General features: G+C 40.0%; 1 protein-coding gene and 1 pseudogene across 1 annotated transcript; one reads left to right on the top strand and one right to left on the bottom strand.

The window, feature by feature from the left end:
- Nucleotides 1-16934: 16934 nt before the first annotated feature.
- LOC126177413 (5S ribosomal RNA) lies at nucleotides 16935-17052 on the bottom strand (annotated as a pseudogene).
- Nucleotides 17053-30931: 13879 nt separating this feature from the next.
- Nucleotides 30932-135881, top strand: LOC126175695 (VPS35 endosomal protein-sorting factor-like). The gene is made up of 20 exons (XM_049922631.1): nucleotides 30932-31119; nucleotides 57450-57546; nucleotides 63292-63468; nucleotides 65395-65548; nucleotides 65643-65845; nucleotides 76924-77054; nucleotides 80379-80555; nucleotides 80645-80819; nucleotides 84097-84266; nucleotides 87839-87939; nucleotides 88059-88240; nucleotides 88387-88530; nucleotides 99616-99782; nucleotides 109717-109879; nucleotides 109984-110176; nucleotides 123490-123629; nucleotides 129697-129862; nucleotides 134363-134496; nucleotides 135371-135502; nucleotides 135604-135881. Exons 1-20 carry the CDS (start codon nucleotides 31088-31090, stop codon nucleotides 135694-135696), a joined length of 2931 nt encoding a protein of 976 aa, XP_049778588.1. The 5' UTR covers nucleotides 30932-31087; the 3' UTR covers nucleotides 135697-135881.
- The last annotated feature ends 8298 nt before the right edge of the window (nucleotides 135882-144179 follow it).

Here is a 144179-nt window from a genome sequence, read left to right as displayed (position 1 = left end):
TGGCTCTGAGCACTATAGGACTCAACTTCTGAGGTCATTAGTCCTCTAGAACTTAAAACTACTTAAACCTAACTAACCTAAGGACATCACACACATCCATACCCGAGGCAGGATTCGAACCTGCGACCGTAGCGGTCCCGCGGTTCCAGACTGAAGCGCCTAGAAACGCACGGCCGCGCCGGCCGGCTGCCACAATTGGATGGACCTACAATAACTGCTCGTACATTATCAGGAAGGAGAATTCCGTTCTTCTTCTACCTCAAGTCTTCTTTTGCATTTTCACATGACCAGTCACCGACAACAAAGCCCTTGTGATGAGGATGTTTCACCCACCCTGCCATGATACTAACTACAGACAGGTAGTTGGCATATATAGAAAGATACACTTGAAGGGACGGTAAAAGTATGTGCAGCCACTATAGCTCCATCACTTAACCGACTGTGCTATATTGACTACACAGAGAAAGCAGTTGATTACCCATGATGAGTAACTATCATTCATTTTGTGAATAACTGGTGTACCATTGAAAAATAGTGATATTAATAAGCGTAATACTTTGACTATAATGAGAGAGGTATGAAATAAAGCACAAACACGGTTTGAGATTATACATACATACATTATTTATTTATTTAAATATGATACATAGGATGCAGTATTTCAAGAAAACCATCAGACTCTATCTTCTTCTTCGCACCTGTACAGTATTTCCCAAACAAAGCTTTTTGACATGCAATAAATTCCGCACATATCTCCCTCAAGCCAATGGATGCCTCACAGCATTCAGGTTTTTCACACGCATATTTAATCTGTTTCTCTTTCGGTTCAGCGTTCGTGGACAAACAAAGGTACTGCTTCAAATCATCAACATGTACACTATGCACACGTGGGAAGTTTACATCATCATTGTATGCAGAGTCTATGCTCGGCAACCAACAGTTCAATCTCTCCAAAGCAAGATGTAGTGCAGTATCCAAATCGTATAACTTCATAACTGAGGCATGCCTTAGACAAACACAGTTGTCACCCGATTACACACATAGTGCATAGTCATCATACACTGTTGTAATAGGTAGTGTCACACCAGTAAGGCGAATGTCTGGGGGATAACGAGTTGGTTAATAGTCTGTAGTCATCTACTGATTGATGTAGCGCTCTGCACGACACATTTTGTCCCAATCGAACTCGGAAATTGGCACTTTAACACCCTTTGATGCATTTTCACTTTCTATTCTCACATGCAAGCCCCAGACATGATGTGCTTCTATACCAACATTTACACGTTTCGTTCCACTGGGAATTAAATTGTATGCGGAACTGAAAAGCATGGGTTCATTCGGTGCGTTCTTGTCCACAGCATCTGCACTCTGTGGCTACACTAGCTCAGGGGTGTTCTGCTGGGATGCGTCGTATGTTGGTGACCAGTACTGTCCTCCATCTTGCTGTTGTTTAGGGCCACCAGCAGCGTTCAATGTGTTGGGAGCAGATCGTGTGTCTTCATCACACAAATCTATGAGTGGGACAGACAGCAACAGTTTCTTGTCCTGCTCCAGCAAGTGGGCTATGTGCGCTACAGGATCCCATATGGTCGCTACAGGTTCAGACATGCTGGAGGTTGTTGATGCGGCAGGTCCAGAGGTCGGTACAGGTCTTAACAAGATGGCAGCCGAGGTTGATACAGGTCCGGACGTGGCAGAGATCGACATGTTGGCACTCGAGCCAGTGGGCTTCGACCCATCGAGGGCTGCTGCTGAAGAAGGATGACATATGGACCAAGACGCGGAAACAACTAATAATAATAATAATGCATACCACAGAGAAGGATGTGATATGATATACTTACTTTTCCATTTCTTCCTGTTCTGCAGGGCTGTGTTGGATTGTGACTGCTGTTGACACTTCATGGTTCTTCTTCTTCTGCTGCTACTGGCTGACTGAACAAGACTGGGGTCACAGAGCTGCTGAGCCTGCCCTATATACCCTCCAATGATGGTACCAGATACTGCCATCCTACCAACTAAAGTCTAACATGTGATTGGATTAAGGGTTCCTATTGATTAACCGCCATTTTCCCCCACCCCAGACCGCCATCTTGGATTACGTCATGGGACCCCATGGTGAACACACCGAATGGAGGCACTGCCTCAAGTTGTTTAAATAAAGACTGTTTAAATAAAGACATACATACATCCTATCCAGCACATGCTGTGTCCTTTTCCCACCAATTCCTAGGAAGAGGTGGCGGTCAGATGACTTAGGTTAGTGGAGGTAGCCCAAGTGCCCTTTTTCCCACCATTTTCTTAGGTTAGTGGAGGAAGCCGTGGGGTGTTGCATTGTCCTGATGGAATTTGAACTTCCCGCCATTTTGTGGGGGAGAGGAGAGAGGGGAGGGGATGGGGTTATTAGTGGAGGTAGCCCAATTGACCTATTTTCCCGCCAAAATTTGTACTTTGCGCCATGACGTCATTGCGACATTACCATATCTATCTCCACCAACTTGGATCCGCCATCTTCAATAAATTTGGCAACAATGCAATGTCGGGTGTTACAAAGTCTGCTCTACTACTAACAACCTATTCAGCAGAAAGGTCCTTTTTTGTTCTGAAACGGTTTAAGAACTACCTACAGGCAACAGAGGGAATACTAGTTATAGAACCTGGCATGACAGTCAGTCTGAATTTCCACGAAGCGATAAATGAATTCGCAAATACAAAAGTGAGAAGCAAGTCATTTCTCTAAGTTTGCTGTATTTTGGAAAAGACAGTTAAATGGTATTATATCACATATTTGGGACTGTTTAAATTTCACATTTAAGCGAAGTAATTTTGGTATAGGGTATTAAACTGTAATTATTTTCTTTGTATTTTTACCATATGTAATGTCCAAGTTTGATGATTCTGTGGGAATTTTTCAGTAAAACGGTTATTGAGCTGTAGCAGTTATTTTTAATTTTTGAATATTTAACTTGCACGTGGCTTTGTGCTATATGCTATTTAAATACTTCAGTAAAGTTTAGAATTGAAGTTAATGATTACGCAGCTTTATAGCTGGTAGTCCATAAATGAATAGCAATGCTGAAATTTTGTAACAGGCTGCACAAAATAAATTACTCCACAGGGGCGTCACACATCCTAAATACAGCCGTGGTGACAATAAATGTAACTTTTGTATCATCAAGTCAATGTTAAGGTTAACGGGTTACTTTTTAAGTAAACCATAAATAGTTTGTTTCTAGTGTCCTTTAAATGCATTAAAAATATGGGTAAAAGAAGATAGACACGTTAGAGAAAAAACACTTAAAGAGTGGAAATGTCACTTTAGAAACCATGTTTGAGAGAAGCTATGGGGTCCTGGTGTTAGCCAGTGGATTACTCTTAAATATTGAAGAACGAAAAGAGTTCAAGGCCTTAACTGAATTCTTCATTGAAGATATCGAATGTGGAGCTGAAGATGTTCTTGCTGAATTACATTTATAGAGAAGGAAGTCTGTGAAAGGAGATTCCAGAACTTTGGGAGCCTTGGGAGCAATGTAATTATACAACAAAGACATATATCCAAATATCAAGAAAATGAAGATATTGACCACCCTTCCTGCAACTACAGCCACAGTAGAGAATATCTCTACTCAGTATCTGCACTGAAGCGCCAAAGAAACTGGAATAGGCATGCGTATTCAAGCACGAAGATATGTAAACAACCAGAATACGGCGCTGCGGTCGGCAACTCCTATGTAAGACAAAAATAGTCTGCTGCTACAATGACAGGTTATCAGTATTTAAGTTAGTTTGAACGTGGTGTTATAATCGGCGCGTGAGCGACGGGACACAGCATCTCCGAGGTAGCGATGAAGTGGGGATATTCCCGTACGGCCATTCATGAGTGTACCATAAATATCACGAATCCGGTAACACCAAATCTCCGATGTCGCTACGGCCGGCAAAAGATCCTGCAAGAAAGGGACCAACGACGGCTGAAGTCAACCGTTCAACGTGACAGAAATGCAACCCTTCCGCGAATTGCTGGGGAATCAACAACTGTCAGCGTGCAAATTATTCAACGAAACATCATCGATATGGGCTTTCCGAACCGAAGGCCCACTCGTGTATCCTTGAAGACTGCACGATATAAAGCTTTACGCCTCGCCTGGGACCGTCAGCATGAACATTGGACTGTTGATGACTGGAAACATGTTGCCTGGTTGGATGAGTCTCATTTCAAATTGTATCGAGTGGATGGACGTGTACGGGTATGGAGACAACCTCATATATCCATGGACCCTGCATGTTAGCAGGGGACTGTTCAATCTGGTGGAGGCTCTGTAATGATGTGGGGTGTGTGCAGTTGGCGTGATGTTGGACACCTGATACGTCCAGATACGGCTCTGACAGGTGGCACGTAAGTAAGCAACCTGTCTGATCACCTGCATCCATTCACGTCCATTGTATATTCCGACGGATTTGGGCAATTGCAGCAGAACAATACTGCACCCCCACACGACCAGAATCACTACAGTGTGGCTCCAGGAACACTCTTCCGAGTTTAAACACTTCCGCTGGCCACCAAACTCGCCAGAGACGAACGTTATTGAACATATCCGGGATGCCTTGCAACGTGCTGTTCATAAGAGGTCTCCACCCCCTCGTACTCTTACGGATTTATGCACAGCCGTGCAGGATTCGTGACGTCAATTCCATCCAGCAGGTTCCGAAAGCCCATATTGATGATATTTCGTTGAATGGTTCGCACGCTGATACTTGTTGATGGCCCAGCATTTTGCAGAAGGGTTGCACTTCTGTTGCGTTGAATGATTCTCTTCAGTCGTCTTTGGTTCCGTTCTCGCAGGATCTTATTCCTTCCATGGCGGTGACGGAGATTTGATGTTCTGCCGGATACCTGATATTCACGGTACACTCGTGAAATAGTTGTACGGGAAAATCCCCACTTCATTCCTATCTCGGAGATGCTGTGTCCCATCGCTCGTGCGCCGACTATAACACCACGTTCAAACTCACTTAAATCTTGATAATCTGCCATTGTATCAGCAGTAACAACTGTGCAGAAACTTTTTGTCTTATACAGGCGTTACCGACCGCAGCACCGTTCAGAATTGTTCAAATGGCTCTGAGCACTATGGGACTTAACATCTGAGGTCATTAGTCCCCTAGAACTTAGAACTACTTAAACCTAACTAACCTAAGGACGACACATACATCCATGCCCGAGGCAGGATTCGAACCTGCGACCGTAGCTGTCGTGCGGTTCCAGACTGAAGCGCCTAGAACCGCTCGGCCACTCCGACCGTCCCGCAGCACCGTATTCTGCCTGTTTATATAGCTATGTATTTGAATACTCGTGCCTATCCCAGTTTCTTTGACGCTTCAGTGTAAAAGCACAGTTTGCTCATGGGCGTTTGCTGAGAAAATACCGAGAAACTACGATTTTTGGATACAAAAAGTTTCAGTTGTGGGAATTACCACTTGTGTAATTTCTATTCATGGCAGATCGTCGAAATTTGTACCTCATGTTATTAATGTGATGTGCTCAGGGAGCTTCGAAAAGTTTTCGATATCATTACCCGTTGCCGAGATCCAGAGGTTCAGATTTACCATACTTATGCAGAAAACCACAAAAACCGATTTTTATCCGTTTTTGTACCGTGGGCCGCAATAATCTAAATAACTAACCGTAACAAACTGCTGAACTGTAATTCTTTAGATACTATCTACAAACACCATTTTCGCGTTTACCAAAATCCGTATTCGTCATCAAGATACGCCAGAAAAAACATGATATTTGCGTACCTAAAGTACCAACTCCGGGGGGTGGCCACTTCTATAATTTCTGTTGACAGTAAATCATCGAAATTTTTACCATATCTCATTAAGATGATGTTGTTGATAAACACTGAAACCCATTTCGATATCATTATCCGTTATCGAGATCCAGAGATTCGTAGTTACTGCATTATGCACGTAATATCCGGTCTGAGGCGTAAATGTAGTTAACTGACGTAGCGAACACATAGCAAGAGTTCTCCGATCATCGCAAGGGATCAGAAATGGCCAAACTACGTCTATAGTCAGCAGTTTTTCACCTAAGGCCTATGACTTGCACAATGGCCACTTCATGCAGAAGGTGGACCCCCCACAACTTTTGAGCTGCTGAGGTATGGCGGAGACAGTAGGAGTGAGAAAGAAAGATAAAATGAGACGGTGTAAATGAGAGAGGAGACAATGGGGGTGGGATATACAGTAAGTCAATGGAAGATAAAGAAAACAATGGCAGAGCGACATGTATAGACAGTAGCAGTGAGAGGGAGATGCTGAGTATGAAGGCTTAGTTACAAAGAGAGACTGGGTGGAAGGATTTATATAAAAAAATAGAATGTTCTTTGTTAATAGTGCAGAAAGTTTTGATGAGGAAGCTGGAATGAGAATTGAGGCTGGTGGTTCCCCACTTCTCTGTCAGAGTCTTTTAAGGAGGAAATATTCGCCTTTAGTCTGCTGATTGTATTTTTGGCTGAAAAGGAGCTTGTTGAGTGTCAGGGGCACTCGGTTACGGACGTCCTGCGAACTTCGCTATCAACAAGTAAGTTGACCGTGGTATTTATTTGTTCAAACGTTTTCTATTCATTAAGGACACAATGAAGTTACATGTTAACTTACATTGCCATTTGAATTGCAATAATTTTTTTCTGAGCACATCTGTGATAAATGGTAGCCATCCTTAAATGGTTCAAATGGCTCTGAGCACTATGGGACTTAACATCTGAGGTCATCAGTCCCCTAGAACTTAGAACTACTTAAACCTAACTAACCTAAGGACACCACACACATCCATGCCCGAGGCAGGATTCGAACCTGCGACCGTAGCGGCCTCGCGGTTCCAGACTGAAGCGCCTAGAACCGCTCGGCCACACAGGCCGGTAGCCATCCTTATCCCTAATGTTTTGAGTATTAAGTATTTTGAGTGGTCCTATTTCGACTACATTGTGTTTCTTAAAAACTCTGGTGGTTACTGTTTGAGGATTTTTTTTCTTTTTTTGTGAAGGACCTAACTGGATTTGAAATAATACTGCACATTATGTAACTGTTTTGAAAAGGCAAATGTAAATGGCGCCACACATCTATTTTCAGTGTATTTTAATTGTGGCATTTGCAGCTGGCCACTGAGAGAATTCAGTTTGATGGATTTCTGTTCTGAATTTTCTTTTAATGGTCGCATTTTGAGGTCACTATAAGCTATGTATCCTGTTGTATGGTTGAGGGGAGTCTCTTGATTTTGATTCGTCAGCTAAGATTTTATGTGATTAATAAAAATGTTCCCTGAATGTTGTTGCATGCCTCTCAATCCAGCACCATCACTCACCCCCATAGTAACAGAATTTGCAGTAGACGCAACCTGTGTTCCAATTCTACACGTTGAAACTGTTTATGACAGTTCAGCTGCTGATGTTCTGCGATACTAATCTGCACGAACATTTTCTGTTTGAACAGAACTGAACCCCATCCCCCTTCCCCTCAGAAGAAAACATTGTCTACGCCCGTAACATCAAATTTACAAAATTTACAAATAAATACACAGGCGCGCACTCAGTCACACCAATGAATAGTGTGCATATGGGACGGTGTCAACCCCATCCCCACAGATGAACCATTTGCCGTCATGACAGGACAGTGCTGCATTCAGCTGCAATGCAGTATGTACCTCAAAAGCTCTCGATTGAAAGATTACTTGGTACGCCATATGTGGAGCTGCGCCAACGCCCTCAAGTAGGCAGCTCTTGTAATTCTCGATCGTGAGAGCCTGCAACGTCGCACAATGCACACCATTGGTCTGCCTCTGGGTGGAACCAACATCTGCACAGTACTAGATATTATGGACTGGTTCTGGTGCAGTGTGTGGCATCGATGACATCATCAGTGAGTCACGGAATTTTTCCCATCCACCAGCCCACCCCTTCTGACAAATGCAATTTCCCTATGTGGAATGGCCGGAAATTCAAGTTTTTGGCGGAAAATTCAAAAAACTACCCAATTACGATCGTCTGTTCCCTGTGTGGAAGGGTGGTGGTTGACCTAAGTCTGGTCGTGCGGTAGCGTCCTCGCTTCCCACGCCCGGGTTCGATTCTCGGCGGGGTCAGGGATTTTCTCTCCCTCGTGATGACTGGGTGTTGTGTGATGTCCTTAGGTTAGTTAGGTTTAAGTAGTTCTAAGTTCTAGGGGACTTATGACCACAGCAGTTGAGTCCCATAGTGCTCAGAGCCATTTGAACCATTTGACCTAAGTCTAAACTGGCGAAAAATTCAAAATGGTGCATTGTCATACTGGCTTACTTGGAATACAGGCCATGGCTCTATGACATCGCAATCCAAGACTTCGAATACGAATACCACCTTAACTATAACATCAAAATGCAAGATAGCTGACTTGGAACACAAATGGCTCTGAGCACTATGGGACTCAACTGCTGTGGTCATAAGTCCCCTAGAACTTAGAACTACTTAAACCTAACTAACCTAAGGACAGCACACAACATCCAGCCATCACGAGGCAGAGAAAATCCCTGACCCCGCCGGGAATCGAACCCGGGAACCCGGACGTGGGAAGCGAGAACGCTACCGCACTTGGAACACAAGATAGCGACTTGGGCATTCTGGCACAAAGCTGGAATACTGGCCCTGGTTCTATGACGTCACAATCCTGCTCAGATCTGTTGTGCTGCTTATAGCAATAGGTAATTCCGATGGGTTCTATGACATCAGAATCCAAGTTGCACTACAGTGTCTGAGACAAAGGATGTTTGCGCAATTCCAGCCCTATGACATGCCTTCCTAGGTACTATCTACTCAGAGGTCAGTGTATACTGCTTCTTCTAACTCTAAGTTTCGATCTTTCCGCACTGGGAGGGATTTAAACGAATACAATACCAGGGTGCATAGGGGATGAGAGAGGAATGTTGAGATTGAGAAGCTCTAGATAGCTGCTCCAGCCAAGATTACTCAATAGCGAATGAGAGAAGAATGCTGGGACAGCTACCGAGAAGCACCAGTAAACTATAACCCACACATGCTTGCAAGAAACACACCTGTATTTCTTAACAAGTTTAATTGTAACTGCCAAAACATGGCAGATGCATATGACGGGCAAGTATGATATTTTCTGAGAGTAATGGTCTACACCATACTTGTACACCACATTACAAGACGAAAAACTGAACTGGCACCTCCAACAGAGTACAGTGCCTTCTGGTGGTATATGGCTGTGGCTGTCACCAGAGGCTAAACAGCAGGTTGCTAGCTCCATCTTAAGGATGGAATATAAACACAATATCTCGAGAGTGCTGTCAGAAACCTAACAGGGATCATGCAAGGAAAGCAGCAGTGCAGCATCAGGACCAACCGACTAATTGTCTCTGCCTAGTTTTCACTCGTTGCTACTCTTGTTGTGCAAAGAGTGGTCAGGACCACTCCTCTGTGCTTTGCGTCCATGCTTTTTATCTACATACTTTTGCCTGTGTCGTCGAGACTTTCTTCTGTGTGTGTACGTCATGTCTTTGCGCTTTCTTGTCGCCGTCGCCATCGTGTTCAGCTGTATTCCCATCGTCACAACCGCCACCGTCGCCTCTGCAGCAGTCGCCTCTCTGCACCGCCACGGCCGCAGTCTACTCGCCACCGCCACCACCGCCACCGCCGGTATCCTTATTAGCTGTAATCACACCGGTGGCCACTGCCGTCATCCTCCGCCATCCCGGCTATGCTCCACTGTCGTTAATTATCACTGACCTGGATACATCAGCCAGCTCTGTCATTTACATCACCCCTCCTCTGCTCATGTTATCATTGCACAGAGCGCTTCCTCCAGCCCACTACCATATGTCCACCTTCCTCCCCACAGTTTCTTCCCCATCCACAGTCACATCACGTTCCCTACCCTCCACTTTTTCATTTACCTGTCCTCCATTTCGAAACTCTCCCACATTCACCACTGCCCCTGCAGTACCTGCAAGAGTTACACCTCGCTGTGTCTTTGTTGCTACGCCAGACACCACAGCACCATCCACCAATAGTTGCGCTCAATCCAGCACTTTGGAGGATCTGCCCAGGGCCATATACCATCCTCACCAATTCCTCAAAACCAACTGCATCCCATATCACCAACAAACCCCAACAAACTCACAGCCAGTACTACCACCAAGTAACCTCAAACCAATACAGACCCAATGAACACATGAACACTGCTTCCTCTCCCGCACCTCCAGCTATCCCTACTTTCCTTCTATTTTGCCTTTACCTTCCGTTTCTAAATGCGAAATCCCTCACTCTCGAAATCAAAAAGTATGTCCCACACATTTCACTGACCCAAATCATCCCCCTCAAAGATACAGCCCTTGTCAAATCAGCGTATTTGAACTTTCACACAGACCTTATTCTCAACCCCTCCTTTTGGTCCTCTTGCCACCCTCACTTCCTTCGCCACTACCGCCCATCCAAACAGCCCCAGGTTTGCTGCTGTCCCCCCTCCCCCCACAAAGCATACTCTCACCATCAATTGTCTCCTCACAGAAGGAGCCCTCATCTACAGCTGCTGTCACAAAATTGAACCATACAAATTCCTCCTCCAATCCTACAGATCTCAAGAATGCCTCCTATATAACGACCATCTTACTGCTGATTATAAGAATCCTCCCACCCGCCCCCACTGTGAGCAGTCTCCTTTCCTTAAGCAATGTTCCAACCTAGGTACTCCCCCGCAACACCTGCAAAGATACTCACCCTAATTACTCTGCCAAGTGCAAGGCCAAACCCCCGCCTGTCAAACCTGAGTTAACTGTGCCTGTTCATCCTGTTGGCAATCCCAGCCATCCCAATAACGCCCTCCACTCATCTCCCACTGCTGAGGACATCATCAGTTTCCTTACCATCGTCTTCCAAATTATTCACCTCTTCCAATCATCCCACACTCTTCTTGCTGTTTATCAATATTCCACCTGAACACCCAAGCCACATACCCTCTAAACAAGGTCAACTTCATTTTCACCTGTCTCTACACCCCCATACAAACCTCTCCACCCTTAACCCTCACAACCCTTTTCCTAGCCTTTCATCATGGTACAACAGCACTATAGCATCCTATATAGCAACACACGCTCCCCACCCACCAACAAGCCTCTTTTTATGCCCCACCACAACATCGATACCTTCATCCTCAAAAACGGCACACCATCTGTGCCTCTCTCTGTAGCCCCCCACCCCCCATATTTATAACACCATATGCTGGTATATGCTGGCCAGAGGTGGAATAGTAATTGACCATCACAGGAACATCCGCTCTCAGCCACAATCCTTACTCCATAACCTCACAGAACACCTTTTCCTTAGTCTCTTCTTCAGAACCCTCAATGGTATCTGTGCTACCGTCTACACCTGACCCAACAATCCCATCCCCTATGATTCCCTCGCTCACAACGACCATATCTTTTCCACCTATATTTTTGCTGCTGAGCTCAACATCCATAGTAGATCCCCAGCAGTGGTGTCAGTTTACTGAATACCTCCAAAGTGACATTGTCCCCATCCCACTGCCCATCCATCCTGAAAACAACACCACTCCCCATGTTGTCCTAGCATCTCCCAACTTCCTTGGACACCGGACTGCAAAAGTCCTCGGTCCAGCTGGAAGCGATAACATACCTGTCCTCCTCACCTTCTTATCATATCCAACACACTACCCAGTCCCCATGTACCTGGTCCAAATCTCTTACCAAAAATTGTCCACAACTACTCCTGTGCCAACTGGAAATCCTACCAGGAATCCATTGACAACCAGATTGGAAGCCACCCACTAACCTGCCAGCGACCCATTGATATCCCCCATGCCATAGCCTGCCTGCAACAGACCTTGTCAGATGATATCATCACTTATATCCCAACTAAAGCCGTATATCCTCATCACCTAACCTCAAGCCTCTCCATGATTACCATCACTTATATCGCTCTTTCCTCTGGACTCATGACTGGGATACAGTCACACACTGCCAGCGAATACAGTGACACATTAGGAATTTATTCAATGCCAAAAAACGGTAGTACTGGCGCCAGCCATGCACCATACTCAATGCTACACTCCAGTTCAATTCTTCCAAGTATTGGGAAGTATTCCACTGACTTACTGGCACCCATCCCATCCCACACTACCAGATGCTTCACAACAACCTTCTCTTTCCTGACGACCTGGGCAAAGCCAATCACTTTGCGTCCTATCTCTTCAACATATTCTCCATCCCTGACGACCTTCAGTTTGACTACTCCAAATGCCCTACTGTCCATGAATGCACAGATACCACAGTCCCACCTTTGACTCCCAGCTTCTGGTACTTGAACAATATACCAGAAACAGAATTAAGCACCCCAATCACAGCACAGGACATAAAACAAGTACTTCACAGAAACCTCAATACATCCCCTGGTCACGCCCATATTACTTATCTACAGCTCAAAGAACGCTCTTTCTCCTTTCTCATCACCTTTGCAACCCTGTATAGCAGTATCCTCTACACAAGCTACTATCCCAACATGTGGAAAACCTTCAAAACCCTACTTTTCCTCAAACCAAACAAACCCTCCCCCCCCCCCTCACTGATACTCCTTGCGCCACCCCATCTGCCTTACCTCAGTGCTTAGCAAGGTTTTTGAATCCATCCTCTTCCAACACATCTATCGCCATCTGCACCAACACCATCTTTTTCTGTTACCCATTGTGGCTTTCATCCCTCCTTCTCTGCTGATAATTAACTCCTGAACCTCATCTATCTCCTATCCCAACAGCTCAACAATCGTAATCCCACCTTCTTTGTCTCCCTTGACCTAAATAAAGCATACGACCATGTTTGGCATTCCAGTCTCCTTTCCAAACTCCAAACTTTTGCACTTCCTGTCAACTATGTCCACTTATTGCTGCCTTCCTCTCCAATCGTCCATCCTGTGTCATTATTAACAACACAATTTCCCATAGCTTCCATCCTACTGCAAGGGCTACTATTGCAGTGGATGACCGCTACCTACAGATTATGGCTCGGAGGAACCCTGACAGCAACGCCACCGTGTTGAATAATGATTTTCGTGCAGCCACAGGACGTCGTGTTATGACTCAAACTGTGCGCAACAGGTTACACGATGCACAACTTCACGCCAAACATCCATGGCGAGGTCCATCTTTGCAACCACGACACCATGCAGCATGGTACAGATGGGCCCAACAACATGCTGAATGGACCGCTCAGGATTGGCATCACTGACTGGTGTCGCATATGCTTTCAACCAGACAATCGTCGGAGACGTGTTTGGAGGCAACCCAGTCAGGCTGAACGCCTTAGACACACTGTCCAGCGAGTACAGCAAGGTGGAAGTTCCCTTCTGTTTTGGGATGGCATTATGTGGGGTCGATGTACGCCACTGGTGGTCATGGGAGGCGCCGTAACAGCTGTACGATATGTGACTGCCATCCTCCAACCGATTGTGCAACCATATTGGCAGTATATTAGACAGACATTCTTCTTCATGGACGATAATTCGCGCCCCCATCGTGCACATCTTGTGAATGACTTCCTTCAGGACAACGACATTGCTCGACTAGATTAGATTAGATTAGATTAGTACTTGTTCCATAGATCATAAATATAACACATCGTAATGATGTGGAATGTGTCAGGTTAATAAAAGGTGTCTATACAAGATATTACATTACACAAAGTATTACATGACACTTAATATTTTTAATTTTTTTGGGTGGTGGGTGGCGAAATTACCCACTTACTACATCCAAAAATTCGTTTAATGAGTAGAAGGAATTGTCATTCAGAAATTCTTTTAATTTCCTTTTAAATGCTATACGGCTTTCTGTCAGACTTTTGATGCTATTAAGTAAGTGACCAAAGACTTTTGTGGCAGCATAATTTACCCCCTTCTGAGCCAAAATTAGATTTAACCTTGAGTGGTGAAGATCATCCTTTCTGCTAGTTTTGTAGCCATGTACACTCCTATTACTTTTGAATTCGTTCAGATTGTTAATAACAAATTTAATAAGTGAATATATATATTGTGAGGCTACAGTGAAGATCCCTAGCTCTTTAAATAAGTGTCTGCAGGATGATCTTGGATGAGCTCCCGCAATTCTAATTACACGCTTTTGTGCAATGAACACTCTTTTACTCAATGATGAGTTACTCCAGAATATGATGCCACACGAAAGCAGAGAATGAAAATAGGTGTGGTAAGCTAATTTACTGAGATGTATATCGCCAAAATTTGCAATGATCCAAATAGAATAAGTAGCTGAGCTCGAACGTTTCAGCAGATCTTCAGTGCGATTTTTCCAGTTCAACCCCTCATCAATGCATATACCTAGAAATTTTGAATATTCTACCTTAGCTACCGATTTATGATCGATGTCTATATTTATTAATGGTGTCATTCCATTTACTGTGTGGAACTGTATATACTGTGTTATGTCAATGTGGAATGAGAGCCCATTTGCAGAGAACCACTTAATGATCTTCTGAAAAACATCGTTTGCAATTTCATCAGTTAATTCTTGTCTGTTGGGTGTGATAGCTATACTTCTATCATCGGCAAAAAGTACCAACTTTGCATCTTCGTGAACATAGAATGGCAAGTCATTAATATATATTAAGAACAGCAGAGGACCCAAGACCGAACCTTGTGGCACCGCATTCTTGATTGTTCGCCAGTTTTAGAAATCATCAGTTTTTTTGGATATTATGTGAACTGCTTATTTCAACTTTCTGCACTCTTTCAGTTAGAGATGATTCAAACCAAATGAGCGCTGTCCCATTCATACCACAGTATTTGAGCTTGTCTAGAAGTATTCCATGATATACACAATCAAAAGATTTGAGAGATCGCAAAAAATCCCAACGGGTGACTTCCGGTTACTCAGAGCATTTAATATTTCATTAGTGAAAGTATATATAGCATTTTCCGTTGAAAAACCTTTCTGGAAACCAAACTGACATTTTGTTAAAACTTTATTTTGACAAAGGTGTGAAGCTACTGTACAAAACATTACTTTTTCAAGAATTTTGGATAAGGAAGCAGAAGAGAGATTGGGCAGTAGTTGTTGACATCAGACATATCCCCTTTTTTACGCAGTGGTTTAACAATGGCATACTTTAGTCTATCTAGGAAAATACCCTGCTTCAGAGAGCTATTACATATGTGGCTAAGAATCCCACTTACCTCTTGGAAACAAGCTTTTATTATCCTGCTGGAGATGCCATCAATTCCATGTGAGCTTTTATTCTTCAGAGAGTTTATTATCTTCCTAATTTCAGAATGAGAGGTGGATGGAATTCCAATTGTATTAAATTGTGTGGGTAAAGCCTCTTCCATTAACCGCCTTGCTGTTTCTAATGAACATTTAGATCCTATTTTCTCTACAACATTTAAAAAATGATTATTCAATTTGTTTTCGACTTCTGACTTGTTGTTTGTCAAGTGCCCATTCGCTTTGATGATAATACCGACATCCTGTACTCTTGGTTGCCCTTGTAATAATATTCCAAATAGTTCTGATTTTGTTATCAGAGGTATTAATCTCAGACATGATATACAGTGGCCAGCACGTTCTCCAGACATGAACCCTATCGAACATGCCTGGGATAGATTGAAAAGGGCTGTTTATGGACGACGTGACCCACCAACCACTCTGAGGGATCTACGCCAAATCGCCGTTGAGGAATGGGACAATCTGGACCAATAGTGCCTTGATGACCTTGTGGATACTATGCCACGACAAATACAGGTATGCATCAATGCAAGAGGACGTGCCACTGGGTATTAGAGGTACCAGTGTGTATAGAAATCTGGACCACCACCTCTGAAGGTCTCGCTGTATGGTGGTACAAGATGTAATATGTGGTTTTCATGAGCAATAAAAAGAGCGGAAATGATGTTTATTGATCTCTATTCCAGTTTTCTGTACATGTTCCGGATCTCTTGGAACCGAGGTGATGTGTGTATTATTTATTTTCCGTTCCTTCACGTCACATTCATAGTACACATGCTTTTTGTATTTTTGTTTTAGCATATCAGTTAGTGGGAAGTTCTATTGGCTGAAGAACAGGTTATTTGTACCGCCCCGGTCACCCGGCCACGTTAAGCGGGGGAGGGATGAAATAACAACAGAAGAAAGGAAGAGGCAGCGCTCTGTGAACACCTTATGAATCATGGACTTCAGCGTGCCGGCGACAGAGGCCAGCAAACAGCACTAGTGAGCGGCAGACGTCACTCCTGTACCCAAGTCTACCACGTACTGGTAGCTGACTGCAGTCTATCGAATATTACATGTCGGTATATATTACAGCGTCGATTCTGTGCTACACAAGAAGAGACTGTTATTGACAGCACTGACACAATCGTAGAGTCCATCCTTTAATGCGCATTATATTACAGTAAGATATGTACTTTACGAAAGCGAAGAACTTTGCCACTGCAACTGCGAAAGGTTTCCATGATCATAATTGTCTGACAGGAGGTGAGGCCAGATGTTTCCACTGGACGTCGAAATACTGAAGGTCTGAAAACAAATGAGATTTACTGTCAGTTCTTGAAAAATGAGAGTGGCTGTATAATATAACCAATTTTCCATGTAGGAATTTCCACATTGAAATACTTAACGGACGTCTCCATAAAAAACTAAAACTAAACTCCTCACGATCAGGCCATAAAGGTCCAAAGGTACCGACCGGTCGCCGTGTCATCCTTAGCCCACAGGCGTCACTGGATACGGATATGGAGGGGCATGTGGTCAGAACGCCGCTCTATCGGCCGTATGCCAGTTTCCGAGACCGGAGCCACTACTTCTCAATCAAGTAGCTCCTCAGTTTACCTTACAAGGGCTGAGTGCACCCCGCTTACCAACAGCGCTCGGCAGACCGGATGGTCACCCATCCAAGTGCTAGCCCAGCCCGACAGCGCATAACTTCGGTGATCTGACGGGAACCGGTGTTACCACTGCGGCAAGGCCGTTGGCACAGAAGTCTCAATAGCAGTCCTAAACAGTGTCAGCGGACATACATACAGCAAGTCATCTAATTTTCATGTCAACTTGAACGGAGGCAAAGTAAGATTCAAATGTCACAAATCTACTAGAAGTGTATAGAAGTACCATATCTAGTGCCACAACAACATATATAGTTCCTGGGCTCGTAATATAGGAAGAATGCCTACAAATCTGAAACGAACATAGCAGATGCAGCCTCCGATATGTTGGAGCAGGTTGCAGAACTGGCTCCAGACAAACTCTATGAAACATTTGATTCTGGAGCAGAAACTTAAAGAGGGTGAAAATACTATCTAGTACACCAAATACAACACTGATTGTATCTGACGCATCTCGTTTATAGGTTCCCAGACGTATATAACGTCAACTGTGAGGTAATTCACATCCGATTCTGATTTGAAAATTATGGTACACACACATCATTCCTATAAAATGATTGTCAACGATGTATATGAAGAAACAGCGACATCTTAAGGCGCGTACACACTGGGCCAACGAAGGCCAAAGAACGACTGTCAACCACTTAGTTGGCCGAGATTTGCTCAATGTGTTCGTGCGTCAAATCGGAGCGAACGAAGTGGCTGGCTTTGGATGCTGTTCGGTCTGCTGGTGGTAACATCAAAGCTTCGGCGGTTGATGGGCGTTGGGACGCCTCTCCTAGTGTAGACCCCGGGTCGAATGTTCGTTGGTTCAGTAGCGATTTGTTGTGTCTCTAGAATGGGTGTGTATTTAAGTTTTTCGGGATAGCCACAAGTCGCACTTAATATGTTTTATTGACCAGTTTCATTCTTTAATTTAACAAGAGCATCATCAGAAACTCTGAAATTTACAGTTTAAAGTACAATAGTTGGATATTAAATTAAAGAGAGAAACCAGCCAATGAAACACACTGAGTGTATCTCATGGCTGTCCTGAAAAACTAAATTTCAATAGTCTCTGTTTCCCCTGCAGGCAATGCCTGCTCTCTCTAAGGGTGTGTATTAACTGCGTTTAAAAATACTGGAATACAGAGTGGAATATGGAGAGAGCATTAAAGCTGGAAGATTTGTATAGTGAACGGGAATGTTTATGGACACCTACTAACAGCGATTGTAAAACCAAACTGAAAAGACTAGACGCTTGGAGGGAAACTCAGCTTTCTGAAAGTGATATACATAATGTGAAAAACTAAATGGTGTCTTTATTGAGATTTTTCATCGTGAACGACAAAGAGAAAGAAACAAAACTGGGAGTCCTAAAAGAGTTCTAAAAGAGATGCTCCCTGTAAATTTCAGTGCCTACGTATTTCAGTAACAATTCGAAATATGTAGCTTTCATGAGGGAAAAATTATGAGATAGCCCATATTCCAATTCTGCTTTAAGGCAGAAATTAATTTCGTCCCACCACACTGCTCCCTACTTTTTAAAAGGGTTGCCGTCCACCAACACCGTTTCTTCTCCCTCTTCTTCTTTTTCAGGCAATCGGCTTCTTGGACTAAAATAAATGCTGCAAATTGACGACTGCTAAATCCTCTTCTCCTCCCATAACATCGGCCGGCGAAATTGTAATTAAAACGCTACATTGTAACAATAACAGAACGGGAGTAACGTCGGCAACTTATCGGAGCCAGCTGCGATTCCATATGGCCGAATCCCTTCGCCCTAAGCCCTTCGTTTGGTGTGAATGAGAAACCGAACGCCAATGCTTTGGCTACCAACGTTCAGTCGAAATCCCGTATCCCGTTTGTGTCGTTCGTTGTACTTTGCTGGCATAGTGTGTACGTGCCTTTACGATAGTAATACCTCCTATAGATCCAAAAACGCGAAAACTAGGAAACTGAGAGTCCACGCACATTTTCACGAATACTAGTCTACAGGCCACACAAAACTCCATCCCCCTCATATATAGTTGATATAGCTGTGGTAGAGCACTCCCTGCAATTCACGAGAACACACATCGTTATACGGGACTGCAAATGCCTCATCTCAGTATACATAAATAACGGATATATACGTACAAATGTTTTCAGGAGATTTGTAAATCATTTTTGATGAATTGTAATGCTGATTGTACAGGAAAACTTGTTATAATAGTTCGTACAGACGTGTGGGTCGCTTTGGTTTAATTAGTTTAGTACCATACTGGTGACTGTAGTAGATTCAATAGATTCAAAAAGTAGGCCCCACGGCGAATTCTATAAGTAGTTTCATACTTTATGTTGCAATAGGTCCATGTTGTTGTTGTTGTGGTCTTCAGTCCTGAGACTGGTTTGACGCAGCTCTCCATGCTACTCTATCCTGTGCAAGCTTCTTCATCTCCCAGTATCTACTGCAACCTACATCCTTCTGAATCTGCTTAGTGTATTCATCTCTTGGTCTCCCTCTACGGTTTTTACCCTCCACACTGCCCTCCAATGCTAAATTTGTGATCCCTTGATGCCTCAAAACATGTCCTACCAACCGATCCCTTCTTCTAATCAAGTTGTGCCACAAACTTCTCTTCTCCCCAATCCTATTCAATACCTCCTCATTAGTTACGTGATCTACCCACCTTATCTTCAGCATTCTTCTGTAGCACCACATTTCGAAAGCTTCTATTTTCTTCTTGTCCAAACTAGTTATCGTCCATGTTTCACTTCCATACATGGCTACACTCCATACAAATACTTTCAGAAACAACTTCCTGACACTTAAATCTATACTCGATGTTAACAAATTCCTCTTCTTGAGAAACGCTTTCCTTGCCATTGCCAGTCTACATTTTATATCCTCTCTACTTCGACCATCATCGGTTATTTTACTCCCTAAATAGCAAAACTCCTTTACTACTTTAAGTGTCTCATTTCCTAATCTAATTCCCTCAGCATCACCCGACTTAATTTGACTACATTCCATTATCCTCGTTTTGCTTTTGTTGATGTTCATCTTATATCCTCCCTTCAAGACACTGTCCATTCCGTTCAACTGCTCTTCCAAGTCCTTTGCTGTCTCTGACAGAATTACAATGTCATCGGCGAACCTCAAAGTTTTTACTTCTTCTCCATGAATTTTAATACCTACTCCGAATTTTTCTTTTGTTTCCTTTACTCCTTGCTCAATATACCGATTGAATAACATCGGGGAGAGGCTACAACCCTGTCTTACTCCTTTCCCAACCACTGCTTCCCTTTCATGCCCCTCGACTCTTATAACTGCCATCTGGTTTCTGTACAAACTGTAAATAGCCTTTCGCTCCCTGTATTTTACCCCTGCTACCTTCAGAATTTGAAAGAGAGTATTCCAGTCAACATTGTCAAAAGCTTTCTCTAAGTCTACAAATGCTAGAAACGTAGGTTTGCCTTTTCTTAATCTTTCTTCTAAGATAAGTCGTAAGGTCAGTATTGCCTCACGTGTTCCAACATTTCTACGGAATCCAAACTGATCTTCCCCGAGGTCGGCTTCTACCAGTTTTTCCATTCGTCTGTAAAGAATTCGCGTTAGTATTTTGCAGCTGTGACTTATTAAACTGATTGTTCGGTAATTTTCACATCTGTCAACACCTGCTTTCTTTGGGATTGGAATTATTATATTCTTCTTGAAGTCTGAGGGTATTTCGCCCGTCTCATACATCGTGCTCACCAGATGGTAGAGTTTTGTCATGACTGGCTCTCCCGAGGCCATCAGTAGTTCATATGGAATGTTGTCTACTCCCGGGGCCTTGTTTCGACTCAGGTCTTTCAGTGCTCTGTCAAACTCTTCACGCAGTATCTTATCTCCCATTTCGTCTTCATCTACATCCTCTTCCATTTCCATAATATTGTCCTCAAGTACATTGCCCTTGTATAAACCCTCTATATACTCCTTCCACCTTTCTGCCTTCCCTTCTTTGCTTAGAACTGGGTTGCCATCTGAGCTCTTGATATTCATACAAGTGGTTCTCTTCTCTCCAAAGGTCTCTTTAATTTTCCTGTAGGCAGTATCTATCTTACCCCTAGTGAGTCAAGCCTCTACATCCTTACATTTGTCCTCTAGCCATCCCTGCTTATCCTTTTTGCACTTCCTGTCGATATCATTTTTGTGACGTCTGTATTCCTTTTTGCCTGCTTCATTTACTGCATTTTTGTATTTTCTCCTTTCATCAATTAAATTCAATATTTCTTCTGTTACCCAAGGATTTCTATTAGCCCTCGTCTTTTTACCTACTTGATCCTCTGCTGCCTTCACTACTCCATCCCTCAGAGCTACCCATTCTTCTTCTACTGTATTTCTTTCCCCCATTCCTGTCAATTGTTCCCTTATGCTCTCCCTGAAACTCTCTACAACCTCTGGTTCTTTCAGTTTATCCAGGTCCCATCTCCTTAAATTTCCACCTTTTTGCAGTTTCTTCAGTTTCAATCTGCAGTTCATAACCAATAGATTGTGGTCAGAATCCACATCTGCCCCAGGAAATGTCTTACAATTTAAAACCTGGTTCCTAAATCTCTGTCTTACCATTATATAATCTATCTGATACCTACTAGTATCTCCAGGATTCTTCCAGGTATACAACCTTCTTTTATGATTCTTGAACCAATATAGGTCCATATAGGAGCGAAATAAGGGTTGCCTTCCTTTCAACTACCTAGTTTCATTAATTGAATTTTCCATCGGTGCTTGCCAGATCATGACAATAATATTAAACGGTATTTTTCCTTTTTAATATTACCTGGTTTCAACTACTTTCCAATGTTACCCAATTACCACTTCACATACACCTAGATAATCATAAATAGGAGAGATTTTTAGGATTTTTGGCAGGGTAGAGAATACAAATACAAACATTCTTGTACAAAACCTTTATTAGTTCCTACTTATACATTTACAGCAGAAAAAATCTCTCTTTATATTTGCTTGGCGTATTTTTAATAATATCAAATTTCATTTTTGACTTACAGTTCAAATCTACATCTGAATCGTGTATTTGTTTCTCCAGACAGTAAACTGACAGATATGGAGAAGATATACTTTCGAATTCCTCAATTAGTACGATGCTTTATATCTTAGTACCCACAGCTTTCATCATCCAGTCCAGAAGAGAGCTGTTTTAAATACACTGGTTCCGACGAGAATCACTTGGATTCTGAAATTAATCGTCTGAAGTACGTGTCCCGAAAGACCGGCTACGATTCACGTGATATTAAGTCAGTGTTATCCGAGAAATGAAACATGAAAATTTGAACATTCATGTGATGAGCTACTGACTGTATTCCTTCCTTTCTGCGGCGCTCCATACATAAAAATAGACAGAGTCCTGCGAAGGTTAGGTATAAGACCTGTTTTCCGACCTCCTAAGAAGACAAAGGAGATGCTACGCTATGTTAAAGACAGTCTCGGTCTCGTGATCCGTGGGATTTATAACATTCATTGTTAGTGCGTTAGCAATCACACCGGTCAGTCCGTCCTCACCATTTTCGACTGCTGTGCAGAACATCATCGGCATATGAAAAATCGAGAACTATAGAAATCTGCAATTGCTGAGCACAGCCTCACAAACAGACACAAAATATTGTTTGACAAAACAAAGGTTTTGTCCCACGCTCCTATACACCGGGATTCTGTAATTAAAGAGGCTATAGAAATGAGAATGTGCGACATGAACGTCAATCGTGACAGCGGACCTACCCTTAGTGGTGCATGGAAGCGAGCTCTCGATGCAGAGATGAGGCAGAGATACACTAATCGGCCAGAACATCAAAAGACCGCTGACCTACTACCGATATGAACCCGTCCAGGCGAGAGCAGCATTACCTGGCGAGGAATGACTGCAATGGCTGCTAGTCAGACACTCACGGTGCATGGATGTAGGATAAGTGAGCGGGCTGTCCGTGTGTAGAATGGGGAAGGCGCGCGATCTATCTGAGTTTCACCGAGGACAGATTGTGAAGCCACGGACATTTCGGAAACTGCACTACTTGCCGGGTATTCGAGGAGTGCTGTGGTGAGTATCTTCAACATGTGGCGAAACTGAGATGAAATCACTTCCGGACGTCTTGGGTTTGGGCAGTCTCATTACAGACATCAGACGTCGTAGGCTGGGCAGACTAGTAAGACAACTGTGGTGGAACTAACATCAGACTTAAATGCTGGGCTGAGTAAAAGTGTGTGCACAGAACACTCCTAACGATCGACATCCGCAGCCGGCGACCCATGCATGTACCAACATCGCAACATCAGCAATTGCGACTGAAATGGGCACGTGACCATCGACACTGGACGTTGGCGCAGTAGCAGAGGGGGTTATGTGGCCTTGTGGTCTTGTCACAAGGCTAGTAGTGTGATGGAGTGATTCGAGGAGTTCCAATTGATCTGCTGTACCCTCACCTCGCCAGATCTGAACCCAATCTATCACATCTGGGATGTTATTGAATGTGGCATCAGAGTTCATCGCCCCTCTCCCCGGAATTTATGGAAATTGTGTGACTTGTGTGTGCAGATGTGGCCCAGTTCCCACCAGCGACCTACCAAGAGCTCATTGCTTCCATGCCATGATACGTCGCCAAAAGTGACACATGGTTATTGTGATCAATGTATTCATCGTAATGTTTACACTACTAAGGGAGCGCTGGCGCCACCAGCGTGCACGTTGATACCATCAGCGACAGATCTACGTAATTACCGACTAATCAGAGGCCGTCCATGGACTATATAAGGCCACCAAGGCAGCAGTTTTGACAATCGGTTGCTCCTGACGAAGGTGATGGAGGTAATCGTCGAAAGCTTGAGGTTTTACCCTGAATTTACGGGGCAAGAAGTGCGGGAATGCTTTCTGCTCATATTGCATATTAATGAGCTGGCAGACTATAGCGACAATACTGTTAGACTTTTGCGGATGACGCAGTTATCTATAATGAATCCTATCTACAGTGTGATCCGTTGTTATATCGCTTTTTTATTTTGCTGCTGTGCTATCACAAACAATGTAAGATCAGTCACTCTACCATTTTATTATGCTCTTCTATGCCATTATGTATTGTTATGTATTTGTTGTTTGTTGCTGCTCTAACCACAAATTAAGTGAAGATGACGCAGAGACTACACATTTCTGTCTGTGTTCGGATTGCAGCTAGGATGGAAATATGGCAACAGTGATGGAGATGGCGGAGGGAAAGGCACACGACACTGGACGTGAAAACAATAAAGGGACTGCATCCAAGTTTGTTGCGTACTGCTGTGGCCACTCAGCAAAGGGGTGCTGGGCCCTCAAAGAGAATTGTCATAGCAGAGGCTAAAGCCAGCTTTGCTGCAGCGTTTGCGCGAAGTCCCACGAAGTCCCTGTGACAATATCAAAGGAAAACTGGTTTATCACATGGCTCAGTCCAATGGATAAATAAGGAGATCGATTGGAGACCATGGAAACCACACTTTGTCCAAGTATTGTCACCGGAAAACTGATGTTACGATGGAGTTTGGTGAATCCTCATTACAACATGTGGAAGAAGAACCAGATATGGGTGGGTTCATAAATCGCCATACATCCATTACTGGACTCCTAGAAACGACATTTGTGGGGTTACGATTGAAAAGTTCCATTCACGTCCTTTGTTAACTGTGTGGTGTGGGATGAATGCTCAGAAACTTTTGATTCGTCCCCTTGTCTTAACCAGGGACTTTATGCATGGTGGGACACCTCCCCATTTTGCATTGGTTCCGCAAGAATGGCTTAACAGAGCTTTTGCAGGTCGCTTATTGGACGCCGCAGCAATGTTGAATGGCCAACGAGAAGTCAAGACCTGGCGTCATTGGATTTTTTCGTCTGAGGATATTTGAAAGAGAAAACGTATGCCAGAAAACAGCATGGTTTGGACACTTTAGAAGCAGTCAACAGGGAAGAATATATGTGGGTACCAAACGATATGTTGCAATGGTCTATCAGGAACGTTGCATTCTGACCACAATGGTGTGTTACTAATGCTACTGCCTACGTGAAAATATGTATTGGCAAGGACCATAGTACATAACAGAACTGAAAACAACCTTGTCACATCGTTAATGAGTGAATAATAGTTAAATAAAAATAGGTACATAGTAGTGGATCACAGTGTATGTATACAAACAGCTGCACAAAATTCTAGTCAGATTGTGATATAATTTGAAAGTGGTACACAGATAGGCAACTTGCTTTAAATGTACAGAAATATAAAATTTTACAATTCACGAAATGCATGGAAGTAATATCCTATAACTAGGGTACCAGCGAGTCACAACTAGAATCAGACATCACTCTTATGAATACCTGGGTGTAACAATTTTTTTACGAAATGGACTGATTACAAAGGCTCAGTCACAGGTAAAGCAGGTAGCAGACTTCGGTTCATTGGCAAGATACAAGGGCACAAAGGGGACTGCAATTCTGTGGGATCAATCCAACTATGACCAACAGGAGATGCTAGATGTCTTCAGAGAAGGGCAGCATGACTGGTCACAGGTATTTCTGACTTATGAGAGTGTGTCACAGAAATGATGAAAAACCGGAAGTAGAGGACGCTTGAAGACAAGGCACCAATCATACAGTGAAGCCATACTTTCAGAGTTCCAGAACCATTACTGAGGGCTCTAGAAGTATACTTTAGCCTTTAAATATTGCTCCCACAAGCACTGCTAACATTAGATTAGACTAATTACAACACATACACAGAAACATCTAAGCAGTTATTCTTCATCCTCTCTGCAAGCGATTGGCATTGAAAGAACCATAACATGTGATATCATGCTAAATACCCTCTAGCATGTAGTGTACAGTAGTCTGCAAAGTATTTATGTAGATGTAGACCTGTCGCTAATTTCCAGAAGAAACATCCCCCCCCCCTCCCTGCACAACTTAATCACCACTAATATAGCTTTTGCCTATGCACACTATGCCGCCTTGCTGAGATTACATTCAGCTTACACTGTAGAGCGATTGTAGAAGACACTGAAGACCGAGTAACATGTCCAGTTTAAACGATAGTAATGCTAGTCTACATCTTATCTATGTACCCAATTACCACATCTTACAACAAGGAAATTTGTTTCAATAAAATGGTATAGGATATTGTCTCTGCAGTATGTACTCCATGTAAAATAACTTTTTCATACACTCTTGTAATTAATCAGAGTTGTACATGCAGGTTAGAATGAGATCCTGTATTGTCTAGTGTACTATACACCCTCGTAATTTTTTTTACTCTGTGTATTTTCTGTCGAAATCCATATAATGTAAACTGTCTTTGAATGAATAAACTAATACTACCCCATGTACGAGGGGCGTTTGAAAAGTCCATGCAAAGTCTCAGAGATGGCAGCACTGGCACGTATCGAGGTCATGTTTCGTTAGTAGCATCTTTGGAAAGAACGCACACGAAGTTTCAGCCATATTGGTCTATTTCTTTGTGTTTGGCATTCATGTGAGTCAAGAAACTCGAGTGATTGTCAAAAAATGGACGAAAAAGAATTTTGTGTGGTGAATAAACATTACTTTATGAAAGGCAAAACGCCTCAGGAGACGACAGAGAAGCTTGATAAACATTATGGTGACTCTGCACTTTCGATTAGAACAGTTTATAAGTGGTTTCAAAATTTTCGGAGTAGCCATATGGGCACAAGTGATGCTGAACGTTCTGGACGTCCTGTGGAGGTTATGACTCCAGAATCATTGATAAAATCCATGATGTGGTGATGGCTGACTGATGAGTTAAGCTGCGTGAGATTGCTAGTGCTGTGGCCATTTCGAATGAACTGGTACATAATATTTTGCATAAACATTTGGACATTAGAAAGCTATCTGCAAGATGGGTTCCGCGATTGCTCACGCTTGACCAAAAACGGAATCGTGTGAAGTGTTGCAAAGATGGTTTGCAGCTGTTTAGGAAGCATCCTCAGGACTTCAAGCATCGTTTCGTCAATGTGGATGAAACATGGATACATTACTATACTCTTGAGATCAAACAACAATTTAAACAATGGGCTACCAAGGGAGAATCTGCGCCAAAAAAGGTGAAGAGCATTCCTTCGGCCAGAAAGGTTATGGCGAATTTTGGGATTCGCAGCAGATAATCTTCATTGACTATCTGGAAAAGGGTAAAACTATTACAGGTGAATATTATTCATCGTTACTGGACCGTTTGAATACCGAGCTGCAAGAAAAACGCCGGCGATTGGAGCACAAAAAAATCATTTTCCATCATGACAATGCACCAGCACATATCTGAGCAGTTGTGGTCGCAAAAATAATGGAAACAGAATTCCAAGTCGTTTCATGTCCCCCCTTTCTCCTGACTTGGCTCATTCGGACTACTATTTGTTCCCTAATTTGAAGAAACGGCTGTCGGGACAAATATTTTATTCAAACAAGGAGGTGATTGCACCAACTAATAGCTATTTTCCAGAATTAGACAATTCCTATTATTCGGAAAGGATTAACACATTAGAACAGCATTGGACGAAATATATAAGTCTAAAAGCAGGCTATATCGAAAAGTAAAAATGGTTTACCCAAACACATAACTAGTTTTTATATTTGCATGGACTTTTCAAATGCCCCTCGTAGGTGGCATTAATTGTCGAGAATCAAGGTTGGGAATCCTTAATTAGAAGCTGACCTGCATATTACAAATGATGTAAGGTTGCTTTTTCATAGGCACAGCAAGACACAATATAATAATATTTGGACGTACCTGCTACACAGAAAAAGGAAAAATTCACTCTGAGATAACCTGAAAGATTATATCACTCCAAGGGTACAGGAAAATATAAAACAAAAAAACTGATACCGATGGACTCACAGATGAAACAGTAAGAATGTATATTTCTCGAATATGGCTCTCTCTCTCTCTCTCTCTCTCTCTCTCTCTCTCTCTCTCTCTCTCTTTCACACACACACACGCTAGATGAATTTGTTCATAAGAATTTATTACTGTTAATAAATAAATGTAAATTACTCTATGGTACAGTAGTGGATGACTCATACAATAGCAGGGACGCAACTAGAAAAAGACATTTTTATGTAATTTAACATTTGACATAAAACAAAACATGAAGACATATTAACCGAAGTAAGTTTGATCTAAAATACGTCCCTCAAAGGCAAGCAGAGCAGAAAAAAAGAGTGGTAACATACCAAACGAGATTTGTTATAATTTATTAAACAACAAAGGAACTTGCAGGACGTGATTTAACCGTATTGAAACTGAGAATAGTATCTCTCCTGAGCAACAATAATATCCTCAGAAAATCACAGTTTGGATTTCAGAAGAGTTGTTCTACTGAGAATTCCACTTACATGTTCACTCACGAAATTTTACGAGCACTAAATAATAAAATAGTGCTGGTTGGTATATTCTGCAATCTTTCTAATGCATTTGTCTGTCCTGATCACAATATTCACTCAGATAAATTAAGTTTTGTGGAATTGATGGTATAGCCATCCCCTGTATAATGTCATATCTAACCGAAATAATGCAGAAAGTTGTCCTTAGTAAATCAGCCTGTGGAGTCTAGGGCATTATTCTACTAGGGAGAAATCACTTATAGGGTTCCCCAAGGCTCAATCTTAGGTTTCCTATTGTTCCTCATATACGTGATCGATATTTTATCTAATACACAAGAAGCACAATTGGTTATTTTTGAATATGGCGTTAGTATTATAATCAATCCAAACATACATAGAAACTCAGAAAAAGTAGTAGACAATGTTGTTAAAAGTATCATTGATTTTCTGCATATCATCTCATTCTGAATTTTAAAAAGACACAACATATTCAGTTCTGCACATCTAGGGATACTACACTAATGATAAGTGTAACACATGTTAAGGATATAATAACTAGAATAGAAACTTCAAATTATTTCTTAGGTATATTTAGAATTTGTACTGGAAAAACCACATTTTGGAGCTCCTGAAACAACTTAATTCAGCCACATTTGCACTTAGTATCATTGATATCTAGGGGAGTGCAAACTAGTATATTGACGTATTTTGCGTATTTTCATTAATAATATCGTATGGAATTATGTTTTGGGTAACTCATCTTTATGAAAGGAAATCGTGCTCCAAGAGTAATATGTGGTGCACACCCACAATCATCTAGTGGAGCTATCTGACAGGAAGTGCGTGCCTGACACAGAGTGAGGAATATCTCAGGTTGTTAAAAGAGCATGAACTGAAAAAATACAATACGAAATTCAGAACCAGTACATTTTTGAGGAAGAGGAAGGGTGTGTCTATGATCCTGGGATGGCAAATTAATCATAAGCATTGAAACAATTTATTTTGTTACTCCAGATTTCCAAAACAGTTTTCTTTAAACAAATTTTTCAGCTCGGGAAGTGCTCTAGAGGCTCGACACATACTATGCTTTTTTTTAAATGAAAGGTAACTAAATTTAGGGAATCTTAGAGATACCTTTTTATTCGAATTTAAAATTTATTTTTAAAACATTGAACTTAGTAAAACATGTCAAGAAATTGACATGTTCTACAAATAGCTGCCATTTTTTCGAGATATTTTTCAAAACCCCATCATGATGACTCCCCAGGTTCATTCTAATTAAAGAATTTTCTATTTTAAATGGGTTTCAGAAATAGCCACAAGTCCATACAATGCTTCACTCAAACCAGGATAGGGCACAAGGCTCATACTTTGACAAGGGGTGCGAATACCATTTTTAATTTGTTAGGAAAAAGTCATATGTGAATGGTTGTATAATAAAGTTGAGAAACCCCTATTTTCATAAAAATAAGCATTCTATTTTTAAAAAATATTAATTTCACCCATTTCACATGCCTCTCAACGAGAACCTCCCCTTAACACTATCTCAGTTATCTTGATTCACAAAGCATTTGCATTTCATTTGTCAAGCTCACAACAAGGACTTTAATATTACACAAAAGACCTTTGAAGACCCTTTGGAACTGTAATGAGTAATAAGGTGTAGATATAACTGTGTTGCTCATACATTCTGGAAGTAAGTGAATTACCGAAATTCAGTAGATGAAAAAAGGGAAAAATGAAAAGAGGAGAAAGGTATTTTATGAGTGGAGTGAGGCAGTGCAGCAGGAGCCTTTAAACTACTTGCCTCACTTTGTTAATTATTACCATCCTCCTTGTTGACATTGTTTTGTTTCATCACCAATACTATTTAATGATCTGATCGATGAAATTTATTAAGCACAATGGATTGAGACATCACTAGTCGTTCACCAGGCATTATATCCTTCCTTTGTCAAAATATATTATTGAGTCACTGTAACAAAACAACCGCAAGCTTGGAATAAAACTTAAATCTTGGACTACATTTCCTACATGCAAATAACTATTCAATATTCTTCCAACGCTCTTTAGTACATTAATTGGCTCTCTGCGACAAGGAGTTCGGAACCGTCCGTATCTAAAGACACCACATAACGACTAGCGCGCTACCGCGTTCGAAGACTTGCAGCAGTAAAAACTCATTGTTGGGCCCAGAGATGTCTGCCACGCCTTGTCACCATCTCCCAGATGTTGTGTATGATGTATCGATTGAGGTGCAGCAACAGTGACGTCACAAACTGCACTTGTAAAATAACAGAACACTGATTTCAACGTAATTTCACGATTATTGCTGTAATTTAAGCTATAGTGAATCATCTTATCAGTGACTCACCTTTTTCAAGGAGCTGTGATCAGACGATGACTAATAGATTTGTTTATCCACAGTCTCCGTGAAAGGAATAACAAGGGCAAAAAAGGAAGATCACACGTTAGTACACGGCTGAAGTGAAGAAATCTCGGAATCTGACATTGCTTACAAATGTGAAATGTTTGCTGCATGCAGAGACAGGAGTCTTAACACGCGACGCGGAAATTCATAGATGAAACTCTGAGTGACTGCGGTCTCTGTTGCGCTATCAAAGATGTTGTAATATCAACTGTCAAAGCAAGTAAACAAATGTTTACGTTTGCGAAACTGTTTTTATAGAATGTTTCTGTGTTGAGTTTTGTGTTTATTATTGCAGTGTTATAGCTTACACAACATTCTTACACGCTAACAAAATGAGTGCTGTTCGCCAGTCTTCATGTGAATGGTGAGGTTATGTGTATAACAGTTTTCCATCCGATAAGACTGATTCATTTTTCACATTGGCACAATAACACCGCCGCTTTATAATATAAATAACAAAGTGCAATTAGTGCTACTGTCGTCAAAAAGTTGTGTGTTATGTTTTTCAAAGCGGCGGTGACATGTGTCATTCGCACTACAAGTACCGGTAAATATATAGCAAATTTTGTCCCCGCTCTCGCATCTAATGACATACAAAAAAGCTGACAAACTTGAAGTAAATATCAACCGACGTTACAACTATTTATTGATAGTTAATGATGAAATCATTTACAATAGTTACATAAGTGTTCATGAGCAAGATGTAATCGTTGGGGAATAAAAAGGCATCAAAACTTTGTTTTTATTGTCTTTCTGTTGCTAATATTGCGCTGTGCGGTTGTCAGAGTATATCAACAATTTTACACGAATACAAGCAATGAAAATTTTAAGTTAGACAATAAGAGAAATGTTGATACGCTTATTAACCTATGTTTTGATTAGTTATCGGTCATCAGCCATTAACAACAGTTGACTATTCTATTAGTAATATAGCGATGAGGCGCCGTGGTAAGAACACAGGACTATATAACGTTAGGGAGCTGTGATGATCAAATTCCCGTTTGATCAAAATTGTATGAATTTTTCATGATTTCCTTGGTTCATTTGAAGCTTTCGCCGAAAGCCCTTGGCCAGTTTACAACCTTGGCCAGTTTACAACCTCATCCTTGGCCAGTCTCTACATATGCTCTGTCTTAACGATCTCTTCTTCAACTGGGCATTATACCAGATTTTACTAGCCTTTCTAGTTAATTTATATTCGAACAATTAATAAGTCATTTGCATCACAGTTATTGTTTCAGTATCCTTTAATGCAAGGAAGTATAGTACAGTGATATACAATGACAATGATCATCAGCTGAATACTTTGATATAATTTCAAAGCCTATCCATTGCTTTGAAATCCAAACATCATGCCCATTACCTCTACACTTTTCCATTTCTTTGGCAACTTTTCTTCTAATAATGACTGATATTCAAAACTGTTTTGAGAATGGCAAATTAGATGCTCTTAGGGCCACCAAAAACTATGTGTATGTCAATGGGATGATGGATGGTGACAGGAAGAGCATCCAGCCACACACTACTACTAACAGCCAAATCCAGATTGACATCCCAATCCCATGGAAACACAGTATAAGGCCAGGAAATAGAAGAAGAAGAAGAAGAAGAGGGCAGAATGTCTGCCATGCCCTTATCAATGGAACCATCTCAGCATTTACCTGAGCAACTTTGGGAAACCATAGAAAACCCAGGTCAGGATTGGTGAATGGGGTATGAATCCTGCTCTTCCTGAATGTCAGTCTGGTGCATTACCACTGGCTTAGCCACTTTATGTACTATATGATTTGAAAAGAAAATAACATGTATCTAATCTGCAAGGATCTTACATCATGCACAAGAAATATAATTATGATATGATAAGAACATGAAACTTTTTTATATTATTATTCTGAAAAATGTACATACATGATCACATTATATAATGTTTCTGAAAAATATAAACACATGAACACCTACCAACACTATATGCATCACAACTATTCTTGCAGAGATGTATTGCATTGCATCTGAAACAGAGAAAATGGGAAACCAACAAGAGAAACATTTTTGTGCAATGATAGGCACATCATACATGGTACACCTGGTAACACATTAAAACTTTGGCCTACTTAACAAGAAATTGGGATCTAGTATTTCTGTAAGCTAACATATTCAGTTACACTGTAGAAACATTTTGAATGAGAAATGTTTAGTATCTCATGAACAAAGAATGGTAATTGTGTACATTTCGAATGGATCCACATTGTGAGTATTTCCTGTTCTTGAGAACCTGTCCTTCATATATTCAGTTTATTCAACATATTCAGAAATATTGTTTTTGATATAGAACAACAAACGATAGATGTATAAATTAATAACTTTGTGTCCTCAGAGTCTGATGAAAAGAGACAACTGAGTTCCATATGAACAGTCTTGCAGATTGTAAATAACATTGTTTGTTTCTAGACTGAAATTTTCACTCTACAGCGGAGTGTGTGCTGATATGAAACATCCTGGCAGATTAAAACTGTGTGCCCGACCAAGACTCGAACTCAGGACCTTTGCCTTTCGTGGGCAAGTGCTCTACCAACTGAGCTACCCAAGCACGACCCACGCCCCATCCTCACAGCTTTATTTCTGCCAGTACCTCGTCTCCTACCTTCCAAACTTTACAGAAGCTCTCCTGTGAACCTTGCAGGATTAGCACTCCTGTGTGGTCAAGCCATGTCTCCGCAATATCCTTTCTTCCCGTGCCGTAAAAGGCAAAGGTCCTGAGTTCGAGTCTCGGTCCGGCACACAGTTTTAATCTGCCAGGAAGTTTCAACTTTGTTTGTTGTTTTAAAATGTTGAGAGTGTGAAGGGAATATCCTCATAAAAGTAGGCTATTTGAAATATGAAATCAGGGTAGTCAAAAATACATAACTCAAAAATAATCATTGCTTACTCCATCTCCTAGTGTTCACTTGAGGTAAAATACCTGAACTATCTTTTGCTAGACATGTTGATTTTTCCTTCATGAGTTGCTGGATTCAAATCCTAGTTGACCTTCTATAAGAAACCAAAACAGATTTAATGATTTTGACATCTCCGTAGCCAAATTAATATCATTAATCAGAGTAATGTTGGCTGATGGTATATTATGGATGGACTGGAAGGAAAAGATTTAAAATACTTTGGAACTGTAATTGTTAGCATATCACTGTGAATACACTGAGGAAAATGCCTGCAAATCTATGAAGGAGAATAAAAAGGGATTAGGAAAAAATAGTAGGCTAATGTAATGCTCCACATAGATACACTGTTTTTCACTTTCAAGCCTGTCGACTTGCTGTGTTGCCAAGAGCAAAGTTTTATCTTAGCTACAGATTAGTTAACATCAATAGATGGCACAGCAGAAGAGTGGCAAGCAGCTTGGAGTACGATTTTTCTCAAGGTCTAAATGTTCATTAATTTTTCAAGATATATGTCCAGTGCTTATAGAATATTGTCAGCACTTACTGTTTTCTGTTTTTTGGGAGAGTTACCAGAGAGTATTTGGATGCAGAAAGGATACAAATGTAGAAAAACCTGTACATGTCACACACAGAGATGGAAGAATATTTGAGATTGCTTCCATCAGCAGAATATCTTAATTCATTAAACAGCCTGCAGTTCCGGTGGTCGTGTTGGAGCTCATACTCAAGCTGACCTTGCAGACCTTGTGTTCCATCTTCCTGTTTCAATTGAGCACCCATTTTCTCATTTAATTTTTTGTCCTTCGATTGTGGTGCTACAGTATTCGAACTGCATCTGACAAATATATTGAGAATTTCCATATAGTGGAGGATGTGACCTTGTTTTTGACATGAATGCAATAATTCCACTTCATTTTTGTGGGAAATAAAATATGGGCTACACTTCTGCCACACTAGCAAATGTGTTGTACTGTGACACAGAGTTTTAATATGTACTCTTGCAACTGCATTAACAGCAGAATGATTCCAGTTTTTGCTGTTGAAGCAGAGCAAGTTATATTTCATTAGCAACAGTTATGAAGAGAAAAAGTACTGCTTTATTCCGCCGAAACAGGAACATGGCTGTGACTCTTCAAGCTTTCGTAGTACATGTGTTCAGTAATTGGCTTTTGGGCCTACTGCTAGATGGAAACTTGTAAATCCCACAATATTTCTTTGAAGCAAACGTTCGAGATCATCATGTGGTGGCTGTTGGTTACTGCCACTGGTGTTTGAGATATGTTGGCAGGTCTAAGAGCCATGTGTTGGAGCTACATAAATGTATGTAGTCAATGTATTACAGCATTATAAGACAGAAGTTAGCACATTACATAACTACAGTCCCTTTTTTAATGGATTCTTCCATCACTTTTTGGTAGAACAAGTCCATATTTAACAATGGAGAATCCAGGATGGAATGTAACAGTATTATGAAAAGGATAGCTGCTACTCACTGTATAGCGGAGATGCTGCGTCACAGGTAGGCACAACAAAAAGACTGTCGGAAAGTGAGCTTTCGGCCAACAAGGCCTTCGTCAGAAACAGACAACATACACACACTCTCATGCAAATGCAACTCACACACACATGACCAGAGCCTCTGGCAGCTGACGCCAGGCTCAGTCTCACTAAAGATAACTGCATAATCTGCAAAAAGCCTGAGGTTACTATAAATATTGTCCACAAGATCATTGATACACAACACGAACAGCAAGGGTCGCAACACGCTTCCCTGGGGCACACCTGAAGTTCTACATCTAAACTCTTCAAACCACCATGAGGTGCATGGCAGAGGTTATGTCCCATTGTACAAGTTATAATGGTTTCTTCCAGTTCTATTCACGTATGAAGTGCGGGAAGACTGATTGTTCGAATGCCTCTGTGCATGCAGTGGTTATTCTGATCTTGTCCTTACAATCCCAATGTGAGTAATATGTAGGAGGTTGTAGTATGTTCCATGAGGAATCACTTAAAACCAGTTTTTGAAACTTTGTCAGTAGACTTTTTTGGGATAGTTTACACCTATCTTAAAAGAGTCTTCCAGTTCAGTTCCTTCAATATCTCTGATACTGATTAAACAAGCCTGTGACCATTCATGCTGCCCTTCTCTGTATACATTTAATATCCCCTGTTAGTCCTATCTGGTACAGTCCGACACACTTGAGCAATATTCTAGAACTGGTCGCATGAACGATTTCTAAACAATCTGCCTTGTAGATTTATTGTACATCCCCAATACTCCACCAAAAAGCCAAAGTCTACCACCTGCTTTACCCATGGCTGAAGCTATGTGATCATTCCATTTCAGATCCCTACAAAGTGTTACACCCAGGTATTTATATGACTTGGCCGATTCCAGCAGTGACTCATTGATATTATAGTTACAGGCTACTATGTTTTTTCATTTTGTGAAGTGCAAAATTTTACATTTCTGAACATTTAAAGCAAGTTGCCAGTCTGTGCATTACTTTGAAATCTTATCAAGATCTGACTGAATATTAATCCAGATTCTTTCAGATACTACTTCATTATACATAACTGCATCATCTGCAAAAGCCTAATTTTAGTATTAATATTTCCTGCGATGTTGTAAATATACAACATGAACAGCAAGGGCCCCAGCACACTTTCCTGGGACACACCCAAAGTTACTTCTACATCTGATGATGACTCTCCAGCCAAGATAACATGCTGCATCCTCCCTACCAAAAAGTCCTCAAGCCAGTCACAAATTTCACTTGATAGCCCATATTATCATACTTTTGACAATAAGCATAGGTGTGATACTGCGTCAGTTACTTTTTGGAGATCAAGAAATACAGAATCTACCTGATTGCCTTGCTCTAAAGCTTTCAATATGTTATGTGAGAAAAGTGCGAGTGGGATAACACATGATGTTTTCAAAGCCCATGCTGGTTGGCATTGAGGAAGCCATTCTGTTGAAGATACCTCATTAAATTTGAGCTCAAAATATGTTCTAAGATTCTACAACAAGTTGTTGTCAAGGATATTGGATGGTAGTTTTGTGAATCACTTCTACTACCCTCAGCTGCAAAATCAGTACAGAATTTGGTAGGGATTCCCTCGGGCCCTGGAGCTTTGTTCAGTTTTAAAGATTTCACATATTTCTCATTACCACTGACACCAGAACTCGTTTCACTCAATTTTTAGTAGTATAAAGATTAAATCTGGGCAATTCTCCTGTTTTTTTAAGGAATGTTTGAAAACAGAGTTAAGCATTTCACTTTTGCTTTTCTACTCTCAGTTTCAGATCCTGTTTCATTCTCTAGGAAGTGGAACTAACTTTGGTGCCACTAACAGCCTGTCAATACAACCAATATTTCTTTGGGTTTTGTGAAAGATCATTTGACTGTATTCTTCTACAGCAGTCACTGTAGGCTACACGCATTGTTCTCTTGACAGCCAATTGCATTTCATTCAGCATCTCTCTGTCTATTGCCCTATGCTTTGTTTTACACCTATTATGCAATAATCTCTGTTTAAAGGTTTCATTACAGTGACTGTATACCACAGAGGATCCCTCCCAGTATGAACTGCTGTGCTGGGTCCATATCTATTCACTGCATTGTCAGCTATCGTTCCTTTACATGCTTCTGCCCAGTGCTAAAAGTTTCAATTTACAGCAGTAATTCATCGGCCAACTCCCTTGCTTCTTCATTCCTAGTGATGAGGTTCTTCACACAGTCACCCTGAGTATTATTCGGTTGAGAAGATAACAGTGTATCGATTGTTGTTCTGGCCGCGCAGCCTTAGTGCAGAAGGAAAGGTGTGAAGCCTGTATCTCGCTTCACTGTTTTGTATGCAAATGTCATGACAGGCAGTTTTGTATCTTGATCTCTCTGCTCAACATAAATGTACATATCTGCCAATGTCTTATTAAAGCATTGTGTGAGAACCTTCATCCGTGGATGATAAGCAGTTGTCATACTGTGGGTGATGTCACAATGTGAAACTCCCTTTTTTACTAGTCTCTTGTGGAAAACTTTCCAACAATCAGAGCATTGAGGGAGTAAGATGGCCCAAGTGTTGAACTGATATCTTCTGCAAGTAACCTTATAATTTCTGGAACTTCAGCAGTTAGCACAGCCTTGGTGACAGCATAGCAAGTGAGGTAATTAGGATAGACTATTGTCCATCTATTCCTATTTGTGAACTTCAAGAACTTCCACAAGAGGTTGATTCCAGTTTTGTGGAGTGGCACTGTTGCAGGCGAGTTTGGTACAAAATGCTCCGAAGATAATTCCAGCTGTGCTGTTGTTGGAATACTTTGCAGTGGCTCACATTCTGTCTAACAGATCCATAGGGACTTAGCCAGTGATACCTGTATCTGTTTCTTTAGTCTTTATGAACAGATGTCGAAGTGTCTTGGAAAAACTTCAGGATAGCTGGCCATAGCCGAGTTGGAATGACAAGTAACCATTTCTGCCCCATTGGATCATAGTTCCTCATACACAGTGCTCTGTTAATTAATTGGAATTCTCCTTCGGTCAGTTTGTCCACCTTCAAGGCTTCTGTCGTTTCCAGCAGAGCTGGAATAGCCCTCTGTTCAGCAGCAGTGTCATTTAATGCAGTGATGATTAAGATTTCATCAATTCTGATGTGTTCTGCCAAAGTATATCTTGTAACGAAGTTCCCAAATTTACTGCCCTCCAGGAAATTCGTCACACTCCGATTATTCTCGTGACCGAGAGCTGATATCTCTCTCTCTCTCTCTCTCTCTCTCTCTCTCTCTCTCTCTCACACACACACACACACACACACACACACACACACACACACACACACAAAACGCAAAGGATGATGATGAATACAACAACTTCAGAAAAATTGGATGTTTTATTCAAGAGAAAGAGCTTTGCAAACTGAGCAAGTCAATAATGCTTTGGTCCACCTCTGGCCCTTATGCAAGCAGTAATTCGGCTTGCCATTGATTGATAGAGTTATTGGATGTCCTCCTAATGGATATTGTACCAAACTCTGTCCAACTGGCATGTTAGATCATCAATATCCCAAGCTGGTTGGGAGTCGATGCCCATAATGATTCAATCTTTGTCAATTGGGGAGAAATCTGATGACCTTGTTGGCCCAGGTGGGATTTGGTAGTACGAAGACAAGCAGTAGAAGGTCTCACCATGTGTAGATGGGCATTATCTTGCTGAAGTGTAAGTTCAAGATGGCTTTCCATGAAAGACAACAAAATGGAGTGTAGGATATCGCTGACATGCCACTGTGCTGTGTATGATAACTGAAGGGGTCCTGCTATGAAACAAAATAGCACCACAGACTATCACTAATGGTTTTCAGGCCTTTTGGTGGATGACGATTGGGTTAGTATCCCACTCCTGTCCTGGGCATCTCCAGACTTATATTTGCTGGTCATTGGGGCTCAATTTGAAGCAGGACTCATCACTGTAGACAATTCTACTCTAGTCAGTGAGATTACAGACTGACATATTATTGACCAGCTAAATTTGCAAAGCTCTTTCTCTTGAATAAATAATGCAATGTTTCTGAAATTGTACTAATTTGTTTGTCTGTGTGTGTATGTCACATCTACTAACTTCCATCCCATCTAGATAATTCCTTCATAGTGGTTTTCTTTTATTTTCTGTATAGTGTATTCAGTGGGTCTGAACGTATAACGTATATTGGAAAGACGGATTAGACATCATAGATGGGGAGTGTTCATTGCAGTTGATGAAAATACTGTCTTCAATGATGTCAGTTTTGAGTGTGGGTGTGAAGTTACCTGGACATGTATAATATGTATAGGTAAAATCAAGTTAATTGTTGGATGTTTCTACTGACTGTCCGATTCTGCTGTAATAGTTTTAGAGTCTTTCAGAGAAAATCTATGGTCTGTAGCACAGAAATACCCAGATCATGCAATATTAGTTGGAGGCAACTTTAACCTACTGAGTGTAGACTGGGACGTCTATGGATTCATTGTGAGGAGTACAGACAGGCAATCTTGTAAAGTACTTTTGGACATGTCTTCTGAAATCTATCTTGAGCAGCTAGTTCGACAGACTGCATGCAATGGAAATATTTTAGACCTTGTTGCTACCAACCTTATCGATGGTGTCACTATAGTGGCAGGGAATAGTGACCATGATGTCATCACAGCAATGGTGGTTATCAAAGTTAATAAATCAATCTGCTAGAAAGAGCAGATAAGCAGTTGGTAGCATCCAACTTAAACAATGAATAGAGATCATTTAGTTCCATTATGACTGGAAGTAGAGGAATTACGGGTCAAGTTAAATGGATTGTAAATCGCACTCTGGAGAAGTGTGTGCTGAGTAAGTAGATTAAGGAGAGGAAAGACCCACTGTGGTATAATAACAGACTTCGGTGACATGGATTGTTGCACATTTCTTTCAGAAGAGAATGCACAAAAACAACAGGCAAAAGTTAGCAGAGATTTGTGTGGGTGTAAAAAGATCAATGTGCGAAGCATGCAACAACTACTGCTGTCATACCTTAGCAGAGGATCTAACAGAAACGTGAAAATTGTGGTCCTACATTAAATTGCTAAGCATATCAAAGGCTTTTGTCCAGTCACTCATTGACCATTGTGATGTAGCAATAGAAGATAGCAAAAGGAAAGCTGAAGTTTAAAATTTTGTATTAAAGATATCATTCATGCAGGAGGATTGCACAAACGTACTGCCATTTGACCATCGCACAGACTCCCGTATGGAGGACATAGTGGTAGTCACACCTGGTGCAGAGAAGCAACTGATAAAATTGAAAAAAAGCCACCATATCTTGATGGAATCTCAGTTTGGTTGTGCAAGGAGCACTCTATGGCATTGGCCCCTTAATTAGCTTGCTTTTATTGACACTCTCTTGCCCAGCACAAAGCCCCAAGTGACTGGAAAAAAGTGCAGATTACCCCTGTATACAAGAAGGGATGCAAGAACTGACCCACAGAATTACAGACCAATTTCCGTAATAGTGATTTGCTCCAATATTTTTGAACATATTCTCATTTCAAATATAATAAAGTTCCTTGAGACAGAAAAGATCCTGTCCATAAACCAGCACAGTTTTCGAAAGTGTCACTCATGCGACACTCAGCTTGCCCTTTTGTCACATGATAACCTGCAAACCATAGCTGAAAGGCACCAGGCAGATTCCATACTCCTAGATTTCAGAAAAGTGTTTGACAGGTGCCACGCTACAGACTGTTAGTGAAGGTACGAGTACACACAATAATTTCCAGATATGAGAATGGCTCAAAGACTTCTTAAGTAATGGGATCCAGTACATTGTCATCGATGGTGAGTGTCCTTTAGAGAAAAGGGTATCAAGTGTAATACTCGAGGAAGTGTGTGTGTACTTACCAAACGAAAGCGCTGGCACGTCGATAGACACACAAACATACACACAAAATTCTAGCTTTCGCAACCAACGGTTGCTTCGTCAGGAAAGAGGGAAGGAGAGGGAAAGACGAAAGGATTTGGGTTTTAAGGAAGAGGGTAAGGAGTCATTCCAATCCCGGGAGCGGAAAGACTTACCTTAGGGGAAAAAAAGGACGGGTATACACTCGCACACACACACATATCCATCCACACATATACAGACACAAGCAGACATATATCAGACAAGCAGAGAGATATATATATATATATATATAAACAAAGATGATGAGACTTACCAAACAAAAGCGCTGGCAGGTCAAAAGACACACAAACATACACACAAAATTCAAGCTTTCGCAACAAACCGTTGCTTCATCAGGAAAGAGGGAAGGAGAGGGAAAGACGAAAGGATGTGGGTTTTAAGGAAGAGGGTAAGGAGTCATTCCAATCCCGGGGAGCGGAAAGACTTACCTTAGGGGGAAAAAAGGACAGGTATACACTCGCGCGCACACACACACACACACACACATATCCATCTGCACATACACAGACACAAGCAGACATTTGTAAAGGCAAAGAGTTTGGGCAGAGATGTCAGTTGAGGTGGAAGTAAAGAGGCAAAGATGTGGAACAGTAACAGCAAGAGTTGCTCTGCAGCAGCAAACCAACCTGTTACGTCAGGAAGTTCAGGTTTTGTCACAACACTTGCAGGTACAGAGTTGATAACCTGTTCAGGCTGTGATTGCTTCCCAGATAGAGTCCCACCCATCCTCGTTCCCACTGTTTAATATCACCAAAGAAGATTAGGATACATATTTGCAGAAGCTGAAGCAGCACTTCACCACTTTTAGAGTTTCTGATGATGCTCTTTAATGGTCACTCTTTCTTTCTTGGTCTCCCACAGAGACATTTTTCTTACTAAAGAAGTTGGCTCCCCTCTCAAATCTGGTTGTACTCACATGCAGGGAGATGTGTTCATTGCTGTTGAACTGATATACACGATGATTCCATGTGGTCACATTGCGCCCTGAGTTACACAACCAACCTGGTCAATGTTATTGCTTGTATGTGATGGATTTGCAAGGACTGAGTCGACCGTGTGATTCCACATGCACAAACACATCATGCAAAGCCTCGTGCAGATTCCTTGATTTGAGATGGGGTGGTCTAATTGGAACCTGATCTGGAAGCATGCATGGCGCCCTCAAGCTGGACAATTCTTCCTTGGATGATATTTTGAAAATCATACTCTTTTTCGAGATCACACAGGTACTAAATGAAAGTCTTATGGCTCGTCCCCTCCGGCAAGGGCTCGGAATTCTTGTAAGTCCTTTCTCCGATGGCGTTGGTGTGATTCGTCACTTTTGGTCATGTCAATGACCTCTGAGAAGCCAGCGAGTGTTTCACGATGCACCAATATGTGAACAGTCCAAATCGCTGGGCTCACTGCACTCGTTATGGGAGGGATGGGCATCTCTGAACCGCCTGCCATCAAGCATTGGGACAATCAAACCCCACTCCCCACTTGCATCAAGCTACTGTGTATTATTCCCTAGGGCATTTACTGTTTCCGTGGTGAAACTGCCAACATTTGCTCATCTGGGTTACCCAGTATTGGCCCTGCCCTCCTGCAGGTTGGTTGCGTATGATAACAGTTCAATTCCCTTCAGAGGTCAGTTTATGACTACGGCAACATACAAGGTTGTATGGCCGATAATGCAGTTCATAGTCAATAATCACTCAGCTAGCAACATTTTCGGCCTGGATGCCTTCTCACTGTTTGGGTTTTTCATTATGGATGAAGTTCATGTGAGATGGTCCCCTCCCAAGAACTTGATGACCTTTGTACCTCCTTTGCATCTCTGTTCTAACCTCCCTAGGGTGCTTCACAAACTTTGAGGTGCATATTTCTCTATGTCCAGATGCAGTGCCCTGTTTCGTTTGGGCACATCAGCTTCCAGTTTCCCTGTGGATGGTGATTAATCTCGAAATTGATTGTCTTCATGAAGCTGACATAATTGCACCTCTCAAAGCTACTGCTTAGACCATGCCCGTGGTAGTGAAGAAAGGAAACGGCTCCCTCTGGCTCTGTGGAGATTCTGGATCAACACTCAATGCCAGGACACATAGAAACCTACCCCCTGCCATGTCTAGAGGATCTCCTCAGGAAGCTTGTTAGCAGTGACTATTTTTCTAAGATAGACCTTTCCGATGGCTATTTACAGATCCCACTAGATGAGGAATCACAACACATTATGGTAATCAATCCACCCTTCGGCTTGTACAAATGCAGACATTTGTTCTTGGGGATCTCTTCTGCTGCATCAGTCTTCCAAAGATACCTGGAACAGTTAAGCATATCCATTCCTTCTTGTACCAATTAACTCAATGACTTAACAGTTACGGGTGCTACATGCCAAGACCACTGGCGCAACTTTGCACCCTCTTCACTACATTGTGCAATGCTGGGCTCAAGCGCTGCCCCACAGGCACGAGTTTTTGAGGAGCAAGCAGAGTACCTTGGTCACTTACTCAACAGACGGGATTAAGCCCATTGACCACAACAATGCAGCTGTTGACTCTCTCCCACATTGCCAAAACCTAAAGGGACTGCAGGCTTTTTTGGGTAAAGTGAATTATTATTCTAAGTTCCTCCTGCAAGCAGCACACATTATGCACCCATTCATCCAGTTGCAGAAGAAGGGTGCTCAGTTCCAGTGGTCAGCTGCCAGCTGAAGGACGTGTTACGCTCAGTGCCCTGACTGATGCCCTTTTCTCTATAACATTCTCTAGCTTTGACTGCTGATGCTTCCCCTCATGGCATTCGTGCATGGTTGGCGCATCATAACGATGATGGTACTGAGCAACTCAGTGTTAAAGACACTGATGAAACTACTCATAGTTTGAGAAAGAGGCTTTGGAGACAATCTTTGCTGTTAAGAAATTACCTCTTTGGTACTAAATTACCCTCTTTATTTACTGCAAACTCTTGGTAGTGCTCTTTGGGCCACATTCACAGCTCGTGGAGTGGACAGCTCAAAGGCCCCTTAATTCTTAGAATTACTCAATCAAGTAGAAGCCTACTGTGCAACATGCAAATGCAATCTGCTCTCTCATCTACGTTCAGGGCCAGACCAGGCATTTCAGCAACAGGAGATATCCTGTTTCCACACTGACGTCGAATGACAATGCACCTTGGATGGGACTCCCACTACTGCTGCTCACATTGCTGCAGCACTATGTGCAAAATGGGTGGCCCACTTATTTTTTCCAAATATGCTGATCCAGAACTCAGGGCCTAGGCTCCCCTTTCTCATTGTTTGTGTGTTGTCTCTGATGTTCTCCTGCGGCATGCAGAGGCGGATACCCGCCCTGTTGTCATCCTGAATACCTTATGCCCTCATATCTTGGAAGTCCACCATTGTGAGCACTGGAGTATGTTATGGATGAAGGCTCTTGCCAGGCAATGTGCCTCGCTGGCTAGGACTGAACAGAGATGTTGATGCCATGATGTGCAGCTGTTCTACATGTGCCCAATGTCAGGCTGCTCCACTTTGATATTTTGCCCCAATGCCCACTTCCCATCGCCTCTGGGACCACATTCATGTGGACTTTGTGGGTCCTTTTATGGTCTCTATACCACTCATTGTTATGGATGATTATTCCAACTACCCATATGTGGTTAACATGGCTTCCACCACTACAACCACCACCCTTAATGCATTTACCCAGATCCTCACTATCAAAGGACTTCTTCATACCCTTGTTCACATCAATGTGCACCAGTTCATGGTGATCGCATTTGAACAGTTCTGCATTGCTAATGGCATTAAACACCTTTTTAGCCCACCTTTCCACCCATCCTCCAATGGCGAAGGGGAGCACATGATGCATATGTTTAAATAACAAATGTTGAAAGCAGTCGGCAGATCCACCACTCAGCAGTGGCACTCACGATGTTCCTGAGCACCTACAGGACCACTCCTGTTCATGATCGCAGCCCACCAGAGCACCTCTATGGGCGACAGCCATCTACTCTCCACCACCTGTTGGCACGCCCTCAGAATCCCAAGTCTGACATGCTGGGCGGTACACCCAGGTTCAGCAGTCTGGACACATTTATTTGGAGCAAAACCTTCGTAGGTGCCAACTACAGTTGCCTGGGCGGTGCCTTCCGACATTTCATACTCCAATGAGTTTGAAAACATGCAGCTGCTAGGCAGTGCTCCTAGTATTTGCGAGTACTGCTATCACCACCTCAGCACTAGACACAAGCCACACACCACACTCCAGCCTACCAGCAGCTGCACTATAAAGCGAGCCACACTAGAGTCCATACCTCATTGGTGTTCTGACTGCATTTATGTATAGTTCCTCATATGCAGCATTGCTAGGCTTCACATATTGCTACGTCTAGGCTCTCGATTAAATTACACTCTGGACTTGTCATTCTGTCATGTTTTTGTGTTGATTGTCTGCCATCAGCATCCCTATATTTGTTATCCACTTTTGAATACCTCTATGATATTGCACTGCTGAAACCTGCATGACCATCTTGTCAGTCAACCCAATGGATCCATCTGGCTAGTCAGCCAGAAGGGAGAATGGTGGCTGTCATGACAATAATGGTTTGCCAAATAAAACAGCTGGAACTTGATGGCTCAAACATCTGCAAGTCACTTTTTTCTCTGTTGTGGCGTAATTTGTCTTGGACTTGGAGAGTAGTACTCTGGAAGCATAAGCTATCACCTTTTTGGCATCTTGTTGGTCTTGTACAACAACAATAACAACAACAACTACTACTACTACTACTACTACTACTACTACTACTACTCTATTCCAAAACCATTAGCATCAGTGTGAAGATCATTCTCGATATACTTGTTGTACAGTGCTAGATCTGGAGAATATGTTAGGGCATCCTTAAGGACAACGAAAGGTCTTGTATGCTCCTTGTTTCAGGAAAATTTGGGGCCTCCGTGCAGTAGTTCTTGCAGTGGAAGTGCCTCATTAAAGAAGTCCTTTATGAGTCAATGGTAGTACGAGCACATTCTGGGAATACATTGCACATCACAGTTGTGTTGAAGAGTCAGAAAATCGGTGACTGTTCGTATTTTCTCTAGGTTGAAATGAACTCCATCGCCATTCACTAGGTGCCCCAAGATTTTTATTTCTTGGGTGACAAGAGGCACTTTTTCAGATTCATGCCTACAGTGTGAACACACTTCAGTACCAGTGTCAGGTGGCTAGCTGTTTTTCACATGTATTTAAAAAATAACAATTTTGTGCAAATGCCAAAGGCACATTGTCCATTTAAGGTGTCAAAGCAAGTTATCCATCATATGTTTGATGGTGGCTGGATTGAGCAGCACTGCTCAGTTCAGCTTTGAAATCATACAGACCATCTGGAGCTATGAAGGCAGTCTTTTCTCAGCCGCACCAACCTCAATTTGCCAGTATCCCATCTGCATGTCCGTAGTTGATAAATGCTTCGCTCCTTTCAACCAGTCTAAGGTGTCATCAGTGCATGGCAGCGGATAGACTTTTTCTTTGTGATTTTGTTCAGTCATTGATAGACAACACAGAAACGCAATATGCTATCGTTTTTCTTTCCAAGGACCACAGGGGAAGACCAAGGGCTCTCTGAACATTCAGTGATTGTCATCTTGCAGAATCTTCTCCATTTACTTCTGAATTATTCGTCATTCAGCCAGTGACACCCTGTATGTGTGCTGGTTAATTGGTGGATGATTCCCATTGTTGATATGGTGTTTTAACTTGGATGCTTGGTCTGTTTTTATCCACTCCTGATATAAAAGCATCTTAAAACAGATGCAGAACAGCTGTCACTCGCGACATTATTCCTTGGTCAGGCCAGACCCTATTAGCAGTTCATACTAGCTTCCTCCACTGCATTGTATTTAATTCTTCGTTACCAACACCAAGCTACCCTCCATGGACTTGCTGGGATTACTCAGTGCGCATAACTTTAGGGATGAGTAGATGCTTCTTGACACAATTAATGATTCAAAGTTCTCCGTGTCCACCTACAGTGTTTTCAATCATTGCTGGCATGTAGATTTGTTTGGTGAGCCTCAGTAACGTCTTGCAATTGACAAAATCTTCATATTTTAAATGAACATATTGATTGCTGACTGGAACTCATCTCATTGATAATGATGGAATAATATCTTCAGTGGCAAACAACTGTCCAGAGCAACCTTTGTTATGTGTGCTTGTTGGAATAGCTTTGTCAATCTGGAGCTCTGATTTTAATTGCTTTTGTACCAAGGAATATAATCTTCTTTAGCCGATGATTATAAGATAGGGAAAAGGAAGCCTCCAAGTCGACTTGCACCCAAACATGTCAGCCGTTGATGATGATGTCCTTGATATTTCTTGACATTTGTATGACTGTCAAATATGGACAATTTGCATCTATGAGGGGTTCACTGCAATAGATATTTGTCGCACTTGGTTTCCTGAAGTTATCGGCTGGACGAGTGGCAGGTACCTCTGTTGGACAACTGGGAACTGCTATGGGATGTTGACGAGTGATTTCATTCAGTGTATGATGATCCCATAGATCAGCTGTTGTTGACTGCAGCTGGCTGGCATTAATAGAACTGTTGTGATGGTCTATATCTGGTGGTGTATTAGTTGTCGAAAACTTGCTTTCTTTCTCTGCAGTTGCATAGAACATGATCTGGGCATCCACAGTGAACACAGTGGTGTATTGTCCTCTGTCCTGGAAATGTCTCTTCTTCTGGGGGGCATTGTAGTTGGTGGAGGAGTCCGTTGTAGCCGCATTGGTTGGATGTTGTGTTGTCATTTGATGGCTCCAGCATAAGTCTGAGTTGTCTAAGTCCGTTCTTCCTGATGCATTCGGTTGGTGGCAGTGATTTGTGCTAAAGACTGATACATCTTTTCTTCAACATTATATTCCAATTAACATTCAAGGCTGCTATCTCTTGTGTACTCAGTCCAACATTTCTGGCTGCCATACTCTGATGCATCTCTTCCCCTACTAGCTGTGTATGAGAGAGGCGAGCTCATGATTATCTTCCACCACTGCCATAAGAACTACATTCAGCAGTCAGTCATACATTTTTCATCTTATTCTTCTCTCTTTTATTTCCTCGATTCATTGGCACCATTTTATAGTCCTCTGTTGTCATGACATTCTTTACCAGAAGAGCTTGATTTATCTCTTCTGCAACTCTTTTCATCAGGTGTGAGATTTTGTTGGCTTCTGTCATGTTAGAATTCACAATGTGACAAAGAGCCAAAACATTTTGTCCTGTCCAATCAAAATTACACATTTGTCAAACACATCATGTCATAATATCTGTTGTATTTTGTAACTATGTCAGATACCTTCGGCTATTTTGTTGGGTCCTGACCAACGTCTCTGGAAAATGCTGATGAATGCCTGATGTGCAACTGACCTAATTCTGTTTTGGAATCCACCTGTCTCCTGAATATCCAGGTCTTAGGAATGGTGTACTGCTGGTATTTTGATTTCTGTCCATGTTCACAATGTTTCTTATGTTACTAATGGGAACGACAGTGATGTAGTTGTTTTGAAGGAACAGGCATCTCTATCAAATGGTGTCTTGTCTTAATCACAATAAGTCCAAATCCGAATACAGGGTTGTCAGTGAAGTTCAATATTTAGTATTAAAAGCACATTTATCACTGACATCAATGTACAGCCATAACAGAACTTACCTCCTAGACCCAGAGTGCAGCTATTTATACAAACTGTCGAATATTCTGGAATATTAAAACATGAAAAACATAGATATTTCAAGAACCTTCCAGAAATGATAAATTCCAAACAAAAAAATAATTGCCAATGATTATATTTGAACTGGTGACCAATAGCACATCAGCTAGCAACAGTAACCAGTACGCCACACTGCATACACCACAGCTTGTAGCAATATTCATTTACTCTATGCTATTACATTCCTCTTTCTGTCCCTCTTAGTTTCTCAGACAAATGTATGCAAAAGAATAGTGTCACTCAAGAAACTTTGATTAGTTACATGCATTGTTATTGTTATTAAGATATAAAGTTCATTAGAGATGAACCACTAATGTCTCGTTACTTCTTGACGATTTCCCAAATACCTGCTCATTCTTTACACTGAACTGTATGCCACAAAGAACTATTGATGCTAAAGTTATGTTAATAGGGGAATGGAGGATTAAATTTTCAACTTTCACGTCAAATCACATCAACTTTCACAACAAATCGTAGCTTATTTAAAAGTTTTAACTAACCATAACTTAAATTATTAGAACTATTATAAGTCTTAGAAATCCAGTGAGTTATGTGAGTTTCATTTCCAGCAAATTGTTTTCTTTGCTACTAAGTAAACTGGAGATTTCCAGAATTCTTAAGAATCATACAACATGGAACTAAGGGAGGGTAGCCGATTATTTCCATTTTCATTCACAAGGAGTTTATTCATGCTAATTGGGGTTAAGATGTGCTGCACTTAGAAGGCTACAGCGTTTATCAATCACAAATTATTTAAACTATATATTGGAGCACAGTGAGTTGCTGTTTCAGATGATCTTTTGGGTGAAGCCTAATTAGTATGCAATATCTGATACACGTACAATATCTCAGTTGTACTGGTCACACTCAGATTTGTGGAACCGTCATACACATAACTACCATTTTTTGTAGAGCTGAAATGGAGCCTGTGATATTAATCAGAGATTTCCAGTGGGGTATGTGAAATGCTGACTTATTTCAGAAGAAATGTGTTGTAATCAAAAGGAATGCAGACTCTTTTTGAGAAGGGTGAATCAGTAATAAGTATCATATGTGTGCAGGAACAGGACTTGAACTTGGAACCTTGTCTTTTGTGGTCATTGTCTTATGGACAGATTTGGATGCGTAAATTTGAATTAGGAGTCGTGCCGGGATAGGTCAGTTTGTAATCCTTGCCTGTAAAAGGCAAAGTTTGTGGTTTGAATCTGAGTGCAGGTAACAGTTTCTGAACAGTGGACACTGATTCTGAAATTTCAGATGGATATAAAACTCAAATAAGAATACTAATTTTAAAAATTTCTCCATTTGTCAGCATAATCCCCAGCATATTGGGGTCTTTTGCTGTATTTCACACACCTTTGAATTCGTGGAATACAAAATTCTTAGGGCTTGTAATGTCACTGAGCAATGTATTCCTCTTTTTAAAATCGTGTCACTGGGAAAGACTGAGACTATCAATTAATTTGGAAGTCATCTGGATCAAATTTGCGGCTGGGCATTGAATGTTGGTAACTTCGTGTATGAAATTTCACAGTGTCTTAGTTGTATTGCACACAGCATAAGGATGTATGTTCTCTTATAAGAGCATCAAATATTTCGGAGGAATACTCATTGCTTCTGTTGAATGACTCTGAAATTTCATGATAATTTTATAGTAAGAGTTGGAATTTGTAACTTGCTCTTGAGGCTGCAGTACAGTAAAAAGTATGCTTTCATGGCTCCAGAAAACTGTGAACATCGCTTTGATGACATATGGTTTTACCTTAAACTTTTTTTTTCATAAATAGTGCAGCGTTTTCCTATTCTATTGATGTGTTCTTAGTCTTACTCTCAAAACAATGCATTTCAGGATAGCATATAATATCCTTCATCATGGTAAATATGATGTCCTGATTCCAGACATAGTCATTGCATGGAATCAGCTTGCATGGTGCCATCATGTACAAATTATTATTATTATTATTATTATTATTATTATTGTTATAATTATTGTTAGGTGATTTACATGAACTACCCACAGCAGCTACTGTAGTGTATATTGTTACCCTTATGTCTGCTCACTTTATGTCTGTGCCCCGATCCACATTTGTCTTTTTAGAACTCTTCATTTATCCACTCTTCAGAAAAATTCAGCATCCAATTTCGAACAAGCTGACATAGGTGGGAAATATGATTACTCACAAAATTCACACAGTGAGCACTGCTGAAGGGCTGCATACTCGTCTAGAGTGCTCCATCTCACACCTGCTGTCTTGCATTTCAAAACATAACTTGTCATGTGTTGAATATTATCAGTTGCTAGCAAACTAATATACTGACCGACACAAAAGTGCAACACTTCAATTTCTTACAAAAACTGAAATTTATTTTAAATTTAGAACACTTTTATGATACTAATCCACTATCTTATGATGGAATATTGTGGTTTCGTCCCATCTAAGTGTTCAGCAATTAAAAAAGAAAGATGATTATAAAAAATTTAACAAATTAAGCCAGAGATGCACACTTCAAGGAAATTTTGAGTAAGCTCATAAAGGTCATGCATGTCTGTTTTGATGTTATACACTTCAGACACCTCGGAAACCTCTGGTCACATCTTCAAAAGGTGTACTGCCACTTCCTGCACCACTGATAGTATTCAACCTTTCAGGCATGCTCCTAATTAAAGCGGTAATGTCCTGTTGATGAATCATATCCCATTCTTCCAAGAGGGCATTCTGTAGGTCCTGTAGGGCCTCTAGATAGTATTGATGGGCTCTGCTCCCCAGCTGGTCCTAAACATGCTCAATAGGTTTCAAATCAGGGCTTCAAGCAGGCTGACCCATAGCATGAATCCTTGTTTCATCCACGAACTCGTGCACAATTCTTGCAGCATGTAGGCATGCATTGTCGTGCATTAGTGTAAAATCATCACCAATAAATGGAGCAAAATGCACAGCATGCTCCAGTAGGATTTCCTTCACGTACTGTTATGCGGTAAGGCTCCGATGCTCCACAAAGACCAGATCTGTCCTTGCAGCTGTATTGATTCCTGTCCACACCATTACAGAACCAGTCAGAGAAAGCGTCCTAGATGAGACTGTGCTAGGGGAAGACCTTTCCCATGACCTTTTCCAGACCGCTTCTCTTCCATCAGGTGATCGGAGGCCAAATCGCGACTCATCAGTGAATGACACTTGAGCCCATCATACTGTCCAGCCAAGATGTTCCCTTGCGAAATGTAGCCGAACTGTGCAGTTCTCTCTGGAGAGCTCCGGATCTGTAGCAGGTCTTCTGAGCTGAAGATTGGCTTCTTCCAGTCTTCTTCAAATGGTTCTCTCACCAACATTGACCCCTCAGACCTTGTGGAGTCAATTTCGTGCTTCAGTAGCAGTGGTGTGATGGCTGCGGAAAATTTGAAATTGTAAGAAGCAGTCATCTCTGTCCAATGTTGTTCTTCTTGGGCCTGTTTCAGGTCTCTTTGCAAAGCCTCCAGTTTCCCTTTACCTTTATACAGTTCTGGAAATCATGGAAGGTGTAGTCCTCAACATTTCTGCAGCGTAATGCATGCTGCGGCCATCTTCCACAAAAGCAATAGCTTTCACAACTTGGTCAGGGCTTACAACAGCATGTTTACTCCAGAAATCTGATAAAAACAATCACAGAAAGATCCTACAGACATACGTGATTGAAAGGGGAAAAATTCAGGGTACAACAGCAAACACTACAAGAGCAGGAAAACATTATTCGCTCATATGTGTTTTCCAGGTTGTACAGGAAACAATTGAGGCTAATGGAATAAACAATCAACACTTCATTGTTTGCCCACAAAGAAATGCCAATAACATACCCTGTCTCAAAAAATTGTTTTAAGTGCTTCACATTGATTAAATAGAAAATTACACAATGATTGCTCATCATTTATTGGGTGTTGTGTTTTTTGTGCAGTCAGTTTAATATGACTTATTTTTGGTAGCCTGAGGTACTTCGTCTAAAAAAGTGACATTCCTCATCAATATCTAGCACATATAATTCCTTATACAAGCACAAAGACTTACAGAGGTTAGCTGGCACCCTAAAATCTAAAACTCTCCATAATGGCCTCTCATTATGCCTGAGGAGAGAGAAGCAGCTCAGTGGTTACCTGGCTACTTCAGTAATCCAGATCAACTGTAGTTAAAGTAATGTTGTAATATATCAGGATAACATGTTAAGCTTTTGCAGCCTTAGTGGGAGCCTGAGAATGTTACAGAAGTACAGAAGAACTTCAAGGGAAACACTGGAATGTTAGAGAGATTGCCTAAACCCTTAATTTCAACACATTTCCATTGACAACTAGCTTATGGCTCACAATTATTTATACATCAGTGTAGTTACTGTACAAGCTACCCTATGGAGTGTTCATGCAAAGCCCGAGCTACTTGTTGCACACATGGTAAGGCTGGTTGTAAAGTACACAGCAGTTCATCACTGCAGAGAACTCAGAGACCCACTTAGTAGTTTGAAGCTGGTGGAGTGCACTCTTTACTGAAGAGAGAAAATAATAAATAAAATTATGTGGTGACTCAAGATGACCAAAGCTCCAAATCAATAGTGTGAATGTCATGTAAGAACTCTGTGGCAAACACTGTACAGCCTTTTATGTTGGTATGACTACCCACCAACCTTCTACCAGGATGAATGGCCTTGCCTGGCTGTTTTCAAGAACATAGTTGACCACCCAGTGGCACAACAGGCAGCTGAGCACAACACACTCAATTTCAGTGGTTGCTTCACAACACGGGCCTTCTGTATCCTCTCTTCCACCACCAGATTTTTTTTTAACTGCACAGGTGGGAGTTATCCTTATAACACATTCTCCTCTCCCGAAATTATTCCGTCCTCAAACTACAGTAACCTATTGTCCCCACATCCTCCATCCAACAGTTTCTGCCCCCTCTGTCCTATCACCTCCTCCCTATTGACATCATCTCACCCTCATTGTGTGCTGCCCTATGCCAATGCACCCACCTATCTTTGCCCTTTCCTGTTGTTCTTATTTTCCACTACCCGTTCCATACCCCTCCCCTGCTCCCATCCTCCTTCCCCACAGACTCCCAATGCTGTGCCTGGTGGCAGTCTTGTCATGTCTCCATCTAGTACCTGCACGCTCCACCAGACGGCATTCTTAACCCCCCCCCCCCCCCCCCCACACACACACCCTCAACCTGTACCCTGCTATAACTTCCCCTTGCCCACTCCCTCCACATTGCTGCTTTCGTTCAAGGTGACAACTGCATTCTGGTCTGAGCTGCCAGAGACGGCATTCATACGTGTGTTAGGTGTGCTTGCTTGTGTGAATGAAAGTGTGGAAGTTTCCTTTTCTGAAGAAGCCTTTCTCCGAGAGCTAATGTGTAACAGTTTTTTCCTTGTGTCTGTCTGCAACTCAACGAGTCATCTTTATGATGAGTGGCAATTTTAAAGCTAAGGTAAAGTTGTCCTCAAGCTGATGGTTGGTTTGAGCACTGCAGTCCTTTACACGGCATTGTCCTGTTGTAGGTGATTTGCCCTTGTCTTCCTCTACCTTTAAACTGATGATCCTGGTCTGGCCATTTATAGGACCACGTTAGTATAATGTGGACTCTGAACCACGATTCAATGTGACATTTTTCACAAATCATCACCTGAGATGAAAGAAGTTCTTTGGCCAACTGTGATCTAACCTTGGAACTTTAGATCTATCGTGCTTCACAGCTGTAAATTGTGTTCATTGTTTAGTTTTGTGTATTGGCTTCATCGCAGTCACTAAAATGCATGGAAAAATAAAAAAAAAACTTTTCATATGAAGGGGATACAGGTTTACATACTTGTTCCCTACATGCTAATTTGGCGTTTTTCATGGTTTTCCCAAAATGCATATGATGGTCTATGATGTGCTGCCTGGTTAAGAGTCTAAACAAGAAGCTTTGTCAGTTCTGTGAGGAGATAACTGTAGATTTCTTAACCTACGCTACACAATGGAGACTTGTAAAGTCACACTGGATACGTCAGAAACAGCTACTCAAGTCATGGAGTATGTTCAGGTTGGATTTGTGGCATTTTTTGATTACACAGAACTCCAAGACCTCTGAGTATAAATGTAGTGTCATATAAAGCAATTATTCCAACAAGCTGGATCAAACATCTGGAGGGTTAGACAGTTAAAATATTTTTAACTGCCAGCAAAATTCCAAAGCTCACACTTCACCCAGAAAGTGGTTGCCCACACATCATATTAGGAGCTAATAGTTAATTGAAACCTGAAGTAGAGATTAAAAAAATTTTGGGTACATGAGAACCTGTATCAGAAGGGTAGGTTAATGTCTCCAGGAGGAGAAGTGTGTATAGCAACAAGTAAAAACAATAAGTCTAGTGAAGTCCAAAATGAATCCCACTGCAAATTAATATGGGTCAGAGTAACTGTGGTTGATTCACTTAGATTAATAACTGAACCTTTTTACCAACCATAAGACTTAAATACATCAGTCAGAGAGAAATTCCAACAGAGCCTAAACTCGATAGCACCAGATCGTAAGGAATTGTATTTAGATTTGACATTGAATACACTGCAGAATTGGCCCCTTTCATAGCTCATATTTGTCAAGAATTCCTTGCCCAGTGAATAGCCTGCATGACTGGATAAGAGCGTAGGTCATTCCTGTGTACAAAATGTATGTAAGATACAATGCACAGAATTACAGACCACTATTGCTGATGCCCATTTGTTGCAAGATCCTAGAGCATATTCTACACTTAAACATCATCACTTTCCTGGAAGAGTATGATCTTCTCACAAAGAATCAGTGCAGATTCAGGAAAAACTGCTCATCTGAACCACAGCTTGCTTTTGTCATTTGCAACATTTTACAGACAGGAGATGCAGCTGGACACTAGATTTCATCATCCACTAATACTTTGGGGTATCCTCACAGAAATCTGATTGGCTCAACAAATATTTGACTAACAGAATGTACTATGTTATGTTACATAGCGAATGATCTAAAGATACAAAAGTAAATCAGTGGTCCACCAAGGAAATGAATGGGACAGTTAGTGTTCATAACATACATAAATAGTTTGTCAGATAGAATCAGCAGCACTGTAACATTTTTCATGAACAATTCTGTTGCCTAAAGGTGAGTGTTATTGTTGGGCAGTTATGCTCGGTCATAAGAAATGCAGAAATACTTGTAAAAAATATCCACGTAACGTAATGAGTGGCAGCTCTCTTTAAATATGCATGAGCATAAGATAATGCCTGTAACAGTTTCTGATTACAAGATTAATAATGAACATCTTAAGCACGTCACATCATATAAGTATTTGGGGCTAATAATAAGAAACAATATGAACTGCAACTATGAGTTAAAATCACTGTTAGGAGAGGCAAATGATATACATAGATTTGTTGGAAGGATTCAAGGAAAATGTAATACATTTACAGGGTGGGGCAAATGATAGTGGTCAAGAGAACAGAGTTCCAGGGTACAAAAAAATGCAGCAGAGGAAAGGATATGAAAGTTGCTGTCATTTATCTCTTGGCACTTTTGGGCCTTGGTCAGCAAGTTGCTGAAGACAGATCGAAGCTGGACTGCTGAAATTGCTGCAGTCTTATCCGAAACGTTCAGCTGCAGTTCATGAAGACTATGAGGGTTGTTGCGATACACCTTAAACTTGAGGGCTCCCCACACAAAGTAATCGCACACTGACAGAGCAGGTGACATGAGTGGCCAGCTAGGACTGCAACCAGACTGACTTCCGTTAACATTTCTGTCAGGCATGAAGATGGTGTAACTGCTTCAATTCTGCCAGTACCTCGTCTCCTACCTTCCAAACTTCACAGAAGTGAAGCTGTGAGGATGGGTCGTGAGTTGTGCTTGAGTAGCTCAGACGCTAGAGCACTTGCCTGCGAAAGGCGAAGGTCCCGAGCTCTAGTCTTGGTCCGGCACACACTTTTAATCTGCCAGGAAGTTTGATGTAGTTCTTATGAAAGCCTGTTGAATAAATTTATGGAACCTGTATAAGAAAAAGTATGTGTGACCACTGCTGTTGTTGTTGTATGTCTTGCATAGGGATCGCCAGGATAAGGCAAGAGATAAGAGTACATAAGGAGGCATATAAACAAACAGTTTTCCATTGATCAGTATGCTAATGGAATAAGAAATGATATTGACAATATTGGTACAAAGCACCATGCATTGTGCATTGCACAGTGGCTTGCAGAGTGTATATGTAGATGGAGGTTGTTCCAGATGAATGATATGATGCATTCATACTTATTTTCCATGGAAGACATTTCTCCCTTTGTTTTTCATTATTAAGATTTGGTAAACCAGTAAATTTTTATGCTGTAAGTTTTTTTACTATTGTTGTTTTTGGTCTTGTTTCCATTCTACAATTCCACAGTGCAGTGTTTGTTCTTGTTTTGATTTTTCTTTTCTTTTTATAAGTTGTGGATACCTTAGACTGTAGTATGTGACCTAGCGTCATTGACATAGAGGCCCAATTGAATAAAAATTAAAATAATTCATTACTTGTCTTGCAGGTCATCTCGACCACGTGACTATGCATCAGAATATCAAAAACTGCAAAGTAACTGGGAAGAAGTGACGGATCACCCTCTCAAACCTTTGGTTGTTACTGTGAGTGGATCAAGTGTAATTTTTATACTTGTGGAAAGCATATTCTTTATTTCTAGTCATTTGTCTGTTTCTGTTCAAATTGCTAGCTTTTATTCAGTATCCTATTGTATTTTCTAAGCTGCAATACAAAGCAATGCAATATGTCAGACAGATAACAGTAGATGCAAAGCATATGCATTAGAGAATCTTTCTTCAAGTAGATTATAATATAGAAATTGCTACAGTTAACATTCATTGTGTACTGGAACAAAAAGCAACAAATAACACAAATTAGTTAACTTATTGTTGGGACTAAACAGCTATCCACTTTTGCAATGAATTGAAAGTATATAACAGTATTCTGACTAATTTGCAAAGTAAAAGCCCCCATACTCAGGCGGATGAGTCCGTCAACCTATCCACCGAGCAGGACTGCCCCCATCTGTTCACCTGTGTGTGTAAGCAGTGGGTTCTTGGTCATGTCCATGGTCCGGATACATTGTTTTGACTGGCAGATCTTTACCTGTTTGCCCATCCGCTACCTGTGAGCCCACAATCCATCCATGCAGCAGGAAAGGTCCGCCAAGCAGTCGCCAATATCCACACACAGCTGGACAGGTTGGTGAACAGATTGGCCGACAGGTCAGCGGACCAGTCAGGCTGTGAATGGATGCCTTAAGTTTCAGCAGACCAGTCAGGCTGTGAATGGGTGCCTTAAGTTGCTGGTTATTAAGTTGATAACTTTTCCTATAGAAATTTATTGAATATGGATGTTACTGTAGACTACAGTTCTTCCAGGATGATAATGAAAAGATCGAACTCTGAAGTGAGAGCTTTTACTTTATTCTCATTTTCTGATATTACATGCAGCCATTATTAACTATAATCCCATGAGACAGTATTTATATGAAGTTATTCAAATACAAATGGTAATTCTTTTTATATGTTTATTTATTAATCATTTACACAACTGGAACCTTCAGTTTTTCTCTACATGGCCCTCCGCATGCTACACAGTTTTGCCAGTGATTTGGAAGCTTGAACATTCCTTGTTTATAAAAAGTTTGAGGGCGCCACATCAACCAGTTCCACACACAATCCTTGATGTCATCATTGTTTTTGTATTCTTGATCCCAAAGTGATTCTTTCATGGATGCAAAGAAAATATAGTTGGGGTCTTGGGGGCAGATCTGGACTCTAAGGTGGAAGGTTGAGCCAGTGCACATCCTCCAATTTTTGCCCTTATTGATTTTTCCCCATTTCAAATTCACAGTGTGAGGCTTAGCATTGTCATGGAGAAGTATGACCTCCAGCATTTAAAAGAAAATTGAAAGAATTTCTTAATGGCAACTCCTCCTACAGATGAATTTTTGGATGTAGTAGGTGGGTAATTTTCCCAATCCCTACAAAAATAAATAAATAAATAAATAAATTTAAGTGTCATGTAATATTTTGTGTAATGTAATATCTTGTATAGACACCTTTTATTAACCTGACACGTTCCACATCATTACGAAGTGTCGTATTCATGATCTACGGAACAAGTACTAATCTAATCTAATGCACATTCCTGATCTTTTGTTTTGGTGGGAGTCTTTTGCTGATGTTAACAGCAATAAGCTGCATTCACCATACATCAATTGTGAAGAAAATCATTAAGGAACATTCCTCTGTAGTCAAAAAAACTCAGTCGCAAGAACTTTCCCAGCTGAGAGGCAGGCTTTGGCCTTCACTGGGCAGGCTTAATCTTTCCTTTGCTACTCCTTACTTGCCATTTTGGATTATGGAGTGTAATGATAGACCTGTGTCTCATCACACATGATAATACACTTCAAAAAGTCCTCCCCTTCTTGCTGGAATTGATTCAGAAGCCCCTCACAGATATATAACCTGAGCTGTTTTTGCTGTTCCGTTAAGAACTTCGAAACCCATTGAGCACTTCTGTTGCAATTTTTTCAACAGTGCACCAGTGACCAGATTCGAAAATCTCTTGGACAGCTCAGATGTTGTCATCTGTAAAACGTGACCTTGTGTATCAAGGATGACCTTCGTTTTCTACACTTTCTCAGCAACTTGTAAATTGTCTGGCCAAGCAAACAATTGGTTCTGGGACAATGTAGGATCCTCAAAATGTGCCTTCAAACAAGTTAAAGTATCTGAGGGGTTGACTCCTCCCCAATATCACAGGTTAAAAGCTTATGATAAACTGTTGCACAACAGACAAAGCAATTTCTTGTTCACTCATGGCTGTAGTGACACCAGAACAGAGACTAGCAGCAGATGAAGCTGTTGCCCCCTCCCTAACACACCAACCTTCAAATCTTCATGCCACTATCCTGCTCAAACTTGCTTGTGCAGTACATTGACCCAATCTTTCTGTTTGAAACATCCTCATATATGGAGGTGAGTTTTATCATTTTGCAGCAACAGGTGATGTTTATGCTTGGGTTATGTGTGTTTGTACTGGAAAGGCAGTCTTGTAAGATTCGACGTGAATTATGTATAGAATATGAGAACAGGCTGATAATTGAACACTTACAGTTAATAATTAAATCCCATTTATTATTTAAACACAATACAAGGAAATGGAGCAAAACTGCCTACATATTGGAAAATGGTCCTCTCTTTACACATAATCCAGTTTTCATTAATCATACAAATTTTTATTTGAGAAGAAAATCCTATAATCTTCTAGAACTCATCAATACTAAGTGATAAATAATGGCAGAAAGTTGCAATCCAACCTGGAATACGCGTATTGCCAGGCAGAGATTCTTAACTACTCATACTAAATAACACAAAGATTGCAGCATTGCTTCTCTGTAAACAAGGGCAAAATATTTCAGAGACTTTTTCCGATGCAGCCATAGCTTCCTATCTGTGAAAGACACTTGAGCATTTTTGTGGGCTGATCTTGTTGTCACGTCCAGGCACTGAGACATTCAGATGTAACTCCTTTCACCAAGGCTTTACAATCACCAAGCAAATTCTTCATTGTCAGTCTGCTGCTTTGGACTACAATTGAGCTCAATGTGAAGGCTGTGGCTTTTGTCTCTCCACCGCCATCTTATTGATGTTGGTTCATAATCCACAACTTTGCTGCATACTGAATCCTGTGCCATAGGGTGGAATGATAAAGTAGTGCTTTAGGAATTTTTATAAAATCTTGACTTATGGGTCAGTGTTTGGCATTATAACATGTGTGTCCTTATCCTGGGTGTCTAGAATCTGTGTGTGTCCAGCTATGGTTCTTCAATTGAAACAATGAGCAGTTTGAGATAATCATCCTGAATATCATTAAGTTGGAACACAAATAATGTATCTATTGTCATTTTGTTTCTCAGCAGTGGAGTAGTAAAAACAGTGTAAAACTTACAAGGTGCTATTAATTAACTCTTATGCTAGTTTTGACTGAAAAGTCTTTCCTGAACCACATATTGTTATACGTGGTGCTTGTATTGCAGTATATTTAAAGACTTGGTCTTTAAATATGTCTGCTTGTGTCTGTATATGTGTGGATGGATATGTGTGTGTGTGCGCGAGTGTATACCCGTCCTTTTTTCCCCATAAGGTAAGTCTTTCCGCTCCCGGGACTGGAATGACTCCTTACCCTCTCCCTTAAAACCCACATCCTTTCGTCTTTCCCTCTCCTTCCCTCTTTCCTGATGAGGCAACAGTTTGTTGCAAAAGCTTGAATTTTGTGTGTATGTTTGTGTTCGTTTGTGTGTCTGTCGACCTGCCAGCACTTTCATTTGGTAAGTCACATCATCTTTGTTTTTAGGTATATTTTTCCTTCATGGAATGTTTCCTTCTATTATAACTATATATATATATATATATATATATATATATATATATATATATATATATTAAAAAAAAAGAACTTGCATCCTGGGATCATATTGTGGGGTAACTTGACAAACCGACCAAAAGTTTTTAGCATGCAGAAGCGTGTAATAAGACTCATTTGTGTTGTAAATTCAAGAATATCATGTAGAAACCTGTTCAAGGAACTTCGTATTCTAACCACTGCTTCTCAGTATATTTGTTCCTTACTGAAATTTGTTGCAAGTAATCTATCTATTTTCAACCAATAGCTCAGTACGTAGTATCAACACTAGGAATAAGAACAACTTACATAAAGACCTAAAATCACTTACCTTGGTCTAAAAAGGGGACCAATATTCAGGGACACACATTTTTAATAAATTGCCAGCAACCATAAAAAGAACTTGGTGTCAGATAAAGCACAGTTTAAACAGAATTTGAAATACTTTTTGACAGGCAACTCCTCCTACTCTATAGATGAATATCTTAACAAGGACTGTTAGACCAGCATAAGTAAAAAAGTCTGTTAGATTTCAGTTTTGCCAGCACTTGGTCACAACAGTCAAGATTAGGTATTTTGTGTATATTAAATTTATTAAAAGTGCATAACTGTGTTTCAGTCTGACAGTGTATTAATTCTCGAAATATTAGCAGTTCCTGTTTACTGTAATGTAATCACCTATTTTGACAATTGCCTGACAAATGATCAGTGTAGTTAATACTAAGTTAAAATGTATTATGTTTTTTATATTATACTTTCTGACTTGTTCCACACCCACAAGAAACATCTCATTTTTGCATCTATGGAATGAAAACAGGATCTAGTCTAATCTACATTTCAGTGTGATTGTTAAGAAACACGAGATGCTTTTCAAATGTCCTTAAAAATGTCACTGCCATCCACATTGTAAATGTGTGTAATCCATGTGTAGTGGTGCCACAGGTTGTCAGTAAAAAGTGACTGCAACGTTACATAGATAACAGCTTTTAAGTTTTAATTCATAGAGGCCACCGTATGTTAGAAGAGAATCTTTGTCTCTGAATGGTTACATTGTGACACACTGACTGTTATTGGTTGGGTTAAAAAATCCCTTTGTTTTGCATTCACTGCTGCATAGTTTCAGCTGTATGGTCGTTTTCAAGTAACTGTATAGTAATATAACCCATCAAGCAGACATTAGCTTGCAGTTGCAGCCTTCATGACATCACATAAAGTTAAGAAACTTAAGGTCAGACTTAAGTGTTTCTTGAACAGCAGTGAAATAGTGTTCTGCTGTCAAATATGTCAGTTCGATTAGTTTTTTGTATAGTTGCTAGTGGAGGGTGAGGGAGAAACACTCCCTCTCTATCACAAAGAAGAATCAAGTTTGACAATTTAACAGTAATTGCTGGTTTCTTATGGATCTGTTTGCTACATGTAATTGTTTTTGCTTGTGTGGTTTTTGATCTTCTCAGTCATGATCATCAAAAATAAACCTCTCATCTACACAAAAGAAACATAGCCTACAAATGACAATGGCATTCATCCCTGCTATGAATATTCCATTGGGACCTCACACACTGGTGTCCACATTTTATACAGATTTTTAAGATTCTGAAATTCTTTACATTTTATTTTATGAATTGAGAGGGTATAAATAATGCATTTTATTTCTGTACATTCATGCAGAGGTATATGTTCAGAGCTGTTTTGTTGGAAACCCCATTATAAAAACACCCCCCTCCACAGTACTTCTGTTTTTTATACAGTTCTTTTGAAGGACCAGAATGAATGAAAGGAAATATGTTTGTTGTTATTGCTCCTTCTTGACTGATTCCTTGTTTTTATGTCTTGTGTATATTTCATTCTAACTGTAATTATGACTTGTATAATTTGTACACATCATTGACTGTTCTGTAGCTTTCAGCTACATTTATTGTTTGTTTGTTTGTGTCTAGATGACTGAGAGTCGTATAGCCCGTCGGACTCTGTGCGGTAGCACAGCAAGCAGCACAGGATCTTCAACACCAACACCTACACAGGATCCTCTGGGAGTTGCCTTGGATGGCAGTGATCCCCTCAGCCAGTTTGCTAAGCAAGAGATGGATCCCTTATCAAAAATGGCAGCAGACATGGTACGAAAGGGGTGTCCAACAACCCTTCACCTATTGTGCAATAACTGATTTAAATTTTTCTAAGTAACATAATACTTCCTTAAATATGGCAGCCTGAATCACTCATCAGTTAAGAGTTTCAGATGCTATTTAAACTGTGTAAGAAGGATGTATTTTGTAATGAATTTTTCTATTTTCATTTTTATTTTTGTCCCCTGAAGATGTGGGAATCAGCCTCAGTGAATTCATAAAGAGAACTCATAAGATGGTCTGTTTTTGAATGTAAAAAGGCTGTAAAATGTGGCACTGTAGTTAGAACATTAGAGTTACATTGTGGAAGAGAGAGATTTAAATCCTGTAATTTTTAGACAATCACTTCAGGTGAGTGCATTCAACATCATGAATTCTGATATTTTTTCTATTCTTGTTCAAGCTGAACTTGTGCTCCATATCTAATGATCTCGGCAATGAAACATTAAACACTAAGCTACATTATTTCCTTTCTAAATAAAAGATAATTAACATTATCTCAATGCCGGAAGTAAGCATAAATCATTTGATCATCAAAAAGAACATTATTCGCAAATTTCCCATCATCAAATAGAGGACCTCTGAGTAAATTCTGAGATTGCAGGTATATCAGGACATGAACGAGCAGTTAACCCCAGTAGTTGATTGCACTAATTCACAGTTCACAGAGCTTCACATACCATTTGAAAAACTATGGTCTGCGATTACATGCTTCTTGAGCAAGTGTCAGAATAGTAAAATTGAAGCAAATATGGTTGAACTTATTTTGTTATTAAGGGGATGGTAATGACCAACTCTTTTTCAGATTTTTATGCTATAATGTTGATAAATAAGAAACTCTGTTAATGAATAAATATTAAAAGAAGATCTTACTATGCAGCATTACAGTGATGTGTACAAAGAAGAGCTGTCAGAAATGCTAACTTTCAGATTCAGATTCTTCTCATTAGCAAAAGAGAGGGAAGGACGGATTTCTTGCAAGTGTGCCGTCTTCTCCTTAAAATTAAGGCCAAGTTTGTGATGTTCCTATGTGAATGGACCAAATATTTCAAGAGCTTCCATAAATCAGTCCCAATTTTGGGAGACAAAAAAAGATCAGCAAAGCTATTCAGGAGGCACATGATAAAATGTTGTTATATCTTGTGCTTGCTGAAAGAAATAGAGTGTTTGTAAATAGTAGGTCTACACAAATTGTGGTGGATTAAATTTGAAGTCATTGAGATACCGGTAATTGTTCTAAGCTTGTTTCATTATGAAAATTTGGTATCAGGGAGATTTTCATATTGTGTGTAAAGTAAAAATTCCAGTGGAAGAAGATAAGTCTGTAACATTGTTGATTTAATTAAAAGAAGGTGTCAAGCCTAAGTGAACCAACATCAGCATAATACAGTTTTATTGTTTTTTGTTTTATTTTTGTCAACTTCCACCTCTCTCTTTATTTGAGCAGTAAGTACTGGTACTGGTACAGGTATATTAACAATTTCACAAAAAATAATATTCAGCAATAAATAACTATATTTTAAAATAAAAAAGTGAAGCTAAGCAGAGAAAGAATAACTTATTAGCAGTTTCTGAAATTGATGCAGCCAGAGTAGAACCAACAGCAACATGAATAAAAGGGATCATTTAATCTTGGTTCTTGAAACCAACAGTAACAGAAGGTAGATAGTGAAGATTTTTTTTTTTTTTTTTTTTTTTTTTTTTTTTTTTTTTTTTTTCTTGTACTCTTACCATCTCTATCACTAACTAACAACTAGGGATTCTTTTTCAATTCCACAATATAATACAATTTACCCTGATTCATAATGACACTTTTACTTGTTTTTAGTCAGGCACTATTTTACAAATTGTTTCTCTCATGTGTAAGGAGAAATGAATTTGCCTCACTTAATTGTAAAATGATTATTTAATGTTCAGTGGGAAATTAAACCACCTGGACAGAAAAAGGCAAAGGATGCTCCTCAAGATAATATAGAGCCATGGTCTTCTCGGAAATCAGCCATTTTAAGTAAATTTACTACGTCAGAAAAACTGTCAATTATGACAAGCTTTTTATCTGGTGGAGAGAAAGGTATTGTAAATTTTAGCCAAACATATTATTAATGTAGCTCTCAAAAGTTAATTTGTAATCAGTGAATTTGACAGCAATTAATTTTATGTTGCAGTTGTTGTAAAAGCACAAAGTTCTGTTGTGGACAAGGTTAAGAACAGGCTTGAACAGCTTGATGACTTTGAAGAAGGATCTGTTAGGCAAATGCTGGATCTGTCTCAGCATGAGTATACTAATCGCATAGAGCAGCTCAATCAAGAACTGGTACAGGCATGGCACACTGACCAACGTGTAAAGGCACTCAAAATTGCAATTCAGGTAGGTGGGAAGAAGCTTATGATTATCTGTTGCCTAAATAGTAAAACTGCTGGGTGTTGCACAAAAGTTCAGAGAATATGTACTTCATTTTGAACTGCAGTGATAGGTTATAGGTACAGCAATATCAGGAAATTATTATGCCATCCATCTGAATGTGACAGACCAGAAGTTATAACAATATAGAATTGAAAAAGTGAGTAAGGTTGGTCATAAAATACATGGCTAGATTCATTTGTGGAAGAACATAATTGACAAGAATAAGAATTTGAAAATGACTAATAGTATGTTTTGCGTAAATGTAACGTTGTGGTGTGGAATCCTTTATGCAGGGTGTTACAAAAAGGTACGGCCAAACTTTCAGGAAACATTCCTCACACACAAATAAAGAAAAGATGTTATGTGGACATGTGTCCGGAAACGCTTAGTTTCCTTGTTAGAACTCATTTTAGTTTCGTCAGTATGTACTGTACTTCCTCGATTCCCCGCCAGTTGGCCCAATTGAAGGAAGGTAATTTTGACTTCGGTGCTTGTGTTGACATGCAACTCATTGCTCTACAGTACTAGCATCAAGCACATCAGTACGTAGCATCAACAGGTTAGTGTTCATCACGAACGTGGTTTTGCAGTCAGTGCAATGTTTACAAATGCGGAGTTGGCAGATGCCCATTTGATGTATGGATTAGCACGGGGCAATAGCCGTGGTGCGGTACGTTTGTATCGAGACAGATTTCCAGAACAAAGGTGTCCCGACAGGAAGACGTTTGAAGCAATTGATCGGCGTCTTAGGGAGCACGGAACGTTCCAGCCTATGACTCGCGACTGGGGAAGACCTAGAATGACGAGGACACCTGCAATGGACGAGGCAATTCTTCGTGCAGTTTATGATAACCCTAAAGTCAGCGTCAGAGAAGTTGCTGCTGTACAAGGTAACATTGACCACGTCACTGTATGGAGAGTGCTACGGGAGAACCAGTTGTTTCCGTACCATGTACAGTGTGTGCAGGCACTATCAGCAGCTGATTGGCCTCCACGGGTACACTTCTGCGAATGGTTCATCCAACAATGTGTCAATCCTCATTTCAGTGCAAATGTTCTCTTTACGGATGAGGCTTCATTCCAGCGTGATCAAATTTTAAATTTTCACACTCAACATGTGTGGGCTGACGAGAATCCGCACGCAATTGTGCAATCACGTCATCAACACAGATTTTCTGTGAATGTTTGGGCAGGCATTGTTGGTGATGTCTTGATTGGGCCTCATGTTCTTCCACCTATGCTCAATGAAGCACGTTATCATGATTTCATACGGGGTACTCTACCTGTGCTGCTAGAACATGTGTCTTTACAAGTACGACACAACATGTGGTTCATGCACGATGGAACTCCTGCACATTTCAGTCGAAGTGTTCGTACGCTTCTCAACAACAGATTCAGTGACCGATGGATTGGTAGAGGCGGACCAATTCCATGGCCTCCACGCTCTCCTGACCTCAACCCTCTTGACTTTCATTTATGGGGGAATTTGAAAGCTCTTGTCTACGCAACTCCGGTACCAAATGTAGAGACTCTTCGTGCTCGTGTTGTGGACGGCTGTGATACAATACGCCATTCTCCAGGGCTGCATCAGCTCATCAGGGATTCCATGCGACGGAGGGTGGATGCATGTATCCTCGCTAACGGAGGACATTTTGAACATTTCCTGTAACAAAGTGTTTGAAGTCACGCTGGTACGCCTGTTGCTGAGTGTTTCCATTCCATGATTAATGTGATTTGAAGAGAAGTAATAAAATGAGCTCTAACATGGAAAGTAAGCGTTTCCGGACACATGTCAACATAACATATTTTCTTTCTTTATGTGTGAGGAATGTTTCCTGAAAGTTTGGCCATACCTTTTTGTAACACCCTGTATATATTCTTGGTGTCTGTTCTTTTGGAAATGTCTGTTTCATTCCTTCTGTATGGTACAGTTCAGTTTCGGCAGAGTGACATGTTCAGTATGACTACTTGTTGTAAAAGAGTAAAAAGAGATATCACTCTAAAGATGGATTGCAACATTCTTCCTCTGCAGAGCATGTCAATAACAATAATTAAAGATGTACATTTACCATTCCCTAGAGTACACCTAAAAAGGCTACAACTGGAAATTTACATAATTGGCAGAAGGGTTGCTGCCTTGCTAAAAGCTGATGTCTCTCTCACTGCGCTATTGAGCTGCTATTTCTTTGATACCACTTATTTAACAAAAGTGTGGTTTTACACAGTAGTGTTAAGCATAACAGTTATTATGTGACTAACTCTGGAATGATGAAGACAGCTAATTGACATATATGGACTGCCCCAAGCCGTAATGGTTAACATTATGCAGATGTTACAGGATCATAAAGTGATTGAAAATGTATGGACCTATTATTTTTTGCGCCAGGTGCGGTGGCCAAGCGGTTCTAGGTGCTTCAGTCCGAAACCGCATGACTGCTACGGTCGCAGGTTCAAATCCTGCCTCGGGCATGGATGTGTGTGATGTCCTTAGGTTGGTTAGATTTAAGTAGTTCTGAGTTCTAGGGGACTGATGACCTTAGAAGTTAAGTCCCATAGTGCTCAGAGCCAATTTATTATTTTTTATTTACATAAAGAAACACCATACAGTAACAGCTTAAGCTGATAATGTCTATTCAGACTGATCACTGCTAGTCTCCATGACTCTGTTACAGTGGTGCACAAAATTTTGCTGTTTGTTGCACAAGGAGACACAGCCAGCCTGTTGCCCTCCAGTTTCTGCTGCTGTTTCATACACAAATGACTTCATGAAATCCCATAGGAAAAATTTTAATAATGCTGTCCAGAAGTCATAAGAATATAGAATAAATAGCATGTAAACCATTCACTGAATTTGAAGGGTGAGTAAGGTTGGTCACAAAATACATGACTAGTTTCATTGACTGATAGGAACAAGAAGCTAATTTAAAGGTGGCTTGTTATTTGTTTTGCTTAAATGTAAAGTTATGGTTTGGAAGGAAAGTGTGTAAAGCTATAATCTGTTTCATTCCTCGTATCCAGTTTAGTTGAGTGTAGGCAGATTGACATATTCATTATGACTATGATGCCGTCATGAGGGAGAAGAGTAAAAACATACATGATTGCAAACATGGATCTGCAACATTCTCCTTCTGCAGAGCATCATAACAACATGATTGAAGTTGTGCATTTACCATTCTTGAGAGTATGCTTAAAAAGGCTCCAACTGGACAATTTATGTAATTGGTAGAATGGTTGCTGCTTTGCAAAAAGCTAATGCCTTTCTCATTACACTACTGAGCTGCTGTTTCTTTGCTACCACTTATTTAATGACAATATGATTTTATGCACCAGTACTGAAGTGTAACAGTTATTATGTGACTAGGGCTGCCCCAAACCTTAAGGGTTAACATTTTGCAGATGGTAGAGGATCATAAAATTGTTGAAAATGTATTGGCTAATTAATTTTTTTTATTTAGATAAACAAGCACCGTACATACAGTAACACCTTAATCTGGTAATGTCTATTCAAACTGATGTGCCAGTCTCCATGAAGCATTACAATGATGCACAAATTTTTTCTGTTGTCTGTGCACGATGAGACACTACAAACCTGTTGCCCTCCAGTTTCTACTGCAGATTTATACACAAATGACTTCATGAATCCCAAGAGAAAAGAAATCCATGTGAGTGTGACCCAATAAAATCTTTTCAAATTCTACAGTATAGATTATTCTCTGTCAGGAATCAGCTCTCTTTGTATTGAATGACCCTTGTGCATTTATATCTGTGGCAATAAATTAGGAAGATGCCCACAACAAAAGTTTCCTTTGTACATTCATTCACCTTTCCGTACTCAACACCCTGCTGCATCAAACATTAAATCCATTTCTGCAAGTTCCTGTAATGTGTTATGCTCCAGTCAAGATTTCAATAATTTCAGAATGGCTTTGATCCCGTGAGAACTTTCTGATATAACATTTCATATATGGGACAATGATTTTCCTAAATTACTCCATCTAAATCTGAGTTTATTCATTTGGTAAAGCCATGGACATCTCCTTCCTTTATACGTGTTGAAACTAAATTAGTATGCAGTCTCTAATGATCATTATCACCATTGTTGGCATCTTGATTTGTAACCAAAAACAGGAAAACGTTTATAACTTAAAATATTGAGATACATACATTAATTTAGTGTGCATACTTAAACTTACTTGTTTATGAAAGAGGATCCAATCAGTGGAGTGTTGTCAAGAAAGCAAGCCATATATGTGAATGTGGATTTTCCCATTGTATTCTGTTCATGGAATCTTCATGGTCTCCCATTCTGGGGGTTGTGTTTTAATTGCATGATGTTTCAATGAGTGTCATTCTCATTGTCTTCTAGTGAAGTGCCGAGATTTTACAGGTGCCCTGCATATATCCCTGAGTGGTAGCTGTCTCTCCCCACCCCTTCCCCCATGTGCAGGGCACAGGGTGTCATTTGACTCTCAGTCCATTTAGTCTGGCCCAGAGTCATGAAATGTCAACTGCTGGTTGCATTCTTGGTGTGTAGCTGCTAGTGTAGGAGTCCATGCCAAACTTAGCTGATAGCCATCATCCTTGTTGACAAGATTGTTATGCAGCCTTATCTCAATTGATTCTTTGGTGATGCCCTCCCAAAAACCAATAACTCAGCACAACATTTTTGTTTTCTCAAATTTGAACGTATATCCCTTGTTGAGCCTATGTTCTGCCACTGCTGATTCCCATGTAGCATTGTGAGATTCAGCACTGTGTTTGTCCAGTGCACCGGCAGCCACATTCGCAAGGTATGCTGTATACACAGGGTATTTGCTGTTGTAATTTGTCCTGTACTTAATCAAGCATATCATTCATTTTTTGTGGTGGTCAAAAGGTGGTCTTGATATTTTTTCTGACATTACTTACAATTATCACTGGGGGAAGGCCTGACACAGAGGATACAGATGAGTTTCATTTTTTCATTCTCTACCTGATGACTCTAGTACACAGGGCACATGTCTTTAGTGACAAAGATAACCTCCCAGCTGATTTTTGTGAATGTTTCTCATGGAGAAAACAGTGGTGTTGCTGAAATATTTTAAGCAGCTGAAGTTTGTAGAGTCACAATACCTGCTCCATTCACTGCCACCATTTACTGTCGTGGTATAAATAGTCTGAAGATTGTCATGATGGTTACATTCTGACCAAAACTGGTAGCCATTCCAAATAAATATTTTATTGTGATCGAGACTGTTTTTACTTTATTATTAGAAATGTGTTTCACTAAAATGGGTGCAGTGAAGCACAGGACAAACTACCCAGTACATACAGGGTATTCAGAAATTCCTGTTACAAACTCCTAAAACTTATAGATGGGAGTGAGTACATAATACTTTCTGTTCTGTGATGTTTTCAGTTGAGATAAGTAACGCGTCCACGTCTGCTGATGGAAAGAGAAAGTCTCGGAGTTGCTTGTCCTGGTATGCAATAGGGTAGACAGAATAATGTGTACTATATCGGATGGTTACCTGATGTCAGTTTACATCTGCCTTGCTGTAGGACCTATTCAATGCCTGTATACCTCCAATACACTAAACACGGTTTGGTACATGTTCTCAGCTACATCAAAAACATTTTCCACAACATAGCATGCCATTGCACAAACTTTTGCTCAAGTTACGCTGTGGCTCCGAGGAACAGGTACCTTCATCATGAGAAGGAAGGACCATGGTGCTCCACGGCAATGCCGCATGCTCAAATTTGAAGTACATGTACTACATTGCATTGAAGGGAACCCATCAATGAATACACGCACAATTGCACATGCAATGGGTGTTAGTCATCTGGAATGTTCTGCATGAGCAACAATTACATCTGTACAACTTGTACATGCTCAGGTCAGTCTGATTTTCCACAATGCATTGCCTGTTGCATGTGGTTCCTGCACTGCTGCACTGACACACCCCAGTTTCCACATCAAGTTCTAGTCACAGATGGATGTAAGTCCGCTAGGGACTGTTTTCTAAATTTGCGACACTGACAGGACAGATGAAAACCCTTGTGCCATGCATGTTCGGGAATTTCATCGCCGGTTTGGTATTAACAAATTGAACCCATTCTTGGAAGCTGTGCTATTGATTGTCCATCAGGAAATGTGGTTTCAGCATGACAATGCACCACCTCACTTCTCACTTGAGGTTTGGAGATATTTCAACAGATGATATGGTGAAGGATGGATAGGCTGATGTGGTCCAGCCACAATTTTCAGATTTAACTCCTACAGGACTACTTCTTGGGGGATTGTATGCAAAGTTAAATTACAAGACACCTGTAGAAACTGAGGAAGATCTGCTGGTATGAGTTCTGGCCACTGCACTAGAAGCTGTAGAATCACCAGATGAAATGGAGAGTGTATACCAGAACATGTGTCATAAATACAGTGTCTATAACAGCATTGGTGGGTGCCACATTGAGCCACTATTGTAATGCATCAGTACTGTTCTCTACATACAGTATGCAGGGTCCTTTTTTTGTTTTGGAATAATGTAAACACGCAACGTTTAAATGTTTAAGCAAACAAATCTGCCTGAGTGATAAATGGAGGTTTCATTATGTTTCCTTTCAAATTCTTACCTAACAATTGTACTGCGTCACACCTAATTCAGTTCCTCAATCGGAAGTGGATGAAATAATCATATGAATTGAAACAATTGTAGAACGAAAACAGTATGTTTCCAGATGTGGGTTCCTGTTCAAAATATTATGTTCTCACTCCCCAGTATAAGTGCTAGAAGTTGGCAGTAGGAATTTCCAAACACCCGGTGTAGTACCTTGTGAGTGTGGCCACAAGTACATTTGGTAAACACAGTGCTGCATGGAATGTATTACATGGTTACAAGTGGGGCATAAAGATAAATCTCCAGTGGCAGAACTCTTCCTCAATGAGGGATTTACGTTTGAATTTGAGAAAACAAAAGCATTGTGCTGAGCTCATGGCTTTTGGTGAAGCATCATCAAAGAATCAGTTGTCTTGAGGTAAGTCTCCATGACAAACTCGTCAACAGGAGCAAGAGGCACCAGATTAGTATGGCATGGAACCCGGCACTAGCAGCTGTGTGCCAAGAATGCACCCAGCAGTCGACACTTTGCAGCTCTGGGCAAGACTGAATGCACTGAAAATCAAATTACAGTCTATGCCTCTCACCACACTCTGCTCCAGGGAGGACGGTTGGGGAGAGACAGCCACTGCTCATATGGGTTGACCGCAAAATCTCAACACTTCACCAGAAGATCATGAGAGGGACACACATTGAAATGTCACACAATTTCAATGTAGCCACCTGGATGGAAGCCTGGGAAGATTTTGTTAAAGCAAGCCCTGCCCAGTGCGCTCTACATACTTACGTTTTGCACTTTGTACCATGTGACTATGAAGGTGGAAGGCACTCTTGGAAGTAACCAATGAAAACATATGTCATGTAATTGCGCGCTACATTGTTTGATAGCTAAGGTTGGTAGCATTCACACACAAAACACAATGGGTCCCAAGTTTTCGTAGTTTTACCAACTCAAAACTAGGGAATTCAAACATTCAGATGAAATGCACAGATAGTTAGATACAGTGTTGTTACGTTTTTTTTCCATGTACTGTTTCGAATATTGAACATCACAATGTTCTTGTTCTTATTGGAAAAGTATCTCATGTAATATGCTGTAAAAATAATGAATTTAAATGACTGAAAGTTGTTTCTCATATGATGTTGTTGAATCTCATACTCAACTGTGCAGTGTCTGACCAGAAATACATCATACCATTATATGTCATCCCCTTTTCTTGTTCTGTTCAAAGATGACGTGAGTGCTGGAGGACTGTAAACGTAATAACCTCTATTATCTTGTCATCATAAAATAAAATAAACAGTGGGCTGTAAAATAATTTGATCATGTCTTTGAGGTACAACTTTTAATAATTTATCTGTAGTGTCTCACTAATAAGTTATTTTGCCTTGCTTTCAAAAATTTTTAAACATCTTTCTAACATTTCACATGAACAAAACCATCATCTCTCTCCTTTTATCACTACCTACAAGCTGATCTGAAAAAATTCCAAATATTTTAGAGATACTCAATACAGATCGCATTATATGGACCATTTTGAAAATGTACTTCACTTTTACAGGATTCTACCAAAAAAAAAAAAAGAAGGCTTCCATTAAGTCTACCTATAATTAATTCCATGTGTTTACTTCCATTCACATTAACGTTGTCCATAGGAATCTACTCCGTGTGGCTGGGTCCAGCAACTGGGTATTTACTTGTTGTTGTTGTTGTTGTTGTTGTCTTCAGTCCTGAGACTGGTTTGATGCAGCTCTCCATGCTACTCTATCCTGTGCAAGCTTCTTCATCTCCCAGTACCTACTGCAACCTACATCCTTCTGAATCTGCTTAGTGTATTCATCTCTTGGTCTCCCCCTACGATTTTTACCCTCCACGCTGCCTTCCAATACTAAATTGGTGATCCCTTGATGCCTCAGAACATGTCCTACCAACCGATCCCTTCTTCTGGTCAAGTTGTGCCACAAACTTCTCTTCTCCCCAATCCTATTCAATACTTCCTCATTAGTTATGTGATCTACCCATCTAATCTTCAGCATTCTTCTGTAGCACCACATTTCAAAAGCTTCTATTCTCTTCTTGTCCAAACTATTTACTTATTAAACATTATTGATTTTTTTCTATTATTTGTATTCATTAACTTGCCTTAGCTGCATTTAAGATGAGTTGCTATTCACTTTAGAAAATATAAATTTTCTTTAAGCCTTTGTTGATACCCCAATGTCTTATGATAAAAAGCATTTTTGTAGTACTTCCATATTGTGCACTGAAAATGTAGTTTACAGGAAAGTGTCATCATAAGGTCTTAGGATATCAAGAAAGGCTTAAAGAACATTTACATTTGCTGCTATGAATAGCAGCTCACTTTATATGCAGCTAAAAGTGAGTCAGTCCATGTAGATAATAGGAAAACCAGTAAAATTGAATAAAGAGTAAATACCCAATTGCTGGACCTTACCCTACTGCTGTGTTTGTGTACGGGGGCAGTAGTGGTGGGGTGCGGCATACACACACACACACACACACACACACGTTTTTGAGTTAATCAGCACTGAAGTTGGTCAATCAGGCCATAGTGCACACAGATTCAAGTGGCCCGCCAGGGATGGTGTTAATAAACGTGTTCTTCATTTGGTTTCCTAAAACCGAACAAGAGAGCTATACAAAAGTTGGACATGGGACAGTAGTAAGTATGAAACCCTGGCCAAAGGCTGAATAGTCTGATGCACTGTCGTATACAATATGAGAACAACTGACACTAATTGTATTTAGTGGGCCGCTAAAATCTGTGTGCACAACAACCTGATTTAATACTAATTAACTTAGAAATGGCGCAGTGTATCAAATTTTTTTCTTAACCATTGTTTCTCTGCACAACCTACCCTGCAACACCTTTACAAGCTTTCCAGGCTGTTTCTGACCACATATATATATATATATATATATGTGGTCAGAAATATATATATATATATATATATATATATATATATATATATATATATATATATGACCAGCAACAAACTGTCCATTCGCATGAATGGACACAGGCAGACAGTGTTTGTTGGTAATGAGGATCACCCTGTGGCTAAACATGCCTTGGTGCACGGCCAGCACATCTTGGCACAGTGTTACACCGTCCGGGTTATCTGGATACTTCCCACTAACACCAACCTGTCAGAACTCCGGAGATGGGAACTTGCCCTTCAGCATATCCTCTCTTCTCGCTATCCGCCAGGCCTCAATCTCCGCTAATTTCTAATTTCAATTTGCCGCCGCTCGTACCTCACCTGTCTTTCAACATCATCTTTGCCTTTGTACATCCGCCCCGACTGACATCTCTGCCCAAACTCTTTGCCTTTACAAATGTCTGATTGTGTCTGTGTATATGAGGATGGATATGTGTGTGTGTGCGAGTGTATACCTGTCCTTTTTTCCCCCTAAGGTAAGTCTTTCCGCTCCCGGGATTGGAATGACTCCTTACCCTCTCCCTTAAAACCCAAATCCTTTTGTCTTTCCCTCTCCTTCCCTCTTTCCTGACGAGGCAACCATTGGTTGCGAAAGCTAGATTTTGTGTGTATGTTTGTGTTTGTTTGTGTGTCTATCGACCTGCCAGCGCTTTTGTTTGGTAAGTCTCATCATCTTTCTTTTTAAATACATTTTTCCCACGTGGAATGTTTCCCTCTATTATATATATATATATATATATATATATATATATATATATGCTTGTGTCTGTGTATGTGTGGATGGATATGTGTGTGTGTGCGAGTGTATACCTGTCCTTTTTTCCCCCTAAGGTAAGTCTTTCCGCTCCCGGGATTGGAATGACTCCTTACCCTCTCCCTTAAAACCCATATCCTTTTGTCTTTCCTTCTCCTTCCCTCTTTCCTGACGAGGCAACCATTGGTTGCGAAAGCTAGAATTTTGTGTGTATGTTGTGTTTGTTTGTGTGTCTATCGACCTGCCAGCGCTTTTGTTTGGTAAGTTTCATCATCTTTCTTTTTAGATATATTTTTCCCACGTGGAATGTTTCCCTCTATATATATATATATATATATATATATATATATATATATATATATATATATATATATAGAGGGAAACATTCCACGTGGGAAAAATATATCTAAAAAGAAAGATGATGAGACTTACCAAACAAAAGCGCTGGCAGGTCGATAGACACACAAACATATACACAAACTTCAAGCTTTCGCAACCAACGGTTGCCTCATCAGGAAAGAGGCAACCGTTGGTTGCGAAAGCTTGAATTTTGTGTGTATGTTTGTGTGTCTATCGACCTGCCAGCGCTTTTGTTTGGTAAGTCTCATCATCTTTCTTTATATATATGTGCTAAATGGCTTATGTTAGTTTGTGAAGTAACTACCTCCTACTAGTTGCATCACCATAACTGGAAAAATGGCTAATTCCGTCTTTCTCCTTTGCAGTGCTCAAAGTTGTTGGTGGATACATCTGTTATTCAGTTCTATCCAAGTAAATTTGTTCTAATAACAGATATTTTAGATATATTTGGGAGATTAGTATATGAAAGACTGCGGACCAAAGCAGAATATTATGTGTAAGTATGGAGCTCTGAAAATTTGATCTTTTAATTATCCATGTTGCATAGTTACACCATTATGTAATAAACAGTTAAAAGATCCTTTAAAGCAGACGCTTAATTGACTGGGAAATAGAAAAAATTGTTATTTCGTGAGAAATACGCTGATGAATCAGAACTTTATGACAACCTGCATAATAATGTGTTCTTCCACCTTTGGGCTGTCTTTAATGACCTCACTGTCAATGGGACATAAAACTCCCTAACCTCCTTTGCTTCCTTCCTTCCACCTTTGGTAAACAATACTGCATTACTTCTGCATGCTGCAGATTCGACAAGTCCTTTGCAGGTTTCTGGATGTATGTGGCGCCAGATGTCTACATGTGGGTCACACAGGTCTTGTAAAATTATAGTCCAGGGACTTGCAGGCACGTAGCTGACACCCAATAACATCCCAGATGTGTTCTGTAAGGTTCAGGTAAGGTGAATTTGATGGCCAAGACATCAGTGTGAAATCACTATCATGTTCTTGAAATCACTGTAGCATGATCCTGGCTGTGTGCTCAGACAGTTATCCTTTTGGAAGAGCCATAATTGTCAGGAAAGACATCTACCACGAAGGGATGCAGGTGGTCCCCCCACAGGTGTCATGGTGCCTTTAATTACTGTAACAGGTCTCATAGAAGCCCGATGAATGTCCCTTATATCATAACACTACCCCCACAGCCTGTGTCAGTGTTGTGGTGCACACTCTGAGCAGCTGTTTGCCTGAATGCTGCGGCAGTGGCTGCGTAGGTGGGCTGGGGTAAACTTTCATGGCAGAGTCATCTGTTGACCTATGCACCTGAACCTAAGGCACCACAAAGGCTGCTCAAGTGTGGCAGGTCTTGAGAACCTAGTGTTGTAAATGAAAATAAATTAGATGAACAGTGTAGGAAAAGACAGATTGCTACTTACTGTAAAGGTGACACATCAGATTGTAGACAGGCACAGTTAAAAGATATGTAGCTTTCAGCCACAGCCTTTGTCAGCAACGAGAGACACACAAACAACATTCACACACACACGTACACACACACACACATAAAAACAAGTACACCTTATGCACACATGACCACCAACTCAAGCATCTTGGGCCGCAGTTGACAGTCGTGCCCCCGTGCGCGCGCCAGTTTGTGTGTGTGTGTGTGTGTGTGTGTGTGTGTGTGTGTGTGACTTTACTGATGAAGGCTGTGGCCAAAAGCTACATGTGAGTGTCTTTTATGGTAAGTAGCAATCTATCTGTTCCTACATTGTTGATATTCCTACCTCGAGTTCCCATTGTTTAATAAATTAGATTAGATAGGGGAGGCTTTGGAAAGAAGTCTGAGAAAATCTCTGCACCGTTTGACATTTCAGCCTGGTGTGTCAAGAGCATCTGCTCATAAAGCTGTACATAAACTGAAATTGAAACCATACAAAATAACGGTAGTGCATCAACTGAGGAACTCAGATATTGTTGCTTGACGCCATTATTCCAACTGGCTGTTACAGTCTGTGCACAGTGGGGAAGTTGATCCAGATGCTTTTTTTGTGATGAAGTGTGGCTGCATTTGTCAGGGTACATAAATTCTCAGAACAGTCGATGTTGGTGCTATGAAAATCCTCATGAATTGCATCAACAACCTCTGCATGATGTAAAAAAAAACAGAAGTGTGGTGTACAAGTACTGCAAGACAAATTACAGGTCCAATCTTTTTCCACAAAACAATACATTCTGACAGGTATGTGAACAATAGATTGCATCTTTTTTTTTTCCTTCAAAAACTAATACCTAACTAAAAGATGTGTAGTTATTTCATGTATGACAATGCGAGACCACACATTGGCAATGCTTCTGTGACAGCAATACGATTTTTGGTGATAAAATGGTTGACGGGCCTCCTCATTCTCCAGATGTAAATCTGTGTGATTTTTACCTTTGGGGAATGTTAAAAGACAAGCTGTAAGCAACAAATCCCCAAATGCTTGGAGAGTTGGAAGACAGGGTTCAGCTAGCCATTTCTCAGAATTCGGCATCCGAAGTTCGTCGAGCATTTGCTAATTTGTTCAGGAGATCTTAGGCTGCTCTTACCGTAGAGGGATATCATTTTGAGCACCTATTGTAAATAAAGGTAAGCTTAAGTTAATCAGATGGCAACATTGTTTATGCTTAACTCAGGGGAAGCACACAGCAGTCGACTACCAGCAGATTAGTGTCCGAGGGTCAGGTGTGTTGGCGGATGCAGTGGTGGGGGGCAGTGGCCATGCCATGCTACCTGTGGACCCCTCCCAGGTATCTTCTGCGAGACACCCTCTACTTAGAGAACAGATAATGATAATGTACAAATGAGAGCTTTTGTGAAGCAGTAGTTCATGACTGTCAGCACTTGTATTTTCAGTAGGATCTTCAAAAACATACACACAAACTGCATGTACTTGGAAAGCATTGAAGGCATGCCAATAGGACTGATGGTAGCATAGTGTTTGGTCCGTATATGAGTTCAGTTGGAATGCGATTGTTAATGTCACTGGTTGCGACTGCTTTATAGTTGTGTTTTACATGGATTTGTGTACAAAGTGATATTGCTGTGGTTGTCAGTTGATGAAAAGAAGTCTCAACAAAAAGATTAATGGGTGTTATGCTAACTTTCTAGGTTAAGGGTCATATTTGTAGTCTCATGTCAAAATACACATATCACTTTTCTTTTCTTTCTGTGAATAACACACATCTACCTGATTTGTTTCACTTGCATTCTAAGGTTAAAATGGGTATTGGCTTCACCTCCTAAGTACCTGCTTCCTATCAAAAATGTGACACCATTTAAGTCAAGCTCGTTCTTTTCCTCACTCCCATATAGTTTTCCCTTTAACTACAGAAATATTGCTATAAGGAGAAACATAAGTTTTAACTACGAAATCCATCATATAATTCCTTTAAATAAGTCCATTTTAATTATATTTTGATAATATGAAATTTAATTCTGTAAGGTAACAGAGAAATGTATGAAAACTAAAAACATTGAAAGTAAAAAACAAATAACTTGTGGGTGGGGAGGGTGGTCAGCCAAAACTTCTCTGGCAGAGGGTACCACCACACCACACATGCATTCTTCCAATAAATCTGGACTTTATCTCTACAGCTTTTAATTTTCTAATTGTTATTACTGTAATAATAGCTATAAAATACATTTTACCGAAGACAAATTATTTGTTGTTTTTTTTTCTGGATTTTCTGTTTTCACTCTTCTGAGTATATCACTAGATCTTCTGAATTTTTTTAACTTACTTAGTAAATCATCTGATACTATTTGCTTGTTTCAGACCTGGTAGTAAAACACCAACATCTCTTCCAGAAAAATTTACTCCAGACATGGTACCAGAGTCTGCTAAGGAAACGTGTAGGAACTGGTTCTACAAAATTGCATCAATTAGAGAACTAGTACCACGGCTTTACGTTGAAATGGCTATTTTAAAGTCATATAGCTTCCTAACATCAAGGTACTGCCCAAATCTTTTATAATTATGATTACTTGTATACCAAAAAGTATTGTTATTAAATACTTGTATGGCATAATTGTTCAATACAGTGAGTTCTCCCAAGCACTTTTGAGGTTGACGAGAATGATCAGAGGCATCGGTGATCCACTTGTGGCTGTTTATGCGAGATGTTATTTGTGTCGAGTAGGCATGGCTGTCTCTCCATTTTCAGACAGGGAATATATAAAGGAGAATTTCTATGACTTTTTGGCATCATATGACCAGGTAAGTACAACAGTCAAAATGTATGTTACCCTCACAGTTTCTTCCTTTGACCATTTTGTGAAATTTCAAAAACAATGTTTGAATTTTAGTAAGTTCTTTATTGAGATAGTTTCTATGAGTATTGTGATTATCACTGACATCCCTGTTGTTCCAACAACTGGTGGAATGTAATGCCTAACATGCTATATGCCCCTGTGGGTCACTGCAATCACCATATGAAAAACTGAAATAAAAAAGGTCTAAGTGCTGTAATAAGGAATTTTTAAGTTTTGTGTGAAATGGGATGTATATAACAAGCTCAGTAATGTATAAAAGGCTCAAATTGTCACGAGTGAAAATGTAGTAGCAAATGCAATCAGCAGATGGCATGCAGTTTAACAGCCACTGCTGTTATCATAGGTAAGGCTCTGCATTCCGTGCAGTTATTCCTCTGCATTAGATAAAATGGTAGTGGCAGCAGATGTTTGTAACAGTTTGAGTGAAAGGAAACAGCAAATTAAAAGAGAAAATACCGTGACAACAATGAGGAAAAAGCTGAAAAATGAAGGGAATGAATACAAAAGTTCAAGTAATAAATGTATTCCTGTGAAAGCTCCTCCAGCACAGGAGGTAAATCTCATTACTGACCACTAACCTACACCATAACTGGACAGACAGTTTATTCTTGAGTTACCAGATGTATTGTTCTAGAAGATGTAAAGGACATGATACAGCAATCAAGGCAAATAAAGTCATTTATCATAATTTACATGAATGTATCTGACTTCTTTGAGTTCAAGAAAGCAGCAGATTGTAATACAAACACAGCAGATCTAAACATAGCCAAAGTACAGTGGTTATGGTTAGACAAACATAAGCCTCGTGTAGTTAAGACCAAGAGAATCTTAAATTAAACTGAGGCTTGGGAAGGTATCCCTATTTTGAGAAAAGGTGTATAGTATAGGACTTCATGAAAATGCAACTTCCTGCCCCGGGTGTTACAAGCCACATCTGTGAAGAAAAGAAGAAAGATTTGATTGAAGTGGTGCAGTACATGAAAAATAATGACCACATACAGTTTTACAAAAGCAGAATAAAATTTTACTATTTTTTTCTGATTATTGAAGCACAGCACTTAGAGTTTTTCATTACATTTCCACTTTCAGTAAGTTTTTCATACAATTGCAATACAACGTTTGTAATTTTCTTTGGAAAGTAGATCTATACTAAGCTTAACTTTAAATAAAGATTAGATTAGATTAGATTCATTTTTCATTCCATAGACCCGAAAAATGATATGATTCTTGTGGATGTGGAACAAACACATTAATAGTGCAGTTGCGACCATTAATTACCTAATATACTTAAAACACATTTTCCTCAAATTCATGATTGTGGAACTTAGAGCCTTTTTTATTTTAAGTTCTTCAATTCAGCACATTTTGGTCAAGGTAAAATAAAAAAAACTACATAATGTTGCTTCACAATTTATGGGAGTTTGTCTCCAAGAAACCTTGCACTGGAGAAATATATTGAATTGCACCTCTTAAACTATCATCAGCCAATTAGCTGATGATATGAGCATCATTGTTACAGGATATCAGGAACCAATTAATAAAGCAAAGATTGTACTGAATTAACAGGTAATAGGCTGCCTGTCAATTATAATAAACCCATACTTCAGCATTTTCACATGCTAGTGAGGGATACTCTGCCCTCTTACAATTGTGTGAAGAACGTAAAGCAGAAGACAACATATTCCAGGGAAAGAATAGATGAATCACACATATTTATCACCATCTTCAGAAGTGGGATTTACCTTAATACTTTCAGAAGATTATTCTTCATCTCTATCTATAGTATACATTTGGTAGTTTACTTAGTGTATTTTTTATTATACCAGACCTTACATCAATGTTCATACTCAGAAGAATATTCTTACTCAGCAGAATATTCTAACCTATTCATTATTGTATGTATCATATTTATACTATACAAATCTAATGCACCATCAAATGTAATACACATACCAATTTTAAAAATTAAAAGTATAAAGAAAGAGTTTGTTGGTGTGTAACTGGTAGGCTAAGTTTATTTTGCACAACAATGGATGTATACACGAACTATCAAAACGACAACAACAATTTTTAAGTGATACAGCCATTATTTAAAAAGAACCCCTAACTAGACTACCTATTTGACATGCAAACAAACATACCATAATTTACAGATGTTACTCATTGTTATTCACTAATCCCATCATTACTGGTATCCTCAAAGGAGTCTGCCTTCCCCATCATCCTTGGTGTTGTTCCAGAGCACATCATCTTCCCTGCCTTTCAAGGTATTTGAAATAAAGCATTTCTTGAATGGTTTTACAATCATTGGTTCTTCAATGCCATTCCAAGCTGCCAAAACCCAGTGTGCAATAATGTGGGTGTAGCAGCATGCTTAATTTGTCCTGTCAGAGTCATTTCGCACTTTGGTTCACGGAACCATTTTCCATGCTGTTCCTGAATGCAACCTTTGAAATGTAACACAGAAGTCATTCCTCAGGAATAATAACAAGGTCATTGGCAAGGCTGTAGATCTTCTTTTTATGTCATTACTGAGATGACCATGAAATGCAGTTTGAAAAGCCCACCAGGATGGAGTTCCCATATGTTTCAAAGACAGTCAAGCATTAAAGTGTCAATCCTTGATCCCTTCTATTGATTTTCAGCAATGACATCATCAGGGAACAGCATTTCATTTTTAGGGGTCTTGGGACTTATTTTATGCATGAAGATTAAGAAAGGGGGAGTATATGCACATCTGCTCTGATTGCCCGCATTACAATTATGCTGTTTTTCACACCCTGATGTTTCTTTTGTCCCTTTATCATCAATTGTGTAATTAAATGGCATATCAAACCAAACTGATATCTCATCAGTGTTGCCTATTTGGCCATCGGAAAATTTGTGAGTACCTAATGCCAACACTCTATGTAGTAACAGGCCAACAATAATGTAACAAAGTTGATAATTACATCTATGCATTGTGATGTAAGGTACAATACCTAAATTTCAGTGCTGTTGTTGGTGAATGACAGATTGAAGTTTTTACTCGAATATAATGTGCCTTCAGACCTTAAGCACACACTGATTTTGAATATTATGTGTGGTACAAAAAAATCCACATTAGATTTGCATAAATATGATACATTTTTCTTGATCATGTTGGTGGTGAATAGTGCTCTGTCTGTCACACTCCACATTCTCATCACAGACTATACACTATTCTTCTTGTTTTGTTTCAGGTATTTTCTGATGGAGTCAAGGCAGATCTAAGTCAGCAGAAGGTCGAACTGTCAACGTACCTTACACTTTACACTCCTGCACTTGACTGGATTCTTCAGGGGGTAGCTGCAAATGCACCAGAGAGCCTCTTAGTGGAAGTCATTACACGCTGCAAAGAAAAGCGTAACAGGTAATTATTTCAAATGAATTTTTCACTTTCAGTCAAAATAAAAGTGTGAGCATTAATAATATTTTAACGAGAAGAAATGTCTATTTACCAGTTTCCAGAACAAAAATAACTAAATCAGAACTGACAGATTCACAAAATAAAAGAGAATACTGAATCTTGGTGGCTGAATGGTTAAATCCAAAGGCCTAGGGTTCAGTCCTCTATTGATCTTGTTGTTTCTTGGTGTTGTAGCACATCGGCTGATGCTGCTTAATTCAGCAAATTTTCATCTTAATGAACTAATAACAGACAAGGTTTAGCATTCTGCATCACACACTTATGTGTTATAACCTGACACAACTAATCAGGTCATTGATGCAGCTTCATAATTGAAAACACGATGGAGAGTGAACATTTATGACTACAAGTAATGAGAGCCCAATTCAGTTCCAGTAAATGAAAGCAAGGAACACTCATTCTAACAGTGTTCCAAAATCAAAGTGCGGGGCCAATCAGAGATATTACATTATGGAAATTAATAACAAACAGAGTATTTATTTACAACCCTGGACATGGACTGAACAAATAATATCACTGTCCCCATGTCACTGGAGTGGCAGGTTATTAGATAAAATGTGCTTAATTTTTTTAACTGCCTCACTCTTTTTCTTGTGCCTCTTTTTTTGACTCACTTTCCCCTATTGAATAATTTGGATTTTCACTGCCCAACTTTTCTAGTTTGTTTCTTATTATTAATTTCCTCTACTTCCTGGAGCTCCTGTACTAAAACATTACTATTCTCCTTTCCCTTCCTGTTGACAACATTTCTCCTTTCTCTTTTCCCCATTTGACATAAACAGTGTAGGATTACTGAATTTGTTTCTTTTGTACTTGCTGTCTCTCCTCCTCTGGCAGCCATCATGCTGAAACTCGTGGTATCCAATTACAGCTTGGGTTAACTGTTATCTGGTTCAGCGATGCACTGCATCTGTGACTTGTATTGCATGAATTGTAGTTACAAGGTTTTTTTTTATTTTCTTGGAAATATATCGGTTTCACGAAAACTTTTATTTTTGGGAGACTTGACAATTTTCAGTAGAGTATGTGGGAAGATGCTCAAGTTCATTAAATTTTCTAGGTATTCCTTTCTCAACATAATACCTCAATTATTCTTGTAAGTTAATGTAACCTATATTTAAAATGTGGGTGCAAATATCTGCTACCTGCAAACATACACTCCTGGAAATTGAAATAAAAACACCGTGAATTCATTGTCCCAGGAAGGGGAAACTTTATTGACACATTCCTGGGGTCAGATAAATCACATGATCACACTGACAGAACCACAGGCACATAGACACAGGCACCAGAGCATGCACAATGTCGGCACTAGTACAGTGTATATCCACCTTTCGCAGCAATGCAGGCTGCTATTCCCCCATGGAGACGATCGTAGAGATACTGGATGTAGTCCTGTGGAACGGCTTGCCATGCCATTTCCACCTGGCGCCTCAGTTGGACCAGCGTTCGTGCTGGACGTGCAGACCGCGTGAGACGACGCTTCATCCAGTCCCAAACATGCTCAATGGGGGACAGATCCGGAGATCTTGCTGGCCAGGGTAGTTGACTTACACCTTCTAGAGCACGTTGGGTGGCACGGGATACATGCGGACGTGCATTGTCCTGTTGGAACAGCAAGTTCCCCTGCCGGTCTAGGAATGGTAGAATGATGGGTTCGATGACGGTTTGGATGTGCCGTGCACTATTCAGTGTCCCCTCGACGATCACCAGTGGTGTACGGCCAGTGTAGGAGATCGCTCCCCACACCATGATGCCGGGTGTTGGCCCTGTGTGCCTCGGTATGCAGTCCTGATTGTGGCGCTCACCTGCACGGTGCCAAACACGCATACGACCATCATTGGCACCAAGGCAGAAGCGACTCTCATCGCTGAAGATGACACGTCTCCATTCGTCCCTCCATACACGCCTGTCGCGACACGAATGGAGGCGGGCTGCACGATGTTGGGGCGTGAGCGGAAGACAGCCTAACGGTGTGCGGGACCGTAGCCCAGCTTCATGGAGACGGTTGCGAATGGTCCTCGCCGATACCCCAGGAGCAACAGTGTCCCTAATTTGCTGGGAAGTGGCGGTGCGGTCCCCTATGGCACTGCGTAGGATCCTACGGTCTTGGCGTGCATCCGTGCGTCGCTACGGTCCGGTCCCAGGTCGACGGGCACGTGCACCTTCCGCCGACCACTGGCGACAACATCGATGTACTGTGGAGACCTCATGCCCCACGTGTTGAGCAATTCGGAGGTACGTCCACCCGGCCTCCCGCATGCCCACTATACGCCCTCGCTCAAAGTCCGTCAACTGCACATACGGTTCACGTCCACGCTGTCGCGGCATGCTACCAGTGTTAAAGACTGCGATGGAGCTCCGTATGCCACGGCAAACTGGCTGACACTGACGGTGGCGGTGCACAAATGCTGCGCAGCTAGCGCCATTCGACGGCCAACACCGCGGTTCCTGGTGTGTCCGCTGTGCCGTGCGTGTGATCATTGCTTGTACAGCCCTCTCGCAGTGTCCGGAGCAAGTATGGTGGGTCTGACACACCGGTGTCAATGTGTTCTTTTTTCCATTTCCAGGAGTGTATTTTTAAAGTTGGCTGTTGTCAATACTGTTGGAAACATTCCATCTTTTCTGCTGTTTTCCTGAACTGTTTGCATTTGATGCTTTCTTTCTGTATTCTCCAGTACTTCTAACTACTGTACGACCTAGATATCTGGGATGTTTTCTTAATTACCGTCCTGGAAGACTTAGTCATCTGTGGTAGTAGTCTCTTTATCCTCTCTCTAAGATTATGTTTATCTTCCATTTTTGGTCAGTCTATGGCATAATTTTTTTTTACTTGAAAACTATGTTCTTGGTAATAAAGCTTTTCTTATATCAGTGATTTTCTTATGGCAATAAAATGAGACCATTTTCTTGATTACGTTTTGTTTTTGTCTTAGGCTGTAATTTTCTGTTTAATATATCATCTCTTGCTTTGAGAGACACTATCAGAGGCTGATTCCCCAGTATTAACTGAATGAAAAATTAAAAGTCTGGAAATAAAACAAGGCATAAAATTCAAATCAAGACACATAGAAAACTATTTTTCCCAAAAAATGATGATGGTGAGATGTTTGACTAATATACTTGTATGAAATCTTCAATATTACAAACCACTGCTTCCATTCCACATTGCCACTCTTATACCATCACTTGTACTCCCTTTATTTACTGGATTAATCAAACTTTCTATGAAAAATTCCTCAAATGATAGCTTTACCAAAATGCCTTGATACACTATGTTATTGAAATTTACATTTCCTTGAGCTTAATATATATTTCTGTGTTATTTTGTGTATAATAGTGTACTCTCTTATTTTGGTATGTGTAAGTGGTTCAAGAAGAAATGTAAGTTAGTTATCTAATACATTATCACTTGCAATTACAGTTGCTAGTGTCCTGTTATTAGTCTGTGAATTAGGGGTTTCCAATACAAATGCCGTCAAATATGAGGTTTTTCTTTCTTTTTGTTTTCATAGTGCCCTCTTGTTAAATACAGTAATGGCTGCTTTTAAACCTGCATACATAGCCAGCAGAGCATCAGAGTTTGTCGAGCTGGTTTCAAACTGCAATGAGGAAGGTACGTTCTATCATTTAACATAAATTTAATACTTTCATCCTTTGCCTTATTGCAGAATAATAATAAAGCATTACTAGTAAGAATTAACACATCCCTTTTAAGTGAAATGTTTATTGCAGGTTTTCCACAGTACATACTCTTCCGAACCCTTGGGTTTTGTCTTGTTCTGGCAGATCCTCCAGCAGAGGATAGGTTACAAATATTGAATGATGTGTGGCGTATTGTTACAAAACTAGAAGATCCCACCCAGTACATCAGCTGTGCAGAAGTCTGGGTTCAGTTTGCTGTCAGACATTTTTCGGTATATTTTAACATTGCACATATTTTTGGAAGTTTTGCCATACTTTTAGGATAAACATTACTAGATTTTTTTCTTTAATTGTTTAGGTTGCTGTCAAATGACCCTTACCTACATTTTATTTACTATGTATCATATTTATTTGACAGTGTAGGGAAGTAAACACATTCCTTGGAGACATCATACGCCATATGACACCGGACAGAGCATATGAACAACATTACTCACAGCTGCAATCAGTTGTGGACAAAATCTTGCTACATACACAAGATTTTGAGACACTCTTCACAATGGTATGTTTGCATAACTTATATTCTGTTCTGAACAACTATACAGAGCTCAATAAAATATTAAATGAAAGGACAATAAAATATTAAATGAAAGGACTGAATGAAGATAATGACAACTGAAGTTGGATTATTTAATACCAAATAGTTTAAGAAATAATAATATTCTTTTGTGTAGATATAAATAAATTACAGCTCACTAAGATTATATGTTCAAGAAGCTTGGGGCAATCCAGTTAGATTGTAATTAAAAATAACACAGCAGTATTTATGATAATAGAAGTTCCAGATGGAAAGAAAATTGGAAAAGATAACTGCTCACTTGTAGCTGATTATTGGGAGACACATATAGAAATATAGCAATAATAGAACTTTAAGGATTCCCCCCATGTTACACACACACACACACACACACACACACACACACACACTCTACACCAATACTGTTGTGTAAAGGACAGTGGCAAGGGAAAGCGACTAGAAAGCTCAGCGCAAGGACGGTGTAGGGAAGTTCCAAGAGAGAGGGATGGATGATACAGGTGGCTCATTGCCAATATAAAAAGTAAACAATTGTTATGGTAACAATCATAAAACAGAGGGATTCCTTTTTTTTTATTTTTTTTTTTTGCGTTAACACTATCTGTGACCATAATTTCCTGCGTGTCATCTCAGTATTGTGCTCCTTGCACTCCAACAATTAAAGTAATATTGTCAAGACCATCTGAGGAAACTAAACTACTTTTATCAATCTCCTTATTCCTGCCTGTGATTAGCACTACTCACCAAAGAATCTGTCATTCACATCCAAATCCATCCCCCTTCCCTGCCAACCTCTCATAGCTTCCTAACCTTGCCAGTCTACTTAGCCTCCAACACACTCCAGAAACTTCCTCCCCCCCCCCCCCCCTCGCACTACTCCACCCCCAAAGAAAAACTCACACTGCTCTCAACATCCTCAAGAGCTTTATCAATCTATCTTTTAAAAAAATATGACCCTAGTAAAAGTCTCAGTCCAAACTGCCCACCTTCCTCGCCCTGTGAACCAAGGAATTTGCCACAGTGGGGTGGGGTGGGGGGGGGGGCCTTGCTTGCCTCAATGATACAGATAGCCCTACTGTAAATGCAACCACATCAAAGGGATGGATGTGGATATATAAATAACATATGGTCCCTTAAGAGAGGTAGCATATTTTCCAGTATTGCCAGGGGTAACAGTCGGGATGAATGACTAGCTAGCTGGAGCATTAGCTGATGTGGCCATGCTATGATGGTACTGCAGCATGGCTGAAAAATAACGGGGAAACTACAGCTGTTAATCTCTCAAGGACATCCAACTCTACTATATGGTTTTATGATGATGACATCATCGAGTAAAACTGAAGTGATATCAGGTGTTCCCCAGGGAAGCGTCGTGGGACCTCTGCTGTTCCTGATCTATATAAATGACCTGGGTGACAATCTGAGCAGTTCTCTTAGGTTGTTCACAGATGATGCTGTAATTTACCGTATAGTAAGGTCATCCGAAGACCAGTATCAGTTGCAAAGTGATTTAGAAAAGTTTGCTGTATGGTGTGGCAGTTGACGCTAAATAACGAAAAGTGTGAGGTGATCCACATGAGTTCCAAAAGAAATCCGTTGGAATTCGATTACTCGATAAATAGTACAATTCTCATGGCTGTCAATTCAACTAAGTACCTGGGTGTTAAAATTACGAACAACTTCAGTTGGAAAGACCACATAGATAATATTGTGGGGAAGGTGAGCCAAAGGTTGCGTTTCATTGGCAGAACACTTAGAAGATGCAACAAGTCCACTAAAGAGACAGCTTACACTACACTCATTCGTCCTCTGTTAGAATATTGCTGTGCGGTGTGGGATCCTTACCAGGTGGGATTGACGGAGGACATTGAAAGGGTGCAAAAAAGGGCAGCTCGTTTTGTATTATCACGTAGTAGGGGAGAGAGTGTGGCAGATATGATACGTGAATTGGGATGGAAGTCATTACAGCAAAGACGTTTTTCGTCGCGGCGAGATCTATTTATGAAATTTCAGTCACCAACTTTCTCTTACGAATGTGAAAATATTTTGTTGAGCCCAACCTACATAGGTAGCAATCATCATCAAAATAAAATTAGAGAAATCAGAGCTCGAACAGAAAGGTTTAGGTGTTCGTTTTTCCCGCGCGCTGTTCGGGAGTGGAATGGTAGAGAGATAGTATGATTGTGGTTCGACAAACCCTCTGCCAAGCGCTTAAATGTGAATTGCAGAGTAGTCATGTAGATGTAGATGTAGATGTAGATTCTGAGTAAAATATTCTAGAGGTAAAATAATGCTCTATCCCTATCTGTCAGCAGGAACTATTTATGAGGATGCTATGTTAAGAAAAAATTGATATGGTGCTCTATACATGTAATGTTATCCTGTAATCATGTTTTTCTTTAGGTTTTCCTGACACACCAATTGTCAGAATGGTTCTCTGGTTTGTTGTTTGTTGTTAATAACATGCTCCATTACAGTCTTTTGTAATACAACAGGTGTGTATTGTGTGTGTGTGTGTGTGTGTGTGTGTGTGTGTGTGTGTGTGTGTGTGAAGAGTAGTGCGATTGTTTATGTTGTATGATGATGATGATGATGATGATGATAATGAGAGAAGAGTGAGGGTGAAACTTGGTGCCAGCACATAGCCTCCTCCTCGGAAATAGCAGCAAGTGGCTGCCAAGCTTAACCTTTGAACAGGTGTATAAAGTGCGCCAACCACAAATAATATTGTCTTATATTGTTCCATTGTTGCTTTTAATTGTGAGACTGTACTTATTCCATCATTATTGCTTCAGCTAACTCACAGCTAACTTGTGCTGACATACATCCAAGTGAGAAGCAGTAATATAACATAAACAGCCAGCTAGGCGAGAAAGAATGTACAATTTGTGCAAAAAAATCGCCCAGATTCTGAGCTAGTGGCACAATCCCACAATTTGGCAACTGTCTAATTAGAACTCGAATAAATGGTTGGCTGTGATCTGATGCGACTGTGGTATTTATTGTTTTGCGTGTGTTGTTGCAGTTATGTTACTTTTGTACACTTCATCAGAGTGATGTAAAGGAAGATTATTTTATTATTGTTTGATTAAACAGTGATTTAACTCAAATAATGTAAGATTATTTTATCTTCATTTAATTAAACTAATATTACACTGTGATTCTTCTCATAAATCTTTACCTTGGTAACATAAAGACAGCAGTTATTTATATATGTACAAAGTACACCACATGCCCGCTTGTGTTATAAAAAGTGACATACCTGCTCAGGGGTTAATGTCCCTATCCGACAGAAGGATCACCATCAACAATGTTGCATGTCCTCACTTCAAGAGACACTGTGGAGAGGTTTGATATTTAAACCGAGACACTGACGCAAAGACTGGTGAACTTTATGCTACCACCTCCAGACCAAGATCGATAACATGCATTATCTGTCATACAAAATCAATGGAAATGTTGTAATTGGTAAGCAGAACCTTCACGGAGCATAGCTGAAGCAAGAGAGATCGAGACCATGTTGACAACATGCCGCTGGTACTACTCGGCCTATGATCACAGTGAAAATGAGCAAAGCAGGTGCTCTTGTTTCGACCTCTCACCACTGGACTGAATGCAAATTCTGCCTCTGTGGTGATGGAATACATGGGCTACATCCTTCCCCTCTGGGGAGTTGGCACCATATGCATTGACTGAAGAAGATGGAGGGCCAATTGGGTGGGACTGCTGCTGGAGACAGGCTGGCATGGCTGAGCAGGCCAAGGGGTGTGACCAAGTGACCCAATGGTGGTGGCACTAATATGATGGCAGCCATTCATCAACAACAATAACCTCCATCAGGTTGTCAGCACCTAAAGAGATATTGCCAAACATTGCTGGGCTGGGTCATCATGTGTCTCTGGCCTGGTGGAGCTTATGGCTGGGAAGTGGCCTGGATGAAGTCGAGTCGTGCATGGAACCCCCCTACATGTGGTGACAGCATGGAAAGCACAACACTGGCAGTGACAACTGGGGAGTGGTTGCCAGACACTCCAGTGGAAGTGCAGTGTCCAGGCAGCCACTGTCAGACATTGGCTGAGGGCCCAGTGTCACCGGTAGCTGCATCTTGACGTCACTGGCACCCAACAGCACACCCAGTGGTGGTGCCCCCATGTTGCCAGAATCCTGGAGATGTGTGGTTTGTGGTTTTACTGGAGAGCTCCCTGCCAGCATCATCTTTGGCTGCAGTGGGTCAACCACTGATCAACTAGTTCGGATGGTGGGAGAGTGACACCCCATTGGCATCTGCAGTGAACATTTGCCAACCATGTATCACTCACACCATCATCAGCACCCATACAGGCCACTGACTGAAGGTGCGTACCGGATTGGGTTGCTCGAAGCGTATTGCAGAGAATGTGAATGCACCTTGGGCCATCGGCACCCAGGGCTGTCAACTGTGGGGAACTTCTACCAGGCTTTTGCCAAACAGCAGAGTGGTCCTATGGATGCTGAGAAACAGAGGCAGTCCCAAGTCAGCAGATGAATTTACCAAACACTTTTTTAACTGCATCTTAAAAGTGCACATCGTACACTCCAGCTCCCCATTTGACTCCAGGGGATATGCTGTGGATGTGAGGTGTATAGTACCATTGCAGGCACAAAAGTCACAGACCCGAAAACCTGATTGAGAGCCTGCAGTCAGACTGTCATGGTGGACTACAGGTACCAGGTGATCGAAAAGTCAGTATAAATTTGAAAACTGAATAAATCACGGAATAATGTAGATAGAGAGGTACAAATTGACACATATGCTTGGAATGACATGGGATTTTATTAGGGGGAAAAAAAATACAGAAGTTCAAAAAATGTCCAACAGATGGCGCTTCATCTGATCAGAATGCAATAATTAGCATAACAAAGTAAGGCAAAGCAAAGATGGAAATGCTCAATATGTCCACCATCATTCCTCAACAATAGCTGTAGTCGAGGAATAATGTTGTGAACAGCACTGTAAAGCATGTCCGGAGTTATGGTGAGGCATTGGTGTCAGATGTTGTCTTTCAGCATCCCTAGAAATGTTGGTCGATCATGATACACTTGCGACTTCAAGTAACCCCAAAGCCAATAATCGCACGGATTGAGGTCTGTGGACCTGAGAGGCCAAGCATGACGAAAGTGGCGGCTGAGCACACGATCATCACCAAACGACATGCGCAAGAGATCTTTCATGCGTCTAGCAATATGTGGTGGAGCGCCATCCTGAATAAATAACGTACGTTCCAGCAGGTGTTTATCATCCAGGCTGGGGATGATGCGATTCTGTAACATATCTGCCTATCTCTCACCCGTCATGGTAGCAGTTACAAAACCAGAATCATGCATTTCCTCGAATAAAGAAGGCCTGATAACAGTAGATGTGGTAAATCCAACCCATACCGTGACTTTCTTGTCGTGCAATGGAGTTTCCACGACAGTTCTAGGATTTTCGGTAGCCCATATTCTGCAGTTGTGGGCATTGACAGACCCTCGGAGCGTGGAATGAGCTTCGTCAGTCCACAACACATTACTCAACCAATTGTCATCTTTCGCCATCTTTTGAAATGCCCACACCACAAATGCCCTCCGCTTCGCTAAACCGCCATGATGCCGATGGATTTTGTACGGATAGCATCAGAGGGTATGCCTCAGTGCCAACCAAACAGTAGTGTATGGAATGCCGGTGCGATGTGCGACTGCACGAGCACTGACTTCCCCGCCCGTGCATAGACGAACGCTACAGTCTCCATTTATTCCTGAACTGTCTCAGCAGTATTACACCTTGTGCTTGGTCGGCCACTACGGGGTCTATCATCTAAACATCCTGTGGCTTCGAACTTCGAAATCATTCTCACCACAGCTGCATTTGTCAATGGACCTTTACCCGTTCGAATCCCCTTCCTATAGCGATAGGATTGTAACGCTGAACTGGCACATTCCCATTCTGATAATACAGCTTCACTAAAAGCGCCTTTTCAGGTAATGTCAACATGCTGCGACTGCTGGCGCATCTGATTCTCTCTCTTTGCTGTCCAACGCCGTCTGTCGGACATTTTGTGAACTTTTTGTTCTAATAAAACCCCGTGTCATTCCAAGCATGTGTGTCAATTTCTACCTCTCTATCTACATTATTCCGTGGTTTATTAAGTTTTCAAATTTATACTGACTTTTTGATCACCTGGTACATGACATTGGGACAATTTGACTGTGTGTCAACCACCACCAACCACATAGAATTACAGAAGGGGTCTGTGTTGTTGACGTGGACATGGCCTCATGGGAGAGTTAGTGTAGATCATAGAGTGAAAAGCTGTGGCAGTGCTATCTGCTACTGAGCACACTGCTGGCACTCGAGGATGACCTTCTCAACTGCCAATTCAATACCAGTCCAGTAAACAAAATGCCATGTGAAGACTTGCAAGTGGGTCAGACCCCAGTGGCCATGGTGCAGGAGAGCAAGGATACAAGCCCTCAGGACCATAGGAACAAAAGCACAGGTGTTGTTCAAGTAGGTGATAAGGAGGAGTTTACCGTCAACTGATGATGGAGGAAGAAGTAGTTACAGAGTGGACAGGGATGGCCCGATTGCCATAACTGACCAAACAGTGATTTGCAGAGGAAAGAGCAGAGCAACACAAGCAATGATGGGAAAGAGATAGAGGCCCCGATATTGCGCTGCAAAGAGAAAGGCTATTGCTGAATTTGGAGCGTAATGTAGATCTTGCAGGAAACACTCATGCTCAGCATGTCATGAGTGTGATAAAGTTTTTGGCTGTTGAAAGTGCAATGTCGGAAAACATTTATGGCCTCAGCACATTTGCGATTTTTAGTTTTTAAATTCTGGATGCTATGCATTTTATTTCTGACTTCATCCTGCTCTAGACATTGTACAACCTCTGCCATGAATTCAAGTCGTTTTTCAACTGGACTGGGTGCTGCAAAGGACTATGAGGCTCTCATCAGCCTTATACTGATGGCTGTTCCAAAATTTTATCATGCTTGGCCTATTCCTTTTGCTCTGTGACTGGCAGTCAAGGATGAATTGGACAGATTGTATGGCTCAGCCATCACTGAACCCATTCATTCCAGCCAGTGTGTAACACCTCTGGTTGTTATTTGTCAACCTAAGGGCACTTCGTTTTTGCTGCAATTTTAAGTCCAGCATTAATGTCAATTCAATAGTAGATTGCTATACTATTCCTTGCCCTGAAGAAATCTTCATGAAGCAGTGAATGCTTTTTGAAAACTGATTTGACAGAGGATTACTTGTAGTTTTGTCTGTTTTCTGCTTCTAAACAGATTATGGTCATCAACACTCTTTTTGGGTTATACTGTTAAATCATCATTTCTGTTTGGTATCGCTAACACTCCTGCCATCTTCCAGAGATTTTTACAACAGTTAATGCAATGTGTTCTGTGTTGTGCAAACTATCTTGATGACATTATTATCATGGATTCCTCTCGGAAGTAACATCTTGCTAATCTTCAGATCCTGTTTACTTAACTATAGGAGGCAGGCCTTAAGTGTGATTTGCAGAAGCCGAATAAGTTGCAGGGAGAAACAAACTATTCAGACCATCATCTTACGAAGGACATCGTGAAACCTACAAAGCGCCACATTGCAGCAATTGACAACCTGCCTCAACAACAGAACTTAAAGGAACTACAGTAGTTAGGATTTGAAATTTCTCTCTAATGCGGCAGATGTCATTCATCTGTTAAATAACTTGCATAAAAAAGATGTTCCTTTTGTCTGGTTGTCGGACTGAGACATAGCATCATCCACATTAAATCACTCTTAAATCATCTCCATGCCTCGGTACCTTTATGCCAGGTAAACATCTCATCTCTGCAATGGATGCCTCACAATGCGGGCTGGGGTGGCTTTGGCTCACAGAAACACTGACAGCTCGAAACAGCCTACCACATGCCTCCAAGATGTGACAGCTGTGCGATGCAATTATTCCCAGATACAAATGGAAACTTTGGCCATCTTGTATGCAATACAGAAGTGCCATGTTCTTCTCTATGGCAACAAATTCCATCTCATCATTGACCATAAGCCATTTTTGGCACTTTTTGTCTCTCATTCACAGCTTCCTGACAGTACCGCATGACTCCAGCATTGGGCTTTGTTTTTGAGTGTGTATCACTATGAAATTCATTATAGATTGACAATGCAGCATTCTAATGCAGACACACTGTCATGCTTGCCCAGACCCAGCCTTCAACATAGCCAAAGTTCTCTGTTTTCAGAATGATGATCACTGATGAATGCATGCAGGAGACAAACTTCTGGTAATGGTCAATCGAGCAGTGGAGAGCACCCAGCAAGATCCCATTCTCCACAGCTGCTTCATTATGTGTGTACTGGTTGACATAGCACCAGCCCACCAACCTCACCCAAACCAAAAGTCTTGCTGCAATGAGCATAGCTTTTTCCATCATCCATGTGTCATCCAACCCATAACATCCTATTTACTTATTTTAGCCAAACTGTTAATAGGCCACTTAGATAAATCCACTTAATACCTTACACCCATTGTCTGTTTCAGATAGATGTATGACATAATCATAATATGGACCAGAGTCAAGAGGAAACTCTGCACTTTCCTCCAGAACCTCAATACCTATTACCATATCCACCTCTAATAGCTCCATAAAAAAACCTCTGTTCAAACCAAATGCACCTACCATCACCAGTGTCTCTATTTTGATAGCTGTATTTCATCCTGCACCTAAAAGTCGCTCTCTTCCAGCCTTTGCACTTCCAGTTTTCCCAAGCCATTTCTTTCCATGACACTAACAAATATATCATCTGTGTTAATCAGCCCATGAACCAGTACTCCACTTACCACCCACATCTTCAAAAAATCAATTACGTCATTCACCAGAGCTTTGTCTAACCTCTTTACATAGCCTTAGATGCAGACTATTCTACCCACAATCTTATTTTCTTCCTCTTAAGAATCCTTCAAATGAGAGTTTTGTAAACTACTTCTTTTCCGGATGAACTACATTGTTTAGGATTTTCCCAGTCACTTTCAGTCTGCCATTTGCTTTTCATTATCAGCCCAAAAAAATAAAGATATGTGGTCAGTTTTTTGTTTGTTTACAGGTATATTTCTTGAAATACTCAAACCACAGTACAACTGAACACTTCCTGCATTGCTCTTCTAGCACTCATTTTTGCTTTGTTCAACTTTTGTCAGCAAGGCTTTGAGTTTGTTCAAATGTGTGATAAACCTCATTTGCTACCAATCCAGCACCCCATATGCCATTCCATTGTAAATGATTTATTTGCAAAATCTGTTATGTACATCCACCCACATCCTACTGCTGTCAAATCATAAGCATTTCCTACCCAATCATAGGTGGGGACATGCTCATAAAGAGCCATGTGATATATGACCTATGCAAGGAATAACATCCAGCGTTTTTTTTATGAGTCACACAGATAACCAGCTGTCCACCTGTATAATAGGTCACCACCAATCTATGTCTATTCATAAACTGAACACACCATACATTGCAACACTATTGCCTTTAGTAGTGGCTCAAATGTGTTAGCCTTATTTCATCTTACTTGTTGCAGATGGTCAATGTCCTTTTCTTTTTTAAAGAAAAAAATATTTTCAGTAATTATGTCATTGTCATGTTACTTGAACTATATCTTATTAATTTCACTTCAACTTTTAAACCTATCCAGAAATTTATGTTACTTTTTGTTATTGACATTTTGTTCAAGTTACCTCTTTCATTTTATCTGCATGCTTGTAAACCTGACTCACTCCACATCTTAGTGACTTAACACAGTGTGAATTCACAGAATAAATAAAAAAATAAAAAAGTGTTACTCGTCCCATTTGTATCCCCAATGTCTCTGCGCCAGCTCCTCTTAGCTGTGTAGAGTGGAACTCCCACTGTGGCACAGTCTCCACTCTCACACCATCTCACCTCTTAAATTTGAAGATTATTACTGTAATTAACCCTCATTTTGCCATTGCTGTTACTGAGAACCACCTGTCCACCCCCCTCCTATCTCTTGATACTTTTCTACCCCTTGTTGCCCTGAACATCCTACTTCAACCCAGATGCCCCAACCTTGAGGCTACTTAATTGGTAAAGAGAGTGACAGCTGACCTGAAAGCCAGTGAAATGATGTGGGCTTGGAGGTGGAGATCTCCACACAGTGTTTGCAACATCAGCCAACATCACCCACATTGCCACACCCTAGCATGCTACTGGGCACTCCAAATTTCCCCTACCAGCCATCTTAAGTGTCAGGTCACCAAACACACCACCAGTTCACCTTACGAAGCATCATCCAGGATGCTTCCAGCCATACACACCCATTCAGGGAAGAGTGCTGTGGTATTCCAGCCAGGTGGAAGTCTGCTGGAAGGTGTGGAACTCAGCTTCAGCTGCTAGTCAGCAGTGCTTCATCTGTGAGCACTAGTATTGTGGCAGTGCAGTGCTGGCCTCACTGTGCCGCAGGACCATGCCCACCTTGCCAGCCAATTAGTGCTAACATTCATGCTATAAAGCTAGCTGTAGTGCAGCTCTGCCTACAGTGGTGTATTCACCTTCCGCTCATACCACTAGCCATAATACACAATTGTCCTTGTTTTTCTACTTCATTATGTCGTGGTTACTCTGTTTGAATTACTCACTGGACTTGTTTTTTCTTGTGCCATCTCCACTTGTCTGCTTTTCATTGTTGTCTTCCGTCCACACTTGTTGATGCATTGGTGACAACGCATTGCCAGTCGGCCAGCCTCTGCAGGTTCTTTTAGTCATTCATGATCTTGTCAGATTCCGGTCACAATAGCCGTAACATTGGAATTTTTAAAATATGGCTGAAATGATTTTCATAAAAAGGTTGACTTTAATTCAGTGCTTATTGTTAGTTTATAGAGAGAATTATTTAAGTGTGTATTACTTGAACTGTTTTTATGCATAGATAATTTACATCATTTCTCTTTAATGATCACTGACCTTCATGCCACTGTTTTACCTTTATAAACAATTTAGGACAAGTTCCTGCCATTGCTTGATATGTTCCAAAAAGAGAGTGTGAAAGTGGCTGTATGCAAAAGTATAATGGATTCATTTGCTACAAATCATCAAGAGTCTACCAACGATCCAGTTATAACAAATGCTTTGATGTTTGTTTGCCGTGTTATGCATGACTCTGTGAAGTAAGTGTCCTATGTCAATCATCACTTTCCAGTTTTTATTTTATATATCCATTCAGTAGATTACAATACGAGTGTTCAATTTATTTCTTCTAAAACCTTTAACAATGAATAATTGCAAGATTGACAATAGCTAAATGTGAGGAATGCCTTTTCTGGATTATTTATTAAGTTATACACCTGTACAGAATTGACATTTTTAATGTTGTTTACCAACAGCTATGATTTGTGTGCATGTGGAGGGGATAGTGCAAATTTATCTGCATAAGGTGTTCATGAGGTATCTGAATGATGTCAGGAATTGTTTAGTTCCTGAAATGTTCAGTGATCTCGCGTTACCTGGTAGATACTAGCAGTTCTTCTCATCTTTTATATTGCAAAATGTGCTTCTTCTTTCCAGGTAACTGTTGTGTGTCTTAAGCTGTTTGATAAGACAGCTGATTTTTAAAGCAACTATTTAAGAGTGAACCAAGCACGCCCTGTACTGTGAGAATCACCTCAGAATGCAAATTTCATTTGTAACCATAAATATCATGTCTTAAATACCATTTCTTGCTTATAAGTAACCCTTTTTTTCATGTATTTCTCAAAAATTGTGAATTTTTATAGGCTTTGAGGCTAGCCAGCAGCCTCATACAAATTAACAGTAGATGTAATGAGTATAGTGTAATTGTCTTAATAAGGATTTGGAGTAAGTTACACTTAACTTCTGTGAAAGGTCTGAGTTGTTTAAAACATGATGAAGTAAAGTAAGTTTTGAATTTCAGTCTATAATTTTGTACAACATTCTGCTATTTAAATAGATACATAAGATTACTGTTCTTATGCAAAAAGGTTAAGGCAAGGCTGTCATCTTGCAAAATACGTTCTTCAGGTGGGCCATTTAAAATTAATTTATTGTGTCTAATGTTGAACTCTGTGCAATACTGAAGACACCATGACAGACTGACTTTGTTTGCTATGGTGAATGCTTGATCTTCTGAGTTGACATTTGGCCTCTTTAATTGATACAAAATCATATTAACATCAATAACACCATTTTTATCTTCAGATGCAGTCTAAAATGATAATATTATGTTTCATGCAAAGTAACAGTGACATATTACGGTATATTGATAATTTTTACTCATGGACCGTCTGACAGCAACTGAACAAGAAATGAGTGCAATCATACAAATAGCTATGAACAATGGGTATAACACACATGTGGCACACAGGCTCAATCAAAAAATAAAAACACAAATACAAAAAAACACAACATTTCCAGAATACAAAAGAACTCACAAGCTGAAAACTTACAAACACACTCAACAAACACACACAATGACAACACCACACAGAAAAGAACCAGATGGTACACCATGATCTACACACATAAACTAACACACAGAGTTGCAAACATCCTAAAGAGACAGGGCTTCAAAATAGCATATAAGCCTGGGCAAACCCTCCAATCACACCTAAGCCACCCAGATACCAAGAGGGACAAATTGCAACAATCAGGAATATATAAACTTGAATGTCAAAGTTGTGATGCAGTATACATAGGCATGACATGCAGGAATTTTGAAACAAGATACAAAGAACATATCAGATGTTGGAAGTATGAAACAAACCATTCCACATGTGCAGAGCATTTAAAACACCATAACCATCATCCTACAAACATGGAACAAGAAATGAAAATAATGAGAATAAGCAACCATGACAAACATCTTACGCAAATGCAAGAAAACTTCCACATCCAGAAAGCCATAGCAGAAAACAAACATGTGATAAATGAACAAACACACATAAGCACAGGCTCCCTACTACATTTAATAAAGGAAATGATAACATAAACACACACATACACAGCCCACCAAAAACAAAATAATAATAATAATAATAATAATAATAATAATAAAAGTTATACCACACACACACACACACACACACACACACACACACACACATACACGAACAGATCACAGATATTTCAATAATTACACTCGAAAGTTTGGCAACAACATTCGATCTTTGGCAAAAACATTTGACAGTCGACAACAGAAACCAAAACATTCCATTGAAACAAGCGCTCAGTTCATAGTGCTGTGGAATGTGGGGAAAAAAAAACGCAAATTGGCATTCATAAGAAGAAGAACAACACCAAAAATGCAACAGGAGCGTAATATGCAAGAAATTGTCCACGCAACCTGTAAGTACAATTCGAAACATTACTACTTAATAGGAAATACCAACCACCAGAACTGTTTATAACCTATAGGCACAGTGACAAAAATGTAAATTAAATCGCTAACATATGTACATATTCCAGGCCACTGATGATGCCTTGCAGAAAATAAAGGCGAAACGCATATGGCACTAAAATTGTGTTTTATTCAGTTGCTGTCAAACGGTCCATAAGTAAAAATTATCAATATATCGTAATATTACACGCAACTGAGGAAGACAGGACTAAAAAATAAAAAAAGTTGAAGATGTCAACAGTGACATATGTTGTCGGGAGTAAGACATGTACAAAACACTATGTGCCTTATTTTCCAGTCTTCTGAATACCATTAACTTGTTATCTCCTTGACAGGGAGAGCAAACAAATGCCTAGTAGTTCAAGACAATAAGCTGTCATCAGTAAAAGAGATAACATGTTAGCACTAGACACTTTCAGCCACTGTGACAGAGTATCTGCTATTTTTATATGACTGCATGTAGAACATTTTCCTTTTAATTAGCAATGAGTATATTGCTCAGGCCAGTAGAGAAATGGATGTAGAATTGAATAATTGCCTCCATAGTGGGTGAAGTGTGGACATTGAGCCGCATAGCAGCAGAGGCTGCCAGGAGGTGTGACGTAGATGGGCAAACCCTCCGGTCTTTTGGTTAATTAAAATAAATGCACACCATGCCCAGGAAACCTATTTGCATACTGTATGTGAAGCATCACTCTACATGCCATTGTTGTAGCGTGTTACTTGGATTTCAGTCTGAATAAAAATGGACTTTGCATCATTTCTAGAATTTATTGTCTTGCAACTTTGTGGTCAAAGTCGAGCATCACTATCCCATGGCTTGTACTGTTTGGAATGTGTTCCGACCAGTCTGAGCTTTACTCCAAGCACCACATAGTGGGACTCACTTTTGTGCACATAAGCAATTTGTGTGTGTGTGTAGTGGGACACAGAAGTTACAGTAACCCTTTCTTTAACAAACTGTATCAAAAGAGCAGTTTTGTTCTGCCAGTAAACCTATACTTTAACTTATTTTATCAATTTCCTGGTAGCTAAACCCGGCATTGCCCAGGTATATATTTATAACTGTGCTTCACATCTGTACCAAGCAGCATTTGGCCATGCACTTAAAGTTTATGATGTCATATCTCTTGAACTATGTGTCGTACAATAATATAATTTTGTAGACAGCAGTGTATGTGGATACTGTCTGCAAAATGTGTTGCAAATGGAGTCAGTAGCAACAAAGTGTCATCCATGTTGTGACAGTTGCTCACACATCTCACTGATTATGATGTCATATCTCCTGAATGATGTGTCATACAGTAATATAATTTTGGGGTACATACAACAGCACATGTAGAGTCTGTCCTTGAAATTTATTGTGAATAGAGTTAGTACCAAGGAAGTAATAAATTTAAATGTCACGCATGATGTTACAGTTTTTCAGGCATCTCATTGTTTATGACGTCGTACCTCTTGAACTATACATCACACAATGATATAATTTTGTGCTTACATTTAGTGGTATATGTGCATACTATGTGAAATGTTTTGAGAATATAGTTAGCAGTGAAGAAGTAATAAATTATAATGTTTGCTTCATGTAGTACTTTTACTCTAAGAACAATGGAAAAGTAGTAAGTGATGAACATTTCTTCTTTCATCATTCTGTAGAGATTGTCAGCAAGAAAAAGATTCATAAAAGTTAGAAATTATGTAAAGTGCGTTGTAAGTTGCTAAGTGCTCTCATTCACAAATATTGGATGGATAAAATCTAGGAATTCATGTGTCACAGGCTACACTTATTTTTCATTCCCTTTGATAGGCAGGTGGTTCTTACCCCCACAGCAACTGTTGCGTGACAGTAATGTTTATGTCCCCCCCCCCCCCCCCACACACACACACACATTTTTTATTATGTATAGGTGTGTTTTATTATAATTTCTGTTTTAATTTCATCATTATTTTAATTTATTTTATTGATATATATATTGTATATCTGTTAGAGATGTCTTCACAACATCTCAGTTTTATTGTAGTGATGCAGTTTTAACATGCGGGAGTTGGCAGTTTACTTCATATTGAATCACAACAAAAATAGAACTATGAGCTACTAAATCAGATTTGTGTCTACTTGTGGTGCTGTACCAGTGCGTACTATGAAATCCCTGTTGGTACTACTGAGTATTCAGTGATGAATTTACATTGGTCTCTCAGATGAATGTACTGACCTTTGCACTACTGCATTTCTTACAGAGTGCCTTATGCTTATATGATGATAATGTTTAGTGACAGTTTCTGTTACTGACATTTCACACACACACACACACACACACACACACACACACACACACACACACACACCTATGCAGTTACATTGTGCATGTTGGACACACAATACTGGAGCTCAATTCAGCAGGTGGACTGGGGGTTGAGGGTTGTGTCAGATAGGGTGGGTAGGAGGAGAATGAGACAAGAAACAGGAGGAGGAGTTTGGGATGTGTAAGTAGTAGCTTGGAGAGGGGGGGAGGGGGGAGCAGCAGGTGTGCAAGATAGAAATGCAGCAGGAAAGAGTGGCAGATGCGTCAGCAGGAAAGAGTGGCAGATGCATAGGCTGAGCATGTGACACATGGATACCGAAGCCAGTGAGTGAGGTGCACAATGAAGATGACATGGAGGCACGGATTGGGAGGGGCTGATAGGACAGAGGGAGGGGAATCTGTTGGATAGAAGCTGTCAGGACAGTAGGTTAGTGTATTTTGAGGCCCGGGAGATTATGGGTGTGAAAGAAGTGTTACAAAGCTAACTTCCTTCTGTGTAGTTCAAAAAAGCTTGTATAGAGAGGGCTGTGAAGCAGCCATTGAACTCAAGCACATTGCATTGACTTTGTTCCTCACCAAAGTTTGGAGATGGCCTCTCATTCTGGTGTACATCTGGTTGTTGTTGATGTCCGCATGAGATACTGTGCACTGATTGCAGAACAGGTGGTGTATGACACACCTGCCTCCACAGGTGCCCTGCCTCTAATGGGATAGGATAAGCTTTTGATGAGTGGAATAGGATGTGCTGGGTGAGTGGATCAAGCAGGTCATGCACCTGTGTTGTCCACAGGGGTAGGACCCATGTGTACTGGAGTTGAGAGAGAAGGTGACTTTGAGATGGGCCAAGATGTTATGCATTTTGGGTGGGCAGTGGAATACCACTTTAGGAGACATTGAATTAGGTCTTGGAATGACCTTGGGTAGGGTGTCCCTCATTTATGGGCATGATGATAGATAATAAAAGTCATGGCAAAGGATATGGTGCAGTTGTTACAGTCTGGGCTGATACAGCAAGAGAAGGGGGGATCCAGCCATCTGCCAGATCACAGTTGAAACACTAACCTAGCAAGAAACCAATACAATTCACCTCCAAGCTGACCCATCCCTACTCACACATTGCTCCAGCCACTATTTTTCATCTTTAATTTTTTTTCCATTTGTTTTGATAACTTTCAGATGATTGAAAATCCTCACATCAATGACCTAATCTACTGTCGTCAGCACAATTTCTTCCAGCCTTTCCACTCCCCAAGTCCATGCTTTGTTATTCATAGTTTCCTTTACAATGGCATAATGCTTTTGATGGTCCATTTCCCATGTCACTTCAAACTTTCCTAGCAACATCCCATCCAATAAGGACCTCTGCTCCATCTATCTGCATCATGTTACAAAAGTATCCCTATTCGCAGCTAAAACCCAGGCCTACATTCTGTTCCTTAAATGCTACCTAAGCCATGGAACCCCCTCCAACAGTCTAACCACAGGAATTCCCTTCTCTGGATCTCACCCCCCTCCTTTTATGACATGCATAGTTTTAGGTTCCACCAGGCCCTCTTCCTCATTTTTCTGGCACTGCAGAGACACATTTCCTTGGGACTTGCATCTCAGAATAACCACCACTACATCTGCAAGATATTGTTATTATGCAATCCCCAGTACATACACAATGTCTCAAAATTGAAACTGTTGCTTCTGGAAGAGCATACCAGACACAACCTCAATAAATTATCAAACTTGTTGACACCTTACTTTAGCTTTGGAGCAGCACTAAGCATCAACACTTACACTACCCACAGTGAACCCCCTCATCTACCACTCATGGCACCCACAACCTGCCTATCTGACCTTTTCTATTTGCCACATCCTCCAAAACTCCCCTACACTAACCAAAATTCAGCACTCAAACAAATCCAGAACACTGACCTTTCCACCAGAAACCTCAATGCTGCAGAAATTTTAATCCTACCAAAAGGCCTCACCTTCAGCCCCACACCCAAATTTAACTATGTTGGACTTATCAAAGACCTACCCTTCTTTTTCTGATTCCTATAGTGGAAACACTTCCATGCTACCAATCCCTCCAACAAAAGCCAACCTGATACCAACATTGCACCTTACCTCTCCCAGTTCATACCATCATCCAAGAATGACCCTCCTCCCTCCCACACCACAACCCCCTGGTCACCTTCTCTGCCATGATGAATTTGCTGTGGCTACCTAACAGAAGGCCGCCAACTGTCTGACTCCTCCAGGTATAAGCTCTGCCCATAGTGTTGTCAACCCGTAAGTCCAACATAACCTTCAGTCCTTACTGAAATCCTTAGACCCATCCATTGAGTCCATCTCCTTCCTCACCCCACTAACTCACCACACACCCACCTTCTACATGCTTCCCAAAATCCACAAATCAAACATTCCTGGACACCTGTTGTAGCTGGTTATTGTGTGCTCTCACTGAAAGAATTTCTGCTCTTATCTGCCAACACCTGCAGCAGTAACCTGAAGCCTACCCTCTCACATCTAATATACTATTACCATCACTGACTCCTGGCCATCCCCATCCCTTTACCAGATCCCAACTATACACCGACATCCCTCATGCCATTGTCATTGCCACTATCGAACACCACCTCTGCCAGTGTAGTTCCAGTTCCAAACCCACCACCTCATTCCTGATACACCTTATCAACTACATCCTCACACGACTACATCTCCGTGGAAGGAAAGGTATGCAAACAAATCAGTGACACAGCTGTGGACACCCACCTGGCACCCTCCTACACCAACCTGTTTATGGGCTATCTAGAGGAAAGCTTCCTAGGCTCATAAACCCTAAACCCCTTGTTTGGTTCTGGTTGTTTGATGATATCTTCATGATATGGACTCAGGGCCAAGACATGCTATCTTCATTCATCCATGATCTCAACACCTTCTCTCCCATCCACTTCACCAGGTGCTCCTCAACCCAGTGTGCCAACTTTCTGGGACAACTGGGAAATTCAGGAAAAACCCAGGAAGTGTTCCAACTGAGAGAAATTCGAAAAAAGGTAATTTTTTAGACTTCCAGGAGTTTTTCATGATTTTAGTTTTCAGTTAAATTTCTGTAATTTTGACTGGCAAGAACAAATAACTCTAAAAATTATTTTACTTTAGCCCAATGCTACAGAATAATACTGCAGCAGTAAAATATAAATGAGAGAATAACACCAAAATAAAACTTTAGTTGCAAAGAAAATGTGCCATTTACAACAACAAAATATAGTGCACACACAAATGTCTGCTGACAGCAAAATGTGTGAAAGACTATGCAATACTTTGTAAGAACAAAATGCTTTCAATGCATCTTTCTCAAGGGCCTCATTTGAATGAGCATGATGTCACAACTGTTTACATTTGTAATAGATCGCCGGAAAATATTGTGTATGGCGGTTTGAGAAGCGTTACTTTCAAAGTAAATTTCCTTTTAATGCAAGATTAATTATGTTACATATGAGAAAGTGCAATAAATTTCTTAAATCATGGAGCTTTAGACTCTCATTCAGAACTTAACACTGAGGGCCAGCCACTTAGAAAAATTTTGGGCCCAGAAGACCAGCCATTTATGCCATTATTTAATATTATTTGAGTTTGATATATCTTAAAGTGTAACACACACTATAAAAGACCAAGTTTCAAGGTTAGTTTTGCATATTTATTTTAGTTCTTTCTTAGATTACAAATTATGCAATAATGATGGCAAAAACTATAAATTATCCTTCAAAATAAGGTGTGAAGTGAGTTCTTGAGTAACTGCACATGTAATTGGTTTTTCTGTAGAAAAATCAAAGTGCTCAACAGACCATGTATTCAGCCAGGTAACTCATGAAATGTTCAGTGCACAGCAGTGAAATTTATAATCATGCTTGTATTCAGCTGGTGCCATTTAAGCTGTGTTCTTAGGACCATGCCTAATCACACCCTAAGGGGAGACAGAGAGAACAGCAAAAAATTTTGGATGACCAATATTATACGTGAAAACTTAGCTTTTCCTGTAGCTACACTGTATGTGTATTAATTTAAACCATTAACTTTTCTTATTTGTGTTTTTGTGCTACTTAACAATGCTGTTCTTGATTACAGCTGATTATGTCCTCTGATCTATGCTCTAAATATCTGCTGTCATTGGCTGGTATGATCACGTGACATTAGCTATGATGGGCGGAGAAAAGCAGGTCACAGTCTCGATTTCAGTGCTTTGAAAGCTACCGTGCTGTATTTGGTGGAATTCCTGTTACTGTTTATACTTTCAAAACGTGAAAACATGCAGTGTAAATGTTGCCTTGTATAAAAGATCTTTCCAAAAATTTTTGTTTTTTTCTGTGTTTTGTTTCCTAAAGTGCCAGGAAGTTCTATGCCAGTGTATAAAATCTTCACCATTCAAAGGATTAAGTTTTACAGCTCCGAGGGAAATCAGATTGTTACTTAACTCAGAAAAAAATATACTTTCACCACAGATATAGTGTATTTTCATCCAGGAAAAAGTATATTTTCAAGTGAGAAATCCAGGAAGAAACCAGGATTCCTCCCACCTTGTCTGAATCTACACCCTGTACATAGTTTGGAAGTTATCCTTGCAGCAGTTTCTTCAGTTTTGTGATCCTCGTGGCCTAACCTCTGCTAGCCCAATGCCCCTGCAGCCTCTTCCCAAAAGTTTCACCTTCCTCTGTCCTGTCATCTTCTCCAAATCCAAGTCTCCATTTCATCTTTATCGTCCACTGGACCTCACCGTCTCCAGTACACATGTGTCGTATGCCTATCCCATGGACACCTGCCACCCCTCCCTCTCACTTTCCTATCTTGGACACCTGCTGTCTCCCTCTGAGCTGCTAGTTACCCATCCCCAAACCCTCTCCCTGCTTCCTGCCTCTTTCTCCCTGTATCCATCCCACCTGACACAGCTCACAGCATTCTCTTTTGTGTGCGCCTCTCGGTGACTCAACACCTCTGCTATTATGTGAGTGGTTCCCTTTACTCCTAAATACTTACATCTTTACATTCTGCCAGAACTGCCCTAAATATATAAGTGTGCATTACTTTTGTAACCATGTCAGATAAGTTATTTCTGACACTAATAATTTCTCAGATGGGTCATTTAGTCTGGAGTCTGCATATTACAATTAATGCACTGCACATGGTCTACTTTTCTTGCTTTGTACTCAGTTTTCTTCCAGTAGTTCAACTTTGCCAAATTCGATTGACATTTTTCTTTCATCTCTTGAGGTTTGGTGGCTCAGAAGCTGTATATTTCTATATTTGCAGAATTAACACTTTTTCCACATTTCTGTGCTTGTTATCTGAATTTTATGAACACTAGTTAATTTTGTATTCCTTTTTCATTTTTAATAGTGCACTTACAGTGGAAGATGAGAAAAGGCAAATAGGAAACTTAATATCAAGATTTGTTAAGAAAGTTGATTATGGAAGAGATTTTGAGCAGCAGTTAAGTTTTTATGTCGAGGCCAGGTCAGCTTTTACTAATCTGGATTCAGTTCACGCACAACTTGTTCAGGTAATTTATGGTGTTCATATATATATAGTTTTAAGGTTTTCACATTAGCTGTAAAAAAGTATTTAGAAATTAACATTTTGTAATGACCTCAATTTTTCTTCTAGTGTGTAAACAGACTATCAGTGGAAACACGGCGAATTGTAAAAGGTCACCATACAAGAAAAACGGCAGCATTTGTAAGGGCATGCGCTGCATACTGCTATATCACTATACCATCAATAACTTCAGTTTTTTCGAGGTTGGAACTTTATCTACTCTCCGGTCAAGTTGCACTTCTTAATCAGTGCTTAGGTCAAGGTTTGTTTTTAATTCTTCATATGAATAATGTAATTTATTTACACGCACCTGGAGACCTGCATGTCTGCTTCAACATATGAGTAAATCTGGATTTTGGAATATTTATGCATTTAATCAATAAATCTTATAATATATGAATGTGACAATAATATGAAAAGGAAAGTTGCCACTCACCGAATAGCGGAGATGCTGAGTCGCAGATAGGCACAACAAAAAGACTGTCATAAATAAAGCTTTCGACCAGTAAGGTCTTCATCAGAAACAGATGACACACACACACACACACACACACACACACACACACACACACACACTCATGCAAACACAGATAACACACACATGACTGTAGTCTCAGGCAACTGAGGCCACACTGCCTTCAGTTTATGTTTGATATTCCCATCATGTTGAATTTAAAAAAATGGTGCATCTAGGGCACATATAAGTTAATTAACAATCGTGACCAGTTTCAGCTTTGCAATCATCTTCAGACCTAAAAATGAAAAAATTTAATCAATGTGTCAATAAATTTCTAAAACAAGAATTGGACATGTACGGTTTCAGCAGTGATATGAAGGCACATAGTACATACAAGAACAAGAGCAGAAAGTGTATATTTAAAGATAAAGTACAAGAAAACAATTTACAGCACCAGTAAAAATTAGAATTGGGTCATAAATGTATTATATAAATAGCATTATACTGTGTTGCAACCGGAGAATATAGTGTGATGACGTATAATGCAAGACACTGTGTCAAAAGTAAAGACAGTTAAAAATAAGACTGAAAGCAAAAAACATAGGTTAACTTGAATAAAAATGTAGGAAACTGAATAGCAATGTAAGATGTGATCCATTTTGTATTTCCATTTACGAGCTTCATTTGCTACATTTTTATATTTTTTTCCTTTCATCAATTAAATTGAATGTATCATGTGTTATCCAATGATTTCTACGGAGCTTTATCTCTCTATTCCTGTTTTATCTCCATATTTTTTCTCTCAAAGCTACGCATTTATCTCCATAGTATTCCTTTCCTCTGTTTCAGTCAATCATTCCCTAATGCCCTCATTGGAACTCTCAACAACCTCTACCACATGGTGTCCCCTTTCATTCCTTTCCCTCAGTCCGTACTATTTTCCCTTCTCTTCCTTTTCCTACCACTGAGTCCCAGTCCCTCTCCACAATTAACTTTCATCTCCTGTAACTACCTTAGTACTTTTTAATCTAATCACATACTGTTTTAATCTTTCCATCTTCAGCAGTGCTAGTGGGCATATAATCAAACATACATAACTGTGGTGGGTGTTTGCTTTGTGTCTATCTTGACTTCAGTAATGCATTCACTCTGCTGCTCATAGTAGCTTACTGACATTCCTACTTTCTTCTTTATTATTAGATTTACTGCCGCATTAATACTATTTTATTTTGTATTTATAACCCTTTAGTTCCATGACTAGAAGCCCAGTCCTGCATGTAGATATGAAATGTGATCAAACAATAATGGGAATTTGTTTAACTTTGTAGGCTTTATACTTTTGATTTTTAATTTTTTATCTTGCTGGTACACTTGTTCCTGGTGTATGTTTGCATTTTCAGCCGTTTTGAATATTTAGTTTGTTGTTTACAGTTGAAAAGGTTATGCACATTTTTAAGTGCTCGGCAAACTTTACTTGCATAAAATTTTGCTTGAAAAATAGAATAAAGTGCAGCACCACATTTGAAATGTTGACTGTGGCTTTTGGAAAATCTACTATGAGACAAAAGTTTGCAAGTGGTATAAGCATTTCAAAGAGAGCCCTGACATCCTGGATGCCCTAGAACATGAATTACTGGCAACAGTGTGGAAGAAGTAAAGGAAATGATTCTGGAAAATCACTGAATCACAATCAGAGAGGTTGCTGCTGATGTCAGAAAATCCTTTGGCCCATACCATTTTTATTTATTTATTTATTTATTTTTGCATGATATGTGTGGCAGCAAAGTTTGTTCTGAAATTGTTGAATTTCAGCCAAAAATTACGTTGCTTAGACATTACTCAGGAACTGCTAAATGAAGTCGATAGCAAGCCAGAACTTCCAAAGAAGATTATAGGAAGTGATGAAACATGAGTATACAGGCATGACCTGAAAACTAAGACCCAATCGTCCCAATGGAAACTGCCTGAAGAGCTAAGACTGAAAAAATTTTGACAAGTTCTATCACATGTGATGGTTCTTCTCACAGTTTTCTTCAATTATAATTGGATTTCGCATCGTGAGTTCCTGCCGTATGGTCATATGATCAATAATGAATGCTACCTGGAAGTTATGCATCATTTGAGTGAAGCAGTAACAAAAATGACCAGAATTGTGGCAAAACCGCAAGTGGAAATTGCATCACAATAATGCTCTCACTCACATCTCAATGCTCATTTGTGATTTTTTGGCAAAAACAAAACTGTTATGTTGCCTCAGCCACCGGTTTGCCGGGCGTGGCTCCCTGCAACTTCTTTCTATTACCTAGTCTGAAGAGAACCATGAAAAGACCTCATTTTTCCACCAGTGATGAGGTAAAAACAGAATCACTGAAGGAGCTGAACACCATAACAAAAAGTTATGCCAGGAGTGCTTCCTAGATTGGAAAATGCTCTGGTACAAGAGTATTATATCTGAAGGGGATTACTTTGAAAGGAACATAGTTAATGTTGGTGAATAAATAAAGATTCTTTAAGAAAAACAAAAATTCCTATTACTTTTTGATCACATCTTATAAAGTATGAGAAGTGATGGTAATAATGAGGAATAAGATGAGAGTAGCAACAGATATAAGTATTAGAGGTTAAGTACTAAAGAAAATGGTAAAGTTCAAGTACCTGGTGAGCATTATACACTGAAGTGCCAAAGAAACTGGTATAGGCCTGCATATTCAAATACAGAGGTAAATAAACAGGCAGAATACGGTACTGGAGTCGGCAATGCCTATATGACAAAAATTGTTAGATTGGTTACTGCTGCTACAATGACAGGTTATCAAGATACAAGTGAGTTTCAACGTTGTATTATAGTCACCGCATCTCCAAGGTAGTGATGAAGTAGGGATTTTGCTTTACAACTGTTTCATGAGTGTAGTGTGAATATTAGGAATCCTGTAAAAACATCAAATCTCTGACATCGCTGTGGCCAGAAAATATCCTGCAAGAACGGGATCAATGACAACTGAAGAGAATCATTCGACGTGACAGAAGTGCAACCCTTCTGCAAATCGCTGCAGATTTCAGTGCCGGGCCATCAACAACTGTCAGCATGCGACCCATTAAGGGTGTATACGTGGATAAGGAAAAAAAAATCCTGGATTTTTCCCAGATTTCCTGGTTTAAAATACACTTTCTCCCAGATGAGAATATACTTTTTTCTTGTTAAGTGACAGTATACTTTTCCTCAGGACTGTAAAACTTATCAGTCCTTTGAATGGTTATGGTTTTATACACCGGCGTAGAATTTCCCGGCCCTTAAAAAACAAAACTCAATAAAAATAATAAAACATGTTTTGGAAATATCTTTGATGTGCAGCAACATGTACACTCCATATTTTCGTGATGTAGTCAGTCAATAGCAATATCACTGTTAAGTAGCACTTGGACACAAATAGGGAAAGTTAATCGTTTAAATTAATATACATAGTTTTGCTACAAGAAAAACAAAGCTTTCACATATAATATTGGTCTCGAAGATTAATAAGCTGCAAGAGAATCTAAGCTTTCACATATAATATTGATCTTTTTTGTGTGTGTTACACTTTAAGATACATCACACAAATGTGCCAGTAAAATTTTTACTAATGACATAAATGTCTGGCCGCCTGGGGTAGCCGCACGGTCTCAGGCACCTTGTCATGGTCCGCGCGGCTCCTCCCGTCAGACGTTCGAAACCTGCCTCGGGTGTGGATGTGTGTGTTGTCCTTAGCGTTAGTTAGTTTAAGCTGGATCAAGTAGTGTGTAATCTTAGGGACCAATGACGTCAGCAGTTTGGTCCCATAAGACCTTACCACAAATTTCCAAATTTTCCAATAAATGTTTGATCTTCTGGACTCAAAATTTTTCAAAATGGTCATCCTGAAAGAGTTGATTTTTAAATGACAATCAAACGCTCTGTGATTTAAGAAATTCATTGTACGTTCTCATACATAGTTCATCTTTCGTTAAAGGAAATTTGCTTTAAAAGTAACGCTTTACAACCATTCGCAACATTTTCCCGCGACCTGTTAGAAATAGGTTCGTTTCAGCAGTTGTGGAGTTACAATGACGCAGGAAGCCCATATGTTCGTACATGTAAAACATTAAAAGATCTCACATTATGTCAGGAAAGAAACAAGACATCAGAGGATACTCCAAAAGCATCAGAACTTCGTGAACCATACTAAAATGCATAATTCGGCTTAAAGTGCTTATTCGTGTGTATAGATTCGGATGTAAATTTTCTTGGAGTAGCATTACTGTTTTCTCATATTTGGTTCTTTAGTATGGCAAAATGCCTTACGTGCTGGAGGGTGAAAACATGCACTTTTGAAATGCAGCGAACGGTTGAAACTAGCCAGTAGTGTGGAATTAAACACTTCTTTTCAAATAAATCGACTGCATCAATGGAAAAAATTAATAAAAGCCAAATTTCCTTAGCAAACCGACAAAAACAACTTCATTGTTCTGCAAGGCGATTAATACTTCACTGTCAGAAAAGTGGAAATATAATAAAATCTGAAACTAATAACATATTTTAGCCTACCAAAATTATGTGAAGGTATTTTACTTCACTTGATAGCTCATGGCCACAGAAATCCGTTTTGTTTTCATTTGACATGACAGCAATAAATGAAGAGGAAACAGTAAAATCACGAAATGTTAACACAGGGCACATAGATAGTGGAACCCCCCCTTCCACTAGTGTTTGAGGTAGGACACCAAAAATTAAAAAAAAAAAAAAATTGATTTTTCAAAAATATATTAATTTTGTAGCACACATCTTTCTGAAGAGTCTGATATATGAAACATATAATGTTCAAGGAAATGTTATTTGGTCTTACGGGAGCTAAAGTGCAGTGCCACACCTCTTCATGCAGCATTCTTCTATATCACATGTCACTGTATTTCGCTCTGTGGACGTCAAATGTGTGTATTGTAAGAATTGTTAGAATTCTTCAGAAAATTTGCACTCTTTATTGCCTATTAGCTAATAACTTGCTTTTTTGTGTGACATAAAATTAAATATAGGACACATAAAAGCAGTAAAGACAAGAGACTAGCAAGACAAAACACATTTCTTCAATCCTTAAGTCCTAGCATTTTTCCTCTCTAACCTTACTTCAGCTTCATATGGCATACTTTCCTTTCTGGGAAAGAATCTATTACCTCCTCAAAGTTCATCAAACTTTTGTTACACGAAAAACGAAATGTTGTTGTCTAATACTGAAAAAGCTGTTAATACAAATAGTATCTAAGACTGATCTGGCTTCTTGATCTGATTATGTGTATTTTGTCACTGTCTGTTAGATAAAATGAAATAGATCTGTCTGTTATTGCAGCAACTGTAACACACACCAAATAAACGAGACTGTTTTGGCACAAATGGTCAGTTTTATAACATGAGGAATATAATTCACAAAGTACCAATATCAAATGCCTATTAGGCATACTACAAGCAAAAAGCTTTAGATTTGGATATAGTTTTACATTTCATTCATATGCTCCAGCTTCTCAAGCATGAGATCGAAAAGTAGTAGTACGAAATCTTTATATAAATTTGGAATCGTCATATTCTTCCAAAATTTGTGTGATTTCCCCTTTTCTTCTCCTTCCTCTTTCTAACAAACAGTCTTGTCATTACTAATTTTATAACTATTCCTGCCAGTGTCAAAACTTATTCTCCGGTTAACTTCACTAACCCTGCCACAATCAACGGTTTAGTTATCCTGCGGTTATTTTCAGGTTAGGCCTTATTACACGTTTGTAAAACAGGTTTTCCGCACTACTCCCAGAATAGAACTTAGGCAGCTGCTACCGGGGACTGTACAACTCACTGTAACTAGTGTAGCAGTCTGGCCAAAAATTTTCTGTCAAAATTTCATTTTCTTGGATACACCGAGAAGATAATATGTAATCTTTCATACCAGTTATTCCTGTTGGTCATTTATTGTTGCCTTCAACTATGTACCGTCAGACTCAGAGTTGAAATATTAAAAGTTTTTGCTGGTTTCATTGTCTAGGGTGTGGGATACGTAGTTGCCACATTACATGCCAAGTACTGCTGGGTCTACAGTATACAATATGAATATACACATGAATCGAATGGTCAGAGGTTCCTATCCTCGGCAATTGCAAATTTTGAATGTAACATAGAAATTTATAGACGAAAGATTGCAATTAAATAAAATCTGCAGGTCCTATTTCAATGACTTTAAATAATGAGTACGGTAGCAGAAGTACTTTTAAGAATGCCGTTTATTTCTGCAAAACACTTGTTGGTGTTGATGGTCCAGCAATTAAATAAAATATAGTTGAGTAACAGGGAAACAATAGATTCCTGCTTCACGTAATCAGTTGTGAACAGCAACATTGCTCGTGAGATATTCACTTCTAAAAGCATACTACATCTTCTTGCAGAAGCCACGGAAATCTCACAAGTGCACAAATTGGCACTACGAAATATTTCTATCTCCTGTGACCACACGCTAACTTCTCAACACTCTCCAAGTATTTCCTGTGACCGTCCGTCGCACCTTGCCGTCCGGCACTCCCCTGTCCCATGCGACCCGATGCTCCTCCCCCACTTCCATCCAGTCTCTCCATTGACTTCTGTAGTTGCCTACCATAGTAATGAACGCTGTGAGTGCTCCTGCCATGTCTCCAAGCCAATGCACACTCTCAAACATCTTGGAACACATACGAAATACTGGATTTACATTTAAATAACTTGAAATTAAATAAATATTCCTACAGCTGGACCATAAACATGCTTTAACACACATTATTAAATACATAAACAAACCAAATAAACATATATCAAAGGAATAGAAGCAAAAGTAGGCCAGTAGCCTAATGTCTCTGTGTTTTCTAAAACACAGTAAATATTTGACTGAGAAGATTACTAGTTTCCTATTTTTGATCATGTTCATAAAACTTACTGATATCACTGACACATTACTACCTGAATCTAGAAGTGTATCTACCATTTCTTTTCCAACTTTAATTTCAATAATTGGCTTACATTTACCATTTCCTTTCGTTCTAAATATTTCTCCCTTAATAAACCATTTCATATGTCTCGTCCGTTCTCTTCCAATTCTAGTGTACACACATCCTGTTCTATCCATCCCTCAATCTCATGTTCATCCCAAAATAATTCATTAAATATTTCCTTCACCCCAAATTCATTCCTTCCCTTTTCTAAACCTCTAGCAATTTTAAACTTCTTCCGTTTCCACATATGCGGAAGTAATGACCTTACTGTTCTACTGCGCCATCGCCAACCAGTCACACTAAAATCACACTACTACTTCATATACCAATTCGTTTGAACTTCATTATCCACATCCACACTATTTACTTCAGCCCTCTCTAAATTTTCAGTTAGTCTATCCACACATTTCGACGATTCACTACCCACAGCGTGCATAACTTTACTGTTTTTCCCCTCCAAAATATTGACGCTTGCAGCTTCAACAAAATTACACATCAATTCACCGTTAAACACTTTATCTTCCTGATATAATACATCAATGCCTAAGCCATAATCACCATAAATATTCGTCTCAGCAACCGTATCTGCTGATACACCATTTAAATCACTTAAAATTCACATCAGAAACCTTACTGTCCTCCGTCAACAAATTAACTTTACGTGAATCGTACACAACTTTACCCTCCTCTGCTACATCACACAAATCGCTGCTACTTTGTCGTACAATTTTTGGACTTCCAGACTTGCTACATTCCCCTGTGATTAGACAAAAATCAGCACACACTGCCATTTCTATACATTTTTCATCCAGATTAACCCTCGATCCAACTTTACATACATTATCATATTCACACTCTGACAAACGTTTTAGATCCACACATTCATTAATAAGTTTTGTTTCGCCTTCATTCATGACAAGAAACGAGTAGATTCCTTCCTCCGAAGTATCAATACCAGTAGCTTTTACATCATTACATAAATTACCATTACTCTGTTCCTGTAAACAGAAATCATCTACCTCTGCCAAAACATTTTTAATTTCAACTGCTGGTGAGACCAATGCTAAGCCTCCCGTAGTAACATTGCTACTACACCACCTTCCTTACTGCAATTGCTACTGTTTGTTAATCTTCAGAACTCTCCACACAATTTCCTTTCACAAAATTCATCTCCTCTTTAACTTCTTTTTGAACCACTGAATCTTTCCATTCATCACCATTCACACACTTATTCATTACACATCCATAACTTACATCACTCCCCGCAGATTTATTTCCATTACTTTTACTTAAATCTCTCACAAATGTATGCTTCCGCCATTCGTGCCTCCTTTTATTCCTTTTTCCTCTTTAACATACTCCATATTACATATTTGTTGCCTTTCTCTAAACCTATCAACATTCCTACCATTACCATTATCTCCAGTCATTTTCATTGCCTGTTCAGATCGCCATCCCTGGACCTGAGATGTGGCGAACATCAGTTTCCTGACCGGTTGTTAGGCGATTGCACTTCACACGAATTTTCCTCATCAAATCTGCATTCTTTACCTGGGTTCCGTTCACAGAAGTTATCACTCCCATTCGTTCTCCGACCATTCTGCTCATTCTAGCTACTATCTCCCTGAGAATTCCTATGATTTCTCTCAAGATTATTATTGTGGTGATGATTACTTGGATTCCAATTTTGATAACTACCAACCAGTTTGCTCTCAGGTTTGAACTTCAAAGTCCTCCCTAATTTTTCTACAAATTCTAGAAATTTGTCCATGAAATCACATGGACTGTGGACAAGATCCCACTGCAAATTTTTGGGTAATCACCTTTTTAACATGGTGATTTCAGTTAAAACCCTTTTCGAACTCTTCCTACGATTCGCATGAACTACATTTCACATTTACCCAAGACTGTGGGTCTCCCTCCAAATGCCGTTTAACATATTTTATTTTTGCTTCATCCGACATGCCTTGAACAAAAGCACCCCTACATGCAGCCAAGAAATTTACTGCGTGATATCTTCCGTCATCTATGTAACATTTCACAGATACGGTATTTGCCCAAGGGATATTTATAAATGGCATGGCCTGTTGGGAGGCTAACGAATTTAAATCACTTTTTATCTGTTGTATTTGTTTTTTAACTTCATTTTCACTAGTGATACTGGACTCTATTTTATCTTTAATTTTGCCCACTTCTTTCTCACCCTCACCTATACGATTGGCAGTGTCACTAACTGCTAAGCTTATATTGCTTTTATGAGCATCTTCCACCTTTATACAGTCACTTACCTTGCCTCCAAGTTCCATCTGTATCTTATCCATTTTTTCCCCCAAGATCTTTTTCCACTGATTTGATTTTAGATTTTACTATTACAACTTCATCTGTAATTTTCCCTATATCCCCTTGGACACATTTTAATTTATCATCAATTGCTTTTTCAAGGTTACCAATAGTTTTTTCAACTTCCTCTTTTATAGCGAAGCCTATTTCAGGTCGCATTGTACCTATATCAGGCCAAATTGTATCTGTAACTGTTTGCAATGTACCCATCTCTGTTCGCAATGTACCCATATCTGTTCGAATTGCACTGATGTTATTTGCCATTATATTCATATTATTTACCAATCCATGGATCATTTGCATTAGCTGAGACATCATATCTCCTCCACATTCATTCCCCTTGCCTGGATTCCCACTAGCTACTCGTCCACACTCTGTTTTTGGACTAAAGGGCTCACGTCCATTTTCAGAACTACACATATTAGGCGACTATTTTATATTCGCGAGATCTATAAATGGAGCTTGAACTTCAGAGTTAAACACTATCTCATTATTTGTGCAGGCACTTATCGGATCTGCCATGGTGATGCCATCAGTTGTAGTGGAAGTCGACATTGAAGACTGCCCTGGAGTACTCAAAGACGCTTCCATCGTACCGCTGTTGAACTGCTCTGCCACTAGAGAAGTCGCCTGGTGTAGCTGTAGTTGCTGCCGGTTACCGCGTGTTCCAGTCATCTCCGATACCGCTGTCCATTAAATGTGCTAACCGGTACCGTTCCCTGAAATCAACTTATTTAGTCTCTGAGCCCCCACGCAAATTGCCTTTAATGTAATAGATTAGAACCTCTATCGATAGCATGTGTTAGTTGTGAAAATTACTGCGTAATTTCACTATTTCCAGAAACCTACTTGTGGAAAAAAAAACAATCTCACACTGTGTTTGGTGAGAGGTTTACACTACTGAAATCTCTACTGGTTTTGTAAAAGTTTTTACACTTCGCATAGTACACTGAATAACAGAGAGCAAAAGGAATTACCAATTTGCAGGACACAAATCCCGGACGAGAAACCTTCAGTTGTGGGCTCTCAAAAAAAAAAAAAAAAAGTGGCCCTCAACTACTTACCCTCAGACTCAGAGTTGAAATATTGAAAGTTTTGGCTGGTTTCGTTGTCTGGGGGTGGGATACGTAGTTGCCACATTACATGCCAAGTACTGTTGAGTCTACAGTATGCAATATGAATATACACATGAATCGAATGGTCGAAGGTTCCTATCGCTCAGCAATTGCGAATTTTGAATGTAACATAGAAATTTATAAATGAAAGATTTCAATTAAATAAAATTTGCGGGTCCTATTTTAACGACTTTAAATGATGAGTATCATAGTAGAAATACTTTTAAGAATGCCGTTTATGTGTGCACAACACTTATTGGTGTTGATGGCCAGAAATTAAATAAAATATAAGTTGAGTAACAAGGAAACAATAGATCCCTACTTCACATAATTAGCTGTGAACAACAACATTGCTCGTGAGATATTCACTTCTAAATGCATACTACATCATCTTGCAGAAGCCACGGAAATCTCACAAGTGCACAAATCGGCACTACGAAATATTTCTATCTCCTGCGACCACGCGCAAACTTCTCGACACTCTCCAAGTATTTCCTGTGACCATCCATTTTGCCTTCTCTTCCAGCACTCCCCTGTCCCATGACACGATGCTCCTCCCCCGCTTCCGTCCAGTCTCTCTATTGACTTCAGTAGTCACCTGCCATAGTAACGAACACTGTGATTGGCTAGAGCGCTCCCGCCATGCCTCCAAGCCCACACACACTCTCAGACATCTTGAAACACATACAAAATACTGTATTTACATTTAAATAACTTGAAATTAAATAAATATTTCTACAGCTGGACCATAAACATGCTCTAACACACATTATTAATTACATAAACAAATCAAATCAAATAAACATAAGCAAAAGTAGGCCAGTAGCCTAATGTCTGTGCTTTCTAAAACACAGTAAATATTTGACCAATTTCTTCATGAATAGTATATATCGGATATAAAAAAAAGACATAGAGGAATAAATATATTTGTAAGCATGCTGCTACCATTTTTTCGTGTAAGTGTGGAGTACTTGTGGTCAGATGCGATCAATAGTAATTGGCCACTTTGAGCTCCAATAACTCATGTACTATTCAAGTTACATGCCTGTAATTCATACCAATTTAGATTTACACTAATAGCTAACTAAAGACACATTGATCGACAAAATCGGATGAACCATTTAGATTTTGAAAATCCATTTCTGGGTGTTACTTGTGTAATTTACAGTCAGATACTAAACTTTAAACTAATAAAGATATTGAAAATCTGATTACACCATCAGAATCACCATACAAATAAGGGTAATATACATTTCTTTTTAAGGTATCATGACTCCTTTGGTTATTATTAATTTCTACGTGAACTGTGAGATGTTTGCCATTATGGTTTCACAAAGTCAGCCCGACATACAAATTTCCTTCATCGACACAAAATGCAGTCCGCGATGCAGCTTCAATATGGAATTCCCAGCCACGTGATCAGCCTGGACCATGCGCTGGGGCTACTGCTCTTGGTCCAGCTAACGTTCAGCATCACACGGTTGCTGACAAGCCCTGGCTTGCCAAGCAGCCCATGCGGCCATGCCAACTCCAAACTTAGAATATTTTCAGGGTGCCACAACTCACCCGTTACCTCACAAGTTGGAGTGATATTGGACCCCTGATACATCTAGATACGACTCTGACAGGTGACACATATGTTAGCATCCTGTCCTGTCTGATCACCTACACCCATTCATGTCCATTGTGCATTCCAATTGACTTGGGCAATTCCAGCAGGACAATGCAACAACCAACATGTCCAGAATTGCTACAGTGTTGCTCCAGGAACATCATCTGAGTTTAAGCACTTCTCTCGGCCACCAAACTCCCCAGACATGAACATTATTTAGCACAGCTGGGATGCCTTGCAACATGCCTAATGCCACTTCTCGATGAGATGAAAAACAATGTACCAGAACTGAAGATCTTCTCTTTACAGAGCTCAGTTAGAGGCAAAAGATGGCCAGCCCTGCAAGGCTATGCAACATGGCTTGAAAAGTTGGAGACTATTTTTTATGTGAAAGGCTGTATTGAAGTGTTTGGACTCTGTGAAGAGCTAGTGAGGTCTCTCCAGAATAAAATTTTAATGCAGCCAGAGTGACATGTTCAGTAGACTTCCATAGATGTTCTAAAAGAGCTCTTGTGAATCTTAGGACAGCAGAAGCATTTGATATCCTGTTAGAGGAAGCCAAAAATTACTCTAAGAATCTAAATCTCAGACCCAAAGTTGGCCAAGAAAACTACAAGCGAGATTGAAACACACTGAAACATAAAGATTTAAGAAATGTGTTTGAAATTTATGATCTCTTTGTCAATGAGAGTGATTGGAGGAGGAAGAGGATCTAAAGTGATTATCCTACCTTCAAGAGACAATTGTTGTATCCTACTTAACAAATTATATTAATTTATAGTAATATAAAAGTAATATTGTAATTTGTTATTTGCTATTATCTTTATTTTACTGACTTCAAGAACTCTCAGATTCCTTACTGTAATCATCGATTTGTGATGATAATGCAAGGTCTTTCGGGTGTCTTCATATAATAAATGTGTGGTGACAGGCTTACACTCAATTCTGGCAAAAACAATGCTGCTTAAATTACAGAAATTGTGTTTCAATGAGATTAGTACTTGTTATTTATTACATTCATTTTACTTCCTGATTTTCAGCTGATGCATGTTTCAAGGCAGCATTAAGTCTGATCCCTGAGTTACCAACCACAATGGAAGTGGATGGAAAGCTGAAGAGTTCAGAAGCATATCTTGTTTCCTATTTATGCCACTTTCTGTCAACATTATTGGTAGTGCCAGTAAGTACCAGTTGCTTTTATAGATACACCTACATCAGAATTCTCAAGTCAGACATTTTACATCATAATTTTATACTGATGCAGATAAAAATATAACATATGAACTGATTAAAGTTGTTTGGTTAGAATTATCCATGGGAAAAGTGTGTTATTAGTTTAAGAAAAAGAAAGTTGTTTTTGTATCCAATGTGGTGAAACACATTATTGATAATGAATAAAAAAATTTGATTTTTCTCAGCATAGAAACTAAATGTATAGTAATTATGAACTTTCACATGTGTGTCTACTTTCCTCTGAAAGCAAACTGATTTTAGAAACATATTGTAAAACATTGTTAAAATACTGCAAATGAAGTAACTCAGGTTGTTATTGTTGTTGTGGTGTTGGTCATCCTCATCTTCATTGTTATCGTCATCACTCTCGCCAGTCCAAAGACTGGTATGATGCACCTCTTCACACTAGATCATGCTCTTGATCTCTGCGTAACAATGGAAATTTACATCCTCCTGAACCTGATTAGTGAAATCAAACCTCAATCTCCCCGCCACAGTTGGTATCATGATACTTCCCTCCATTAGCAAATAGATACTTCAGGGTGTGTGTTGTCAATGTATCCTTTCTTTTTGTCATATTGTGCCATTTATTTTTTTCTCCCCAATTCATTTCACTGCCTCTTCAAGAGCTGTATAATCTTTAGCATTTTTCTGTAGCACAACATTTCAAAAGATTCTGTTCTCTTCATGTTTGTACTACTTATCATCTATGCTTCATTTATTTATAAGACTAAACCCCAGACAAACAGGTACAGAACAACTTTTCAAACACTAAAATTTATATTTGACATTTCTCTTAGTAAGCAAACCTTTTCTGGCTATTGCTAGAGTGCATTTTGTTTCCTGTTTGTTTATACCAGGGTCAGTTACTTCGCTGCCCAAATAACAAAACCTGTCTATTACATTCAGCATCTCATTTCCTGATGTCATTCTGTCAGCATCACATGATGCAATTTGACTACACTACATTGAAGTTATTATGTTATGCAGCAATTCACCTTACACTGAAGAGCCAAAGAAACTGGTGCATCTGCCTAATATAGTGTAGTGTTGCTGAGCATGCAGAAGTGCCACAACACAATTTGGCAGGACTTGACTTATGTCTGAATTGACAACATGGAGGGAATTGACACCATGAATGATGCAGCACTGTCCATAAATACGTAAGAGTGCAAGGGGGTGGAGATCTCTCTGAACAGCTCATTGCAAGACATCCCAGATATGCTCAATAATGTTCATGTCTTGGGAGTTTGGTGGCCAGCGAAAGTGTTTAAATTCAGTAGAGTGTTCCTGGAGCCACTCTGTAGCAATTCTGCATGTGTGGGGTTTTTCATTGTCCTCCTGGAATTGCCTAAGTCTGTCGGAATGCACAATGGACATGAATGGACGCAGTTGATCAGACAGGATACTTGGAGCCTCCACCAGCTTGAACAGTCCCCTGCTGACATGCAGTGTCCATGGGCTCATGAGGCTGTCTCCATACCTGCACATGTCCATCCGCTTGATACAATTTGAAACGAGACTCGTCCAACCAGGCAACATGTTTCCAGTAATTAACAGTCCAATGTTGGTGTGGATTGGACCAGGTGAGGAGTAAAGCTTTGTGTCATGCAGTCACCCAGGGTACACGAGCGGGCCTTCGGCTCCGAAAGCACACATCAATGATGTTTCATTGAATGGTTCAAACACTTACACTTGTTGATGGCTCGTCACTGAAATCTGCACATTTTTGTGGAATGGTTGCACTTCTGTCACGTTAAACAATTCTCTTCAGTCATCATTGGCCCTGTTCTTGCAGGATGTTATTCCGGGCACAGTGGATGTCGGAGATTTGAAATTTTACTGTATTCCTGAAATTCACGGTACACTCATAAAATGGTTGTATGGGAAAAACTGTAATTTCATCACTGCCAATGTAGCAGCAGTAACTGATCTAACAACTGCGCCAGACACTTGCAGTATTCTGCCTGTTTACGTATCTCTGTTTTTGAATATTCATGCCTATAGCAATTTCTTTGGCACTTCAGTGTATAACATCTTTTCAAGAAACTGTTTATACCATTCAGCTTGTTTTTATTTAAGCCCTTTACCATCTTTGATAGAATTATAATGGCATCAGCAAACCTTACAGTATTTACTCTACTGTTCAAGATAATTGCATCACCAAGAAGAAGATATGTGATTAGAATGAAATTTATTCCACAATTTAGGAACATGACAATACACTAATTTGGAGTACAGAGCTGGATATGCACTCTGACAGTCAGAATTCAGTATGCTTCCATACGCAGCATTCAGAGCCTCTAGACGTCATAACTGGGAATCAGTGTTCATGGATATGGTGTTGGGAAACACACTGCCATGTGGTTTGTAGGAGCATCCATAAAGTGTCAACAGTTGTTCCAAGAGCTCCAGAACAACGAGTTGCTGAACGACCATATCCCAGATGTATTTGATGGATAACTTGTCAGACGTGTGCAGGCCAGTGAGTCAGCTGAACACGTCATTCTTCAAAGAAGGTTTACACATTCCTCACCTCATGTGGCTAGGCTTTGTCGTTGAAATAGGGCATGTGGAACTGCCTGCAGGAGGAGCAGTGCCTGGGGCTCTAAGACATCTCATGATAGAATGGTTGCTGTTCAGATTTCCCTCAGTATGTAGGAAGTGTGCATTTACAAGGCCACAGAAGTCTGAGGTGTTGATGGTTTCTGGACAGTGGAAGTCAGTGCAATGTCATGTGTGCCGCCACCACAGTCCTAAGCAGAATGTGTCAAGCCATTGATGCAGTTATGTCCACACCCATTGCAGCACTCCAAAGTCGAGTCAATACCATGGATGAGGCTTTTTTGTCAGTTATGACCACCCAGACTGCACCAACTGAGCTTGGCTTGGCCAAACGCTGTTGGGGGACACAAAAGGGAGCACTGCTGGGCCTATGTACATGCCTCCTCGCTGAAGTCTTAATCGCTTATTATGATTCCACTGTTGTACACATCTTCTGATTTTGGAGTGATTTAGACCATTATTTCTTGGTGGTGCAATTTTCACAAACAGTAGTGTATTTCTTCTCCTCAGAGGTTAATCATTTTTCCAAATATCTCCTTGGTTTTCTTTACTGCTTGTTGTGTGTATAGATTGCATAACATGCAGACCAGGCATCAACCCTGTCTTACATCCTTCTCAGCTAATGCCTCAGGCAATTTTTGTACTCAGGTATTTTTTAATAATTCTACACTAGACATACTTATATTTATAGGAAGGTAGAAAATGTGTGATATTATTGTTAAAACCTATATATGACACAGAATGCTTTGTACCCTTAAAAAATAAATTACTTGTTTTAGTAACAAAAAGGAGGAAGAGAGAAAATGTAATGCAACTAAAATAAAGGTATACTTAAAGCATAAAATTTGTCAGCAGATGCAAGACCAGTTAAACTCATTGTGAATCAAGTTTTTATGTAATTTTTGTAAAAAGATGACACACGTTGAGAAGAAGCTGAAAAACTTTATAGCAGGCTGGTAATAGTCACCTGCAATGAATACATCTGACTTACAAAGTAGCTACCAGCTGACACTGTTTTTTGTGCACCAAAACATAATGAGCAGCAGACTTGGCTTGACCATGAAGTCTCGATAAGCAAGGGTGCATGAAGAGCCACAATGCCTATCATCACACAGAAACATAAATATACAACATCTTTATGGAGAGATTGCTAGGAAAAGACCAACTTATTTTCACTATCTACACTGAGCAACAGCATTATCTCACTACCTCAAAAAACATATTTTTATTTTTGTAGAATGTGTTGTAAATTGTCACTAAACCAAAAATAAGACATGTCATCACAAATTAGTTGCAAGTATTTATCAAAATACCCATCAAATATATTTTCAGATTTATTATCAATTTGATAGTTGCAAACTCTCTTTCTGTTTAATCAGTACAAAACTGTTTGATTGTTATTGTGAAGTCATACAATTCAGTGATTGCAAAATGTAAACTTTCATGGCTGAAATTGTCACAATTAATAAAATATCCTGTAAACAGACGGATAGTGTCACTGTGGGAAGCCCCTTAAGCCCAGTTATAGTGAACTTCTTTGTGGAAAAATTCAAGGAGCAGCCAATGGAAACTGCAAATAAGAAACCGAATATTTGGTTCCGTTACTTGGTTGACACGATAGTTTTGTGGCAGCATGGCAGGGAGGAACTGGATTGTTCTCAAGATTCAGTTTACCAGGGAGGAAGAGGCAGGCAGAAGATTAAATTTTCTTTATGTGCTAGATTTCAAGAAAGAAGATGGTATCTTGGCCCACATAATTTACCAAAACGGCATGCACACAGACCGTTACCTACACTGAGATTCTAACTACCACCCATGACAAAAGGAAGGCATCATAAAAATATCAGCGGATAGAGCAGGAAAAATCTATGAACCAGAGCTGCATGATGCAGAATTAAAATACCTCACCAATGCATTGCTCAAGAATGTTTATTCGTTCACTGAGGTGAAAAGAGTATTAAGAGAAATCATTGCGATGCTCAAGCGCCAGTGAAATCAAAAGCTTTCCTGCCATTCATTAAGGAAGTGACTGACTGCATAAGAAAAATCTTAAAAAAGCGTGACATTGTGATAATTTACACACCCACTTGGAAGAATCAGGATTACCTAAAATCAGCCAAGGATGCTCGCCAAGTGGTGGAAAAATCTGGAATTTATAGGATTCCGGGTAGTTTTCAGGAGATGTACGTGGGTACTACAAAAAGAACTGTCACAAATGACTCAAAGAGCACAAGGGCAATTGCAGAAGAGGGGAGACTGACAGATCAGCTGTTGCGGAACATGCTTTACAGCCGTGAGACCACCACATTCATTTGGATAGAATTCAAATACTGGCAGCCACAAACGGATACCACAGAAGGCTATTCAGAGACGCCATAGACATTGTGAAACACCACAGGAATTTCAATAGGCAGGAGGAGGGTGTGAAATTGAATGAAATTTGGATTCTGGTGCTGAAGATGATGTGTACCAGTCTTCCACCATGGAATGGTGACAATCGACAACAGCCAATTTCGCTTGCTTATCAAAACGTGTGACATCATGCCACTGTATGGGAGCTCATGGAAGTGGAATTTTGCTGTAGTCAGTAGCGAGCCAGGGTGAACCGGACATTCAACAAAGCTGTGGTCCCCCTTGAAAATGTCCTCCGCAGATGGGGACAAAATGTCAGTTTTTAAAGTGAAATCTCTTTGACCACAGCGTAATAGCCTGGAATATTTTATTAGTTGCGAATTGAATGACTTTTGAGTGCTGTTTGGCAAATTCAATAGCCATTAGTCCATGCATAATTATAAAACAGTTTAAAAATTTCATAGCAATACATTGAGCTCCAATACTAAAAGAGAATCATGACAATGAAGTCTAGTTTTATTGTGTTTCTGTGCGGGTAAAATGATATCTTTTAATTTCTGAAATTAGCCAAACTGTGCTCTAATTTCTTCAGTGGTGCACTTCATACACTTCACAATGGACTGAAACAAAAGTGAATTTGATATAATGAGAATAGTTCTGCACGAATTCTTTTTTTTTCCCCTATTTTAACTTTACAGTATATGCTGTGCATCAGAGTGAGTGTTCTGACATACCCCAAACTTTGAGCCTGACCATTTTGCAGTCCTTGAGTGCGTCAGTTGGTAGAGTGTTGGCTACAAAAGTCAAAAGTCTGAGTCCAAATCATAGTGGGTTTATCATTTCAACTCTGCAAGGAAGTTTCATTTCTTCAGTTGTAGTTTCAGTTTGAGGATCATCTATAATAGCTGGATATTGATACTGAGCTCTAAAACTATACAGCTAATAGACACTTTTACAAACGAATGAAAAGTATATAATTTATGGTTATAAATATCAATTTTTATGTTTCAAGATCAACCAGTCCTTTCCTTCAACTTTGCTGCGGATTGCAGTCCATGGTAGAAATTAAATAGCACTTTTCCATGATTTTTGTGCAGGATAATCCAGAGCAAGGGGTTCTTTATTTGGCGAGAGGTCTGATGAATGTTCTACAGCATTATACATGGGAAGCAAACAGCAGCGCACGGTGTACTGTCTACCTGCATGTACTGGACATGCTGTCAGCTGCAGCACAAGAGTGTTACCCATATCACATTGAGAAAGGTGACTATTTTTTTTTAACTGTTATGATTCTGTCACTGTTACACTTTTCATGTTAACCGTGAAATTTATAGTTATCACCATTTAACATAATTTATTTAAAATGGATTGAGCTCAGTTGTCAACAGAAATTACAAGATAAATCTGTTTCTCGCACAGCCCAAGAGCAAAATTACAGCAAGAGACAGAACTACTTTTCTCCACACTTCCTCAGTGAAATTGATGATTTTAAAATTTCTGGGTTTGCAGCTGAGTTAATGCTTTCATTTTTCTTTCCACAATATTTTGATAATGTGTCCAAATAGCAGGCAACAACTCTAGGCTCGATACCTACTGGACATAACAGGGGAAAGTTCTCAAACCATCATGGAAAGAAAAATGACTACACTGACTTGGTTACAAAAATCCAGAAGATGACAGTCTTGGTGAAAATCTGCATGATTGAAAATAATGGTTGTGAAAGTATATGCTGTAAGATGACTGTCTATTTGACAGCACTATGCAAAAACAAACGGTATGTGTTGAGTAGTAGGAACAAATGTCACTCATCGTAAATGAAGAGAAAAAAATAGAAATTCTGAAGGAGCCAAATGTCATTCCGTTATTCACGACCAAGGGAAAGAACTCTGTTAATATCATGGTGCCATCAAAATAAGTAACAAAGGGGAAGAAAACATAGGTTCAAAATTAAAGTTAATATGAACATCATAAATACAGGAAACTATTAAAAATGTTGCAAATTCTTTGATGAAAAATGTAAATCTAGACAAATCCAAAATAAAAAAGAAAAGCAGTATCTTTTATAGTAGTTCTAAGTTTTAGATGGAATACAAATAGTGATTGAGAGACAAACCAATATATACTTTTCAGGCAAAGTAGTGGCACATAATCATGTGAAAAATAATGGTTTATGACATGCATAGGCTTTCAGGCATTCATTATTTTTCAGATCTTGAGATTCATACAAAAATATACATGTACATAAATCTACATGTTAAGATTTTCCTGCCTTTCATGTGAACTATAACAAAACAAATGAGGCACAAAAATGTAATCCTTGCATGGCATTAAAAGCAGTGGATGAAAGGAGATATGTAACATTGAAAGGTCTGATAAAAACAGACAAATTATGCTCAGAGGTAACCAGAGGATTATGTGGCAGGCAGTAAATGATATGCATCCTTATTCCCAGATGACAAGAAAACAAACAGACTCTTCAGTAAACTATCCTGTTTCCATCATCACCGTTGTTAAATGAATTCACAGTACATCTACATCTACATACATACTCGGGAGGACGATGGTTCAATCCCGCATCCGGCCATCCTGATTTAGGTTTTCCGTGATTTCCCTAAATCACTCCGGGCAAATGCCGAGATGGTTCCTTTCAAAGGGCACGGCCGACTTCCTTCCCTGTCCTTCCCTAATCCGATGAGACCAATGACCTCGCTGTCTGGTCTCCTTCCCCGAAACAACTAACCAACCAACCAACATACATACTCCGCAATTCACCATACGATGCATGGCGGAGGGTAACTCGTACCACAACTAGCATCTTCTCTCCCTGTTCCACTCCCAAACAGAAAGAGGGAAAATTGACTGCCTATATGCCTCTGTACGAGCCCTAATCGCTCTTGTCTTATCTTTGTGGTCTTTCCGCGAAATATAAGTTGGCGGAAGTGTAATTTTACTGCAGTCAGCCTCAAATGCTGGTTCTCTAAATTTCCTCAGTAGCGATTCACGAAAAGAATGCCTCCTTTCCTCCAGATACTCCCACCCAAGTTCCTGAAGCATTTCCGTAACACTCGCGTGATGATCAAACCTACCAGTAACAAATCTAGCAGCCCGCCTCTGAATTGCTTCTATGTCCTCCCTCATTCCAACCTGATAGGGATCCCAAACGCTTGAGCAGTATTCAACAATAGGTCATATTAGTGTTCTATAAGCGGTCTCCTTTACAGATGAACCACATCTTTCCAAATTTCTACCAGTGAACCGAAGACAACTATCTGCCTTCCCCACAACTGCCATTACCCCAAATATTTAATCGACGTGACTGTGTCAAGCGCTACACTACTAATGGAGTATTCAAACATTACAGGGTTCTTTTTCCTATTCATCTGCATTAATTTATATTTATATATATTTAGAGTTAGCTGCCATTCTTTACACCAATCACAAATCCTGTCCAACTCATTTTGTATCCTCCTACAGTCACGCAACGAAGACACCTTCCCGTACACCACAGCATCATCAGCAAACAGTCGCACATTGCTATCCACCCTATCCAAAAGATCATTTATGTAGATAGAAAACAACAGCAGACCTACCACACTTCCCTGGGGCACTCCAGATGATACCCTCACCTCTGATGAACACTCACCATCGAGGACAATGTAGTGGGTTCTATTACACGTACTGGGTTTTGCATTCATAGTTGCTCAACATAACCACTTAATAATGCTGGCAATACCTGAAATCGTATGCCAGTGTGTGAGATATGAATAGACATGGACTGGCATGGTGTGCCGTCCAGCAGTTTAATTGTACTTCTGCCAAAATAAGAACAAGCAATAAATCCATATATAGAGACACCCTGACAAATTTCAAGTGGCATAGTTTACTGTTGAGCATCATCCCACTTAGAGACCAACTTCTTGATATGATGTATATGTCCAACATCCTTCTACCATGTTACAAGTTAGTGCAGTCATTTATCTCTTATAGTTCTTGCCCAATTTCATAGAACTGTGTTCCGACTAGGCAAACCACAAACTAATACACCTGCTGTTTTGAGGGTATGCTGCATCAAGGACAACATCACACAACATGCAACATCTTTTTTTCAATGTATGTGATAAAATTGGGTTGTATACAAAAAAATAAACCTCCACTGTGAAGTGCTGGAACAGGTAGTACTGTCTGTTTTCTACAATTTTCTTTTAATACACTCATGTTCATGGTCAAAAAAGAGAACATGGCACTATTAGAAATGGTACTGAGAACAGTTCCATGTTTCATGAAAGCAGAAAATAAATTTTCGCTGAATTGAGAAGTTACTGTCAGTTTCAGAGCCACATATCCATGTCCACTGTATGTCGTGATTCAAGTCACCTGGCAGAAATTGATGGAGAATGTTGTCAAACACCTGCATATATATACAATAAAAACCAAAAATCTCGTCCAAATATGCTATATGAGATGAAACTGAGTTTTTCATCAGTAAATGAAGGAAACCATTCTGCCACAATAATGCATGAAGGGCGGAGAGCAGCAAGTTGTTGTAACACAGTCTATGATGGTTCAATCCTATGAGCTATCTGTTTGCAGTATGATGTGCAAGTGTGTGGTTCAACTAAATGTTTCTCACATCACATTGACCTTGCCTTTCAAGCAACATTCAAACTGCACGCCATTCTCCTGACCTTACACTACCCCATTTCTCATGAAAGTATTTTCTAGATTGAGTATATCTAAAACTGGAATCATAAATTTTGGAGCACACATGCAATTTCTGTAGGTGCGTTATTCATGAAATAGCCTAATTGAAACGTCTTCTATTCCAGTGTTAATATTTTCATTCCAGTGACTAATAAAATAATCAGGGCAGTACTGCTTGAAAATGAATGAATGGGACGCTCCTATCACTGAAATTGTCTGATAAGATGAGCTGAAATTCTAGAATATAAAAGATATAGCTTATAGTATTTAATATGAGCTTGTTCATTTGCTCCTTATGTTTTCTTAGTCTTATTACTCCACAAGACCATGGATTATATGTGATGAAGATTGTGGCCACATTTTGCTCATTGTCTCTACTGTTACCTGTTTGTGACATTTATGTAATGCAGTCAGAATGATAGTATCTGCTGTTAGGATGCTCTTGTATGTGCAGTCTCTGAATCATCTACAACATGTACTCCATTTTATTGTGTTAAATAGTTTCAGTATTGTTTACAATGGGAGAAATGATGAATATCAAATATTAACCACTTTCACAAAACTTTATGTAATGGTGTGCAGTCTACAACATGATAATTAATTTTTTATAAATAATTTATATCTACTTGACATCATCATTTTTCTTGAAAGAGTCACGATAGACTAATCAGTGATACAAAAAGTATAAATCCAATCATAATGTTCCAGTTTTGAAAAGAGAAAAATTAATTCCTAATGTCTGTTGTGTATATCAGTGTTCAAACAGAAAGCTTTTAGAAGGGCAGCATTTACACACCTCTTTAAATGCAACTTATCTCTCATATGAGATGTATACTAAAATTTTCAGAATTTGCAAAAAAGTTGATGAAATTAAAGATAAACTATATTATTAATTATAAAAAATGCAGCTGATAATTCTGTACTCTATTGATAAGAAAAAGACCAAGAGAAAATCTGTTTAAAACTATAATACTAATTACTTTTTGTTTATATATTTCCTTTCTTAGTTACAGTGTTTCACAGATAGGTTACATACGCACTAATGTAAAAAATTTGTTCCAGTGGTATCTAATGACACCCTGTATGGCTCTGATCCAAAATTTATAGCAGAAATCAATAAGACCTGCTCAGCTCTCATAGATGAAATTCTTAATCACCTGAAATTTCTTGGTGCCAATGAGCAGTACAAAAAACAGGTAAATATATAATCTCAAATGTTGATGTTGAAAGTGCTCTCTGACACAAGTTTATTGCAATAACTGGCATTGTGAATTGTGGTATTGCTGTATATTCTAATACTGTGTGGCTTGATGGCTTAGTGGGTAGGAAGCAGAATATTAATCCAAAAGTAGTTGGTTCAAGCATATTTTTCCATTTCACTTTTTTTCACATACGCAATGATTTTTTGCTGCGAAAAATGCCAAGTTGAACTTTGGCTCATGGTCCATGGTAAACAGTGTGTTCCCGTTTTACTGAATGGAATTGTCACTCCATAGGTAGGAAGAAATCATGGGCATACTACTTCAAATTGATCCATGCGTAGTAGAGCGCTGCAATATTTAAAAAACCTTTACATTGAGGATAACTTTACTTACTGGTCACAGTTGGGATTGCCTTATTCCCTCATCAAATTGTTATTGATTTTGAAGCAAAAATTTAACTTCAGGTAGCTACAGAATTTTGCAACTAGACGCTAAGCAGTGCTGATGATGTCCTCACTGAAAGTAAGCATATTAATTTACCCAAAGTGACTTTTGAAACCAATAATCACTATAACTACTTTAATGAGAAAATGTTTATGTCATTATGTTGTTGTTTTTGTTGTTAAGCACAAGTTATGACATATCTATACAGTGGCACGCATGAGTATAGTCTGGATTCGTAGTCACAGCTTTCGTCCAGTATATAGCAATACTAGAATCTGACAGTTTGTCGAGATTGTTAGCACATTTTCTAGTGGTATATTAGGTTTTCTTTCTTGCTTTAGAAAAGAATAATATAATTGATGTGTATTTGACATCTGTCTGGTAATGTTGACACTTTGCAGAGATACTTAAATTTCTGTTCCAGTCTTCCTTGGCTCTCGATTTATTCACAAGAATTATTATTAGAGGAAATTTATCAGAGCCCAGCATCATAGCATTGGCATTGAACCTTTGGAATCTAGCTCACAGGCATGGTCAAGCAGATGTTAAATTGGCAGTAAGTTCTTATCTCAGTGAAATATAATTTCTGCATTCAAGAAACTTAAAGAGGTGTTCTTAACATTGCCTGTAATACTTCCATGTTTATTTGCTTTTCAGGCCAGAACCATAGAATACATCAAAAGAAAGTCACAGCAAGCTGAAGGAAATGCCTATTCTGAGCTCATGACAAAATTACCTATGAAAGTATAGAATGTAAAAAGATCTGCAGCCCTTAAAAAACTTGTCTCCCGTCTTCTTGCTTACAAAGACTGCATGTTATGGAACTGCTGTGATAAATGTATAAGCTGCCGAATCAATGTATATTTAAATATAAATGTATTTCTCAGAATGTAATATCATTATTTGTAATACTGTTATTTGTTTGGATATTAAAACTGGAAAAAAGATAACTTGTTTTGCCTTTCCTCTCACTTTACTGATGTGAGTTTGGCGTCACTGTATTAATCAAAAGAAAACAAGTAACACATGTATTCATCCATTATGCATATGGACAACCTAGTGCCAGAAGAGGAGAACTGCTGAAAAATTAATATCTGTATCACGAACTGTCAAAAATGCACTTAATTTTCAACCTGGTCATCTTTTGTCACTGAACAAGTCGAGAATTATTTAATTTTTGTTACACTACATTGATCTGTTTACTAGAAAACTATAGTAGGTTGTTTTCCCTTAAGAAACCAATTACACCTGATACACTAAATGTATAGCACAGCCTTTACTAGAGTGAAGTTAGGAAACAAATAAACATGTAAAAATATAACGTGATAGATAACTAAAAAACCTGCAACTCTTCCAATCTAGTTAGAACTCTACAAACCTAATGGCTGTTCTAGCATGTGCATCGAGTCTTTCCATTTCCAGAGGGACAATAAGTAATGGAAATTTTCACTGTATGATTTTGGGGACTGTTCTACTCTACTGGAATGCCTAAATCACTGGTTGTCTCTTCAAGTTTGAAGACTGGGTTGGCTTCTTGGAGGATATCAGCGACTGTGAAATAGGAAATTCCCCTGAGTGACACACAGAGTAAGCTTCTGCAGTTCACGTTGTAATCTACTTGCTCCTTTCTACTTGTAGCTGTTATCCACATTAGTCTTTTATGAAGAGTTGAGAGGAACAAAGATTACAATAAACTTTCTAGTTTACTTATCTTTTCACATAGAGTTGGCTCCAGTGCTTCTTGTCCAGGGGTCTGATTCTAGAAGCTGAAATTCTCACATTTTAGGTCCTCATGGTTTGAACATTGTTGTTGCAGAATTTTTGTTGTTACATTAATATATTTTGTCACATTTAAGTATATCATACATTCTTTTGATTTTTCACATTAACAAAGCTGTACAATTTTTCTTGACAAATGAATTTCTATTAGTTTCAATTATTATTTCATAAATGAATACAGAAATAAACATAATAAACAGTACTAGATAGCGTAATTAATAATAGAAATTTTAAGTGTGCCAAATAATTCGTAAATTCAAATGTTTCTAAAAAATTATTTTAACTGTACATTCAGAACTAGTTATTGTTCATAACACCCAAAATAAAGTAATTCCCCTTCATGAATTTTAGCTTGAAATATAACATACTGTGTATAAAATTATATGAAAGTTTTCAGAAAAGCAGCTGAGATAATATTGACCTGTCCAAAATTTGAAAAATACTACTGGTATCAACAAATATTGTTGAGGAAAAGTAGTGCTAGAGGAGGATGACCCATTACAATGTCCACTGGCACATGTGGTCTTGGAGCTGCAGGAGCCTGTGGAGATGGCTCAGTCCTGCTGGCAGATTTTGTTTTAACAGTGTATGGCACCGTTATGTTACCTTCTACCTTCTATGATGATTCCTCAGACACCAGTCCCCCTAAATTCTGATGACTTAAGTCTACCCTTGAACTTCCTGGATTTTGATGGTATATAATCATTCTAATTGCAGATCTCTTGTTTAACAATCTGGCAACTACATTCCATACTTCTGTTTTTATCACTATTTCTTCCATGTTAGTATTAGGTGTTATTGCATTTGTATCCTAATTATAGTTCGGACTCTGCAGTATAACGTGATCTATGGTTCCCTCATGACCACAATGACAAATGTTTTTTTGCGATTTTGAATTCTTCTTAAGTGATCGGGATATGGGCCATGCCCTGTTAAAAAGTCCGTCTCTTACCGGGGTTGATGCGTTTCAGTTGTAGTCTATCCTTCACATTTGGAAATGTTCCATGAACTCTACACCTCACAATGAGTTCCATTCACATTGCCACTTCTGCATCTTCCAGTTCCACAAGCCTGGTGCCCACTCCACTTCCAGTCATACAAAAGATCTTCTCCAGTTTTCCCACTTTCAACCAATTCCTGTTGACTGCACAGTATATGGGATAGTTATGTACACAGGCTTAATTCCCTTTATAACCAACAGTGCTTCAACAGGCGTCATACTGAAGGCACCAGTCAGCCAAAGAAGACTTGTCTTGTCTTAGGATGCTTCTGTAACATTGGTAACAGAGCTGCTGTGCGCATACATTTAAAGCAAAACCTACTATTGCCGAGAAAATTGCACTATGGTAGGTTTCACAGCAAGCAATGGAAGTTCGTAATGAGCTGTGCTCGTAAGCACTAATTTGCGCACAATGTGTTGTACTCTTTGTGTGACCTTTGTTAGACACACCATAAAACTTCTTTCATCCAGTAGCACTCTCAGATATCCGGTTGTGTCACTACAGCAAATTGAAATGCCCTCCAATCTTATTGTGGGATTTCTAATAGATGACAGATTTTCCTACAGTAGTACATATGTTGTGTTATGGTCAGTGATAGTCTGTTTATTGATAGCACACCATACCTGCATCTCAGAGAGTATACAATTTGCTTTCTTCTCAAGTTTGGCCATAGAACTTTCAGATGCTACTGCTAAATCGTTATCACCATATGCCACCATATCATCTATGTCTTCATCATTTTTCAGTTGTTGCAGGAGAGGCTCAGTTGTTAAAATCCCAAAATATGGTGCCACAAACCAACCCCCTTTTTGTAATTTTCTTCAGTATGTTGGTCTACCCTGGAGTCCTTTGGCAAAAGCATGTGGGAGGACACAGAGCCCAATGGAAGTTCTTATATCTACGGCAGGTCTGTGCAAGGAATGGAAGGAGATTTTGTGTGTGTGTGTGTGTGTGTGTGTGTGTGTGTGTGTGTGTGGGTGGGTGGGTGTGTGAAAACAAAGGCTGCCACAACAGCAAACAGAAAGATACCCTTTTCTGGATCTTAGTAGAAGAGATGTTGGCCTATTGCTGATTAAAGATATGCATTCATTATATTACTGTCACTTTTCTTCATTTTTTCTCTTTTCTTATTTTTGGATGTAACCTTTCAGTTTCATGTATTGAGCAGTTAATTTATTTCAAATCTTTTTGTTGTGTGCCAGCAATTACCAACTTTCACAGTTTTCTACTTCTTTAGGCCTACCTCCTTACAAGACTGCATTCTTAGTTGTCCTATACCTTCCTGCTGTGTATGTTGTTATTTGAAATATTGCGACTTATACATGCTCTTTAATCTCAATGTCGTTCTGCAGCTGTTTACAATAATATTTGAATACATCAACTTGCTTCCTAAATCTGCTTTTCATGTTCACAGTTTTCTTATATTCTCACTCCCACCTCACATTTCTCTCATACATGTTGTCCTGCTCAGCTGTGTCTTATCTCCAATTCTTTTGACTGGAGACATTGTCTGTATTTGTCACAAAGACAAAGTTCCATACTCCTCAAACCACCACTTTCAATATTATATTGTGTAAATGATCATGTTATCAAAGTTGTGAGAGTTTTTTACTGTTCTAGTTCTTAAATTAATTGTGTGAAACATGTACTTCATCATTTCTCAGATGTATGCTAACTGATACCTATATTCTTATGAATTCTAATTTTGGATGTTATGTTACAGCAGTGTACTGTTCACTGATGTCAAATAATAATAATAATAATAATTATTATTATTATTACAGGAAAAGATTGCATGTATTTATGGTAATTGCACAAGTAACCCCGATTCACAAGAAAGGTGATAAATCTAAAATTGAAAACTACCGCCCCATCTCAATCTTACCTGCTAAGGTAGTTGAGAAAGTTATTTATACTAGACTAATGACATTCCTGAGTCAACACAATTTAATATTTGAAAATCAGAATGGCTTTATGAAAAACAAGTCAACATCAGTAGCAGCAGCACAATTAATAGACAAAATAATAATGGCCATAGAGAACAAGGAGTATGTAACTGGAGTGTTCCTTGATCTAGAAAAAGCTTTTGATTGTGTCAACATCACCATATTACTTGACAAGCTGTGGAACCTGGGTATCAGAGGAACTGGCTATGAGCTAATAAAATTGTATATGAGCAGTAGAAAACAATTTGTCTTGCTTAAAACAAACAATGGGTCTTACAAATCTAAAATTACTGATATCAAATATGGAGTGCCTCAAGGTTCTGTCTTGGGACACCTTCTTTTCTGGATTTATGTTAATGATATACAGTATTGTTCTCCTAACTGTACAAAAATATTGTATGCAGATGACACATCAGTAGTGTGTAAACACAAAGACTATGAGAGTCTGGAGGTACAGTGCAACAGTGTAACTAATGAAATAGTCAAGTATTTTAATGAAAGCCATCTAAATGTAAGTGCTTCAAACACTGCAATGATGGAATTTAACACAAGGAAACAAATAGAATTTGACATGAAATTATCCATTGGAAATGACATTGTAAAAAAGGAAAAATGGACAAAGTTCTTGGGAATTACAATCCAGGACAGCCTCAAATGGGACATGCATATTGATTCCTTAGCATGTAAGCTGTCAAAGAATGTGTTTGCTATAAATATGATTAGCAAATATTGTAAGGACATGTGTGTACTAAAAACTGCTTATCATGCCCTATTCTCATGAAACTTAAACTATGCTGTAGAAATATGGGGTGCAACAACTCAAGCCAACCTAAGTACATTATTAATACACTCCTGGAAATGGAAAAAAGAACACATTGACACCGGTGTGTCAGACCCTCCATACTTGCTCCGGACACTGCGAGAGGGCTGTACAAGCAATGATCACACGCACGGCACAGCGGACACACCAGGAACCGCGGTGTTGGCCGTCGAATGGCGCTAGCTGCGCAGCATTTGTGCACCGCCGCCGTCAGTGTCAGCCAGTTTGCCGTGGCATACGGAGCTCCATCGCAGTCTTTAACACTGGTAGCATGCCGCGACAGCGTGGACGTGAACCGTATGTGCAATTGACGGACTTTGAGCGAGGGCGTATAGTGGGCATGCGGGAGGCCGGGTGGACGTACCGCCGAATTTCTCAACACGTGGGGCGTGAGGTCTCCACAGTACATCGATGTTGTCGCCAGTGGTCGGCGGAAGGTGCACGTGCCCGTCGACCTGGGACCGGACCGCAGCGACGCACGGATGCACGCCAAGACCGTAGGATCCTACGCAGTGCCGTAGGGGACCGCACCACCACTTCCCAGCAAATTAGGGACACTGTTGCTCCTGGGGTATCGGCGAGGACCATTCGCAACCGTCTCCATGAAGCTGGGCTACGGTCCCGCACACTGTTAGGCCGTCTTCCGCTCACGCCCCAACATCGTGCAGCCCGCCTCCAGTGGCGTCGCGACAGGCGTGAATGGAGGGACGAATGGAGACGTGTCGTCTTCAGCGATGAGAGTCGCTTCTGCCTTGGTGCCAATGATGGTCGTATGCGTGTTTGGCGCCGTGCAGGTGAGCGCCACAATCAGGACTGCATACGACCGAGGCACACAGGGCCAACACCCGGCATCATGGTGTGGGGAGCGATCTCCTACACTGGCCGTACACCACTGGTGGTCGTCGAGGGGACACTGAATAGTGCACGGTACATCCAAACCGTCATCAAACCCATCGTTCTACCATTCCTAGACCGGCAAGGGAACTTGCTGTTCCAACAGGACAATGCACGTCCGCATGTATCCCGTGCCACCCAACGTGCTCTAGAAGGTGTAAGTCAACTACCCTGGCCAGCAAGATCTCCGGATCTGTCCCCCATTGAGCATGTTTGGGACTGGATGAAGCGTCGTCTCACGCGGTCTGCACGTCCAGCACGAACGCTGGTCCAACTGAGGCGCCAGGTGGAAATGGCATGGCAAGCCGTTCCACAGGACTACATCCAGCATCTCTACGATCGTCTCCATGGGAGAATAGCAGCCTGCATTGCTGCGAAAGGTGGATATACACTGTACTAGTGCCGACATTGTGCATGCTCTGTTGCCTGTGTTTATGTGCCTGTGGTTCTGTCAGTGTGATCATGTGATGTATCTGACCCCAGGAATGTGTCAATAAAGTTTCCCCTTCCTGGGACAATGAATTCACGGTGTTCTTATTTCAATTTCCAGGAGTGTATAATAGAGGGAAACATTACACGTGGGAAAAATATATTTAAAAAGAAAGATGATGAGACTTACCAAACAAAAGCGCTGGCAGGTCGATAGACACACAAACAAACACAAACATACACACAAAATTCTAGCTTTCGCAACCAACGGTTGCCTCGTCAGGAAATAGGGAAGGAGAAGGAAAGACAAAAGGATATGGGTTTTAAGGGAGAGGGTAAGGAGTCATTCCAATCCCGGGAGCGGAAAGACTTACCTTAGGGGGAAAAAGGACAGGTATACACTCGCACACACACACATATCCATCCACACATACACAGACACAAGCAGACATTTGTAAAGGCAAAGAGTTTGGGCAGAGATGTCAGTCGGGACGGAAGTACAGAGGCAAAGATGATGTTGAAAGACAGGTGAGGTATGAGCGGCGGCAGATTGAAATTAGAAATTAGCGGAGATTGAGGCCTGGCGGATAGCGAGAAGAGAGGATATGCTGAAGGGCAAGTTCCCATCTCCGGAGTTCTGACAGGTTGGTGTTAGTGAGAAGTATCCAGATAACCCGGACGGTGTAACACTGTGCCAAGATGTGCTGGCCGTGCACCAAGGCATGTTTAGCCACAGGGTGATCCTCATTATCAACAAACACTGTCTGCCTGTGTCCATTCATGCGAATGGACAGTTTTTTGCTGGTCATTCCCACATAGAACGCTTCACAGTGTAGGCAGGTCAGTTGGTAAATCACGTGGGTGCTTTCACACGTGGCTCTGCCTTTGATCGTGTACACCTTCCGGGTTACAGGACTGGAATAGGTGGTGGTGGGAGGGTGCATGGGACAGGTTTTACACCGGGGGCGGTTACAGGGGTAGGAGCCAGAGGGTAGGGAAGGTGGTTTGGGGATTTCATAGGGATGAACTAAGAGGTTACGAAGGTTAGGTGGATGGCGGAAAGACACTCTTGGTGGAGTGGGGAGGATTTCATGAAGGATGGATCTCATTTCAGGGCAGGATTTGAGGAAGTCGTATCCCTGCTGGAGAGCCACATTCAGAATCTGATCCAGTCCCGGAAAGTATCCTGTCACAAGTGGGGCACTTTTGGGGTTCTTCTGTGGAAGGTTCCGGGTTTGAGGAGATGAGGAAGTGGCTCTGGTTATTTGCTTCTGTACCAGGTCGGGAGGGTAGTTACGGGATGCAAAAGCTGTTTTCAGGTTGTTGGTGTAATGGTTCAAGGATTCCGGACTGGAGCAGATTCGTTTGCCACGAAGACCTAGGCTGTAGGGAAGGGACCGTTTGATGTGGAATGGGTGGCAGCTGTCATAATGGAGGTACTGTTGCTTGTTGGTGGGTTTGATGTGGACGGACGTGTGAAGCTGGCCATTGGACAGGTGGAGGTCAACGTCAAGGAAAGTGGCATGGGATTTAGAGTAGGACCAGGTGAATCTGATGGAACCAAAGGAATTGAGGTTGGAGAGGAAGTTCTGGAGTTCTTCTTCACTGTGAGTCCAGATCATGAAAATGTCATCAATAAATCTGTACCAAACTTTGGGTTGGCAGGCCTAGGTAACCAAGAAGGCTTCCTCTAAGCGACCCATGAATAGGTTGGCGTACGAGGAGGCCATCCTGGTACCCATGGCTGTTCCCTTTAATTGTTGGTATGTCTGGCCTTCAAAAGTGAAGAAGTTGTGGGTCAGGATGAAGCTGGCTAAGGTAATGAGGAAAGAGGTTTTAGGTAGGGCGGCAGGTGATCGGCGTGAAAGGAAGTTCTCCATTGCAGCGAGGCCCTGGACATGCGGAATATTTGTGTACAAGGAAGTGGCATCAATGGTTACAAGGATGGTTTCCGGGGGTAACAGACTGGGTAGGGATTCCAGGCGTTCGACAAAGTGGTTGGTGTCTTTGATGAAGGATGGGAGACTGCATGTAATGGGTTGAAGGTGTTGATCTACGTAGTCAGAGATGCGTTCTGCCGCCCTACCTAAAACCTCTTTCCTCATTACCTTAGCCAGCTTCATCCTGACCCACAACTTCTTCACTTTTGAAGGCCAGACATACCAACAATTAAAGGGAACAGCCATGGGTACCAGGATGGCCTCCTCGTACGCCAACCTATTCATGGGTCGCTTAGAGGAAGCCTTCTTGGTTACCCAGGCCTGCCAACCCAAAGTTTGGTACAGATTTATTGATGACATTTTCATGATCTGCACTCACAGTGAAGAAGAACTCCAGAACTTCCTCTCCAACCTCAATTCCTTT

The sequence above is a fragment of the Schistocerca cancellata genome, chromosome 3 (genome assembly GCF_023864275.1).
Source record: "Schistocerca cancellata isolate TAMUIC-IGC-003103 chromosome 3, iqSchCanc2.1, whole genome shotgun sequence".
NCBI lineage: Eukaryota > Metazoa > Arthropoda > Insecta > Orthoptera > Acrididae > Schistocerca > Schistocerca cancellata.
Note: the sequence above shows the minus strand (reverse complement) of the source record. Positions and strands in the feature narration are given on the sequence as shown.

Bases quoted from the DNA above. Each gene is read 5' to 3' on its own strand.
- LOC126175695 (XM_049922631.1), top strand. From the start codon at position 31,088: ATGAGTGCTGTTCGCCAGTCTTCATGTGAATG. The intron at 129,863-134,362 runs GTGACTATTTTT...AATTTGTTCCAG, and splicing joins CCCATATCACATTGAGAAAG to TGGTATCTAATGACACCCTG. The intron at 135,503-135,603 runs GTAAGTTCTTAT...TTTGCTTTTCAG, and splicing joins AAGCAGATGTTAAATTGGCA to GCCAGAACCATAGAATACAT.